We start from the raw sequence: 134,914 nt of genomic DNA on the forward strand, positions 1-134,914 counted from the left end.
TGACTTGGCTTTGCATGCATTGCTAGCTCTGGAGGCTCCATCCCCACCCTTCCCTGCCTCACCCAACCACAATCAGAGCTTTCTTCTCAGTTCTCCTGCAGATGGTTTTGCCCCTGCTATCGTTGGCAAGCTTGTACCTCAGCAATCACCTTTTTCATTACTCTTGCTTTTCAATTCTTACAAAAACCTTTCAAATACTTTTTCCCTTCACTGCTAATTCCTTCCCTCTGGAGCAATGGGTGTCTATTTTAACTAGCGTGCTCTTGATTAATATAACGGAGAATGTTTGTTCACCCTGCACAACACTTAGGGGTTACATCCAACATTAGTTATGCTCTAAGACCCATGGAAAGCAGTCAATATGACTAACTTAAGTCCATTAATTTCAATACGTCTACTCAGCCTGAAATAGTTGAATACAAACCACACCCCTTAGTCTTTTTAACTGGTCTGAATGTTGAGGTGCACCACACACACCCTTGAAACAGAAGTCATACTGAACTCATAGAAACAAAACTAAACTGCTCACATGACCTTATACTCACCAGTATAAGGCTTGGCCTTTTCAAGATGACTTGTTAGGCTTTTCTTCCATCAAACTAAAGTTGTATCGTCAGAACCTTTTTAGTAACATTCTGCACTGAATGTTAATGAACAAGATTGAATTGGAAGAGCAAACAGTACCAACCACTAAATCTATTCTGTGTTCAGAAGCCAAGCTCTTCTCTTGCCGAGTACAGTGTAAAAACTGTACTTTCCACTCTTTCAAAATCTATGGCTAGGGTAATCTTCACTGCACTGGCAAATTTTAAATATCAATACACCAAATTTAACACACGAGATCCCCCCCCCCAATTACAACAACTGAAATTCCCAGTTTCCTTTCTTTGTAGAATCTACTTTTCAGCCAAGAGTAATCCACAAAAATGTACATTTAGCACTATAGGGACGTGTTTTGACAGCCTCTAGTTGTTGCCATTTGATGGCATCACAGTTTCAGGCACTTTCCTACAAAAGGTGGGGACCTAAGGGAGCAGAACTACATCTAGACTCGCGGCCTGGCTGATGGCGAAGCAGCACTTCTTTTGATCTTGACATTCTCTGACTGAAGTAGCAGGATTCTGCAAGAGGATTAAAAGTGAAAAGGCAGACATGCTTGGTTATGGTTCAGCACACAGATATGTACCAACTCACCTAGAACAAACAACCGTTTTTGCTTTCGCGCTTGATCATTCACTCCACACGAAGTATTCATAACTAGACAGCACCAACTGGTAAGGTTGAAGTTTAAGGTGTTACATAGTAAAACCACCTCACATCTAAAGAGTATTACAGAATTCTACAGCCTCAACACATGTTGAGGCATACAGGTATATTACTAGAGTTGTAGTCTAATTGGGTTTTTAAGGATGCTGGCTTCAGGTGACTCACAATTCACACCCCCTTTGTTGTACATCTCCAAAGAATGACTACTGTCATTTTATCTAGATACAGGTACTTTATTTACAAATATTTAGATAATAGCATTGTTACATTAAATGAGTACAGCAGCCCAAATAAGTCCTGTCACAGAAACAAAGACCTATTGTAACTTATAATTTGGGGAGTATTAGAAGGGGGGTATTGCACCACCAAGAAGCTACAGGAAGTGATTGCCTTTGCCCAAACTTAAAAATTGTGTTATCAACAGGCCATGGTCCCTGGGCAAACCCCCTACATGGTGCAATCCGAGCTCCACGTTTTCTAAATACCCATCTATTTTTAAGAATCTTAGGTTTGAAGGGGGCAGGGGAACCTATCCAGAGCCAAACATAAAAAGGAAACACACAAGGGACAGTGCACACGTTATCCAAACACTTAAAATCATCTGCACATTCCAGTTTTGGCTTTTATTTAACATTGACTGTACAATATGCTGGTTATCACCCTTCTGCTTTTACATATTGGAACATGGCCTTTACTTAGTGTCCTTTAAAGGGATTTCAAAACTGTGCTGTCATTTGAAACATTGCAGTAAATAAAGTCAAATATGCTCATCTGGCCCTTGCTTATGCTTAACCCATTTGTCGCCCTCTTTTTGAAAAAAAGAAGACAGACCAGGTTGCCATGGAGAATACAGTGCAGAGTTGAGACTGTTTACATACATGGTGGCTCCAACCAGAGTAGAGACAGGTCCGTGTATACACACATTGCTTTGAATTACTTCTCTCGTAAGAGATCCTTACAACTGCAGCAGGGAGGAAGGACTCAAGAGGAGGAGGAACAGCAGAAGTTAAGCCCATTTCAACTGTAGTGTCAAATGCCACAGTATAGTTCAAAATCCCTAGAGTGTAAAATGCTTGTGACAGTCCAGTTGAGAATAAACTTTTTCCCACAAAAGCAATGTGCAAGAGAGTCCAGCCTTCCTATACAATAAGGCAGGAAATGAAACTGGATTAATGCAAAGAAGTTTTCCCAAAGAGAGGAAAAGCAGAGTAAGCACACCATCAATTGCACAAGATCAGGAGTATTAAACAAACAGCAACAGGTCGACCACAGTGCAGAGAGAAGACAGATACTACTATGCTGGAGTAGGCACTCTTCTGCACTGTGTCAGGAACCAGCTTCCTAAGCACAACCTCCAAAAAGCCCAACACCGCAGAGTTCAGCCAATGGGTCGATGAACTGCAGTTACTAAAGCAGAGGGTGATGTCATTATTATGTTGAACTGTACAGACCAACATATTATTATCTATTGTCCTAGTGCCAGTAAATCAGTTTTGTTTCTCTTCATTAAAATCGTATACACAGAATGTACTTTTTTAAGTGTTAGCTCGGTTCCTTCAAAATTTATACATATTTACGTTCTGTTAGCAAGGGCCACGAAAGGTCAAAGGGCGAGAAGTAAGAGGCAGCATCAAGCTACAAAGCACAAGACAGATATTGCCGTGTTGCTAGGCCAAGATGGATGAAGACCTAACACCCCTGCAACGGGTGTTTTCCCCCCACCCCCACACACTGTGTAACAGGGAATCCTTCCAACTAAAAAGGGGGCTTTATGCAGGATCCCGCTCTACTGTTGGAAGTTGTTTCACAGCAAATCAACTTTTTTTTATTACTAAAAAGGACAGATCCAGACCACTTACAGACTGGGAGGAAAGGCTGAAGCTAATAAAGTTAAATCTTACAAGAGACAAAGCCCTGCAGAGAGAAAGAGAGTAAGAGTAAAAATCATGAGGTCCAGCATCAGTGCTCTGTTTTGTAAATCATGGATTGGTGACACCTATTCACAAGGACAATTGGGGGAGGGGGGTAAAGACTTCTAGATTCACCATGCAGGAAGAGGGTATGACTCTACTTGCCTTTGATAACCTGATTACATCTAAGTTTCTCTTAATTTTTTTTAGCAGTTTAGTACTGTTAAACTGTTGCCTCAGGAGTTTTAATTAAACCCGGTAAGGATGTACAGAGGAAACTGAAGCAGCCAAAAGCACTGCTCCTAACAGAGGAGAAAGGTCAGAAACAGAGCCACGGGAACTGAGGTCACTAGCAGCCGCAGCCTTCTCTCTGGGGCTGGGGTTCGCTGGTTAGCCGGCCACCCTGTGGAGCTGAGGGCTTGTGCTGTACGCCTGACTCAGCAGCGTTTAGATCCAGGCTCCCATCTTGGATGTTCTGGTAGATTTTCTTTGCAGCCTCTAGGAAAGCATCCTCCACATTCTCTCCTCTGGTAAAAGGAGAAGCAGGCAACATTAACTGTGGGCAGATGTGGCAACAGACTATTGAGCAAGGGATCTCATACACAGACACACACACACTAACCAGGACCAACGTAGCACAGGGTTTCTACCACTGTTCCCATTCATACCTCAAGGGTATGAAGGCTGTGGGGCCCGTCTTTTTTAACTGGCACGGCTAAAGCAATGTGTCAATAGCACAGCTTGCAAATACTACTTTTTGTGCTCCAGACACGTTGCATCAGCACCTCTAGCAACTTGCAACATGCATCAGGACGATGTGGATTTTCTGCAGTCCCTCTGGCCGTACGTCTCGCCCGCCCAAGGATAACTCCTCCCACATTTACATGGGGCAAAGAAAGCTGAGGGCTGATGAAAGAAGATTCTCAATGCCTACACTCACTTCTTGCAAGTGAAATGGGGCCCACTGAGGATGCCCTGCCTGAAGGGCCCCAAAACCCTGTAGCCAGCTTTGCCTTCTATTACATCGAGCGCTTCAATCCCACCATGTCCTAGCTTGCCGTTGAGCAAGAATTTCCAGCTCACAGGACAGCACTGCCTGAAAAGTTCATGAGAAAAGATCCCAACACATAATGCCACATTAAATCAATGAAAAATCATGGTTTAACTTCATAGAACACATTGCAATAAGCCTCTGGCTCACGCACTCTCTCCTCCTGCAGCACAGCCATAGGGAGATTGAAAGCTGCTGCTTCCGTTTTCTAAATTTAGACAGTTGAGCATCCAACCCTTAAACACTAATTAATCTTAACTACTGTCTGTTTGAAAAAAAACCAAAGATGGCTCATAGTTGGTTTGTTTCAAGACAAAGTACAGTTTGTTGGATACAGTCAAGGCAAACGCAGTTAATAAACTGAACCAAAAACTTCCAGTCTCTAATGGGCACACTACAGAGGAGGAGAAGTGTATGATCCCAAGTCTCACCATGGCTTGTTCCCATCACGGTAAACCATGGTTTATTGTGACATCTAAAGGTAAAGGTGTCCCCGCACTTGTAGTGCGAGTTGTTTCCGACTCTTAGGGTGACGTCTTGCGACGTTTACTAGGCAGACCGTATATATGGGGTGGGATTGCCAGTTCCTTCCCGGCCTTTCTTTACCCCCCAGCATATGCCGGGTACTCATTTTACCTACCACGGATGGATGGAAGGCTGAGTGGACCTCGACCCTCTTTACCGGAGATTCGACTTCCTCCTTCCGTTGGAATCGAACTCCGGCCGTGAGCAGAGCTTTCGGCTGCGTTACCGCCACTTACCACTCTGCGCCACGGAGGATCTTGTGACATCTAAACACAGCCATTATATTATCTCCTTTTGAACTCCTGTGGCCGGCGTTAGACCAGCGTGGATGTACTCAGTCACATCCCCTGAACAAACAGACCTTGTATTTCAGGAGCAGCATATTTCCCTTACACCTTGTGAAACTAAGAACTGGCTGTTATTTGCAAGCTCCTCAGCTACTAGTGTAGCTGCTGGGATCGCACTATAATATTCACTATAAATTCACTCCACAAATAGTAAATTATGGATAAATGCCCAGAAGTAATTTTGGTATCAAGACATTTAAGGCTTGACACTTACGTTTTTGCACTGGCTTCAAGAAACAGCAACCCTGTTTAGAAACAAAACACATTTTAGCATAAGCAGTGCCCCTTTTCAAACCTCACAAGGAAGAGATCCCCCTCCCCAAACTCGAGGAGGTAAGGAGCATATGGGTGGAGCTTGCATAATCAGATCTATAAATGAGCAGCATGGGGCCCCAAGGTGCTACGGTCACCCTGCTCCTTGAAACAGCTTCAGAAATCTACCTAGGAGTTCTCACAGTCCAGAAACCAACCCAAACGCTCACAAAACTGCTTGGGCTTTTCCGGTGTGGCAACACCCACCATTCTCTTCAGCAAACTGTTTGGCTTCTTCGTACGTCACATCCCTCTGCGCTTCCAGGTCCGCTTTATTTCCTATAAGGATTATCACCTGCATCCGGGACAAGATACAAAAAGACAGCTGTTAAAGGGCCCTCCCAGTTGTAGGGAAGAAGTCAAGTGGCAGCACGCTTGTCCTACTCCCTGAGCTACAGGAAATGGGAGCCAGACAACCAGCATTCCTGATAATTAGTAACACCTCCTGCCAGCCAAGCATCTTGTATCTGCCACTTAACCCCTCCTGTGACTCTCCCCTAGCTGAGCTAGTAAAGATAATCCTCCTCTGCAAGACTATACAGAACAGGAAAATCCAAAAACACCGCCAGGGCTGCAATTGAGAATGTTTAGCGATGGGAGCATCAGTTCACGGACACTTCAACTTCTTATTACTGCAGGGACCACTCAGCTTCAAGAAAGTGCTCATTATGCAATAAAAGAGTCACACTAATGAGGAGGTGAGCCTGGCTAGCTAGAATTAACTGCTGTGGAGGACAGAGCCAACCAAATCGGGAACAGATGTCGTCAAATCACTTGATGCTACATGAATGGAAGGAAACCCCCTTGGACTTCAGGGATCAAATGGCATTTAGTTTCAAAACAATCTAGCCAAACACAGCAAGCAAGAAGTAAGAGGGAGTCCAATTCAGCTACTCATCTGGCTACTTTAGATGACAGAGGATCCCTTTCCATTGGCCTGCCTGACATCCACTACCTCCCAGAACTGTGCCTTCTGAAGCCCATGTTAAGTTCCCCAAGGCAACTCCCAAAAACAATCTAAGGAGCTGAAGCCACCTCAGAACCAGAAGCGTCACTGCCCAGAATCCCAACCCTACCTCCTCCCCACAGTCTGAGGAAGGCACTGAAGCCACCTCACTGGCATGCAACAGTTATTTACCTTTGCTCTTTCCAACTATTTTTCTTCCCTTTTCTCCCCAATGATTCTTGGCATTACCTTGTAAGGCAAGGATTGTGAAAATTTCTAATTTTTGTAAAGCGCTTAGCAATTTCACATGCTTCAAAAGATGACCACCACGATGCAATCTATCCAACAAGTTAGCATCTTAGCCCCATCTTTAGATTTCTTGCTTTGGGTCAAGGCCTTTTAATCATGGTCCAGAAGCTGCAGCTGGTGCAAAATGTGGCAGTGTGACTGCTCACTGGGGCAGGATATCACCAACATTTTACCCCATGGCTAAAAGAACTGCACTAGCTGCCCATTAGCTGCCAGGCCAAATTCAAGAGGTCTGATTTTGGCGTACAAAGCCCTATACAGCTCAGGACCAGGATATCTGAAAGATCATCTTACCCCTTATATACCCAGTCGATCACTGAGCTCTGCAGGTGAGGGCCTCCTGCAGATACCATCTTATTAGGAGGCCTGTTCCGCACAACATAGGAAGCAGACATTTAGTGTTGTGGCACTGACACTTTGGAATTCCTCCCCCCTTAAACATTAGACAGGCACAGTCTCTGTTATCTTTTCGGCACCTACTGAAGACCTTTCTCTTTCAACAAGCCTTTAAGCAGAGATCTTATCCCAGTCTGCACCTGTGTTGGAATTGCTTTTTAAGACGTTTTTAAACCTGGTTTTTAATATGTTTTATTTTGCTTTGATGTGTTTTAGAGTGCTTTTAGTGTTTTTGTTAGCTGCCCTGAGCAACTGCTGGGAGGAAGAGTAGGATATAAATTTAATAATAGCAGCTGTGGCCTACAGCGATGGCAAATTTAAAATCAGTTCGGCAGTGCCGAAAGTTAACGGCACCCTTGTTTGATTTCAAGCCAATCTCATTCAGATGCGTTGCTGTAATTGCAAATGGAAAACAAAAGGTAGCTTTTCCTTTCAGCAAGTAGCAGCTTAAGCAATAGCTTTGTGTTTTTATCGAACTGAAACTTTCCCCATTCCCAACATCTCAAAAAGGCATCCAACATGGAGGTCAAATTCATCTGATTTTAAATTTAAACAAAAAGGCAGGTGGTCAAAGACTAATTGTTTTGACAGCCCTACTTTGAATGCAAGTATTTTTAAACAAGCAACTCACAGTATTTGGATTAGTTAGGTTCCTTGCATCTGTCAGCCAGCTGCTCAGATGGTTATATGTGCTTCTCCTGCAGAAGAGAGAAAACGGCAAGAACTAAACCCTTATAGGATTGCACCATCATAATATGTCAGTTTATCTCCTATTACACTTTGGGGATGGTACAGAACACAACAGGAACATCATCTTTCCTCACAATTCAGACAGTTGACCTGAGCTGGTAACAGAGACTCTTGCTCTCCCCCCCCCCCAAGATTTTCAAGGGGAAACCTGTTAAGACAAAAGGTTGCCTAAAACTCATTCAAGGGTTGCCAGCTCAACTCTTCATGGACATCACCCTTGCAAGAATACAGTGCTACAAGACACTGAGGGGTGTCCCCTCTTAGGAGAAAGCAACCTACTGGTCTTGCATTTCTGGGGAACATAAACACACCCTGGAGATGTAAGAGTCTGTAGTATTATTCTTTGCCAGGGTTTGCAATGATCTGGAAAAGTCTTCTGTACTTTAGTAGTACTGGTCAACGTGTCTCCTTCCCCTTGCTCTCTATCTTTTCCAACAGATCAACAGTCAAGCACTATTTAGTTTATCAACCTCTGGCTTCAATTCACCCAACTGTAAAAGGCAGTAAAACACCATTCCAGTGACTATTCCCCATATTTTATTTATTTATATTATACATACACACCACTGCCTAACCCTCAATTGACAAGTATTATTTTATTTATTGATTACATTTATATCCTGCCCTTCCACCCAGAAGGAGCCCAGGTGGCAAGTAGTCCCAACCTGTTAGATTTAGCAGCTTGCAACAGCAGTTTCATGTCATACCAAGAACGTACTTTTAATCCAAGCTCTTTTTGCTTAGAAGTTCAGTTCCATGATACCATGCCCAAAACTAGATCCATAGAAGGCAGAAACGTATTTCCAAAGTGCTTGCTACAGAACAGGTTTTCTTGAAGCGTCTCATTTATTGGTGAAGGACCTTTGGCAAGCTGCCAAAGCCCAGAAACTTGACATGTCCAGAATCATGGGCTCCTGGATAGCTAGTCTTGGCTAGAAAGAATACGGTCCCCGCCCCCTCCAGACTGTTCTTCCTAGGCCAGGCCGAAGAAAAAAAAAGAGAAGTGTTTAGAGGTTCTACTTCCCATTGACTAAATTCCCTTTTATGGAAAATATTACAGAACTGAAAGGGCTGAGAAGGAGGGGCCGTTCAAGCAGCAACTTTGGTTATAGCTCCTCTTAAAAACCAAGACAATGACTTGGCACTTATACCAATTATGTTTTATGTGCCCCCGAGAGAAACTTCCACAGCAAAGAAACCAGGGGATGCTGTTGATAAAATAAACAGAGAAGCCATTTCCCCCCTTCTCCTGTAGTACTAGGAGCTGGGGTCAGCTCAAGAAACAAGGGCAATGGATTCAGGACAGGCAAAGAGAGTGTCCTACTTCACATAATGCATAACAAACCTATGGAAATCACTTCCCCAAAAGATGGTGACTGGTGCTAGCTCTGAGATGCATCAGACTTCCCTCCCTAAATTCGATGCGGCCCCCCATATCCAGAGGGCACCCTGCCTCATAAGAACATAAGAACATAAGAAGAGCCTGCTGGATCAGGCCAGTGGCCCATCTAGTCCAGCATCCTGTTCTCACAGTGGCCAACCAGGTGCCTGGGGGAAGCCCGCAAGCAGGACCCGAGTGCAAGAACACTCTCTCCTCCTGAGGCTTCCGGCAACTGGTTTTCAGAAGCATGCTGCCTCTGACTAGGGTGGCAGAGCACAGCCATCATGGCTAGTAGCCATTGATAGCCCTGTCCTCCATGAATTTGTCTAATCTTCTTTTAAAGCCATCCAAGCTGGTGGCCATTACTGCATCTTGTGGGAGCAAATTCCATAGTTTAACTATGCGCTGAGTAAAGAAGTACTTCCTTTTGTCTGTCCTGAATCTTCCAACATTCAGGTTCTTTGAATGTCCACGAGTTCTAGTATTATGAGAGAAGAACTTTTCTCTATCCACTTTCTCAATGCCATGCATAATTTTATACACTTCTATCATGTCTCCTCTGACCCGCCTTTTCTCTAAACTAAAAAGCCCCAAATGCTGCAACCTTTCCTCGTAAGGGAGTCGCTCCATCCCCTTGATCATTCTGGTTGCCCTCTTCTGAACCTTTTCCAACTCTATAATATCCTTTCTGAGATGAGGCGACCAGAACTGTACACAGTATTCCAAATGCGGTCGCACCATAGATTTATACAACGGCATTATGATATCGGCTGTTTTATTTTCAATACCTTTCCTAATTATCGCTAGCATGGAATTTGCCTTTTTCACAGCTGCCGCACACTGGGTCGACATTTTCATCATGCTGTCCACCACAATCCCGAGGTCTCTCTCCTGGTCGGTCACCGCCAGTTCAGACCCCATGAGCGTATATGTGAAATTAAGATTTTTTGCTCCAATATGCATAATTTTACACTTGTTTATATTGAATTGCATTTGCCATTTTTCCGCCCATTCACTCAGTTTGGAGAGGTCTTTTTGGAGCTCTTCGCAATCCCTTTTTGTTTTAACAACCCTGAACAATTTAGTGTCATCAGCAAACTTGGCCACTTCACTGCTCACTCCTAATTCTAGGTCATTAGTGAACAAGTTGAAAAGTACAGGTCCCAATACCGATCCTTGAGGGACTCCACTTTCTACAGCCCTCCATTGGGAGAACTGTCCGTTTATTCCTACTCTCTGCTTTCTGCTTCTTAACCAATTCCTTATCCACAAGAGGACCTCTCCTCTTATTCCATGACTGCTAAGCTTCCTCAGAAGCCTTTGGTGAGGTACCTTGTCAAACGCTTTTTGAAAGTCTAAGTACACTATGTCCACTGGATCACCTCTATCTATATGCTTGTTGACACTCTCAAAGAATTCTAATAGGTTACTGAGACAGGACTTTCCCTTGCAGAAGCCATGCTGGCTCTGCTTCAGCAAAGCTTGTTCTTCTATGTGCTTAGTTAATCTAGCTTTAATAATACTTTCTACCAGTTTTCCAGGGACAGAAGTTAAGCTAACTGGCCTGTAATTTCCGGGATCCCCTCTGGATCCCTTTTTGAAGATTGGCGTTACATTTGCCACTTTCCAGTCCTCAGGCACAGAGGAGGACCCGAGGGACAAGTTACATATTTTAGTTAGCAGATCAGCAATTTCACCTTTGAGTTCTTTGAGAACTCTCGGGTGGATGCCATCCGGGCCCGGTGATTTGTCAGTTTTTATATTATCCATTAAGCTTAGAACTTCCTCTCTCGTTACCACTATTTGTCTTAGTTCCTCAGAATCCCTTCCTGCAAATGTTAGTTCAAGTTCAGGGATCTGCCCTATATCTTCCACTGTGAAGACAGATGCAAAGATGGCCTGCTTGAGAGCTTCCCAGAGGTATCTGGCTGGTCATTTTTGGAAAGCATGGTGCTGGACTAGAGGGACTCCTGGTCTGATCCAGCAGGGTCATTCTTGCCTTATTCAAAACCTAAGAGAGTCATGGCTTTAACATCAAGAGCAGCTGCACGACTAGCGCAGGTTACGGTATGGCAGTGTACGTCTAGTAACCTTGGAGACCGCTTACCTAGTAATATCGTAGACCATAAGAGCGCCTGCTGCTCCTCTGTAATAGCTCCGTGTGACAGCCCTGAACCGCTCCTGTCCTGCTGTGTCCCAGATCTGCAGCTTAATTTTTTGGCCACTAACTTCAATTATTCTTGTACCAAACTCAACACCAATTGTATGGGGACAATCTGCCATAACTGTTGCCGAGAGAGAGAGAGAGAGAGAGAGAGAGAGAGAGAGAGATTCACTGGTTTACAATTCTCAATAGTAACATCAAGCACACACACTGACCACTGAAGAGCTTTTCACCCCACCCATCCCAGCAAAAAGAGGAAAGAGGGGAAGAAATCCAATTCTTACCAAGGCACTACTCTAAATAGGTCTATTAAAAATGGGCATAACTAACCGAGATCCATTAATTTCAGCGTGGGTCTCCTCTGATTAGAACTTGTTTGGATGTAACCCTATACTTAACAAGGTTGATATAGCACTATCCCATTTACGACCCTTTCAAGCTCATGTTTCTCAGCAGGAATGAGGAAGAATCAACCATTTGGCCAAAACTTCATACCAGCTCTAGACCTCAGTACTTGCTTTGTTCTTACCCAAATTTACTATATGCCTTATTTTTAAAAATCCTGGCCAAAGATCGAAAACAGCTGGAGTTACAGGCCTTTCGTCAGTTACAGCCAAGTTCAAACTGACCACTGGACAAAGAGCAGTAACGATCTCTGACCAGAGAGACTACCTTAAGCAGGCCACCAATTCAGGCTGCCTCATGGGAATGTACAGCGGCCTCTTTGTCTTCTCATCACGCTCCTCCAGTTAAGACAGAGAATGAAATATACTTGGAAACAAAAGGTGTTTAAATCACAGCTGTAATAGCCACACTTTCTACCATTTTGTTAAGTGATTTTGCCTCAGTGATAGCAGAACTGTTTCTCACAGATTAAGCCAACAGAAGCCCAAATCAACTTGTAGATGCTAGGAAGGAAGAGAGGGAAAAGCCACACTGTGGATTACCACTTAAAGATCTATAGGTGAACAGACTTACATTTCTTTTCTGTAAATTGGTGGAGCAAGCAGGACTTTCCTACACCCATGTCCCCTGTTGAAGAGAAGGGAGGTGGGGGCGAGGAGGGAGGAAAAAAAGAGTTTTAGTAACAAGTCATTTCTGAAAGGCTATTACCATTGCTGCTTTCAGCTTCACAGAGGACAACTAAGGTATCGTGTGTCATTTCCAAGTAAACTGTGGAACAATCTCTGTACACACTTGTGTTTAACTGTTTACAAACAGGAATTATAAAACACACACAAAAAGGGAGGCTCGGAGGGTGGTGACAAGGGAGAAGGCCTTTTCAATTGTGGCTCCCCATCTGTAGAATCTGTGAGGTCCACCTAACGCCTTCGTAGACACCTTTTCCGCACCGGGTAAAGACTTTATCTTTTTTCCTAGGTATCTGATAGACTGAGAGGATGTTATTTGTATTAGTGTGCTGCCAAAGCTTTCTGTGGCTGAATGGCAGTAGTTGCTTATTATTTTGTTTTTATGGTACAGTATATTTACTTTTGTTTTTGACAATGTTGTAGGTTGCCTGGAGACCTTCAGGTAACAAGCAACTAATAAATGTAATAACGATAATAAGTAGGAACCATATTGTGCAACTGCACTAGAACTGCTCACAGCAACAGCTAGGATAGGGGTGGGGAATCTTTTTGGCCTGGTGGGCCAGATCTTCCTCTCCCTCGACCGCTGCAGGCCAACTTTTGACAGGTGGACCCCCACCTGTCAATCATCAGACATAACGACAACAGGTAACTGATGGGTGGGTTGCCCCGCCCGACCATCTGTCAGAGTTGGCCCATGGGGCAGGGGGAGAATACTGCCCATGCTGGATTGAACTCCCCACACACCAGCTGATGCTTCGAGAGTTCAATCCTGCTTTGTGCAGGATTTGGGTGCCCCAGCCAATTTCAAGTAGGAACTCACTGGTAGACCTGAATAAACCAGGACTAAACTCCCCATTCATCAGCTGATGCACAGGGGAAGTTCACTCCTGCTTTCTGCAACTGCGTCTCTACCTGCTCCAAACCTTGTGTCACGTATGACGCTGGGCAGGTGGGTGTGGCTTGGGAAAAACAGCCTGGCAGGGCAAATGGGACGGCCTGGAGGGCCAGGTTTGGTCTGCAGACTGGAGATTCCCCACTCCCATGTCAGGCAAACGTTTTCCCCTCCATCCCTGCCACAAGTCATGTAAGGAGGACAAGTTGTTTTTTAATCCTGCCCTTCCTCCAAAGAGTTACAGGTCATGGACTCCCTTCACTTTTATCCTCACTGTGCTGCTGTCAGAGTCAAGGCTGAGAGGGAGAGACCCAAAGTCTAAGAGAGAGATTATGGATGAGGAGGGATTTGAACCCAGGGCTCCCCAGACCCACACTGGCTTCTGAAATATCACTGCCAGATTAGCTACTTCCACAACAGTAGCAAGAAGTTCAGCAACCAGTACACAGACACTTTAGTTCCCCTCACTCAGAAGTAACACAAGCCACATCTGGAAAGAAGATTGAGCAAGAAACAACCCTATCTCCCCAACATTTAAGGGTTTGTGTCAATGACAAATTGCAACGAAACATGAAGTTTGCGGCCAAGGACTTATTATGTCAGCTGGGCTAAAAGCTCTCCCTTGCTCTGTATCATCATATGACTATCAAGTCTCTAGGCCAGTGGAATATTTTGGACATAACCTTAGAATCAAATACCCCAGCACAACAGCAGCAGAAACTGAAAGGAAAATAAATGACATGAAGCAAATCTCTCAGTATCTACTTCCTGACTTTCAAACACAGGGGTTTATAGGAGTGTAAAGCTGTTTGCATTGTAAGAAAAGCTTTACGCAACAGGGATTCCTTGCCCAACATTGCACTTCCTCAGATGAATAAGAGCACAGCGACCGATGCAGAGGCTGGAAAGCCAACTCAGTCTTGAGTCTGCAGGCTGCACAAGGCCAAGACCCCCAGAGCATTTAAATCATCTAATTAGTAATGCTTAATTCTGCAGCCCTGAAGACGGCTGTCATTAACTGAAATGGGCTGTTAATTTTAATTTTATTATTAACTAGTTCCCAGTTAATCTGAGGGTCCAATTCTAGATATTCATCCCTAAAGACTCTCTTGGGTGTTAAAACTGGTGGGGGGGGGCTCTTGGTAATTCCACCACCCTCAGCTGTGCGGAAAATGGTGGTCCTTTTCTGTGGCAACCCCTAACTTGTGCAATTCCCTCCCCAGGGAGGTAGATCTAGCATCATCATGGTATAGCTTTCGCTATATGCTGAAGACAGACCTCTTTATCCTGATATCTGACACTCAAGATATTTTTTGAGGACCTACCATATTCTTTTGATTGTAAATTGCTTTAACTAATTGCAATTGTATGTCAAGGTGTTGGTATTAACCTTTAAATCCCTAAACGGTTTCGGCCCAGTTTTTCTGAAGGAACGCCTCCAGTATCACCAAATATGCCGCCAAACAAGATCAGCCTCACAAGACCTTCTCTCGGTCCCACCGGTGAAAACAGCTAGGCTGGTGCGGACCAGAGAGAGGGCCTTCTCGGTCGTGGCCCCCACCCTCTGGAACTTGCTTCCTTTTGACCTTCGACATGCCTCCTCCCTGATGGCTTTTCGTCGAGCCTTAAAGACCTTGTTATTCAGGCAGGCCTATGGGATTTCTGGGGTGGGTTAGGCTATTACTAACAGGTGGTTTACTGTTGTATGAATATGTTTTAAATTGTGTTTTATATTGTGTAAGTTGCCCAGAGTGTCTGTTAAGTCAGACAGATGGGCGACTAACAAATAAATTATTATTATTATTATTATTGGGACTTTAGGGTGAAGAGTGGGTAAGAAATAACAAGATGATGATGAACCTTTTCCTGGAATCTATCATGAAGGGTGAGTTAGACATTTTGTTAAATGCGTTATTTTACAAGGGCTAGCATTTGATAAAGATTCATTTTTAAGTACCGTTGAGGCTTTGCCACTACTTTAATCAGTAATAATAGCTCAACAGTATATCAGCAATACAAAACAAATTCAGGTTGAAGCAAATACAAACGCTAATAAAAAGTTTCAGCTATCCAGTAGGTATTACGATAGATATTTCAAAGTAAAAAAACAAAAAACAAAATTCACCTAATCAGAACAGTAACATGTAGAATTAAAAGTGCATAGAGCTGCTTTAATTTATAAGTTTACAAGCTACAGATTTCCCATCTGTAGTCCTAGCAAAGACTGGGCACTGCGTCTTATTAGGTGTTCTTTTGGAAAGGAAGTACAGAGAGATTATTGGCCTATAGAACACGAAAGCATGCTAACAGTAGTTAACCCTCTAGCACAGCCTTTCCCAACCTTTGGATCCCCAGATGTTGCTGGACTACAATTCCCATTAGGCCCACCCAGCATGGCCAATCGTCAGAGGTGATGCGAGCTGTAGTCCAGCAACATCTGGGGACCCAAAGGTTAGGAATGGCTACTCTAGCAGAAACTGACCCAATCAATTAAACCATTTAAGTATCTTTAGGTGGCTTATACTTAGACTTACCAATAATGATGTACTTAAAGATGTAGGAATAGTTGTAAGGTGCAGTTGCCATTGTGGCACTAGAAGGAGAAAAAGAGGTGGTTATTACACTCCAAGCCGTCGCCACCAACTTCCAAATTATCTGTTATTGTTCACAGGTGACAGCTAATAGTTCAGTAGGCTTAAGTTAAGGAACCACAAAATCCCAAGGCAATAGAATGTATGCGCACTCATAAACGTTCCTGGATAAAGTTTTAAACTCAAGATTGCCAAAGTAGTTTTCTACTTCTGATATCTGGAAGATTTTTTCTCCCTTTGCCACACCCATAGCTTTACAGAAAAGTTATGACCATCATGCACAGGGACCTTTGGCCCTCCAGATGTTTTTGAGACATACAATTCCCATCAATCCTGAGGATTAGCCATGCTGGCTGGTTGATGGGAGATTGAGCACAACATCATCTGTAGAGCTGCAGGTTCCCCATCCCTGCTCAAATCCAACACAAATAGTCCTAAGTGGTGATGATTGGTGTGTATGTGTGTGTGTGCAGCGCATGCTTGTTTAACTCTTCCAAAACCCAAAGCTTGTGGAAGGTATCAATCAATGCAGATGTCCACAACCAACCCCCACCTTTAAATATTTCAAGGTTTCCAAGGGATGCTTGAATTCCACAGTTGTACGGCAATCCTTGGTGGTGCACTACAGCTGTATTCTGAACAGCTGAACAATCAGCTCCAACATCACTCGAAAACTCAATACTTTGAAGACAATATTGGTCACACAGAAGGTCACAAGGACATGAGCAGCCACTCAGCCATAGTCCACTGGCATCTGCCTACCACGGACAGGATGAACAGCCACTCAGCCATCAGACTGTGGCAATTACTACCTAAAGTGGTATTTTGCAGACAAATGGTAGAAGAGGCTTGCCCTGCCGCCATAGTTCAGTTTTCCCCATTTCCAGGATGCAAACCTCGATTCAACCACCACTTTGGCACAGACTTCCACCACTGTTTTATTCTGAAGAGAAAGTGTTTTGTGCTGTCCAATGCATTATTTTGAAAAAAGTTGAACCACAGCACAGATGCTTTGGAAATTGACTAGTATCTGGCAACAGCAGACACATCTTTGCTACTACTTGTGCCTGGTCAGATTTCTTACACATGCAAAAATCAAGGTGATCTAGACATTCTAGAAATGAATGTAACCCACTCAGAAGCCATTTTTATGCCAACTGTCCTGGGAACTTTTTCCAGTGAATGGTGGGATGCAGGTACCCTAAATAATAATCAGAGCATTCACGAGGAGACTAATTTTCAACATGTGAAGACCTGACATGAATGAGTTTACTCAAGGATATCTTGGGCTACAGCTCAATGTATTTGCTTAAAACTCAGTATCACTGCAAATGCTTCCAAGTAACCTGGCGTATGAAAGTACCTCAAACTAACTTATACTTATTGCAGGTGGTTTCAATATAAATTTTCCTTCAGTCTGGATTCTACTCTGTGCATATAGTATTTGGACTATATTAACAGTAGCAGCCTTGCAAATAATCCACAAAATTTAGTTAGTCACTTGTGACTTACAAGAGAAAACCACATTTTCAAAAGCTTCTGTACCCAGCCACATGAAAGCATTTTTTTAACACCACATGCAACCAGATCAGCAGCTATTTCACAAGCCTGAGCATCTAACACATACTGGTAACCAAACAAATATGCAACAGCTACCCAGAATTTTTTTAAAAAACTCTTGTCCAAAATCCCACAACTACCAAGATAGCTCGAGACCTCTTAGCAGCGCCCTGCCACCAACACTCCTTTTACTCATGACTGGCTAAAGGTCTTTTGGCTTTGCTTTGACAGTCTACCAAAGACTTCAGAGTTCTGACATATTCCCCAATCCCCTCACAGACAGGAGATTAGAATAATGAATTCTCAGATGTTCAACACCCACAGAGGGATTACCTGCAAGATTTAATCATAAAGCGTTCTGGAATGATTGGTTCTAACTGGTTCTATTTGTAAGTTGAATCTATTTACCTACTTTGCCATGTGTAGCCATTCTGTGCAAAGTTTATATTTACAATTCCTTCAAGAAGCCACAGTAGAGATTAGTGTAGTTGGTCCTAACCCAAGATAATATTTTGAAGGACAGCATCCCTGTTAAGATGTGATAGACACCTACTATTTATGGTTTCTGGAAACAACTGAAAACTGTAGACATCTATTTGTATTGGTTTAAATCTTGGGGGCAGGATGTTGTATGATTGTTAATTGCCTCAAGTCTTGTGAAAGGAAATTCATAAATAAAATAATAATTATGAATCATTCTGGTTGGTCCTAACAAAATGTATTATCCTACTATCGCTTCTGATTCTTTTTTAATGGACCTACCTCTGGTTTGCCAAAAAAAGGAACTGTACACAGGAGTTTGGTCACAGGAATCTGGTTGCAAGCACAACTCACAGGAGTTGCCCCTGCACCATTCAGCTGCTTCAAACAGGTGCTCAAGCCCCGACACTTCAGTGTAAGATAGTTTTACCCAATGACAGTGGGCAGCCTGGGCAATTTCACGCAATCTCATTTTACACATTGCATGTAGTCAAGAAAAGAAACACTGGTGGTTTTGAAACATGAAGTGCACCCCAGATACATCTTTGGTTAAATGGATGATCCAAAATACTGGAGGAGGAGCTAAAACACAATAATGCTTAACATCCCCCAGTGAGATTCTTCATGTCCTCGTTACACTGCTCTTTTCTTCAATGGCATCTATGGCTGCGTTCTGCCAAGTGTAAAGACTGAAGCAACTCATTCAGGGTAACTGTATGGCTGCAAAGTCCCACACTTGTGCAATGAAACCAGGCCACAATCCCTGCTCTTGGGTAGCAGGAGCGAGATTCTTTAACCTTGGTAGCTAATGTTAGAGGGCCAATCCTCCTCTTTAAGGACTTCTGGGAAATTGTGAGTGGCCTTTACTTACTGTTTAGGAAATCCAGCACCATGGTTTTTCCAACGAAGTGGTACGTCCCTTAAAACACTGCCTCATTGCCAGAGAGGAACAAGTGTCAGCCAGACACCTCTGTAGCCTTGACTTTGACTGGACCAAGAGCACACTGACCTGCATTGCACCTTTATGTAACTCACTAATGGCAGCAGTTAATTAGCTGATAAGGATATTTGCATGCCCATGCATCTGTGTGAGCAGAAGCAAATCCCATTATTGACATTCTTTCCTGCAAAGTAACCTGCCAGATGCATATGGCTCAAGGCACCCTATTACAAATTTGAGGTTAGATATGCACAGTGAATTTGTCGTAAATATTTTATGCTTGTACACAAGCGTGGATAACCCACATCTTCCCAGGCTGCTTCCCTTCTTGGCAGCTCAAAGCTCAGGAACTTGATGTGCTCTGCAGGATTGCATCCTCCTGGTCCACAACAGCAGCAAAACCCACCAGATTTCCTTTGCTGCCTTAATTATCTTTGGCAATCAAGTGTTTCCCTTGGCTCAAGAGAGACTAGCTACAATCATGACTGCAAAGCAAGCTAAATATTTGTTGAGTTTTGCTTTGCATCGTCTTAGGGGGAGGAGATATATTTTAAAGAGTAGAGGGGTAAGAACTCAAAGCAAATATTGAGGCTTTGGACTAAGGGTGTAAATCAAAAGCATACTTGTAACGACATTCCACTGAAGCCACAGGGATGTACTACAAGCACATGTGATTAATACACAAATCACTTTATACCTGAGCTCTCAGTAATGAAGCCTCACTGATGAAGAACATGGAGAGCTAATAAAGATTTCCAGCCTCTGGGAGCCTACATCCTGTTTTCAAGGACCTAGGATTTCTTCCTAAGCTTGCTCCAAGAAGAATTCAAAGCACCACAGATATGGAACAAGTGCGAGCTTGAAATAGCCACTCACCTAGTCACCTGCATGAATACAGCATGCCTCCAGCTGACCATAAGGGAATGTTATACCAAAGTATATCGTTCATTTTTAGGCTACACATATTTTTATGTTTTTTCTAAGCTTACTGTCTATTAGACATGTGACAGCCCAAAGCTTTTTTATTTCCACCCCTCCAAAGATATATGATATGTGACTGATTACATTTCATGTAGAATTCATTGAATCTCCCTCCCTCCTCTTTTTTTTCTCTCCACTCCTATAGAAATGAGCACTTTATGTCTGCTTGATGCTGGGGAGAACTGGAGGAGACAATTTTCAGAACGCATAATAATTTTATTTTTTAGTGTAATGTTGATGGTTTCTCCTGTTTTTAATTGTTTTTTGCCTGCTCCTCATGCATTGTCAAAATGAATGAGAAGCCAGGTTCCATAGAGTTCAGCTGCTTGTCACCCCATTTCTAACAAAAAAAATTAAAAGTAAATTCAATTTGTAATTGTCTGAATGAACTGCATTTTTAATATACCAAACACAGCAATTTAATGGTAAACCAAGTTATACACAATACATTTTATGTTCCTAAAGTAAAAAAGTTCCTTTTGATATGCAAATGACACTAAAAAAGCCTACTGCATATTTTCCAATTTTCCCCAAAATTCTATTTCTTAAAAAAATGTCTTTTCCAAAGAAAAGGTTTTCCATGACTTCAACGTTTCCAGAACTTGTGTGTGTCTACTGTCTATTCACCATGGAACTTAAGGGGGTAGTCACAGGGTTCTCAGGCAGTCTCCCGATAGTGACATAATTCAGCAAGGTTATTGCATCATGTGCTTTTATGCCACACCCTTGGAACAAATTTCTTTGTCTAGACAAGCAGGCTAGCAACAACAACAAAAATAAATTGAGGACTAACCATTTTTTTGGTCTGAGCCAGTGTGGTGTAGTGGTTAGAGTGTTGGACTACAACCTGGGAGACCAGGGTTCGTAACCCAATAGCCATGAAATACACTGGGTGACCTTGGGCCAGTCACTGCCTCTCAGCCTCAGAGGAACGCAATGGTAAACCACCTCTGAATACTGCTTACCATGAAAACCCTATTCATAGGGTCGCCATAAGTCGGGATCGACTTCAAGGCTGTCCATTTACATTTACATTCATCTACTAAGAGGACATTCAGGTGGGGAAAAGCAATATGAGGAAAGGCAACTGTCAAGATATTTTCCCCCTTGTGTCAAAAGTCAACTATTGACTATTATCTTCAGATCATCTCCAAGACATTACAAAGTTTTAACTACACAGCCTTACCTTACCTACAGAGCTAAGTAGGAAGCTAAGATTCTCCACAGTTTTGATGCAAGTTTGAGAATTATGACCAAAAGCCATATGCATGAAAGCTTGTTTTCTCCCAATACATGGTAGTACTCCAGTTGTTTAAGTTTATACTGCATTTTATCTCACCGTCTTAAATGCATAAATAAATGCAATTTTACAATGAACAGAGAGATACTAATCCCTGGAGAGCTCAAACAGTGATCTTTTAAAGTTTATAGCATTTCCTATATCAGCTTCCTTGCAGAAGTTACCATATTTACCAACACCTTTATTTCAAAAAGCTGCTTCAGCATCACATTTTTGTTAACTTGTTACTTCTCCAGAACACATCATTTCCACACAGTAGACACACCCAGATACTGCAGAATTTCCAAATGCACCTTGCAGACTTCCTAGTAAACTGGTAGCAGACCACAAAGAGCACCAGCCAGCCTCAGAAAATCCTAACAGGTTAATTGATGAAAGCATGGATTGCTTCCAACACTTTCAAAGCTCAATTCCACTATTTTTACTGTCACCTTCCCTGTGAGTAATAGCTCTGGCTGCCTTTAGTACAAGACCATGGAACTGAAAGCACTCTTGAGCATTAATGCAAGTTACTATCTACACAATTCTAGGACTTAATATAGATTGCACTTATTAGTGAATAATTATTATGCCAGCCCAATATTTGGATATGACACTAGACAAATTCTTAGAAATAGGGCTAGGATAGTAGTCAGGTTCCAAGCTTCTAGAATGGGGTGGGGAACTTCTTGCCCTCCAAATGCTGCTGAACTACAACTCCCATCATCCCTGGCCATTGGCCAAGCTTCCTGGGGCTCATGGGAGTTGTAGTTCAATACCATCTGGAGGGCCAAAGGTTCCCTACCCCTGCCCTAGAAGAACAGATTTTTCCAAGCTGCCTTTTAGCTGGGGAAAGTGTAAGACTTTCAATGCAAACCTATCCCGCACAGCAAGAATCTGTTCAAGCCTCCTGGCTGCCTCCCCATGTTTCTGAAAAGACACCACAGCTTGCAAAACAGGGTTGCATCTGGACCGTTTTCTCACCTGATCTTTCTCCTCACAGGATTCTTGCACCACCACAGCACAGTCAGATAAAAGTGTCTGTGATTTTTTAATTTAATTTTAAACACTGGGTTCCTTGAGGAAAGAAAGGTGGGACATAAATGCAAGGGGAAAAAACCAACATTTATAAACTGCCCTTCATTCAAAAGATTGTTTCTTTAAGCATTGTTAATGAAGATGTGTATGCTAGCCCAGTCTCTAATTTATAGATTATAAACTCCTTTGGGGCAGTGACCTTTTTTTTGTTTATGCCACTCAAGTGCCATACCCACTGATGCCATAATGCACCATCTTTTAGTCTTCATATGTTGCAAGTACAAGAAAAATCATTAACAGCTCATTCACTTGTTCAAACTAATTTTGAATGTTTAGATATTGGCCATCTCAAAGCATCTAAGTTGGGGATGGGGAACCCCTGGCCCAGGAGCCAAAAGCAGCCCTCCTGACCACACCCACTCCTGACCTCATCTACTATCCCGTGGCCATATCCCTCACTGGCCCTGCATTGCACCCTCCTTTCGCCTGGCAGGAGTGTGCCCTTGAATCCTGACAGTGTCTTTTGCTTGCCTGGATGGAGGGGCAGGGAGGGCGTCATAAGTGTGAACAAGCCTACTGTACAAATCAGGGCTGTGGAGTCGGAGTCGGGGAGTCGGCAGCAATTTTGGGTGGAGTCGGAGTTGGTAAAAATGTACCGACTCTGGCTTCAAAATAAAAACTTATAATATTATAGCAATATATGGTAAACAGGGCTGTGGAGTCGGCAGCAATTTTGGGTGGAGTCAGACAGTAGAAAAACAGAAGAATCGGAGTCGAAGGTTTGGCATACCGACTCCGCAGCCCTGGTACAAATGTTAAAGTCACACTTCTTCTTCTCCCCACTTCTGCCTCTGGTCTCAGCCACCACTGGCACACGGCCTCCGGAAGACTGCCCAGACGGGAATGCAGCCCTCAGGCTGAAATTGTTCCTTGGGCTGAAAATGTGTATCAAATATATTATCGATGGCAGTGGTTGCCAAACTTTGTTTCCCCACAGACCACTGGAAAATTGCTGGTGGTCTTGGCGGACCACTTGCTGATTTTTCAACCTGCTGCAGCACTTGCAATGTGCTGTGCTAGGAGCTGTATGGTTTTATTTTTATTGCTTCCTTTATTTCTTACATGGTATTTCATTATATTACAATTTGCATTCCATGGAGTTCAAGTTGTAACACCATAATATTAAGAAATAAGAGGAGCGATAAAAATACAATTGAAAAATCAAAATGAGTATTTAATGCAGACATGTTGCAGACCACCTGAACGAAGTTTATGGACCACAATTTGGGAACCCCTGATTGCAGCATACAGTACAAGTCAGATTTTGTACAATGTTGGGACTAAGGCAATATTGCCTCTGAGCTAGTATTCACATACTGAAAGTGAGGCTGGGTTGTTTGGAAAACAAGGCTAAGTCCACTAAGTACTTAAACAGTAGTGGATGCTTTGAGTACAAATATCTTTACTCCATTCTACAGCCAACTGAGCTACCCTCAAATATACAATCCCATTTTATGACCCAACACAAGCTATTTGGGCAGCCTGGCTGGGAGTCCAGAGTCTGTGAGTTGAAATCCCTGCTCCTACCTCCTGGGTGTCAAAGGCCAGCTAAAGATCACTCCACAGTGAGTGGCTCAGGGGTGATTTCCCCTGCCACCTGTGCAGCCGTGGGCAAGCTGCATAGTCCCAAGGAGCCCAGCTGCCCCCCAGCTGGCAGTTACAGACAAGGAAGGGGCTGGCTTGTGCATCTGTGGCAAGCTGAACAGGCCCTAGCCAGCTGGGGAGGACTAGCCTCAGAGGGAGGCAATGGGAAACCCCCTCTGAATACTGCTTACCATGAAATCCCTATTCATAGGGTTGCCATAAGTCGGGATCGACTTGAAGGCAGTCCATTATCAAAATGTATATATAGTTTGATTGGAATAAAACCTCTATTGCAAACCTATTTTAGAATGTAAGCAAACCTGGTACCTTAATAAGGGACTTCAAGTTTAGAACAGCTCACATACCAGGGAATATATTGGCGTCATGGATTAGAGCTGACGAACTATATAGAGTGCCCGAGGGAGCTTAAGTGGTGTGCCACAATTCCAGGAGTTGTATACAATGCTAGTACTACTCAGAGTAAACCCACTGAAATTAATGGACATGGCTACATTAGGTCTATTAATTTCAATGGGTCTACTGTGAGTAGAACTTAGACAGACAGAACCCCAACTTTAGCCTTGCAGAAATGGATGGATTTGATTATTATTTGCCTCCTTTTCAGCGCCACTGTTATTTCATGGGGAAGAGCAAACAGAAATGCTGGGTCACAAGTGCATCTCTGCTGGATGGGACTCACAAATCTAACCTAGTCCAGCACTACATTTCCCTCAGAACGCAAGAACCCTCCCCTTGACCACTGGGGACCCTGCTCTGACACACACACATGCACGCCTTTTTCTGACATTGGCCTTATTGTCAAGTTAGGCTCTTTTTAAAAGTTTTACAAACAATGAGCGAAAACTGAGATGACATGGACGCATTCCTTACTGAGACACAGTTTCAGTATTTGCATGGGCACATGTACCGTTCGCAAGTACACCCAGCTCAGACTCCATACTGGAAAATCCCATATTATCACACACACACACAAATTGGGGCTTCTCTTCTCCTGCTAGGATTTGATGGCTGAACCATTTCAGAATCCTATGCTGCACACATGCCGTATACACGTGACCTTCCCCACAAAAAAACTGGGAACTGTGATCTGCCCCTCAAAGAGCTACAATTGCTCAGCACCCTTAAACTACAGGCCCCAAGATTATTTTTGGAGGAAGCCATGTGCTTTAAATGTATGGTGCGCACACAGTCTTATTCAAAATCCAAGTACACTTTTCCTGGAAAAGGCATTCCAACATTTAACCTACATCTCCCAGCATCTTCCAATTTGCAGAGGATCTTGCCGTGCCTAATGACCCCACATATACCACTTTCTGCATTCACTGAGGAATCCTTAAAACTATTACCCCCACCCACCCAGCTCTATGGAACATGGTTATCAGAGATACAGGGCTACCTAAGGCCACCTACTGAGTTTGTCGCCGGGCTGGGAAATTAAGAACATAAGAAGAGCCTGCTGGATCAGGCCAGTGGCCCATCTAGTCCAGCATCCTGTTCTCACAGTGCCTGGGGGAAGCCCGCAAGCAGGACATGAGTGCAAGAACACTCTCCCCTCCTGAGGCTTCCGGCAACTGGTTTTCAGAAACATACTGCCTCTGACTAGGGTGGCAGAGCACAGCCATCATGGCTAGTAGCCATTGATAGCCCTGTCCTCCATGAATTTGTCTAATCTTCTTTTAAAGCCATGCAAGCTGGTGGCCATTACTGTGTCTTGTGGGAAAATTCCTAGCTTAGTATCTCATGCTGCTAGCCATGGTGCTACCTCAGCTCTCTGCCTAGGGAAACAGAAACTCCAAACAAGTTAATTTCAAGAGAAAATCTACTTAACACTATGTTCCCACACACACTTCTCATCTTTCCCCAACCCCTTCGCATAGCACTTGTTTTAGAAGTTAGAGGGGGGAAGGAGAGAGAGAAAGGAAGTGGAAGAGCGTGCCAGAACATCTTCATTTTGCTGCCCTCCACCCCAACTTCTGGTGTCTACCTCCTCATGTTTTATTCAGTCTCTCGCTGTTGGAGAGCACCTCTAGCTCTGAGGGAAACTCAGTTTGATACCTGCAGCATAAACAATAGCTGTTTTCAAACCCGAAAATAGGGTTTTGAATTATACCCAACTGAACTCCCAAATGAAGTCTTCTTATAAATCCTGCTGTGAGGCTCAATTGTGCTCAGCTTTGCAAAGCATTTAGAAATCCTTGAATATAAAAGTATGTTTTTAAAAAAATACACCACACTTGGGCTCTTAATTTGAATCCTAGAGTCTTTTAAGATTCTACAGGTATTTTGCTAGTTCCTCAAACTTTCCCAAAATAAGTTATCTCGCGTTCCTACAATTGCTCTTCTATAATCTATATCTTCAGGGGTGCGCTTCACTTCAATGCCAATTATTATGTGCTAGTCACACTGTGTTCATCCACCACCAAGCATAGCAAAGCTGAAATCAGAGGAAGGATGACTGAGCAGCCACATTTGGCTGATGTGATGCACTTTTGGGAAGCATTTAGAGTGAAAGCTACCCTGAACACATAGCATTTTAACACTACACCAAAAACTGACTTAGGTGCGGCCAAGAGCTTACATGCAGCCAATAGGGCTTTTGACTTTCCTTTGAACAGACACCTCCTTCCTACTATATCATAAACAGACAGCACCAATTGCCTGAGAAGAGGAAGAACTAGGTGATAGGAACAGTCCATGCCCTTCTGCTTCCACCCCTCTGCTGATCAAAACTGATCCGCTTATCAAAACTGATCATATACTGGGCAAGAAATAAGGCTTTCATCAAGACAGAAAATGCAGTTACTTGTACCACGGATAAAGCCATCGTTAAGAGCTACTATGTGTATTGTTATTTAACTTTTGCAGATTGTATTTTGTATTTGGTATTGTTTTATTGATGCATCTTTATATTGTATTTTATATATGTGTCTTTTGTAAGCCACCTTGAGGGCCTTTGGCCAAAAGGCAGGGTATAAATAAACTAATAGTAATAATGAAAATAAATAGGGTCTACTGCTGAAGCCAACAGACCTGAAAGGGCATGAGCTACTTGCAAGCAGGCTAAATCAAGGAGACATAGGGAAGCAATGCTTCTTAGAACCCTGCACTCTTTCTTTAGAAACCCTAACAAACACAACAGCTATGGTACATACCAGTGGGACATTAGGTAATGGTATGAAGGGTTACCACAATTGTGTGATTTTTACAGCCTCTGCTATAGCTTCCTCTCAAAGTACGACGACTATTTTTAAAAGCCTATGTTTATCCTGGTCTTCCTCCATTCTTAATGTAGAAGCAAATTTAGGGATGTAGCACTCAAGACAGCTAGTTTCAAGGCTCAGGATACCACAAGGGTAGGGGATCCAATATATCTCTACTCAAGAAGGATGTACTTGCACAACTGTAAAACCCACAACAGTTAATGCATATTAAGCTATACTGTTTGCCATTTCCTTCAGGTACAGCCAATAAGACACGTTTGTCTACTCTGCCAGTCTGTATAACTATCATTAAATGAGGCCATAAAGTTTACATTAGAACAGCAGAAAACTAGGAAAGCTGGACAGCCAAGGGAAATTTATCAAGGAAGAATGCAGTGTGTTAGCCACAGAGCAGACAGATACAAATGTTGCTTGGGACTGGGAATAGACAACAGAAAATTGTTAATGATGGTGGAAGAGATACTGAGAGTTTACATTTTAAAAAAAAGACATCAAGCTACAATAGATCTGTCAGTAAGATAAGTTTAGGAAGCTTTGCCACCCTTGCAAATAAGTATAATATATTGCAAAATAAGCTTCAAATTGGCAAAGGCAGCTGCAATATCTCTTTTGTTGCAGATTGTCAAGGGGGGGAAATGAAGCATGCATCTGCACGGATAATTTAAAAATGGGCTATCCTGACACAGATATAAGATCAGAATGCATAACTGCTGGGTCTCTTACAGCTATCATAAACCAGCACCTTCAAGCTTGATTTTTATGCCATCCTCTATTTCTACTCAGACATTTTCCCAAGAGCAGACTTCACCTGTTAAGCACAAGATCCTTACTGTGCCATCACCTGATTGAATTCATCAATTCTACACTGAAGAGAAGCAAAGGCGGTGTTTTAATGCTACACATGACAGCCTGCTGCATTTATGAATGACACCATCTGAAGCCGTACTGGGAGTACCTTATGAAATTTAGTTTTGCTAACTCTTTACAGCAACCAAAAAGTACAATAAATAAAAAATAAATAAAATAAAAGTACAATAAATAAATAAACCACTCACAATAGAAACTGATGCTGGATCCTAGATTATCAGAGTAACTTGGTAGAGGAAAACCTTCAAAAGCATCTCCTATTCTATATATACACCCAATTTGTGTTTCTGAATTTCATTCATAACCACTAAATTGATCTTAAAGTCGGTATTCAATTTCATACATAAGGTTGTCTTTTAAACATTAGTACAGTGCCAAACAATCCTAGATAGTGGTCATCCTTTCAATACCAACAGTAATAGTATCCATCTTCAGACAAACCACCCTCAGTTAATAGGCTAAATCAATACTTTTGCTTCCAGTTCAGTCACCAGATACTGCAAGCCAAAGCAAATACTGATTTGTTTTAAAGCCTTATACATGCCCATTGTTTACTACAATTGTTAATACTGCTGAGAATATTAACCTGTTCAAGCAGGTACGACACCCATTGGAGTCAAGAGATTTAACTATAGGCACAGCTTAACTATGTGCAAAAACTGTAGCCAGAACAGCTCAATTTATTGAGGAGTTTAGGAAAGCATTTCCATGACCCAAGGTGATTTATCATCCGTAAGGGTACAGCACCAGATAACAGTAATGTCATTTTTCATTTTGGCTGCTTTCAAATGTCACGCTAAACCACGATTATTGCAATGGGAAAATCCTATGCTCCTTCTGGGCTCCGGTGCTTCCTCCTCCTGCAGACCCACAACAAGAACTTTGGAAGCTTCCACTTCCATTTTTTATTAACCGCAGTTTAACTGGTCATCCAAATCCAACAAGCTGTGGTTCATCTTAACTGGAGGGTAGAGCACAGACAGAGAAACCTGCAACCCTCCAGGTGTTATTTGACTACAAGCTTATCATCTCTGACCATTAACAATGCTGCCTGGGGCTGATGGGAGTTGGAATCCAATTTCATCTGGAGGTTACCAGGTTCCCATCTATAGGCAGAGTCTTCTATCAATTGCATTCATCTGCCAGGCAGTGATTCATCTCCACTTGTATATTCCTCTGTGAAGGGCAATAGCTCAGTGAGTGCACACTTTTTACAGAAGGTTCCAGGTTCAATCCCCAGCATCTCCAAGTAGAAGTGGGGGGAGATTCCAGTTTGAAACCCCGGAAAGCTGCGACCAATCAAGTGTTGACAAGATGGTTCCAAGGGTCTAGCTCGGTATCAGGCAGTTCCTCTGGAAATATGCTATTCTGTACTGCTTTTAATAGTTTTTATATTGCTGTACGCTGCCCTGATATTTTATGAGAGGGTGGTACATAAATACTTGTATAAATAAAGTATATACAAAACACAGGTATAATAATCAACAATTTCCTGATCAAGCACCACCAGTGGTAAGCACAGGATACACATGCATGGTTAAGAGATTTAAAACTGCTGGTGCTCACTAATCCAAAGAGTCATTAACATTGCGAACTAGACTTTTTTGGCACAGTCAGCCTAACACAGATAATAGGAAAAGGTGGCAGAACTGGTAAGATGCAAATAAAGGATAAATGCACACAGCTCAAATTCAGTATGATAAGCAATGTGATCAAATTCTTTCAAGTCTATGATCTGACAAACTTTAGGACAAAAATTTCATGTATATATAGGATGCACACAATTCTACTCCAGAAAATACAAGATCTTAAAGGATCCTGAAGTAAGCCTCCCAGAGTATGCAGGTACATTTTGACTAACTTTCACCCCACAAAACTTAAGACTGCAGCATTCATGAGTTTTTTTTCCATTTGCCACAAAGTTTTTGACAACATGGACACAAGTCACAGACAATGACACATGAAACCTGTGTTTGCACTGAACCACTTTTGACTTTGGGGGGGCCAGGACAGAGAAGAGCATGACATGTAAGATGGTGTGTTCCTCCATGGAAGAGAAAAAAGGAGGATTCTTACCCATAGAAAACTAGCAGGACAGGGGGAAAACTGGGCTAGAACCCCTCATCCCAACATGTCAGTTTTCAAGGGGGGGAGAGAGAGAATGCATGTGAAGGAGCATTCCAACATGTGAACCCTCCACCTGCATAGTGAAGCGATAAAAGTCCAAGACACAGGTGTACTGCCTCAATGAGCTAAGCCATAGATTCATGGTGTATGTTGATCCATCCTATATTAAACTGCGGCTTAGGGTGTGGCCATAGGGTAACTTCAGAAAGTGTTTCAAGCAGCATGTATTACTTCATTTTCATTTCATTTCATTTCTAATTTGTATACCACCTTTCTACATCAGTGCACTCAAGGCAGTTTACAACCATAGAAATGACAAAAATATACAAAAGTAATCATACTATCATCCTATAATGCTACAAAATATAAAGTAATACAAAATAAGCTTAAACAACAAATGCTACAAAAATACACAATAATAGACATACAAGTGTAGCACCAATACAGATTACCATTAAATAAACCCCATATCAGTCCCTTCTGCTTCTAACATACACATCCTCTCAGGGTCCTGGCTCTCACTCAGGACTCCATCCATCCATCCTGGCTCTCATCCAGGACCCAAACACAGCTCACTCCCAGAATCTCACAACAAAGAAGGGACCTGGGAACTGCTTACATCATCATAAAAACAACTTAAAGCTTGTTAAATACTTGAAAAATGCTCCCCTATACACACCCAGCCACCACCTAAATCAACTTGTAGTCCTATTCTATACACACTTATTCAAGTCCTACCTAGCTTGATTTAACTCACTCCCATGGTAAAGAACTTGTCCATATTAAAACTTGGTTGCTGCCTACATGGTATGTTAAACAAACTATGGCTTAAACCTCTGTGCTTTGGACCCATAACATCTGTATTAGATCAGCAACAGCATCACTGTCTTTTAAGTTTTTGATCCAGTACAGATGTTATGGGTTGAAAGCATAGAGGTCAGTATAGGAAAAAATATGAACTCTTTCATTGGCCTAGTTCATACATAATGCTAAGCCTTGGTTTGTTTAAGCCACAGCTTGTTCAACCAATGGGTTAACCGCAAGATATCCCACAATTAAACAAACCACTGCTTGTTTCTCCAAAGTTTGTTTTGTTTTCTAGCTGCTCTTGCCTCATGCCTTTATAGCTAGGTGAGAGTCTTGGACGGGGTGGCCAAACGAACTACGGTTAATGAAGGGTGCTGGATTCACAGATAACACCAAGCCAAGGTTAAAACAAAACCAAAGTTTGTAAGTCAACAATAAACTCTGGCTTCAGATTGTGGTCTGTTAACAGACCATACTTAAGCCACTGGACAGAATTCATACAATAGCACTAAGCCATAGTTTAATAAAGCACAGTTTAATAAACTATGGCTTAGCACTGTGGACGAACCAAGCCAGTATTTATCAAATGAAATCAGTAACACAGGCAGACACTCCCCTTTCTTACACAGCCACCAACAAGTGAATCAGACAAGGCTTCCCAGAAATGTGCCAGCTAAGGCAAATCTCTAGAGAAAAGGCATTTCACAGCCACAGAGAAGCCACTAACACACACATCCATGTCTCAGTTGCACAGATTACAATTCCTGTTAGTTTCAGCAACTGTGATGGAATACCAAGAAAAAAAAGAGATAGACTCAAGTTATTTTACAGTTCTAGGCATGTTTACTCAGAATTTGAGTTTGAAGGGATTCTTTTTGCAGCCCATTTCCCACTAGAAAATAGCTATGTCAGCAGAAGAAAAGAAAACGGTATGTAAGCAGGGTAGACAGCAACACCTTGGCAATCCTAAGTCACAATTTTAGCAGAGCCCCTCACCACGATGCTTTCTAGTAGACCCTGCTGATAGGGAGAAAAAGAATTCCAGGATTTTTTCATACACCATTAAACTCTTTTCCAAACTATACAAAATGATATGCAACTTAGCTCTCTCTGATACGAAAGTACTTAATGGCCTTTTCATTGTTAGTAAGAGCCTATTACCATGTTAATTTCAACTGGAAGTATACATATTAAAAGCTTACTTACATTCACGCTGAATGCTCACAGGAAAAAGTGAGTGTATAAACAAGCACAACCTATCTATCATTAAGAACCTACTGTTTACATACAAAATGAGAGAGGGAGGAGTGCACACAGTTCATCCTATACATTAAGAACAGAAGCGTTTGATCTACTGTTTCTCTTATTGAAGAAGTTCCATTGTGGTTAGTTATGTAGTAAGGGTTGCAGCAAAAATTAGAAAGCCAGTTAATGCAGCACTTGGTACGATTTTGAGATTGAGATTCAAATTTAACAGTTTAATTCTATGCAAGGCTATTCAGATGTTAAGTCCAATAAAGTTCAACTGGATTTACTCCCCCAGTAAGTAGGTAGAAGGCCTAAGTGAAATATTTTCTTGTTGGTATTCAAGCCACATATAAAAGCATATTCTCCATTGTGTTGTATAGCAGCATAACACAATGAACACTTTTTACACAGCAATATGTTGTGCACATGCACACACTGAGTGCCTAGATTACAAAGAAGGCTACACACATGGTATTCCCCTGCATAATAGATTCCCAGCACATGTAACTGTACAAATTTGTATTTTGCAACACTAATGTGCAATTAATGGCATATATATATTTCTCCTTATCATAGAGACTGCCAGTATGTATGAAAACATCACATACGAAGCAAATTTCTGCAACACCTGTCTTCTGCATTTGCATATGAGGCATGCCCATAATGCCTTGTCAGACAGATAGGCCATGAACAGTGATGTGCCTCAGACACACCCTGACACTTACAGGTGCATGTAACACTGAACTGGCACAGAGAAAATAACGTATCAGAAATCTGCACATAAAGGAGATATGCATGTATTGGATTTATGTCATACTACCTCCCTGAACACTGGAGAAAGGCTGACTGGAAGGCACCCAATAAAGGGTTCCAATAAGGAAAACGTCTGCCATATCAGTGTGGCAAACCTTTTTCTGTTACAGGCCAGAATCTGACAAAGGCTGCATACTGACAACGGGTAGGTCCAAAGCCAAAAGAGGCTATCCCCTTTCCCCACATCTTTTCCTTTTTGCCACCTGCAAGAAGTTAGGCAGAGGGTCACACACAGCCCTAGGGCCACAGGTTGTCCGACCTTGCCCTATATAAATCACATACACCACTCTCTAGCAGGGCATTTAAACTAAAAGAGTGCACCTACATTCCTTGGGATTAAAGGCTGCACTCTAAGACACTGGGGAGTGAACACCATACTCCCAAGTTGTCACAGCTAATGGCATTATTTAAGTACTAATCTTGACTGCACTTTCCAAAGCTTGACACACAGGGCTGTCAGTCTCTGCCCTGAACAGCTTACAATGGGGGAGGGGGAGAGAGAGAGAGAATTAAAAGAACACTTGGAGGAACGTCCATAATTACAGCCAGGAATGGCCTTGGAAGACTGCAACCTTTACTTGCAAAAGAGCAAGGCCCACCGAACCAGTGGGGTATACATCTCTAATCCTTACAAACACTAGTGTGGACAAAATTAATAGGGAGATGTTTTTCTCCCTCCTTCATAATATGAGAACGCAAGGGCCTTCCAATGAAGCTGAACATCGGAAGATTCAAGGCTGACAAAAAAAACTACTACTTTGCACAGCAGAGTTAAACTATGGAATTTGCTCCCACAAGACATAGTAATGGCCACCATGTTGGATGACTTTAAAAGAAGATTAAACAAATTCGTGGAGAAGAAGATTAATGGCTGCTAGCCCAGCCGGTGATGTTCTACCTCCACTGTCAGAGGCAGGACGCCTCTGAATACCAGTTGCTAGGAATCACAAGTGGGGAGACTTACTGCTGCACTCAGGTCCTGCTTGTGGACCTCCTATGAAAATGAAATGGAAATGGACTGCCTTCAAGTCGATTCCGACTTATGGCAACCCTATGAATAGGGTTTTCATGGTAAGCGTTAGTCAGACGTGGTTTACCATTGCCTTCCTCTGAGGCTGAGAGGCAGTGACTGGCCCAAGGTCACCCAGTAAGCTTCATGGCTGTATGGGGATTCGAACTCTGGTCTCCCAGGTCATAGCCCAACACCTTAACCACTACATCACACTGGCTCTCACCCTACGAGAATAGCATGATGGAATAAATGGCCCTCTGGCCTGATCCAGCAGGGCCCTTCTTATCCAGCCTTAGACTGCAATCTAATCCATGCCTACTCCGAAGTAAGCCCCAATGGGTTCCATGGGACTTACTCCCACGTAAGTGTGCACTGAATTACAGCCATGCCTGTCAAGAGAAGAACCTAAGTTAGCCACTGAAATCAGCGAGGCCTCAGACCCAATGGATTCCAATGGGCCTGCTTCCAAGCATGACTAAGTCTGGATCCAACCCACTTCATCCGGGAGACACCCCTAAACAGAAGTCTCGGGGACCGACTCCCGAGCAAACATGCACAGGCAGGCCCGGGGTGGGGAAAGGGGAGGGCTCTTGCAACGTCCTATCCCACCCTGGACAACAAGAACCCCGAGAGAAAGAGAACGATCTCCAAGCGAAGCGAAAGAGGACATGGGAGCGGGGCTCTGCACGGGCGAGGCCTCTTTCTCCCTAGGAGCAGGGCGTGGTGGGGCCACCTGGAAGGGGAGCGCCAGGACTCAAGCAGCAGCAGCAGCAGCACTGAGGGAAGACCTCGAGTGGGGACCGGACCCCAGCAGGCCTCTCGCACCCAACACAAAGGAGGAGGAGGAGCGTAGCTGGCGGCAGCAGAGGCCTAGCCGCCTCAGGGCCGCCCGCCCGCCCATCACCAGCACCCGCCCCACTCCTTAGCCTCCCCCCTCAGCAAAGAATGGAAGAGGCCAAGCTTTCCCCCTCCTCCTCCTCCTCCCGTTGCTAGGCAACCCCGCGCGAAGGGAGGCTTGAGGCCCCAGCTAGGCCTCAACAAAAACGTACCTGGGTTCGAGGGTCTGGTGACTGGGCAGCTTGGCTTCGGCTGTGGGGGCAGCGGCGAAGGCAGCAGGATGTCTCCTCCCCTTCTCGTTCCGGGATCGAGCCTCGGTCTGGCGACGCCGGCTTTCCCCCCCCACTGTGCTGAGAGTGTGTGTGTGTGTGAGTGCGCGCGCACGCGCTGCGGCCTTCTCCTCCTCTTCCTCCCCCCCTTCTTTTTTCTCTCTCTCTCGCGCGGCTGTTCCTGCTTCTTGCCGCCGCCCCTCTTCTTCTCCTCCTCCTCCTCCTCCTCCTTTTTCCCCTCCCCCTCGCATACACACTTTATCCAAGATGGCGGCGACCCCTTACACGGGGTTTCCCCGCCCACTCTGACGGGAAAGGAGGAGGGGGAGTTAGCCACGTCCAGTCCAAAGCCGGCCGCGCCAAAAATAATAATCGCCTCACTCAAAGGAGATAAAAAATAGAGAACACAGGCGGGCGACCGACGGCAACCCGGATAATAAATGGGATTTTTTTTTCTTTAAAGACTCCGTGGACAGTAATATCGACCAATCATCGAAGCGAGGGAGGAGACAGGCGGGGAGAGAAAGGGGTAATGTTAGGGGTGTGGTTTTGAGGGGAGGGGTGGTGTAAGCGGTTGCTTTCGGGGAGGAGGAGCGAGGGGGTGCGCACGCACGGCCGAGAGTCTGCGCGCGCACACCAAAAATGAGTCTCTTCCTTGGAAGGCCTTCCTTTTTCCTTTTGGTGGCAGCAGGGAGCATGCGCTCTTGAGGAAAAGGAGTCGTGGAGGGACTATAACGAGGCGCGAACCCGAAGTGGGCGGGCGTATCAGACTAAGAGCTAAACTGAAGCCTGTCAGCGAAGTGTGCCCAATAGGCTCCACCCTAGAGCTCGTTGGCTCCGCCCACCAGTCGGGGCCCCACTTAATCCCTTCGGCTTTGTCCCCGAATAAGTGTCGACTGTGGGGAGGAACTCTTTCATGAAAGTTTTATGAATTGCTGGCCCATTCATAATAATACGTTGGCACATTTCCACACACGTCCTCGAAAAATTCAGCCAAAATGCAACAGAAGGTGTTTCTGCATGTTGATTTAAGCTTTGCAGGTTGAATTTCTGCCTGTTGAGTTGCCAATCTTTTGGAATTTTACTTGGTATTAGCATTTTTGCCTCAGGTTTGGTAAAAGTTAAAAACAACAACAGTGTTTTCAATCAGAGTTATTTGAATAACTGAATATTTCTTTTTTTATGGATTGTAGTTTTATAAACATGAGGGGGAACATACTAAAATAACATAAGGCAATATAACAATACAAAGTACAAGATGACTCAACACAAAACAATTATAACTATACCAAAAGTCTTCAGAGGTCTTTACATTCAAGCGGTATATAAATTTTGTTAAATAAAAAAAATAAAATTCTAGGGTCATAATTTACAAAGCAGCTTGATCCAATAACAAACCATCAGAAATGTTTTAAATGCTAATGAAAAGCTGGTTTTAAAACAGAAAATCTACAACATAAATATATTGGCAGAAAATTATCATAAGACGTTGGGGAGGCAACTAATTAAAAACTATGTTTTTATACAGAAGGAAATTGAAACAGGTGTTAAAAATTGTCAATTGTCCATAAACTTTTTTTTTATTCTATTGATCCTGTCCCCCCCTCTGTAGAGTGGCCAGTTATGCAGCGCTGTGGCCAACCACATGCCCACATGAAGCCTGCAACAGGACCTGGGTGCAGCAGCACTTTCCCCACTCGTGATTCCAAGCAACTGGTGGAGGCAGAACATAGCCAACAGGGTTAGCAGCCATTGATGGCCTTATCCTCCATATCCACTACAGCTAAACAAAAAAACTGGTTTGTTCCCCACCACCCCAATCTAACTCAAACACACTTTTCACCGTAGCACGCACACAAAACACAACCCCCTAAATCAGCTCACGCAGAAAAACAACAAAATATATTGGTAGTTGTGATCAAACAAAGCTGGGTAACCTTTGGCCCTCCAGATGTTACTGCACTACAACTCCTTAACTATTGGCCATGCTGTTTGGGGTTGACGGGAGATTACTACATCTCCCATCAACTCCACCCAGCATGGCCAAGCAGCAACATCTGGAGGGCTAAAGGTTTCCCCATCCCTGTGATAGAACATCACTGAGGAATGGCAAGCTGATGGGAAGGGCCTGTGGGGTGATGAAGAACTGAAGCACACAGCGTCCAAGCATCATCTGAGGAAGTGAGACAATTACGTGATCACCATCAGAACGCCAATGATTGACTGAGTGCGGTGAGCAATCCCTCAGGCGCTGCTAGAGGGCAGCCACACGACATGGTAGAATAGCTGGCAAAGAAACAGAAGGACTGATATCAGCTTTGACAGAAGGAAAAATAACGTAAAAGCTGGAGCAAGGGTTCCCAAAAATGTAGTCTGCAGAGCACCACTAGTCTGTGAGCTTCATTCAAGTGGTCCGTGGCATGCCTGTGGTTTTGTGGCAGGGGGCAGCACATCCATCGCATTAAATATTCATATTGATTTTAACTGTATTTTTATTCCTTCTGTATTACATTTTATTGAATTGCAGTTTGAGCTCAAATTGAAATGAAATGCAATATAGAAGAGATAAAAGAAGCAAGACAAACACAATTTAAAAATCACACAGCGTCTAACCCAGTCCGATTGCTACAACAGGCAGAAAAATCATTAAGTGGTCCGCCGAGTCCTTCGGCAGTTTTCAAGTGGTCTGCGTGGAGGGGAAATGGGAACCACTGCGCTGGAGTTTAGAGAAAAGGATTGATTCAACCGGTCAGTTTCAGAATGAAACACACACAAACACACAGCCAGATCTAAAATAAATGTGTAGGTAGAGAAGTTATAGCCTAGGGTTACTGTGACACTTACTGCAACCACACCAGAGGAACACAGGATTGAATTTCAGCCCCTATGAGCCAGTTTGTAAATAAGCAGAATCAAATGCAAACCTGTAACTGAAGGAGAGGAAGGCTTAAACAGGCAAGAAATCATGTAGAACTTTGATAGTGCAGGTACCTTAATATGTTTACAAGCTGTTTTCTACTAAAATGCAATTTAATACAATTTTAAAACGAGGGCCTAGTGGTTGCAAGTTACCCCAGTGCCTTCAAGTACATTGGCCACTTTGAGAACTGAATGCTGGACTACATAGGCCTTTGGTCTGACCCTTCTTATGTTGCAGAAAAGTGTTTATCGCTTCTCAGTTTACTGAGGCGAAACAAAGGCAGCTTTAAGGCAAGCTGTCTTGATAAGAACTTACCCTTTGCCTCACAAAAAACATCTGACAGGAAAGGCTGTTACTGTATTCCCAAGTTCATGGTTTCATCCTTTTGTCTGTCGGTTTTTATTGTTATGAAACACACACATGCACACCCTCAAAAGACAGGTGGAAGAAGGAAGGCTGAGCTTTCTGCAAACAACATTCCAAAGCATCCCCGCTGGATTGGACAGAATTAAATCTTGAAAAGATTCACCCTGGTGGGGGAAATAAAAGGAGCGGTTGGGTTGTTCAAATGGAATGGCTCCATGCAACTGGATCCGATGCATATTTACTTGGAAGTAAGTCCCACCCACTGTGCTCGATAGGGCTTATCTCCTTGGTGAGTGGCACAGAGCTGCAGCCTTTACATGCTTTTGCATTTTGGTTGTTTTTCATTCAGGGACCACTGCACTGATTATATTTTTCAAATGCACACCCGCAAAACGTTTTGATGCCTGCATATGTCATAATGTCATGTGACAGGTGCATGTGTGTTCGGGTGGCAAATACCAGGGGCAGGGCCTTTTCTGTCATGACCCCATATCTCTTGAATACCCTCCCCAGCAAAAAAAAAGAACAGATGGCGTCCTCTTTGTTGGCCTTGAAGGAAAGCCTTGGAGACCATTTTTTAAAATTATTCCAGTCCACATTTGTGTGATGTTATGGCTGCTGTGTTTAAGAACTGTATTATTTGCTGCTGCTATTTTTAATGCAATTTTGTGTCATTCCATGGTTATTTTTAAAGGTTGGAATGTTAATATTTTAGTGTATTGATATGCAGTGATCCGGGTTGGAAGGGTAGACACCCTAAACATCAGGTTAAAAAAGTATTAAATTAATAAAGTAATAATAAAACAAAACATTTGCAAATGAATAACTGATACAGGGACATCAGCCAGGGGTTTTGGAACTGGCTATGACTTCCTGCCCTGTTTGTTTCCATGGGCCCATCCAGACTGGTGGCTTTATCTGTCTCTTTGCTTTGTGGGTGTATTCTGCAAATTGATGCATTCGTGGTAGTGGACCGTCCACACATCATCCCACTTTATTCTAGTTAGAAGTGGTTCGTGAAAAGGCCATATTATTCCTAGCCTTTCAAGAGATCTGGAAGGAGCACAGCAGTAACAACAGAAATAAAATCCCACATAACTGGAACAAATGCTTTGAAGGTGGGATAAAACTCCTCCTTGTTGTAGTATATAACATACTGCAAATGGACCTGCAGTGCGAACAGTGGAGGGTGGTCCGTTAGGGCAAATGGGGCAGTGCCCCACCAATCTCAGTCTGTCCTCAGCCACCCCCCACCTACCTGCCTTCTTACTTACAACAGTCCAGGCGATGGTACTGCCTGCCCGCTTCTTCTCCTCAGACTCAGTGTTGCCCTTGTACAACTCAGCAGAGGATGGGGGGAAAACTAGAATTAGTTGGCTCTGCCTGTCACTGGCTCTGGCTCTGGCTGTCATTGCCTCTGGCTCCACCTACTGTTGGCTCCCTGCCTTCCATCCTACCTTTTCCCAGCGGGCACCAGTCACCACTGGGTTTGAGCCAACCAAGAGGAAATGCAGTGAATGATGCAAGATCTGCCAACGACAAATTCCTTTAAACCCACAGAAAATATTATGTCCTTTTCCACTTCCTTCATTTTCTGCCACTGAGAATCTCTGGGCTTTTGTTCCACCACCACGAGTCTTGTGGTTCTTCTAGAAATGTCTGTCTGGGGCTCGATTATCCTTGTTTATTTGCTTGTTTACTTGCTTGCTTACTTGGGGACTCAGTCTTTCCAACGCTCTCCAGTTTCTTGCTTGACTAACCTTGAAACAATTTCCACAGGAAAAAGAAAAATCCTTACTGCTTAAATAGGGCTCAGCACTACTAACTAATTCAAACCTTAGTCTCTGAAGATACCTCCATATTTATACCTGTTTGCAGCAACAGGCTTTGTTGTTGATTCCAATTGTTGCTCAGGCTTCAGTTGAGATCATGGTTTCCTGTCCCAGAGATCTCACAGGCTAATTTCCCCCCCAATTTTATTCCCATTTGACCCCATCATTTTTATTCTCCCTCTTCCATACTCTGTGGGTTGTATACAGTGTTAGCCCTCCTCAGAGCAGATCCACTGAAATGAATGAACAGGACTAAGGCTGCAATCCAATACACACTTACCTGGGAGTAAGTCCCACTGAACCCAGTGGAGCTTAATTCTGTAGACATGTACAGTATTAGATTGCAGCCTGAGTGAGGTTTATTAATTTCAATAGATAGAGTAGAATTTGGTTAAGTACATTCCTGTGCACGTATACACAGTTACACACCCTTCTTATCTACTATCTATCTATCTATCTATCTATCTATCTATCTATCTATCTATCTATCTATCTATCTATCTATCTATCTACATTGTTCAAAGTGATATGCATAATTCTCTTCCTTCCCATTTTATTCTCACAGCAACCCTGTGAGGAAGGTTAGGTTGAAAGATGGTGACTGACTCAATGTCACCCAGGGAGCTTCATGGCAGGGTCAGGATATAAACCTTGGTCTCCCACATCCAACGATTGTACCACTCTCTCTTTCTTGGATAATGCTTTGTGCATCTGGCCACGTGTACCCTTCCAGCACACAAAAGCATTAAAGATACAATAAAACTGTTTGTCTTTAAGACGCCACAAGCCTCTTTGTTGTTTTTGCTGTTACAAACATCCACTGTGCATGGCCAGAGATCCAGACTTGCGTAGCTTCAGCAAGGTGGCCGTATTTGTGAAGAGGATTCCTGAAAAGCAGGTTATAAGTGTATTATAGTAAATTATTATAATAAATAATAATAATCATGTGTCCTCAAGTTCATGCTCCAGAACGCAAAACATGTGGTTTGATGTCCAAAATATTCCAAATACTTTTTTTAAAAAAAGCCTTTGCTGCAAACATAGTGGTTTGTATGTCACATTTACATGACAGTTAAGCTAAACTATGGTTTAAAGGTAAACGCATGGCATGCTGGGACTTATAATGGCGCCGTTTTATTTTCAGCCTCCCTTCCTCATTATGGCATTGCCCTATGCAAAAGCATGCCAAACTATTTCAGACCATATTTTTTCCTGATTGGCAAAGTCACATGGTTGGGTTGCCAACTTTTTGTTTGTTTGTTTGACGCAGTGCTTCTGCCTTCAACAGTTGCATGATGGGCCAAATTTAAAACACACACACACACAATCACATACCAAGTTTTTCCTAGCCTGAGGAAGTTGCACTGGGAGGACTTTCACCAGCTGGATTTCTGCCTGCTGCTGCTAGTCACCCTCTCATGGGCCACACAATTTGAAAAGCCTGCATAAGAACATAAGCTGTATATCTGCAATATGGAATACACTATGTAGCAAGATAGTGATTTGTGCAACACCACATCCACTTCCCCTCAAACCTCTCAACAGCTGCTGTCTGCAGGAGATTGCCCCCATCCTTAAAGATAAATGTTAGTAGCCAGTGTGGTGTAGTGGTTAAGGTGTTGGACTATGACCTGGGAGACCAGGGTTTGAATCCCCACACAGCCATGAAGCTCGCTGGGTGACCTTGGGCCAGTCACTGCCTCTCAGCCTCATGAAAACCCTATTCATAGGGTCACCATAAGTCGGAACTGACTTGAAGGCAGTACATTTACATTTAACCATCCCGAGGAAGAGATGCATAAATCATATCCCTAAAAAAAATGCATAAATAATAATTAGCATTTTCTTGCACATTTTACTTAGATGCATGCCCCCGATGAATTTAGTGGTACAGTAGGGCCCCGCTTTACAGCGCTTTGCTTTACAGCGCTAATGCAGCGGTCTCAATTAGACGCAATTAGACTAAAGCCCCACTCATACGGCGCTTGTTCCGCCTTTACGGCGGTTTTCGGGCATCGTGCACCATTCTATTCAATGGGTTCCACTTTACAGCGGTTTTCGCTTTACAGCAGGGGTCCGGAACATAATTCACCGTATGAGTGGGGCCCTACTGTACTTTCTTCCCTAATCTAAGCTCCAGTCTTACTTGGAAGTAGGAGCATAAGAAGGGTTTTCAGACAGGAGTCTCTCCCAGTCCTAGCCTCAGATGGCAAGGGTTGAGCTAAGGCCAAAGGACCTCCAAAGAACCTAGGAAGCTACCTTGCACAGTCAGATCATTGCTCCATCTAGCGTAGTACTGCCTACACTGACTGGCAGCGACTCTCCCGGCTTCCATTCAAGGGTCTCTCACAGCCCTACCAGGAGAGGTTGGGGACTGAGCCAGAGAGCAGATGTTTATCACTGAGCTATGGCCCTCCTCTTCAGCCGCAGGAACGTAATGAAGCTGCCTTATACTAAGTCAGACATCTACCTCAGTGCTGTCTACACTGACTGGCAGCAGCAGCAGCTCTCCGGAGTTTCACACAGGAGATCTTCCCAGCCCCATCCGGAGATGCCAGGGATTGAACGAGGGTCCTTCTGCATGCCAAACTGATGTTGCACCCCTGAGCTCCGGCCTTTCCAGACACATAAGGAAGCTGCCTTATACCAAGGATCAGAACTTTGATCCCTCTGGCGCTGCCTGCACTGCCTGGCGGCAGCAACTCGCCAGACTTTCAAACAGCGGGCATTCCCAGCTCTGCCTGGAGACAGAAGAACCTGGGACCTTCTGCCTGCGGAAGCAGCCAGTGGCCTGCCACGGAGCTGAAGCCCTTGCCTTGAGGCCCCCGAATGCGCTCTGCCTAGGAGTTTCCAAACGTGGAAGGAAATAAGGTTGCAGCGCTGGGCCGGATGGGCTCTCTGACCCAACAGGGCTCTCTTGCTCCGGCTGCAGCGGCGCCCTCGGACACAGCAGCCTTCCCGGAGGCCCAGCGCACCCGCAGCCCCCTTCCCTGCCCACCCCTGCAAGGGCTCCACCCCTGAACGCTCCGGAGTGGCCTCGAGCTCTCCAATGCGCTAGGCGGGGCGCACGGAGGAGGATGCCCAGCCCTGCCCAGCCCGGATCTTTCTCCTTTCTCCCTCTCTCTCTCTGTGTGCGTCTCCGCTCAGCTCTGACCGGCCCACTCGTGCCTTGTCTTCGGTGGGTTGGAATCCGCCCGAGCGCCTCCTGCTTTGCCACTGCAGCGCCAGGTAGGACCCCCGTGCAAGCCGCTTGGAAGGGCCCCCGGGGACGCAAGGGGGCCGCAACAAATCGGAGGGGGGGGACACGTAACAAATCGGAGTTTTTCTCTCCCCTCTCCTTGAGGTGATCTGGGGCACCAACTGGAGACGTGTCAGTCTCTCCCCTCCCGCGCCAGGTTTGGGAGATGCCGGTTTGGGGGGCACGAGTGGAGGATCGATCTTTCTGCCATGGAGGGGGCTGGGGGGCGTGCAGGCTCGAGCTCGATATGCAACTTGGGGGGATGCGAACAAAGAGCCTCGCTTTAGGCACCTAGAAAGGCTAACCGAAATGATGTGGCAGAGAAGCTTCCTTGGGAAGCCACAGTCCACTTCACGGGGACTAGCGCCTTTGGGAAGCGGTGTGGGCTGGGCTGAAGGGAGGGACGAGGAGGAGGCAAAGGGAGCGTGCCGTACGCTGTGCGGGCTGATACGTGGATCGAGACCCTCTTTCCCCAGCGAGCGATCGTGGCTTGCAGGATTCCCAATTTAGAGTTTTCCGAGCCTGGGTTGCGCACACGCACACAGAGGCCCTGGTCACACGCCGGCTCCTTATCAGCAGCACTCGCTGAGGCTTCTATGAAATGAGCTGGGGACTGCCACGAGCGGGTCGGAGGAAGAGGAGTGGCAGCAGCATCCTCTGAGGTTTGAGCCTGCAGGAGAGAAATTGTGCTTTGGTGTTCTCGAAAGAAGGGCTGGAGCATCTTCTTTGCATGCAGAAGGTCCCAGGTTCAGATCCTTGCCTGAAATCCTGGAGAGCTGCTGCCAGTCCGGGTCTACAGTACTGAGCTAGATGGACAACGGGTGTGGCTCCGTCTGAGGCAGCTTCCTCAGTTGCTGATCATTGGTCTTCAACTGGTGGGTCAATTAGGAGCTATCGATTGATCTGGTTCCCTCTCTTTTTCTGGCACTTCCTACGTCTCTTCCTTGCCGTTTCTTTTCTACACAAGATGCATCCACAATAAAGCTGCAAGGGGGAAGCCCCCACCCTGTTCTCACAATGTTAGAATTCAAGACCATCCAGTGAAGCTGAATGTTGGGCGATTCAGGACAGGCGACAGAAAGGATTTCTTCACACAGTGCACAGTTAAAACTGTGGTGTTTGCTCCCACAAGAGGCAGCGATGGCCACCAACTTGGATGGATTAGACAAATTAAGGCGACCAGTGGCCAGTAGCCACAGTGGCTATGTTTCACCTCCACTGTCAGAGGCAGTGGGCTTCTAAATACTGGCTGCTGGAAATCAGAAGGGGGGAAGATGGCCTTTGGACTTCCCATTGGGGCATCTGGTTGGCCACTGAGAAACTAGACACTGGTCTAGATGGGCTTTGGATCTGATCCAGCAGCCAGGCTTTTCTTATATTCTTTCCTTCCTGCCCTTCCTGGTTCCCCCCCCCCTTCTTTTTAAGGAAAGGGAGAGAGAAAGAGAGAGTTCTGGATGTCCAGATGCAAAGACAGAGTTCCTTCATCTAAGTTCCTTAATTTTTATTAAGACTCCCTGAATGTATTTTGATTGAAAGGCAGGATTTAAAAACAACAGCAACATAATCAATAGAAAATAAAACACTTGCGTGGAAGAATATAGTTTGGTAGGGCTGTCACTTGGTCAAATAAATCTTAGCATGAATTTTAGTCTTAATCGACTGGGTAAATCTGCATGCCAGAAAAGAAGCAGAAGTTCTTGTTAAAACTTAAAATAATCAGCTTCTGACTGATTAATCAGGAGAGGTGCTAAAATGTTTTTAATTGGATTGATCTAACGCATTAATCAACTAAAACACTATAGCCCTATAATTTGGAGAGTCTCCACAACAGGAAAGCCAGTGTGGTATAGTGGTTAGAGTGTCGGGCTAGGGCCTGGGAGATCAGGATTCAAATCTCCCACTCAGCCATAAAAGCACACTGGGTGACCTTGGTCACAGTCTCCAAGCCTAATCTACCTCACAGGGTTGATGTGAGGATTAAATGGGGAGACGGAGAACCACTATAAATTTAATAATAAACAAACATCTCTCTTCTATGTGACTGGCCATCTTAAAGACAAAGAAATGGAAATATACGGTTAAGAAAAATGACAGCAAGGTTCCGTGTTGTAGTATGGATGAAAAGTAGCCTAGATCTGAAAAGTGTGGGACATGTGTGGGATCATCTTCAAATAGACTGGTCCTAGTTGTGCTTCTTGGAAATATATCCTGCCAATTTCAGACGTACTTAATCCCCAGTAAATGCGCATAAGATTGCAGTGTGCAGTATGTCAGTGCAAGATGTCCTTGTTTCAGCAAAAGGTATGGGAACACAGCCCACACCCCAACACCTTGCATTTTTTAAAAAAAATCCGACATGCTAAGATAACAACACTAGACTATACTTCAGGGTTGTCATACCCTATCCTTCCCTCTCTCCAACAAATGGGGATATTTTGCAGAGCTGGTGAAACCCATGCCCTCTCATCTATAGCCCTGCCCTGTGCAATATAGGTATGATAGATTCTATCTGCATTTACACTGGCAGGGTCATTTTTTAAATGTTTACAAACTCAGCGGGGTTGGGTTGGTAGGATCACTCTTTTAGCATGAAATAAGACCTGCGTTAGAAAGATCGTGAACTCCAGTTTGGGTTTTGCTATCTTTTGCTTTTAGGGTTGACACTCTACTCCAAAGTTAGAGCGGTACAAAAATCTGGAATATCTTTACTGTAGGCCAGCAGTCATTTTTTCCACCAGGGAAGACCAGCATAAAAGCCTTAAAAACAAACCAAGAAATTCTTCCTCTAGACAATGCGTGTTTCACTCCAGATGGCTAGGTCTGCTTTCCTAAATGTCACTCATTGTTCTGACTCCATTCATTAGCTGAAGACACTACAAGACGGAAGCTGCAATGGAGGCTGCTCCATTAGGGCAAACGGGACAGTGCCCCACCAACCTCAGTCCCCACCTGTCTGCCTCCCTGCTTACAACCAATCCAGGGGATAGAACTGCCCGTCTGCTTCCTCTTCCCTTGTACAACACAGCAGAGGATGTGGAAAAAACTTGAATGAATTGGCTCTGCTTGTCATGGTCTCTGGCTCCGCCTACTGTTGGGCACCCTGCCTTCCGCCCTACCAGTCCCAGTGGTCACAAGCTGCCACTGGGTATCTGACTAGTTTCATACAAAACAAATTAAGGGGAATAACACCTGCACATTTTGCCTCATAGGTCCTAGTTCTAGAAACTTACTTGGGGGGGGGGAAGAAATCTGGGAATCTAGGGATCGTGGTTCATCCATGGGGGCGGGGGGCAGGTTGCCCCACTTGCCACCTCCAGCAGCTTCCCATGAGTACCATCGTCCTTGCCTCCTTCCTCTAAAGCAGGGGTGGGGGCGTTTTTTCAGCCCGAAGGCCACATTGCATTCTGGGCCACCTTCAGGGAGCCACTTGCCAGCAGTGCGTGGGGCCAGAAGAAGAAGAAGGCAAGCAAGAAGCATTATCAGACTTCAAGGACACATTTGAGCCAGGCAAAAACAGTTAAGGAGGGTGAGAAACAGGGCCAGTTGGCAGTGTGGGTGGCATGGGGAGAGTCTCTTTTTGGAAGGAAAGATTTTCTGAATTAACACTAACTATTGCCTAGAGAGTTACATTGATGCTGATTTCTGTTCATGCAAAAAGTGTGCTTTACAGACTCTGCAAGGCAGTGTGCTTGCTAAAACAGCAACTGTATAGCTCTTTCTGGAGTCGGGTTGCCACCTTTCCTCCCGACCCTGCTCCTGTGCCTTTAATGGTGGCCTGAAATCTAGCTCCAGACCTAGAGATAAGCAGGCTGCTCCGGCTGATGACCATATGCCCATGCAACGTAGGAATCTGCCTTATACCAAGTCAGACCATTGGTCCATCTAGCTCAGTATTGTCTGCACTGACTGGTAGCAACTCCCCAGGGTTTCAGACTGGGGTCTCTTCCATCCGCACCTGGAGATGCCAGGAATTGAATCTGGCGCCTTTTGCGAGGAAGGTAGACACTCTATCACGGAGCTACGGCGCTTCCCCAGGAGGCTTCTATGCATTCTTCGCTTAGCTGGATAAGGAACCGGGTGTCCAATTGGGTGTGTCTGGCATGGCTCTTCTTCCTGATCCTGCGGCCAGGCTGCACATGACATATGACTCTTTAAAGAAGCAGTAATAACCAGTGGAGGCTGGTGCATTAGGGCAAATGGGACACCGCCTCACCGTCTGCATCTACCTGCTTTCTTTCTTACATCCAGTCCATAGGACAGCTCTGGCTGTCAGCTTCTTCCTCCTTCTTACTCTCACTGTTGCCCTAGCAGGGGAGAGGATGGGGACAAAACTAGATTTAGATGGCTCTGCCTGTCATTGGCTCTGGCTCCACCTACTGCTGGGGTCTCCGCCTTCTGCCCTACTGGTCTCAACTGGCACCAGACACCACTGGTGTTTGGGAGGGGGTGGTATTTAATACTCCTCTTGTTCCCCACTCAAAAGCAGGTCAATACAATTGCTGTTTGATTGACGGGGCTCCAATGCAGGCAGCCCTTGTTAGTGTATTATTATTACTATTACTACTACTACTACTACTAGTAGTAGTAGTAGTAGTAGTAGTAGTAGTAGTAGCAGCAGCAGCAGTAGTAGTACTATCATCATTATCATTATTATTACCCACTAGGGATGGGTCAGAATATTCGTTAAATCGGATTTATTACCGGATTTTGACATAATCCGACAATCTGCATTGTTTTCAGACTGGCATTGATTCCTTGTGGTGGGTCATGGCTGTTGTTGGCACATTTTAAAAAAAATCAGCTCCAAATTTTACATTATTCTCTTCATAATCAGCTTTCTTGTAAGCGGATGCATTCTTAACTTAACTCGGTAGAACAAGTGCCTACAGCATAAGCATTTTCATTAGCAATTATGTTATTTTTTTTCACTGGAAAAAAACCCGCAAATCGACAATTGTGCAAACAATCAGGAACAACCAAAAATTTTTTTATTTGTTATTTATTTATTAAATTCATATCCTGCCCTTCCTCCTAGTAGGAGCCCAGGGCAGCAAACACTAAAAACACTCTAAAACATCATAAAAACAGACTTTAAAATATATTAAAACAAAACATCTTTAAAAACATCTTTTTTAAAAAGCTTTAAAAACATCTTAAAAAGCAAAATGGTGGATCCTTACTGAAAGCCGGATTGTTGGAATTCAAATGGATAAGAACCGGCTACCATCCCTTTTAGTTGCTCCTCACCAGGAAAGGATACAGCATTCGGTATTAAAAACAATAACTCGGTATTTTAATACTGGCATTCGGTATTAAAAACAGTAAAAACAGGTTTCAATCACAAGAGTAGGGTAAGTCCTGAAAATATACATTTCAAGTGCCAAAGGCCAGGGTAAAGAGGTGTCTTTAGCATTTGACGAAAACTATACAGCAAAGGTGCCAGGTGCATCTCTGTGGGGAGGGAATTCCACAACTTAGGGGCTGCCACAGAGAAGGCCCTCTCCCAGGCCATTATCCCCAACTTCTGAAGGTGGCAGAACTACCAAGAAAGCCCCTTCTGCTTATCTTAACACCGAGAGGGTCTGTAGGGAAGGAGGTGGTCTCTCAAATATTGATTGGACAGACACAGGTAACCAATAACTTTTAGTCAGGGGATCCAATCAGGACTCATGCACATCATGCCAAATTCTGGCCTGTGCATTAGTTTTCATTGGATCTCTCAGTCCTGTCATTGTACTTTTGCTCCCTGATCTGCCGCTGAGCAAACTGAATGAGGAATGAAGGATCCAAGGAAGATCGATGCATGGGCCAGAATTTGGCATGGAGTGCATGAGACCTGACTGGATCTCCTGATTAACAGTGACTATGACTGTTGTGGTGCTGCCCACCTCTTATTCAGTACCATTGTTCCACAGCGCACCAGGAGTTTTGGATTTGAAATTAATTTACGAAGCCTGATCCTGAGGTCTGTGGTGCAAACAGGAGGGGGATTGTTGCAATAATACAGTCCCTGTGAATCATGATGTTGCGTGGGTGGAGCTGGATGGCATCCACGTCAACAGTGTCACACTGTCTATTCACACACAAGTACACACTGGTCTCTTGTACTAGTGCAGTGTTTCTGCCGCAGAACCTGAGAAACAAGTTAAAATGCCATTTTTGTCTCGTTTTAAAGTTGTTTCTCAGGTTTTGTGGCAGAGACTGGACAGAAATAAGTCCGTGGCCCAAACAGATACAGAACAATGACTAGAAAGAAGGTGCTACTGCAGAGGTTGCCAACATGGCGCCTACGGGCACAGTGGTGCCCTCCTGGTGTCCACAAAGTCTCTGAAACACCAGAGAGAGGGAGAGAGACTCCTTGACATGAGATGGTTATGGTCTTTGTTCAAAAGTACATAAAGCTGAAGGAGGAAGTTGGAAGAACGACTCTCTATTCCTCTTTCAGTTCTCTATGTGCTTTTCAAGGCTCACACTACGTCTGCTGGATTTGACTTTTACCCGATCCCATGGAAAAGCGAAGTATGTACACGCACACTTTCTTTCTGTCTCTTGGCTGGGGATGGGGGAATGATGTGTGAGAGGAGAGAGAGAGAAAGAGAGATGACCAGAAGGGGTAGTACCAACAGCCCACACTGAGAAATCCAAATGTGCCTTGCTAGGTTGGTGACCCCTGAGTAACGTCCACCAGTGCAACTGCTCAGAAGCAGCCTCTGCAATCACATACAGGATTGTGCCTCTAGTCCTCATGCCCTCTGAGCATTTGGGCTTAAATTGCTTTGTGAATTTAGTGAAGAGAAGAACACATTTTAAATTTGTTTTAAACTGTTTTTAATGGTGTAGTTAATTGTTAAACCAAAACAACAACAACAACAAATGTTCCATAGGAAGTGTGGATGTGTATATGTATTTATTAAATTTCATCAAACATCCAGGTTATCCCTTCATACCGGTGACTTTTCATTTGGGGAAGGGATTGGACTGGGACCCCAAAGCTCATGTAGTCCAACCCCCTTTTATCCGAATACCTGAAAACATCATAGACGGGTGCCCATTCAGTCTTTTCTTGAATGTCTGCAAGGCTTGTTTCCTTGGCAGCTCTCCAGAAAAGGAGGAAGCATTTTTCCCCACTGCTTCAGCAGCTATAAATCTTACCCAGCTAAATTCTCAAGAACAGGAAGGAGAAAGAGAAATTGTGAGTCATTGCTGCTTGTAACACTCACCCACGCCCACCTCAAGGTTTGTTATAGAAGGGGATTCCTGATCATCGGCAGCCTGAGATTATCAGCTCTTATTAACCAGAGAAACAAGCCCATAGGAGTTGGTACTTCCCTCTTAGGAAACAAACCGAAGATTAACCCATTATTAAAACCCAGGCTTTTTGAGTGTGTGATCTTCTTACATTGAGGGTTTTGTGCCATGGAGGTTCTTATCAGGGCCAGCATCAAGGGTTGGCATAGTTGGGCATCTGACAAGGCCCCACACCCCAGCAGGGGGCCCACTGACAAGAGCCCCCTCGACCTGCTGCAGCAAGAAGTTAGACTCACTGACAGAGCATGCCCGCCAAAACATGGCCTGGTTCTTTCGTAATGCTAAACCAGTGGTGGCTAGCGCCCCATGGAACTAAAAGGACAGAAGGTATTCCAACAGTTGGTGGAGCCAGAAGCAAGGACAGGCAGAACCAACTAATTCTAGTTTTAGGCCCATCCGTCTTCCTGCTGAGTTCTACAAGGGCAACACAGAGACTAAGGAGGAGGAAGCTGACAACCAGGGCCACTCCCTGGATTGGTTGTAAGTAAAAAGGTAGGCAAGTGAAGGCTGGCTAAGGGCAGATTGATGGGGCAGTGCCACATTTATTTATTTTATTTCATTTATATACCGCCCTAAGCCTGACGGCTCTCTGGGCCACATCTGTACTAATGGACTAGCCTTCTCTGCACTAATCCATTGTTAACATTAACCACAGTTAAAGCTGAGGAGTCTGGCAGACACTCGCTTAAACTTTGGTTTAGCACCTCACAGAATAGTAAAAGAATCCATAAGGTTGGGGCTGTGACAGGGAAGTCCCTGCTTCAAGTTCCATCAGTGGTGGCTGGTGCCCAGTTCGGGCTGGTGGGGCGGAAGACAGGGAGCCCAACAGTAGGTGGAGCCAGAACCAATGGCTGGCGGAGCCAACGGGTTCTGCTTTTGTCCCCATCCTCCTGCTGTTGGTGAGTTCTACAAGGGGCAACAATGAGACTAAAGAGAAGGAATCTGACAGGTGGTACCACCCCCTGGACGGGCTGTACTCGAGGAGGCAGGCAGGTGGGGAGCTGGCTTCAGGAAGACAGGCTTGGTGGGGCAACACCAGATTCGCCCTAATGGGGCAGCCTCCTAGCCAGTCTCACCTCTCTTAACGGCTGGATTCTGAACACAGCGTCTCCTCCAAAGCTGAAAAGCAGTGCATGCAGAGAGGAGAGGAAAGTGCTGAGATATGTAGGACCCAAACAGCTTTTGGGGATGGAAGAACCCTGCTTCTGTGGCGAGTGTTTACGCTGGAAGTAATTGCAGTGTGCAGATGCGACAGAGGCAAAGCCGGCACCATGGGGACCGGACAAGGTGCAATTATTCCAGGGATGGGGGGGGGTGAAGGGAACAGCCACACCCTGTCAAATAGCTGGCCTGGCAGCCCGTTCTGTTATTCGAAGCTCTGAGATGCATCGGACTGAACGCTTGGTTTCAGTAAGAGAGGGCGCAAAGGAAATGTTTCTCCGCATGAGCAAACAAAATCCACATTGGAGTTCTTTTGAGAATATTTTGTGGCTTACAAGATTAAAGATGCAGTCCAGCTGGTTGTTCCATTCCTCTCATACTTTTTTTGTGCTGCCTGTAAGTCATAACCTGCATCCCAAAAATGAAATGCAAACGCTTCTCTTAGAAAAGCCAATGCCACAGTCTCTCAAACAATACATCAGGGCACTCTTGTGTGTTGCAAAGGAGGGATGTGTGTGTGTGTATATATATATGCATGCATGTGTTGGGAGAAAAATCAAGATGGGTGCATCCCAGTGCAGTGTGTAGTGATTAGAGTGTCAGACTAAGACCTGGGAGACCCAGATTCAAAGCCCCACTCAGCCATGATGAAGCTCAGTGTGTGACCTTGGGCCAGTTGCAATCTCTCAGCCTAATGTGTCTCACAGGCTTGCTGTGAGGATAAAATGGGGAGGAGGAGAACCACATATGCGCCCTTGAGCTCTCTGGAGGAATATGCAAGTAACAAGAAACAAACTCTTAGGGTTGTAGCCCATGCTACAGTAGACTCATTGAAAATAATGGGCATGGTTAACTTTGATCCATTGATTTCAATGGGTCTGTTCTGAGTAGAACTCCTTACCTTCTACACCGCCATAGCTCTCATTTGATGGATGCACTGGCTAGTAAATAAAGCAGTATTTGACTTGTAAATCCACAGAGCAGGGAGGCTTGGGCACATTTGATCAGAGCTTGGAAATGTTACTTTTTCTGAACTACAACTCCCATCAGCCCAATCCAGTGGCCATGCTGGCTGGGGCTAATGGGAGTTGTAGTTCAAAAAAGTAACTTTTCCAAGCTCTGCATTTGATCTTACCTCCCTTTGCCCAGGGGTGTAGTCATCCAGGGTCTCGGAGGGTCTTAGACTCCTTACCTTTTTGGGAGCAGGGTCCCAGCAGGGTCCCTTTGTCTCCAGCATCCTATGAGCCAATCAACATGAAAGGGGAATGTGTTAGCCACTGAGAAGAGTCTTCTAATGTGCTTCTTTGTCCTTTCCTGCTGAATGGAGCCAATCAGAGTGAAAGGAGATGAGTCAGCCACTGAGAATACTCTTTTCAGTAGGCAACACTCTTGCCTTTCATGCTGATTGGTTCCTAGGTACATCGGTTATTGTGGGAGAAGGCATTAACAAGCATCTCATCCTAAAACCACCAGTGAAAATGGGGGAGAGGTGTGGCTGTGGCTGACATTGCCCAGAATGCACTGGGCAATGGGAGAGCAGGAATTCAAAAGACAATATTAACTGAGCTATCCTGCAATATTAGGGCTGTTAAGGCCATCACCTGATGAAAGAAATCTTAGGGCCTCTCCATACTGATGGGGTGTTTTTTCCCCGGGTGTATTCTGCAACATGTCACGGATGCAATAGTAGTGCATCAGTGGTGGATTTATACTGGACCGTCCACACATCAAACAGAAATGAAAGTGGGATTGCATATAACCTCCCTGTTATTATCATGAGCACAAATCATCATGAGTGCACAATGAAATCTATTATATGGGTTTTAGTCAGTTAATCAGTTGATTAAATTTGAGTAAAAGCACTAGTTCTGAAGCAAAAGAAAAAAAAACCCATACAGGCATTCATGTATTTATATGACACACATGTGTAACACCTCCTATGTGTTACAGAAGTGGGGAAATCCCCTCCTTAGATGGTGCTTGCAAAATCAGCATCATATGCATTCTTTATAAGTACTTGTATTAAAAATAATAACTAGTTCCCTTTTTAGTTGATTAAGGCTGCAATCCTATGCCCTCCTTCTAATGTGTTAATTTATTCAACCCAATTAGACTTCTTCATAAATGTGTACAGGATTAAGCTGCCAAGATGCAACTCCATGCACACTTACCCAAGAGTCAATCTTACTAAAATTAATTGGAGACGTTTTTGAGTAAACATGCCTAGGATCACACTGCAAAGGTTTCTACCTGGAAGCAAGCCCCATTGAATACAGTGGGACTTGCTGTTGAATAACAGCGTAGGATTGAGTTGCTAATCTATCTTTCTGAGTGTCCAGCAAAGTGCATTTCAGTTTTAATTCAGGAAACACACAAAAAGACTGCCCTAAGTATCAAGATTTTGTGGCATGGGGGTACTGTTCTGGAGAAATAAAGATCTGCTGTTCTAGATCAGAAATGCAGTACAGTTGCATAAAGATGAAAAACATTTTTCATTGGAGGGTGTTTTTTTAAATCTTTCTTGTTCTGTCTCCTTGCTACTTTTCTTGGCATTCAAGCAGCTGACCAGGGCGGAACAGCTGATAGGGAGATGACTGGCAAATCCTTGCTTCCTACTGGTGTTATGACCAATTCAGGCTGCCTGCCAACAGTGGGTAAAAATAGCCCAGATGTACTTAAATGCCAGGAACAAATAGGGAGTTGCTTGAATGGACTTTTAGATTAAGGCTGTGTGAATTTGTTTTGTTTTGTTCTTTCCTTTAAGCTTGATACGGAAGTCCTCCTTAACACTCAGTCTATACCCTCACAAAGTGAGAGTTGACTATTATCATAATCATCATCATCATTATCATCACCACCCTTGGTCCAACTGGTGGATCAGGACCCACTACTACAGGGGAAATGTCAGACTCAGGGCCAAAAGTGGCCCTCCAGACCTTTCTATCTGGTCCTTGGAACTCTCTTCAGGCCACACCCCTCAGTGGTCCTGCTTTGCACCCAGAGCATTTGTGCCTGGCTCAAATGTGTCCTTGATCTCTGACAATGCCTCTTGCCTGTCTGGGTGAAGAACTGGTAGAGGGGTGTGTGACTGTGCATAGAAACTGGCCTACTGAACAAAGTTAAATGGATGTATCATGGCTCACCCACTTTTGCCTCTTACCCTGCCCACCAATGGTATGTGGCCCTCAGAAGGTTAACGAGATGGAAAAACGGCCCTCGGGCTAAACAAAGGCTCCTCCCACCGGCACTTTGGGGTCGTGGCCTGGTCTTAAGATGGGTCACAACAGCAACACTGCCACCATACAAATACATAGCAAAATAATAATTAAGAAATGTAAGCCCAACTGTACTTTTGGGTTAAAGGTGTGTCCCAGTCTGAAAATCTTGGAGACAACTGTTATAAAGAATGAAGAAAGCTGCAAGAAGAAAAATTCAAATTAAAACGTAGCGATTTACACCCTATTTAAAATGTTTCCTAGGCAGAGTGTTTTAAAAAAAAGTTATGGGGATGACTTGTGTCAAAGACGCCAAGGGAGTAAGTAAGATCTGCTTTGAATAAACTGCTTGGAATGTTAACTTGCTTTTTTTTTTTTTTTTTTGGATGTCATAAATCAATCTGACTTTTGCTAACCATGGACTCTCCATTCAATCTCCCACTCCCAACTTTGCCCCTTTTTTCTGCAGTTACACCTTGTCTTCCCTGATCATCTAAATTCCTCCTTTCCATTTTCAAAACCTACCTCTGTGCATGTTTCAAGACAATTTCCTTGGGCATGCCTGTGAGGAGGGAGGGACATTCTTCTTCTGGAAAACAATGTGGAGAGGGTGGCAGGCTGAGGGAGGGGGGAATATGTTTTGGCACCATTCTGGGCCCCAGGGAAGAGATCTGGGGTGGATCCCTCACCTCTGTCCCATACATGCACAGCTAGGGTAACTGTTTCAGGGCCAGGGTAGCTGGGGCTCACTCCTGCCCCCTCACTTGTCCCCTCCCTGCAGGGTTTTTGTTTTGACCAAGGGCACTGCAGCATTTTCCACACCTCTGTCAGGTTGGTAGTGGCCCCCTGCTAGGATTTGGCCCCAGCAGATGCCCAACCATGCCAACTGTTGGTGCCAGCTCTGCTGAGGAAGGAAATTCCCCCCCAAAAAGATTAAGGCCCATGAAGCATGAAAACTGCTAATAGAAAAATAAAGCGTAATAGTGACCAACAGCAGAAATGTGGTAAGGATGCCACATGAGATAAGTAAGTGATGCCTGTTCCTGCCTGAGCTTGTCGGAGTGGGACTGGAAATTTTGCTTAGAGGCAAAGAGCAGGCATGTCAAACCTGTTTGCATACCCTGTGAATCCAATTTCAATCAAAATGAACTTGCCTCAGGCTGGGAACATGGTATGCAGAACCAAAGCCCAATTTCTCCTAAGCGCATCAGCAACCTAATTTTAATTGTGCTTGCACAGAAAGAAGTCCCTCTGAATGGAAACCAGCTTAACGTTCAAGCGAACGTGCATGGGAGTGGAGCCTTCCTGGAAAGCAAGCCCTACTAGACTCAGCTATACATCTTATTCAAAGGACTTGGCCGCGTACAAATCCGTGCAGCCATTTGTGTCGAGAATGCACCGTTTGAAAATAAGTGACTCGACAATTGTGTGGTCGTAATTAGGGATGGGGGAGAAATTCGGTACAGTTTGCACTTTCCGAACCAATATGTGAACCAAAACACTGGCGTCCTTTGAAATCCGCCCTTCCCTGAACTTTGCAATGCAGTTCTTCAGCTAAGTAATGCACTTGTTGTTCTATGCCTTCAAGTCGATTACGAGTTATGGTAACCCTATGAATCTTTTTTTGGATATATTCGTAGGGTTTTCACGGTAAGAGGTATTCAGAGGTGGTTTACCATTGCCTTCCTCTAAGCCTAAGGCACCCGGTATTCCCAGGCGGTCTCCCATCCAAGTACTAACCATGCCTGACCCTGCTTAGCTTCCCAAATCAGACAAATAGAGTGTGTTCAGGGTAGTATGGCCATAGGTAAGTAATGCATACAAAAATGCGTATACTAGGGGAAAGTGTGCATATAAATGCATATATTAGTGAAAATAGCATGCATTATGTTATGGGAAATTGCTTTGCATTATATTGGGCAAAAAATATGCATAGTTGGAGAAATTAGTACTAAAATGCTGGTGGATTTTCATGTGGATTAAAAAGAATTGCAGACTGATGTTGAAACGATGAGAACTGAACTTAAGGTTGGGAAAATGAAAAACTGGGAGAAACCAACATTGACATACTTGCCCGTCCCTAGTCGCAACTGACATGGACTCCTAGTGAATGCGCTTTTGGGAGCCCTCCAGTCAGTGAGAGCATACAGAACCTGCTATTAAAATGTTATGTACAGAATTTGTGGAATGCCCTCCCTACAGAGGTGTGCTCAGAATCGTAATTATGTAGCTTAGAACAACAACAGCTTGCAAGCTCACTGTACCGCTAGTTACCATCTAGAGAGCAATGCATGGCAGACCTTTATGGCCTTTTGACCTCCTGATCCCCCTGTGAGGTTGACCACTCTTGTTCCCATTTTACAGAGCAAGAGCTAGAGGCTTGACAGATCCCAGCTTGTTTGACACCAAACACAACAACTCAGAGTAGACTCATTGAAAGGAATGGACATGACTAATGTAGGCCCGTTCATTTCATAAGAACATAAGTAGAGCCCTGCTGGATCAGGGCAAAGACCCATCTAGTCCAGCACTCTGTTTTCACACTGGCCAACCGGACGCCTATGAGAAGCCCTCAAGCAGGACCTGAGTGCAAGTCCTGATTTGGAGTGGAAGTGGGCTTCTTGTGCAAGAGTGCCACATCAACTTGTACTTGCACAGCCTGCATTTGCCATAGGGTTACCAGGTCCATGGCCTGAGACTGATCCTGTATCTTTAGGAGAAGAGAGAGTCAGCCAAGTGCAGGTGTTCTTGCATCCCTGTAATGGGAAAAACCACAAGGTGGAATTCTCCCTTCCCCCTGCACAACTTTTAAAGATACAGAAGATCTCTTAATTGCCAGGCCCAACTTCCAAGAGGATGCGCTTCAATCCCACCTGAAAAGACCTGACAATCTGGAAGCACCCCAGACGATTGGAAGACCCAAGTGTGTGTGGAGCAGCCCGGCGGTGTGCTCATCTGGCAATGCACCACTCCTCTCACACATGACAACGCCGCATGTAGGCCTCATTTACAGTTTGTCACGTGGCGGTGCTTTGCATGGAGGGAGTGTCAGCTTCTTCCAAGCAGCCCTGATCATAAAAGTGGCGAGTATATGGCAGAAGCGGGGAGAGGGGAAGGAATCGAGTCATTCTCTTGACCATCTTTGGGCTTCACCATGCAGGTTTCCAGATGTGCTGGGGAGCATAGCAGTCAGTGGGCTGAGTTTAACTGGAAATGCAAGAGTTCTGAGCCAGGAAGGCGTGGCTTGAATTGCTCTAGCAATATCTCATTAGTCATGTTGAGTGTATTCAATGGCCTGGAAGAGATTAAAAAAAAAAATGGTGAGTTGATACTAGGAATAGTGGGCTTTCTCATGGCTTTAGCAGCTAAAAAGTTTTTTGAAAGTAGAGGAAGATGCAAGAAGACAAATCAAGGGGATATCATGCTGGTTAGTAAATAAGGGCAAGATGGAAAATTGAGACGTAACGCATTGCTTCTCTGGGCCAGGCCAAAGAACCAGCTAGTCCACATTCACGCCATGCATTTATTCCACTGTTATTCCACTCTAAACAGTGCTGGCTTCTCACAAAGGATGCTGAGAAATGTAGTTTGTGAAGGGTGCTGAGAGTTGTTAAGAGACCCCTGTTCCTCTCACAAAGCTACAACTCCCCGAGTTCTCTGGGAAGGGGGATTGTTACACCACTCTGGGAACTGTAGGTCTGTGAAGGGAATTGGGGTCTCCTAACAGTGTGGTGTAGTGGTTAGAGTGTTGGACTACAACCTGGGAGACCAGGGTTCAAATCCCCACATAGCCATGAAGCTCACTGAGTGACCTTGGGCCAGTCACTGCCTCTCAGCCTCAGAGGGAGGCAATGGTAAACCACCTTTGAATACCGCTTACCATGAAAACCTTATTCATGGGGTCGCCATAAGTCAGAATCGAAGGCAGTCCATTTCCATTTTCAACAACTCTCAGCACCCTTCACAAACTACCCTTCCCAGGATTCTTTGGGGGAAGCAGCCATGGCTGTTTAAAGCAGAATAATAGTGGAATGTGTGTATGGTGTGAATGTGGCCCTAATCTACAGTCCAACGCCCAGTACTTGCCAACCGGATGCCTTTTGGGAACAGAAGTGAGGCCCGTTCCCAGTTATTTGCCCACAGCTCTTGCTTCCTGCAAGTATACTGCCTCTGTATATGAAGGTTTCACCAGTTTTCATGGCTAACAGCCTCTGATGGGATCTCTCGTCCATATTTTTTTTTAAAAGCCATGCCATCTAAGCTAGTGCCAGTCCAACGGATTCCATCTGCAGCATTTTGCAAAGGAAGCAAAGTTTTTAGATGTAGTGTTCTAATAATAGCCAAAATTGGCACAATTGTGGCTTAACTACCAGTTGAGACTTCCCATCTAAAACCACTGTTTACACAGATAATCCATGCACATTTAACAAAAGTTTATAAAGTATCCAGGGAACTGTTCCACGCTGGCTCTGCCGTTGAATCTAAGAGAGTTTTTTTTTTTTAAAAAAATAGAGTTTGCAAAAAAGGCAAATGCTATATTAGGCTGCATTAACAGAAGTATAGTTTCCAAATCGCGTGAAGTACTAGTTCCCCTCTACTCAGGCACTGGTTAGGCCTCATCTTGAATACTGTGTCCAGTTCTTGTCTCTGCACTTCAAGAAGGATGCAGACAAACTGGAACGGGTTCAGAGGAGGGCAACAAAGATGATCAGGGGACTGGAAACAAAGCCCTATGAGGAGAGACTGAAAGAACTGGGCATGTTTAGCCTGGAGAAGAGAAGACTGAGGGGAGATATGATAGCACTCTTCAAGTACATGAAAGGTTGTCACATTGAGGAGGGCCGGGATCTCTTCTCGATCGTCCCAGAGTGCAGGACACCAGAATCATGGGCTCAAGTTGCAGGAAGCCAGATTTTGACTGGACATCAGAAAAAACTTCCTGTTAGAGCCATACAACAATGAAATCAATTACCTAGAGAGGTAGTGGGCTCTCCGACATTGGAGGCTTTCAAAAGGCAGCTGGACAGCCATCTGTCGGGAATGCTTTGATTTGGATTCCTACATTGAGCAAGAGGTTGGACTTGATGGCCTTATAGGCCCCTTCCAACTCTACTATTCTATGATTCTATGAAATATTAAATGTTTTAAAGTAAATAAAATGAGGACAGCTCAGTTCTGGGCAGTGTTAGGTGTGTGAGGGCCCATCTGATGGGCTTAAGCCTTCCAGGTTCTGCGTCATGTCAGGCTGCAAAGGGCCCGATAGTTGGAAAATTATTCAAAATAATCTGAGTTGTGCAGGGTGCGTGGGAATTATATTAAATTGCTGTTCCGTTGCGTTGCTTTTAGGGCAAACAAGCATCTTGGAAGGATTCAGAATGAAACCCCCAGCAAGCCTAGCCTTTTCCTCACTATTTAAGTAAAATTAGAAATAGACATTATGGAGTGAGAGAGTAGATGGCCTAGGAAGCAAAGGTGTTAGTGACTGTTAACATAAGGGCTGTGAAGACTCTGTGGTGAAACTGGAGATACTGTACCAAGGGAACTCATATTCCACGTCAATAAAAGCTGGATTCTGTGTCCTAAAGAAATCACAAGAATTCTGCTAATCATAGAAGGAGGGAAATTGGAACCAAAGCATCGCTCTCTGCTGGAACTCCTTATCAGAACCGCCTCTCACCCCAACCCTTGTGATTTTCTCAGACATTACCCAACATATTCGCTCATAAGTGCCTTATGGGCTAGAAATTGAAAGATTGATTTCTGCCAGCGTGCTGCTGTTTAGGACAGGAACCTTTAGCACAGGAGAAAAGAGTTGGCAATCCTAAAGATTTCTGCATGCTTGTGTGTTTTTGTTCATTCATGTGTCCCTTAAAGGAAAGAATGGGGAAGAATGCAATTCAGTTCACATTTAAAGGCAAACCTTTGATTAGCCAAGTGTGAGAGGAATGACTTGGCCTTTCAAACAGAGGCAGACATGGCCAACACTGTGCCCTGCAGACATCCCTGATCTCAGGACTGTCAAAACAATTCAGATTCCTATCTATTAGAGCTCAGATGTTAAACATTGGTCAGTTAGGTGCTTGGGAAGTTGACCAGCTCTACATAGTCCTCCTCTGTGCAAAACATATTGTGGAGACCAAGTTGTCAGTTAGTGTTCTAAAGTACTTTCCCCAAAACTTCTGATAGCTGCGGCACTTTCTCCCCCTTTAATCTGAATTAAAATTGGAGATGTTGTACACCTGAAGAGGGCTTGCTTCTAGACTGCCTTAAGAGAAAATAAAAAATAACCTGCCCTCTGTTCAGTGTCTCTGCTTGAGTCACTGTGATGGGCATGCCTCTTGACTGGAAAGAGGATCATTCCAAAGCACTGCAGAGATGCAACGCCTTCCTGTGCAAGGAAATAATTTTGCTACGTCGCTGCATTGGAACTGATTGAATGATTTAATCACACCCACCGTGGGAAGAACTGATTAGAAGGATATCCAGTGCAGTGACTTATGGACAGACATAAGAGGCACCCTCATCCTGAGAGGAGGTAATTGGGACAACCATTGCTGTATTGGGAGTGAATGGCCCAATGTGATGCAAAGGCAAGGCAGTGTTGCCCACCCTCAGCAGAGGCCGATTGGAAGGGAGTTCAGAGTGGTGATTCATTCAGACATCCAGTGGGTAGTAGCCATTGAGTGGTTTCTGGTTGGAATCCGAGCAATTTTCTTGCAGTAGCACAGTTTGGCAATAACTGCTTCAAACCAAGTTTCCCTTTTGATGGAAGAATGTCCAAATCTGAAAAGAGAATTTTCACCAAAGTCCCGGTCTCTAGTTCTTTGCATCTGTGCTTCAACTACAGAGAGCCTGTATCATCCGGGCACATCTCAGCTCTGAAATTTCAGCTTTCTTTGCAAAGCCATCACAGCAGGGAGGGCAAGAAAACCACTTGTCCATATTAGGAATTTGCAAGCGTGGCTTTGGGAAACTATCTGAGAGAGGTGCATTTTAAACAGACATGCTTAGTAAATGTTTCCACCAAACCCGGAGAAAGGGGGAGAGCTATTCCAGCTGTTAATTTGACCCCAAGTGCTGGAGGGACAAAACTGAGAATGGGTTGGCAGATGTTCCTGCTCTGAAAAGCTTTCTCCTTGTTACAGAACGCCAGAGCTCAGGGAGAACAATGGATATTTATTCCTGGTGAACACTGCCGCTCTGTAGAACGAATATGGCCGATTCCCATAGTCTCTCTTTTTAATTTTGGAATCTTGATCCAGCAACAGCTCCCATTTTGGAATGCATGCTTTGTGCTTTGAAGCCTTTTCTGAATTGTGCGCCTTCATTATTTGTAACCAAGACACTGCTTTTAAAACAACAGTGGACTCTCTCTGCATAACATTCCTAAAAGCCGCATTCAGTTTAGATTTGCAGCAACTCATCGGTCCTGTGTGCATGCCATGTCTTTGAGGGCTTTGTGGGATTTGCCGGTACATGCTGAGAACCTTGCCTGTTTTGTTTTTAAATTTAAGTTTCTAGCCCTTGTGACTGGGGAATAAAACCCGGAAATATTCAACAAAATCTGAATCTCCTGGAAGGGTCAGGCTGAAACACCACCTCTTTCCCCACATACCTTCTCAGGTGTTAGGATCAGCAAATGGAGCCCTCTTGGTAGGTCCGATGCCCTTGGAAGAGGATATTCACTGTGGTAGCCCTAAACAGTGGAATCTCCTCTGCTCAGTGGTGTGACTGGCACCTTCATTAAATAGTTTTCATCGTAAATGGAAGATGTTGCGTAGGTGGGAAGAGAGAAGATTTATGTGGGGGGGAATGGGGTAAAGTAGTATTGTTTAGATTGTTGATGAATATATATGTTTTTCAAAACTTCTAAATAAATAAACAAGTCCTTTGAAAAAAAATAGTTTTCATTGTATGCTGAAGACGCACCTCTTCATCCTGGCCTCACACACCCAATCCCTCCTATTCTCTTGTCTATAACTTGTCTTAGCTGATGTTAATATTGTATGTGTAAATTGTTGTGACTTGCTCTGGGACCTCATGGAAAAGGGCAGGTAAAAAACAATAATAATATATTGTATAACAAGACCAATAATAAAAAATGTCCATTAGTGATGGAAGGTCTGTCGATTTCGGTTCTCTTCGTTTCTCATTTTTCCAACCTTAAATTCAGTTCTCCACATTTCTGCAGCAATCTTAGTTTTTTTCTAATCCTCATGCAAACTCTTCAGCATTTTAGCGTGAATTTCTTCTAACTTTTTTATGCAGTTTTGACTAATGTACATTTTTGCAAGCAATTTCTCCTACTAATAACGCATTTATTTCTCTGTTCTATTTGCACAGATATATTTTTGCTTTTTTGCACTTTCCCCTAATATATGCATTTTTGTAAAAGTTCTTTGGTTGGAGAACTGTGTCACAGACATGTGGATACATGCAAACTTCAACGGCTGAGTTTCGCGCTCTCACACTGTTTCGGAAAGTGATAGATCTGGCTTTTAATGCAAACCGAATCGAATTTCCCCCCCCACTCCTAATGTCCAGATAGTCCAGCAATTAAATTGGATTCGGTCCTTTTCTAGAACAAAGACACCTCCAACAAATCCAGACTTTTTGCATTAAGGAAAGCGTCAGGAAAATGCACTGGGAACTGTGGGATGGCACTTGCTTGGTGCAAAGTCATATAACCATCCCCGTACAAAAAAAACCAGAATAAATGCTCAAGAAACAGCTGGCTTTGCCTCCCCTCCCTGCAGACTTTGTGCAAAGAAATAAGGGGAAAAGATCAATCAACGATTCATCTAGAAGCAACCGTGGAAACTGTGATCCTAGTTTGTCCCTGGCTGGCTACCTTGAGAACAGGATGCTGGACTAGATGGGCCACTGTCCTGATCCAGCAAGCTCTTATGATCCCCAAACTTCGATTAAAATTTCACTGGGTGTCTGGAATGTGTGTGCGTGTGTCCACATAAAATTGCAAGCAGGGAAATCTGATTCGCGGGGCTGCCAGTTTGCCATCCCAGCCTGTATAGCTGAATGTGAACTCTGTGCTTAATTGACAAGCTTGATGCCTCTCTCCATTTCTTCAGAGGGTGGATTAGTTAGTTATGTGGTTGGCTGACTCAGCAAGCTCCCAACTCTGTTTGTGGGTAAGGTGCGGCCCTGGGACAACATTTTCCATTGTCCTAGGATGTTTGCTTAGGCTGTGATAATTACACCAGTTAAAACCAAGGGCACAACATCTAGAGCTTTTTTTTTAAGGTAAGGGATAGATACGCATAAGATTATGCATGGTGTGGAGAAAGGGAATACAGAGAGTTTTTCTCCTCTTATGGCTGCGTACGCACTGTCCATTTAAGATACATTTAAAGCACATGACTTCCCCCAAAGAATTCTGGGAACTGTAGTTTGCCCTTCACAGAGCTACACTTTCTCGCTCCCTTGACAAACTACAGTACCCAGGATGTTTTGGGGAAAGTCACGTGCATGGTGTGTCCACAGCCCTGGATTCTGTAACACCAGAGCCCAGGGCCATCTATCCAGGGCCATCTCCACAGTGGGAGATTCTGGACAGGCAAGAGAAAGCACTTCTCACAGTGCAGGCAGGCTTTGGTCTCAAGGTACCTGAGGCCACCACCTTGCTGAAGCTAAGCAGGTCTGGGTCTGGTCAGTGCCTGGATGGGAGACCGCCTGGGAACCACATGTAGGCCGCCTTGGGTTCTGTGATGAAAGAGAGGTGGAGTATAAAAGTAAGAATAAATAGTTCAAATACGGAATCAGCTACCACATCGTGTAGTAATGGCTACCAACTTGGACAGCTTTAAAAGGGGGTTTCATAAATTCATGGAGAAAACGGCCATCAGTGGCTACAAGTCAAGAGTGCTGTATACTGCCTTCAGGGCCAGAGCCAGTATGCTTCTGAATACCAGTGGCTGTGGATCACAGAATCATAGAATAGTAGAGTTGGAAGGGGCCTATAAGGCCATCAAGTCCAACCCCCTGCACAATGCAGGAATCCAAATCAAAGCATTCCCGACAGATGGCTGTCCAGCTGCCTTTTGAATGCCTCCAGTGTCTGAGAGCCCACCACCTCTCTAGGTAATTGATTCCATTGTCGTATGGCTCTAACAGTTAGGAATTTTTTTCTGATGTCCAGTCGAAATCTGGCTTCCTGCAACTTGAGCCCATTATTCCGTGTCCTGCACTCTGGGACGATCGAAAGAGATCCCGGCCCTCCTCAATGTGACAACCTTTCATGTACTTGAAGAGTGCTATCATATCTCCCCTCAGTCTTTTCTTCTCCAGGCTAAACATGCCCAGTTCTTTCAGTCCCTGCTCATAGGGCTTTGTTTCCAGTCCCCTGATCATCCTTGTTGCCCTCCTCAGAACCTGTTCCATAAGCAAGGAGGTATACTTGTGCTCATGTCCTGCTTGTGGGCTTCCCATTGGAGCATCTGGTTGGTCACTGTGAGAACAGGATGCTGGTGCACACTGGTCCATAAGGGCAAGTGGGACACTGCCCCATCAAGCTCAGTTTACCTTCAGCCAGCCCCACCTGCCTCCTTACTTACAACCAGTCTAGGGGGTGGCACTGGCTGTCAGCATCCTCCTCCTTAGTCACAGTGTTGCCCCTTGTAGAACTCCAGAAAGGACGATGGAGACTAAATTAGAATTAGCTGGCTCCACCTACTGTTGGCCTCCCTTCCTTCCGCCCTACCAGTCATAAGGAGCACCAGCCTCCTCTGGGGCAGGCCTTGGTTGCATCCAGGAGGGCTCTTACGTTCACAAGTCTAGATGACTTTGACTACAGTCCTAAATGCCCTTATGGAGAAGAAGCGCCTAGTTCACAAGGGTTGCCCCTTGATGTTGCAATCAGCCAGCCATGAGAATACATTGTGAACCTGCCTCGGGTGCCCTGGAAGCCAATGGGTCTGGCAGCAAAGCATGGATTTATTATTTAATTTATTCATTTAGAATACTTTTTAATGCTGTCCTTCATAAGAATATCTTAGGGCAGCTCACAATAAAACATGCATTAGGGTTCTTACGGGGACACATGGCATTGTCCTAGGGTGGGGTGGGGAGAGATGTGGACAGTTTTGGACAAGGCTTTAGGTCCCATCAGCCCTGACCATTGGCCATGCTGGCTGGAGTCCAACAATATCTGGAGGGCTACCGGTTCGTAGGAGTAATGTTCTCACGCCCAAGCTCATAAATATTATGCTGCCAGCTGCAAACCTAGTCAGAAAAACGGTCTGTTTGTTTCGTATACCAAACCATGGAGATCCCCTGAGATTTTCATTTTGCCTTAATAGCCAAGTGGGTATTTGGATGCCAGGCTCAATTCACTAGACAAGACAATAATGCCGGGGAAAACAGAGGAGTAGAAATGAGGAAGGCCAAACAAGAGATGGGTTGATTCCATCAAGGAAGCCACAGACCTGAACTTCCAAGATCTGAACGGGGTGGTTCATGACAGATGCTCTTGGAGGTCACTGATTCAGAGGGTCGCCATAAGTCGTAGTCGACTTGAAGGCACATAACAACAACAAATGGAGGAAATGGCTATGAGCTACGATGGCTAAGTTCTACCTCCGCTGTCGGAGGCGGTATGTCTCTGAAAGCCAGTTGCTGGGAATCCGAAGAAGGGAGACTGCCATTGCCCTCAGATCCTGCTTGCAAAGTTCCCATAGGCATATAGTTGGCCAGTGTGAGAACAGGATGCTGGACCAGGTGGGCCTTTCGGACTCATCCAGCAGAGCTCTTCTTACTTAGGCTCTTAAGTTTTACATTCTAACCGCTACACCACACTGGCCCAGGGTGTTGTTATCCAGAGCTTGGAAAAGTTACTTTTTTTGAACTACAACTCCCATCAGCACCAGCCAGCATGGCCACTGGATTGGGCTGATGGGAGTTGTAGTTCAAAAAAGTAACTTTTCCAAGCTCTGTTGTTATCACACATTTGGGGCATGCATGTGTTCAGGATTTCCAGGCAGACATAAAGAGACTGACCTCTTCTCAATGATGGGTCTTTATTCTGAAAACTATTTGGAACTGCAGTTAACAAAAGCCCTCTTCTTTTGCTGCCAAGTGCCTAAATCAATAGTGTTTGTGCCCCCCCTGCTGGTGTGTTGCAGAACTGATGCATTAGCAGCTGATAAGGTTTGAAAAGTTCAAAAGCTTCCTGGTTCTTCTCGTGTGAAAACTCCAGAGAACTTTGGAGTGCCTGGAAATTAAGGCATAAGATAGCTGGAGCCTTTCAGTTAAACCCATTTTGTGCTCAAGAAAAGCAACTGGCAAATAATTCAGTGGAGGCTAGGTCCATTAGGGCAAGTGGGACATTGCCCTACCAAGCACAGTCTGCCTTCAGCCAGCCCCTACCTGCTTCCTGTCTTTTTACTTACAACCAGTCCAGCCGGTGGCCCTAGCCTGTCAGCCTCCTGCTCTTCAGTCCAAGTGTTGCCTTTGTAGGATTCAAAAAAGCGAAAGACGAGGGGGAAAGCAAAATTAGTTGGCTCTGCCTGTCATTGGCTCTGGCTCCACCTACTGTTTATTATTTATTTATTTGTTAAATTTTTATACCGCCCCACTAGCATAGCTCTCTGGGCGGTGTACAACAAAGAAATACAAATATATACAATAAAATCCCATAATAAAATACAACAAAATATAAGAGAGTAAGAAAACTAAAAACAGTTACAGCACATATTAAAACCAGATTAAGTTAGATTAAAATGCCTTAGAAAAGAGGAAGGTTTTGACTTGGCGCCGATAAGATAGTAACGTCGGCGCCAAGCACACCTCATCGGGGAGACTATTCCACAGTTCGGGGGCCACCACTGAGAAGGCCCTAGTTCTTGTTACCACCCTCTGAGCTTCTCTATAAGTCAGAACTCGGAGGAGGGCCTTTGATGTAGAATGTAGTGTACGGGCAGGTTCATATCGGGAGAGGCGTTCCAGGAGGTATTGTGGTCCCGTGCTGTATAAGGCTTTATAGGTTAAAACCAGCACTATTGGCCTCCCTGCCTTCCGTCCCACCAGCCCTAGTGAGTGCCAGCCTCCACTGTTGGCAATCTACAGTAGGGCCCCGCTTTACAGCGCTTCGCTTTACAACGTTCCGCTAATACAGCGGTTGTGAATTGTAGAAAGGCCCCGCTTTACAGCGCTTGTTCCGCTTTTATGGCATTTTTTTTGCCGCCGGGCACCATTTTGGTCAATGTAAGTCAATGGGATCCGCTTTACAGCGGTTTTCACTTTACAGCGGGGGGCAAAAGTCAATGTGGCTCAGGCAGTATTGACTGCAATGCTCTTTAACTGGGGAACAACATGTACCAGAATTTCAAGTATATTTGTTGTACTATGATAGCCACCTCTCCTATCTCAATACGTGGATCTTTTAGTTCCTCTGTGGGCATGTCAATTGATCCAGTGAAAAGTCTTCTTCCGCAGAAGGGTGAGCACAATATTTTCCTGAGAGCATTCTTGTGCTTTTCTACGACATCCATCGGATAAGCAGGAACCTTGGCAGGTAAAATACCTTGTTTTGCTACAGACAGAACTCTCTGCCTTATGATCTCCGCCATGCCCCCTCCCTGACAGGCTTCCGCCGAGAACTGAAAACATGGTTTTTTAGGCAGGCATTCGAGACCTCTGTCTAATTTAGTTTAAATTTTTGTATGATGGGGGTAGGTAAGTATACTGAGTATACTTATTGTTGTTTTGTGTTATATGTTATATTTTACTCTATGTTATATTTTAGTCTATGTACGCCGCCTAGAGTGGCCGTTAATTCGGCCAGATAGGCGGCCTAGAAATAAAATTTTATAATTATTATTATGATGATGATGAGCGGGGCCCTACTGTATGCTGCTCCATTTTCTATGGTCAGCTAGTTGGAAAGTAACAGGGTATCCCTTTTCAGTGCAATCCTATGCAGGTCTACTCAGAAATAAGTCCCACTGAATTCAAATGCACTTACTCCCAGATAAGTGTGTATAGGATTGCAGCCTTAAATGCTTTTTCCATCTTCTGTCTCCTAGATATTTACTCCCAAGTCACAGCACTTGGGGAAAGATTTATTATTATTATTATTATTGTTATTATTATTATTATTATTATTATACAAAATGTGTATACCACTTAGGGATGGGCAACAAATTTGATTCAGTTCGCTTTTCAAGCCAAATCTATCATACTCACACTTCCCAAAACAATGCGAGAACCGAAAGACAGCCTTCCTTCAAAATTCATGCTTATTCAAATTGTGCAATGTAGTAGTCTGGCAACCCAACAATGTTTACAAAAATGCATGTTAATGGCAAGTGTGCACAAAAATGACTGTGTGAGTGAAAATAACATAGAAAAATGCATTATATGATAGGAAATGGCTTGCAAAAAATGTATCCTTTCGTTAAAACTGCCTACAAAAATGTGTTTATTTGGAGAGATTCGAGCTAAAACGGTGGGGAATTTTCATGAGGATTTTTTTTTTTTTAACAAATGGCAAATTGCCGCAGAAATGTGGAGAAGGGAAAAATGAGAAACTGAGAGACCTGAAACTGACAGATTTTTCCATCCCTGATTCCACTTAACTGTAAATAAAACCTCTAAGGGTTTACAAAAATATATACAAACTATCCATATACATTAAAATTGTCAATAAAAATCAACATTAAAAACAAGATCATAAAACAAAAGCAAAATGAATGAAAACAGTTCAACGTATACCTTATAAGCTAACACTGCAGATTAAAATACACAAAAGAATTTAGCAGACCTCTCATTGGCCCTGCTGTGCCCCCTCCCTGAGTGTTTTTCCCTGGCTGGAATGAGTCTTTGAACTCTGATCTTGCCTCTTGCTTTCCTGGTTGGAGAATAGTGGGAGAGTGTGTGTAGAAACTAGTCTACTGTATAAAGGTAAAATTTACATTCCTGGCTGTGTCCAGTTTTGCCTCTAGCCTCACCCACCATTGGCATGTGGCCCCCGGAAGATTGCTCAGAAGGGAATGCGGCCCTTGAGCTGTAAAAGGTTCCCTAGCCCAGGGCAAAGGGAAGGAAGACTTCTTAAATTTTCAGAGAGGAGATCCTGGCACCACTGCTCCTATAAATCTTAGCCATGGGATTTATGTTTGTGGCTGCATGCAAAGGAAGCAAATTTGCATATCCATCTTTTCCCACGAATGGCAGGGAGAGCCTCTCTTCTATTCCATATGGACTAGGTTCTTGTCTTATTATTTTAAGTTGATATTGTCGACATGTTGAATTTCGCCGGGAGCAAAATCTTTCGCTTGCGCAGAATTCAGGCCTCATGCTACAAGAAGGGAAGAGAAACTGTTAAGTGGAAGAGAGTTTGGGGTGGTTAGGTGCTGTCTTGTCTAGAAGGGGGAGGAGGAATAACTGAGAGCTAAATTGATTTCTGTGATGTTGCACAGCAGGAAAAACGAGCTGATGGGAGTTACGAGTGACATAACTGATGTGTACTGCCAAACCATGGTTGGGCACGACATGAGAAAGCCTGGATTGAGTCTTGGGCTCTTACGCTCAATCCCTCCCCTCCTACACACTCCGTGGTGGCTGGTGCCCTGTGGGACTGGTAGGGCAGAAGGCCAGGAACCCAACAGTAGGTGGAGCCAGAGCCAATGACAGGCAGATTGAACTCATTCTAGTTTTGCCCCCCTCCTCCTCCTGGCTGAGTGGTACAAGGGCAACACTAAGATGAAGGAGGAGGAAACGTAGAGGAGGATTTAAGGGAAGGACTATAGCTCAGTGGTAGAGCATCTGCTTTGCGTGCAGAAGGTCCTGGGTTCAATCCCCAGCATCTCCATGTGAGGGCTGGGAGAGAATTCTGTCTGAAATCCTGGAGAGCTGCTTCCAGTCATTGTAGAGAGCTAGATGCACCAGTGGTTTGATTCTGTACCAGGCAGCTTCCTAGATACCCATTTAATTGAATATTCACCTATAGGGCTGGCCTGTGAGTGTGGGACAGGATTCTTGAAGGCCCTTGTCTCTAGGGGGATTTGATCAATAGATGGAAGGAGGGACTGTTTTGTGCCTGCCAATAATGTCCTCACAGCACCTGCACTTTGGTCAGTATTAATATGATTGGCCCTTTACCCAGAAGTTGGAATGTTCATGCGCATTCCATTGCACCAAGGCAAGTCATCCAGTGGGTAATTAGGGAGCTGGCTTAAAGGCAACCACCCATTTTTAAGCTGATATATATTAATAGATGTTTATATGTATTTTTAAATCCTCCTATTCTGAGCTTGCTGGAATGGTGGGAGACTCTAAGCCGTGCAGACATGTGAATTCCCCACTGAATATGGACGCCTTCTTTCAATGTTTGCTGCATCATAACATCTGTTGGGCCGCCATATTGTTCCTTGAGTAGGCTGCATTTTGGGAAGCTGCTCCTCTTGGCTTGCAAACCCTGACCCTTCCATGGATTCTTCCATCCCATGGGAAATGGAATAGGGGCAGAGAGGAAAACCAGAAAAATCAAAGCATAAGCTGAGAATAAAACTCTTGAGGACATCCAAGGGAGCTTTTTTATGTTTTGTTTCAAGAAGTTATTATCACAAAAGGTCCTGGACAGAACTGCTAGCCACTATTTCTCTGCCAAAAAGGACAGTGATTTAAGAAAACATATTTCTAGTACATTCGTCAGCTCAGACGGAAAAGATTGAGCAAAATAAACACAGTGTTCTACTAATATCCCCACGGGAAGATGTGGTTCCAGATGCTTGGATCCCAGTTTGACTCTCTAAGGAGCCAGTTCTCATTGCCTGAACCCAGCCAGCCGCAGTCCCAGCCAGCCCCACACAATTCTACATGTTCAAACACCCATTCTGGTCATCTCTGTTCAGTCTTCAGGGTTGTGTCTGACAGGGGTGTCAGATCAGCAGGAGCAACCCTGAGCAAGTCCAGTTAAAATGAATTCACATCTTGAATTTTGCATCTTGTCGCATGCAGGGTCACAGAATCATAGAAGGTTAAGAGTTGGAAGGGATCTTTGATGTTATTTACTCCACCATACTATGCTCAGTGCAAGAATCCTGAAAATACAGGATCCCTGACAGATGGCATACCGGCCTCTGCTTAATTATCTCCAGTGAAAGAGAGGGTCCCTGCATGATGCCCAACCGGCCTCTGCTTAAATGTTTCCAGCGAATGAGTGGATCCCTGACAGATGGCCAACTGGCCTCTGCTGAAATGTCTCCAGCAAAAGAGGATCCCTAACACATGGCCAACCAGTCTCTGCTGGAACGTCTTCAGCGAAAGAGAGACCACCACCTCCTGAGGCAGACTGTCCCACTGTCAAATGGCTCTGACCATCAGGAGACTTCTCCTGTGCTTCGCCCAAAATCTGCTTCCTTGCAATTTCCACTATTTGTTCTTGTTTTGCTCTCTGGAGCAATGGAGAAGGGCCATAGCTCACTGGCAGAGCATCTGCTTTGCATGCAGAAGGTCCAGGGTTCAGTCCCCAGCATCTCCAGTGGGACTGGGAATGTCCTCTGTCTGAAATCCTGAAGAACTCCTGCCAGTCAGTGTAGACAATACTGAACTAGATGGACTAGCGGTCTGATTCAGCATAAGGCAGCTCCCTACGTTCTTGTGCAGAGAACCAGCTTGCTTCATCTTCTTGCACCACCAGCCTTCAGATACAGGAAAGCCGCTGTCTTGTCTCCACTTCCTCTTATCTTTCTGCGCTAAACTTACTCAGGCTTTTCACATGTTCCTGATAGGACTTGGCTTCTAGGTCCCCCTCTGCATCCTGGCCGCCATCCTGTTGATGTGCTTAAGTTAGGCAATGCCCTTAAAATCTAGCAGCACTGGATATAGGGACCTGACCAATGCAGGGTTCAGCCTTGTGATCTGGAGACTATGCTTCCAGGAAATAGATATGGGAGGAGGTTGTTTAGTTGTTCAGTTCATGCTACCAAACGCCAGAGGCAAGAGGACAGGGCCCCTCCTGTACCTTTTAATAGTTATGCAGAAAAGGGTGGGTGCAGCTTTCCGTGACACAGTGCAACGGAAGAAGCTGCATCAGCCAAAATTCACCCTTTCTACCCAGCTATTTAAAAAAGTACACAGGGCTGTGTTGTCTGCTGCATGGGGGTCTGCAAGCCTGAAATGGCCCCCGGAACAGTTCTGTCTGGCCCTTGGCAGCCCTACAAGATGCCCCCCTTCATACTGTGAGAGCTCAACCTTGTCACCTGTAAGGAAAAGGAGGTGTGCGTTTCGGTACCTACGCCTGTACCTACGCCACCCCTCCTTTGAACAAAACCAGGTTGGGGTCACAAACCTGGAAAATTCTGAGGTGGGGCACATCAGCACTCCAGGTGGGACAGTGTGCCCGTGAGTCCCACCCTGGCTATGGCCCTAAGGGGATGTCAACTTTATAACAGGGCTTGCCTGTGAAGAGATTCGATTGTGTGGTCAGGGCCAGGCCTGGTTCAAATCCAGTAGCCTGGCTGTTGCTCTGTAGCAAATGATGCCATGCCACTTCCCGGCTGAAACCCAGGCTGCCAATCCCAGATCTGCTGCTGAGCGAGTCATGAATGTGGTCTTATATAATGTTTTGGCCATGCACCATCAGTGGCCATGGATTGTTTCCCATGGATTGCAGCCTGGATGTAATAGAGAGCATATTGCATTGTGCGGTGATGGCTCTCCATAGACACAGCCTCTGACCCCTCTCAAGCCCTCATCCAAAAGCCGAGCCTGTACACAGAGGCGTGTCCGGCTGTTGCCTCTCAGCTGGGGCTAGGCGTGCCTGGAATGGACTCCCTGCCAATTATTCACATTGATGGGAGATAAAAGGCAAGTCCTGAGATGCCTCCAGTCTCTTTCCTCAGATAGCATCTGCAGAGGGAAAGACCAAGAAGAAGGCCAGGATTTGTTTACATTTTAGCACAGAGAAATCTCTGCAGCTGACCAGCCTGCTTGTTTCAAGCACACGGCGGTCAGTTTAAGAAGTCCGAAGATGACGTCCCTTTGGAGATTTGCTTTGCTCAGCGGGGCTATCGCTGTGTCCTCGACTGTGGTGAGTGACAGATTTTGAGTCCCATTCCGGATAGGTGAGCTGGGCTAGCCTATAACAGCAGAAACAACATAAAAGAGTTATGTGGTCCCTGAGAGACAAGCAACTTTGCTGTGGCAGAGGCTTTCGTGGACTCTAGCTCTGGGCACAATAAATCTGGTGTGTGTGTGTGTGTGTGTGTGTGTGTGTGTGTGTGTGTGTTTTAAACTCCTCCAGAGTAATTTTGGGGGTGGCTGGTATGGTGCAGCAGATGAGCACTTGAGCTGTTAGCCAGATCCTCAGCTTGAATCCTGTCTTAGCCACAGGCTCCCTGGTTGGCTGTACTGCCTTAGACTCAGGTACCCCATCTATAATATGTGGATAAAAATACTGGCCTGCCTTATAAGGTTGCTGTAAGGATTATTGTGCTAGTTTACATGAAGTGTTGTGCACACTCAAAAAAGCTAAGCTATTATTACTGTTGTTATTGTGATGATTAAAAAGGATCAGGTGGCCGATGACGGGGAAGGCCTCTCTCTCCCTCTCCCTGAGAGCCTGAAGAGCTGCTGCCAGTCAGAGTAGACAACATTGGCCTAGATGGACAAATAATCTGACTTGATACAGTATAAGCTTTCTATGTTTTTTGAGTTTTATCGTTAAGTAGGAATGCAGACCTGGGTGACCTAAATATTGGATGGCTTTACAAGAGGGTTAGACAAATTCATGAAGAATAAGGCTATCAGTGGCCACTAGCCACAATGGCTATGTTCTCCCTCCACTGACAGAGGCAGTATACCTCTGAATACCAGTTGCTGAAAATGGCAAGTAGGGAGAGTGCTGCTGCACTCACTTTCTGCTTGCAGGCTGCCCAGAGGCATCTGCTTGGAAACAGACCCTCCTCTCTACCTGTCTGCTGCAGGGAAAACCAACAGAGCTTTGAGGCACCTTAACAACTCTTTGCATTCCTTGTTATCTGTCCGCTGCCCTATCATTTCCTGGGGTGGATGTCTTGTGCCATCTTCCTTAGCAGAGAATTGCACATTTTCTGTCATCCTCCTGTAATTGCACCATTCAGCACTGTGTTAGTTGCACCATTCAACTTTGTGTTAGAAATCCTGACTCAGTGCTCTAAGAGACCCAGATGAAATCAGTTGTTGATTTAAAACAACAACCAGGTAAAAAGAGTTGAAATCTGGGAGATTTGAAATCTGACACACCACTTGGAGTTGGTCCTCTTGAAGCTGTTGTTTGCTGTTCTGCCATAGGGAATACAGCGGCAGTGTTTAATGCGGGGGGGGGGATGAGGAACCCGTATAGGGTTGCCAGGTTCAGTCCCTGAGACTGATCCTGTATCTTTAGGAAAAGAGAGCCAAGTGCAGGTGTTCTTGCAACACTGTAATAGGAAAAACCACAAGGTGGAATTCTCTCTTCCCCCTGCACAACCTCCAAGAGGTCTTTTGTATCTTTAAAAGTTGTGCAGGGGGAAGGGAGAATTCCACCTTGTGGTTTTTCCCATCACAGGGTTGCAAGAACACCTGCATTTGGCTGACTTTCTTTTCTCCTAAAGATACAGGATCAGTCTCAGGGATTGAACCTGGCAACCCTAAACCCGTAGCCCTCCAGGGCTACTACTCCTGCCATATCTGGCCATTGGCCATGCTGGCTGGGGCTGATGGGAGCCAGGTGGTCAAGCTACAACTTCAAAGGATGAGAACCCAACCTTAACAAAAGCTGAATTACAAAACTGGGCTAAGTGGTATATTAGCTTGAGTTACTGGGATGATTAATATAATTTTAATGGTAAATTTAATAAATAACACCACTGACCATAATTTAAAACAACCAAAATATACAATTAACATACCATCAATACATATACAAACATATATAGAGATAGAAAGCTTGCATCACAAACATGATTTCTCATTATATTATGTATCCAAACGTGCCAACTTCAGAAGGGAGTCCTATTGTGAGGACTTTGCAAAAGAACAATGCACACTATCAAGACAGTCTACATCTGAGACTCTCCCGATATGAACCCGCCCGTACACTATGGTCTACTACGAAGGCCCTCCTCCAGGTTCCGACTCATAGGGAGGCCCACAGGGTGGCGACAAGATCTAGGGCCTTCTCAGTGGTGGCCCCCGAACTGTGGAATAGTCTCCCCGAGGAGGTGCGCTTGGCGCCAACATTATTATCTTTCCGGCGCCAAGTTAAAACCTTCCTCTTCTCCGAGGCATTTTAATTTAAGTTAATTTAATTTTAATTTTAAATATGCTGTAATCTGATTTTAGATTTTAGATTTTGTACTTTTTATATGCTCTGTTGTATTACTGTGTAATTTTATTGTATTTTTTGTTGTTCACCGCCCAGAGAGCTATTGCTAGTCGGGCGGTATATAAGTTTAATAAATAATAATAATAATAGTAAGTCTCTAACCAAATGCGTTTTTGACCTTTATCAGGTCTTCTTGAGGGGACAATATGAATAATTATTGACTGTATATTACTTAGCTCCTTTTAGGTCTTGATTGTGGTGAATATGACCTATGCAATAAAATATATATCCTGCACAGTCTGTTGGTCTAGAACTGGTCAATTGATGTTTTAAATCCTTTATAATGTGAGCCTCTCAGGTTAGGTCAAATTTCTTATATAGCAGCCGGCAACATCTGGAGGGCCACAGGTTCCCCAGCCCTGGCTTCATTGACTGGTTGACTACATTTTTAAAAACACCCTCTGAATCAAATCAAAAAGCTCAGGCGAACTGTGCTGTCCCCATGCTGCAGGATTTCATAACTGTTTGCCATTAACACAGAAGAAATTTCTAGCAGATGAGATTTGTCTTGCGCTTTTTTGCAAGCGCTTGGAAGGAGTCCCCCATAGGAAAGGGTTGTAACTCAGTGGTAGAGAATCAGCTTTGCATGCAGAGGGTCCCAGGTTCTTCCAGGTAAGGCTGTGACTGAAGGGGCGCTGCCAGTCAGTGTAGACAATACTGAGCTTGATAGACTGACTCAATGTAAGGCAGCTTCCTACATCCCTAAGCCTGGGGCAATGAATATCATTGGCATGACAAGTGAGAGGAGTTGGCTCAAGAGGTGGAGTGAAAACAAGGGTGTGGAAATCATCCAAGTGTCACTCGACCAGCTTGGTAACCCTTCCGCCTCCCTGCCAGGGAAAAAAAATGTCTCTTGTTGTTGACAGTGCCTTGCAGAGCTTACCAAGAGAGGCCCCGTCGGCTCTTTCCACAGGCTGGGCTGCATTAAGTAACCCAAGCAACGCAAGGAAAACACTGTTCTGAGTCACTCATGCTCCTGTGTTATGCAAAGAGAGCTCTGTCTAGGCTGGTGTGGCTTACCTGGCTGTTGATGTTGGACGCTGATGGGAAGTTAGCAGTGGTGGCTGGTGCCCTTTGGGACTGGTGGGGCGGAAGTCAAGGAGCCCAACAGGAGGTGGGACCCGAGCCAATGACAGGTGGAGCCAACTCATTCTCGTTTTGTCCCCATCCTCCTCCCTGCTGAAGTCTCCAAGGGCAACACTGAGGCTAAGGAGGAAGATGGCAAGCGGTGCCACCCCCTAGACTTGTTGTAAGTAAAGAGGTGGACTGGCTGAAGGCAGGCTGAGCTTGGTGGGGCAGTGCTCCACTTGCTCTAACGGATCAGCCTCTGCTGGAAGTTAGGAAGTTGTCTGAAAGCATATAATGTCCCCTGAGGCTCTTGCCCACTTTTACATGCTTGTATTTATTTATTTATTTATTTTATTAGTCGCCCATCTGGCTGGTTGTCCAGCCACTCTGGGCGACGTACAAGATAAAAAAAACACAATACACTGTAAACTGGGAAAGGACCATAACTCAGTGGTCGGGCACATACTTTGCAGGGGAAAGGTCCCAGGTTCAATCCACAACATCTATTATTTTGGGCTGTAGCCAACCACGTTTTACTCAAAGCAGACCCATTGTAGCCAATGGGCCTAAGTGATTCCTGATCATTCGTTTCAGTGGGTGTACTTTGAGTGGGACTAGCATTGGCTGCAGCCCATTATTATTATTTGCAATATTTATTTTGTCGCTTTTCCCACAAAAGTGTCTCAAAGCGAGTTACAATGTAAAATCAAAACACAGAAGTAGAAGAATAAAACAAGACCCCTAAATTGCTCCACCTAGCTTTGACTCTAGCCGTGACTGCTTTTGCGTCTGACCCCACTGGAACGTGGGCAATGTGACCCCCCCAAAGGGTTGCCCAGAAGGGCATGCAGCCTTGGGCTGAAAAAAAGGTTTCCCTCTCCTGCCTTAGTAAATATAGTAAATAAAACAAAAGAACAGGAATGGGGAGAAGGGATGGATGGATGGATGGATGGATGGATGGATGGATGGATGGATGGATGGATGGATGGATGGATGGATGGATGGATGGATGGATGGATGGATGGGTGGATGGGTGGATGGATGGGTGGATGGATGGATGCATGGATGCATGGATGGATGCATGGATGCATGGATGCATGGACTCCAGGAAAGAAATCACAAGTGGGGAGAGTGCTGTTGTGCTCAGGTTTGCTTGTGGGTTCCCATTAGGGCATCTGGTAGGCCACTATAAGAGCAGAATGATGGACTAGATGAGCCTTTAGCCTGACCCAGCAGGGCTTCTCTGATGTTCTCAGAGAAGGAAGGAAGGAAGGAAGGAAGGAAGGAAGGAAGGAAGGAAGGAAGGAAGGAAGGAAGGAAGGAAGGAAGGAAGAGCCGAAGATAGAAAAGCAGAAATAGCTTGCAAGCAGGGATAAGCAAATATGTCAGTTTTGCTTTCTCTCTCTCATTTTTCCTGTCTTCTCCCCATTTCGACATCAGTTTGTAGATTTTTTTTTTAATCCATCATGAAAATTCATCAGTATGAAAATTCATCAGCATTTTCCGTAACAGAAACATTTTGCCTCATACGCATCTTTTTGCAAAGTAATTTCCCTTCATCTCATGCATGTTTTGTATTTTATTTTTACTAATATATGCACACCACCCTAGTCCATGCAATCTTTTGTCTATTTGGCTGAAGAACTGAATTGCAAAATTCAGAGAAGTGTGAATTTCAAAGGATGGCTGTGTTTTGTTTCTTGTATTGTTTGGAAATTGAATAATAATTCTCACTTGTTACCAGAAAAATCTCAAAGCAACTTACGGTTTTTAAAAAGCATCCAATATAAAATTTAAAATACATCAAAAATGAAAGAACATTGTTCACAAAAAGTGCTCATCCTACAATAACATCAAAAAGGACACATCCTTTCAAGGCAAACGGAATCTAAATTCTTCGCCATTCCTACATGCATGGAACAGGGCAGTGAGGGGAAGCTCTAACATACTCCTGATCTAAGTTTATGAAGATTGAAAGGGAGCATCGGGACTCTGAAGGAAATCTGGCCAAGTTTGTCCCGGAGGCAGAATAAGGAAACAACAGAAGGGAACAAAGCTTTCTTTGTACTGCCTAAACTGAACTGAGGTTTTTCCCCCCAAATTCTTTCCTTCTCTCTTAGCCCGCTAGCATGGTGGAGCACGCTGAATTTTTGAAAGCCGGAAAGGAACCTGGGCTTCAGATCTGGAGGATTGAGAAGTTCGACCTGGTGCCGGTGCCAAAAAATCTCTACGGGGACTTCTTCACCGGCGATGCCTACGTGATCCTCAACACCATCCGCCAGCGCAGTGGGAATCTGCAGTATGACCTTCATTTCTGGCTAGGTAAGGGAGACTTTGCGGAGGTCGGTACTGCGGATGAAAAATCCCAAGCAGGGACCCTTGCAAGTGGCCTGCTGCACAGATTTGCTAAGAAATCACTGCAGGCAGCCTTTAACATCCTAACCACACCAGGCGACATGATAGAAGTGTACAATATTATGCATGGTATGGAGAAAGTGGGCAGAGAAAAGTTTTTCTCCCTCTCTCATAACACTTAAACTCTGGGACATCCAATGAAGCTGAAGGTTGGAAGATTCAGGACAGACAAAAGAAAGTACTTCTTCACAAAGCACATAGCTAAACTATGGAATTGGCTCCCATAAGAGGCAGTGATGGCCACCAACTTGGATGGCTTTAAAAGAGGATTAGACAAATGTGTGGAGAATAAGGCTAGCCATGGCTACTAGCCACAATGGTTGTGATCTACCTCCCCTGTCGGAGGCAGTATGTTTCTGAATACCAGTTGCTGGGAATCACAAGCGGGAAGAGTGCTGTTGCGCTTATGGGCATCTTCTTGTCCGCTGTAAGAACAGGAAGCTGAACTAGATGGCCAGTGGCATGATCCAGCAGACTGTTCTTATGTGCATGTTTTTAACCCTATCTTTACTTGGTTTTTGTACTGTTTGTAAACCTATTTTTAGCTGGTTTTATTTTATGATTGTAGTTTGCCTTGAAATGTATATGGAAGGTGATTCACAAATTAAATAATAATAGTAATAGTTTGTTGTTGTTGTTGTTGTTGTCATTTCACTTCATTGCAATAATCTACCTCTTGAAAACGGCTGCATAGTTTATTTTTTTATTTACTGACAATAGACCAAAGGAATTTTTCAGGTTTAGGAGGAAAGAGGCAAAATCCATAGGGTTATATCCAATGCTAGTCCTAGGCCACATTCACACCATACATTTATGCCACTATTATTCCACTTTAAACAGTAATGGCTTCCCCCAAAGAATCCTGGGAAGTGTCATTTGTGAAGGGTGCTGAAAGCTGTTAGGAGACCCCCTATTCTCCTCACAGAGCTACAATTCCCTGATCGGTTAAATAGTTAGCCCTACTTCCCAGGGAACTCTGGGAATTGTAGCTCTCTGAGGGAATAGTGGTCTCCTAACAATTTTCAGCACTCTTCACAAATTACTCTTCCCAGGATTCTTTGGGGGAAGCCATGACTGCCCAGAGAACTTCGGCTATGGGGCAGTATACAAAAGTAATAAATGAATAAATAAATAAATGACTATTTAAAGTGGAATAATAGTGGAATAAATGTGTGGTGTGAATGTAGCCCTACCTAGAGTAGACCCACTGAAATGCACAGATATGACTAACTTTGATGCATTAATTTAAATGGATCTGCTCAGAGTAGAAAGTATTGGGGTAAAACCCATAGCTAAGTTTGATATATTCACAATTAAGGCTGCAATCCAATACACACTTATCTAGGAGAAATAGACACATAGGGGATTGTGCCCCACAGGTCTTTATCCTGTTTCCTCTAAGGAGATAAGAGTCTCTGTTTCCTTTGAAGAGAGACATGCTTGTGCAATAGTGGTCTACTGGTTCTCTGCCGCTTTCTGGAGATAACACAAGTGCAAGATATACCTGGATGGCTATAAAAGAGGATAAGGCAAATTCATGAAGGATAAAGCTATCAAGGGCTACTAGCCAGGATGGCTATGTGCTCTCTCCACTGTGGAAGGCAGTATATTCCTCTGAATTCCCAGGATTCACAAGTGGAGAGAGTGCTGTTGCACTCAGGGCCGGCTTACAGGCTTCCTGGTGTCTGGTTGGCCACTGTGAAGACAGGATGCTGGACTAGAAGGTCCCAAATTCAATCCAGGTAGGGCTGGGAAAGACTTCTTGCCTGAAACCCTGGAGAGCTGCTGCCAGTCAGTGTGGACAATACTGAGCTAGATGGACAAACGGTCTGATGCTGTATAAGGTGGCTTCCTAAGAGTCCTTGATCATTGAGACTGGCCAACCCCTACTCTGTGAACCAGCCAAGAAACTCACAATAACGCCCGATTCAGCACCGCTGTGTGGGCAGTGGTGACCCAATCATCCTGCGGTGGGGAACCTGTGACCCACAGACCTCATTATTATCTGGTAAACTCTTCCTTCATCTCTTTCATTTCTGATTCTTAGGGGATCAATGCAGCCAGGATGAGAGTGGATCTGCTGCCATTTTCACGGTGCAGCTGGATGACTACCTTGGCGGGAAGGCAATCCAGCACCGGGAGGTGCAACGGCATGAATCCTCCACTTTCCTGGGGTACTTCAAATCAGGCATCAAGTACAAAGTATGTGCCAGTTCAGTGTCTTGATTCATTGTACTTCTCGTTAGCAAAAGTGTCCCTGGACTGCCTGCCATCTAGGGGTAAAAATGGAGTTGGAAGGAACCTCGGTGGTCATCTAGTCAAGCCCTTTGCTCTGCAGTCTGCAAAGCAGAATGCAGCAGCACAACAGCCCTTACAGGTGTCCATCCAGCTGCTATGCAAATATATTTAGCAATAAATACATCCCCATCATTTTCCAAATCGCAGAAAGTCCCATGCGTTTTAAAAGTGGATTTGTTGCGCTACGGCAATGGAGCACTTTAATCCACTTGTAACTGCGCAAATCTAAATTTGACGGTATGCACATGAATCCCTACTGCAAAATAGTGACATTCTGGACCCCACCAGGGGGTCCAGCTTGGCCTGTAAGGTCATATTCCCCCAATCACATCTACCTGAATGAAATATGCATTTTTGTAAAAATTAGTTGGAGAATTGCATTGCAAAATTCGGATAAGTGCAAATTTCAAAGGGATGGTTGTGTTTCAGTTCTCATATGGTTTCGGAAAGTGGGAATCTGATAGATCCGGCTTTAAATACAAACTGAACTGAATTTCTTCCCCCTGTGTAAGCTCTGTGAACAATTCAGGATGAATGCTCAATAAATATGTTGTTTAGGGGAGCTCTTACTCAACTGCCAAAGGCCCTATTCCCATTGGGAGGCCAGAGAGATTGAGACCCAGACAGACCAAACCCAAGATGCTCATCTTGGTGGGCAGCCAATCAAATTGTGGGGTTGTTGTTGTTGTTTTCCATTTTTTAGGCTGGTGGAGTGGCTTCTGGCTTCCGCCACGTGGTTCCCAACGAAGTGACTGTCCAGAGACTCTTACAAGTGAAAGGCAGGCGAACAGCACGAGCAACGGAGGTGCCCGTCAGCTGGGACAGCTTCAACACCGGCGACTGTTTCATCTTGGATCTGGGCCAGGTACGTTTCCTGGAGTATCATAGCAGTGGTGACTAGTGCCCACTGGGTGGAAGGCAGGGAGCCCTACAGTAGGTGGAGCCAGAGCCAACTATTGGTGGAGCCAGAGTCAATGATAGACAGAGCCAACAAATTCTACTTTTAGGCCCATCCTCTTCCCTGTTGAGCTCTACAAGGGCAACCCTGAGAGCAAGGAGGAGGAAGAGGAAGCCGATAGGCAGTGCCACTCCTTGGACTGACCAATCAACCAAGGTTTAAGTCATTGTCTGTCAGATGCCTCAGCTTTAACTATGGTTTATGAACTAAGCTTAACGTTAACCATGGTTTTGCATTATGTGCGAACCAGGCCACTTGGTGTGTCCTTCTTCTCATCGTAAGAAATCTAGCTTCCCACTGTAAAGGCAAAAACATTTGCCTCTTTGTCTTCCCTCTTTCTCTGTCCCATAGAATATTCATCAGTGGTGTGGCTCCCAAAGTAACCGGTATGAAAAGCTGAAGGCCACAGAAGTCGCCAAGGGGATCCGGGATAATGAGAGAAGTGGACGTGCAAGGGTCTATGTCGTGGAAGATGGTGCCGAGCGGGACGAGATGCTTCAGGTCCTGTCTTATGTATTCCCCCATGAATCCATGTGCTGTTAGGCTGCAATCCTACACACACTGAGAGTAAGCCCCATTGAACACAGGGAAGCTTACTTCTGAGTAAACATGAATGGGTTTGCATTGCAAGGGCAACGCTGCACATTATGCAAGGAATCCATTATTGGGTTTTGTAGGGTTTTTTTAGAAACAAAACACTGAAAGGCAGTTGCTGTGGCTGCCAATTTGCTTGCATCAGCAGAGGGAAGACGTATTTAGTTAATTCCCCAATTTCCCACTTGAAGGTCATACACTCCCTTCTACATTCCAGTGCACCTCATCAAAATGTGCTGGGCGAGAGGAAACTGGGCAGTGTTGCTATATTTTCTCTGCCCCCCCGTCAGTTTGTTTTGTTAATCAAGGCATAAGGGTTCAAGGCCCAGTTGACAATGAGCGTGTAAAAGCTGCTGCCCCTTTTCTTTTCTTTTTGCACATTCCATACCGCTGCACTGGGATACAGAAAGAGACTGCTTCATGGCCCAACACTGCTTGCAGGTCTTCTTGGTTGGGGCGTCTGGTTGGGCACTGTAAGAACAGGATGCTGGACTGGATGGGCCTTTGGCCTGATCTAGCATTTTCTTCCATTATTTTGTCACAATCTCGGGGACAACTCCAACACGTGCCACAGACCCCTCAATTGTCCTTTTAAAGAAGTCTCTTTCTTTCTCTCTCTTTGACCAGAGTCCAGTGATGGCTGGCACCCATTGGGACTGGTAGGACGGAAGGCAGGGAGCCGAACAGTAGGTGGAGCCAGAGCCAATGACAAACAGTGCCAACTAACTCTAGTTTTTCCCCATCCATCCTCTTTGCTGAGTTCTATAACAGCAACACTGAGACTAAGGAGGAGGAAGCTGGCTGGCAGGACCAGCCCCAGGACTAGTATAAATAAGAAGTCTGGCAGAAGGGGGCTGGCTGAGGATAGACTGAGCTTCAGGGAAGGGCTATAGCTCAGTGGCAGAGCATCCGCTTTGCATGCAGAAGGTCCCAGGTTCAATCCCTGGCATCTCCATGTAGGACTGGGAGAGAATCCAGCCCCAAACTCTGGAGAGCTACTGCCAGCGTGTGTAGGCAACACTGAACTAGATGGACCAGTGGTCTGACTCCGTACAAGGCTCTATGTCCCTACTTTCTTAGCTTGGTGGGGCGGTGCCCCATTTGCCTTAATAGACTAGCCTCGACAGCCAAAGCCATGTCCTGAAGTCAACTTGCACACTAGTTGATTTACCGTACGGTTTTGTGCTTGGTTTCTCCTTCCCGCCCCCTCCATTTTTCAGAACTATCCTCTTGCTCAACAAGCATAAATTTGGACAGTAGGGAGGGGGAAAAGAACTAGCTGATGATTATTTTTCCATTTGGATCCTGTTTGTTTCTTCTGCAGAAGCATCTGGCAGGTCTAGAGCCTTTTTAGTCAAGAGACACTCAACCAGCAGTTTTCTCATATATATATATATATATATATTTGCCTCTTTGCTTTTCAGGTCCTGGGACCCAAGCCCAGCCTGCCAGAGGGCACTGCTGTTGATGAGCAAGCTGACGCATCCAACCGAAGGCTGGCTAAATTGTACAAGGTATAACAAGAAGCAGATGGCCAGTGAGACACAGAGAGGGAGCCCTGCAATGTGGGAAGAGACAGCTCTCTCTTGCGCTCCTTCGCTGTCTCTCCAAAGAGAACAAAGGGCAATTTCAGCTGTGCCCTTCGGTGGTTGGCTTTGACCAGAGAGCATGATGGGAACACTGTCATACCATTTATACCACCCCTGACTAGCTAATCCAACTTTTTTAAAATTTTGTTTTTATCAAGGCAACAGCAACCTGTCAAATGAACTATTTTATAACCAATAATATTAAGATAAGTGGAGCCCGCAACAAAATGTTGCAGTATATCCTCAACCCCTAACAAAAAAATATTGACTTGGTCCTCAGGGAGCTGTTGTTTTTATTGACTCAGCAAATTTCTATTATAATGAACTAGGGGTATGCTAGAATTCCACCCAATTCAGATTTGGTACCAAATTTTCCATTAATTTCCTTATTCTCTATCGTTGCAGATCAGATTTTTATCTAGTGATTTTCCATGGCTATTGTTGACAACAATTTTTTTTAAAAAAAATCCACCTGTAAAATATCAATATTAGAAACCCTAGTTGTATCAATATTGCCTTTCATTTATCAATATTTCCTTTCAAAGGACCATCTGAATGGACAAACATGACTACCTTAGGCCCATTAATGTCAGTGGGTCTACTCTGTGTAGGACTTAGTTGGATACAATCCGTTATTATTATTGGGTTGTATTCAATGTTAGTCTTATTCTGAGTTGACCCATTGAAATGAATGGATATAGCCAACTTAGGACTAGCATTGAATACAACTCCATAGGCTGTATTTAACCACGTTTTACTCAGAGTAGACCCATTTCAGTTAATGGGCCTTAAGTTAGTCATGTCCACTAATTTCAATGGGTCTCCTCTGAGTAGGACTAACATGGAATGCAACCCCAGGGCTCCTACTGGGAGGAAGGGAGGGATATAAAACAAATTAATAATAATAATAATAATAATAATAATAATAATCCAATGCTAATAAAATAATAATGATTAATGACCTGTTCTGCCGCACTGTTACAGGTATCCAACGGGGCAGGCAGCATGGCAGTTTCTCTGGTGGCTGATGAGAATCCATTCTCTCAAGCAGCCCTGATCTCAGATGACTGCTTCATTCTTGACCACGGCAGTGATGGCAAAATCTTTGTCTGGAAAGGTAAAAGGGAGAGAGGCAGAAGCCATATATGGCTGACTCAGTACATGCGCTTGTGAAAGATATAGGGCGAAGGATTGGCTAGGGCAGGTTTTCGGTTCCTGTGGACAGCGTGCCTTATCGCATAGGGATGTGAATATTCTGCTTGGGGGCTGACAGGCTTTAAACATGGTGGCGTTACTTCATGGATTTTTCTAACCTGATGTAACAGTGAGAAATTGGGGGAAGGGGTTTAATTACCCCACTTTTCTTTTTGAACAAACTCATACTATAAATACACTGCTGCCATTTTTGGTAGCCAAGGTACATTTCTCCTCACATCCCACTTGAGCTTGGAGGGAAAAATAAATTGGTCAGGATGTGTGGAACAGCTTAAGGCCTTACCACTAGATGAGATTTGAGGGTGTCCTTCAAAGACGGCAAATTGTCAGTGATTTCATTTGTTGTGTATATGTTTAACACCATGGTGTCTTCATGTGTGCATTTTTCATCTCAGGCACCAAAATGTCTTCCCGTATTTGAATTTTCTGCTTCAGAAATATGTTTTGCCTCACATATTTGAATTTTCTGCCTCAGGCACCAAAATGTCTTCCCATATTTGAATTTTCTGCCTCAGAAATATATTCTGCCTCACATATTTGAATTTCGTGCCTCAGGCACCAAAATGTCTTCCCATATTTGGATTTTCTGCCTCAGAAATATGTTCTGCTTCACATATTTGAATTTTGTGCCTCAGGCACCCAACATGTCTTCAGGACTTTGGAAAGTTTGGAAAGAGGCAAATGTTTATATTCCCTTTTTAATATATGTATCTTCTCCCACTTCCATTGTTAACTGTAGGTAAGAACGCCAATGCTGAGGAAAGGAAGGCAGCCTTGAAAACTGCCTCAGAGTTCATCACCAAGATGGGCTATCCCCGACACACACAGGTGAGGATAAAAGAACAGTTATCCATAGACATCCTACGATTACATTAGGGCTGTGGAAGCTGTGGTCCTCCAGATGTTGTTGGACTCCAACTTCCATCCGTTCCAGCCAGCATGGTCAATGGGCAGGGATTGCAGTCCAGCAACGTCTGGAGAGCCACAGCTTCCACATCCCTGAGTTTTGGAATGAGGTTAGGATTTATGGGAGATAAATGGGGAAAATGGGGACTGTAGGAAACACACAGGGTTCCATTAAATGGTGGAAGTAGGAGTTCTGAAATGGAAGGACTGGCTCTATTCAGACATCGCACCAAACTTAAGGAAGATTTATGACCTCCACGGTGAGAAGCATTATGGTTCTGAATTCCAGTTGCTGGAAACCACAGGAGGGGAAAGTGCTCCTGCGCACAAGTCCTGCTTGCAGACTTCCCATTAGGGCATCTGGTTGGCCACTGTCACAACAGGAGGTTGGACTAGATGGGCCACTGGCCTGCTCCAACAGGCTCTTCTTATGTTCTAACTTCTTACTGAGCTTTGCTGCAATGCCTGAACTGACAAACCGCTCATTTGCGATTGGTCAGCAAACCAAGATGTGAAACTATGGTTTGAATTTGCCTTTCAAAACTTTGTGCTAGCTGCAGTGTTTGAATGATCAAACCCTACTTCTACACTGATCACTCCAGAGACTGCTGACACCATGGAGATGGGAGTGAACTTAAGAACCTGAGGCACGACAAGATAGAAATCACAAGCAGACAAGCAGATCTAAACCATGGTTTGCTTTTGGTTCATCTGGAAGTTCAAACCATGGTTTAATGTGCTGTCTGAATTGAGCCAGTGTAGCCTAATAGCTAGAAAATTGGACTGAGACCTAGTCTCAAGAACAAATTATACTGATAGAGCTTTTTGTCTTAAATTGAACTCTGCTCCAGTTTGGCTCCAACTGAGACTATTCCATCTCAGGCTACTTTCTTTGTTTCAGATTCAAGTCCTTCCAGAGAGTGGCGAGACTCCTCTCTTCAAGCAATTCTTCAAGAATTGGCATGACAGGGACCAGACAGAGGGCCTGGGTGTGGCCTACATCTCCGGTCATGTGGCCAAGATTGACAAAGTGCCTTTTGACGCAGCCACGCTTCACACCTCTTCAGCAATGGCGGCCCAGCATGGCATGGAAGATGACGGCACTGGAAACAAACAGGTAACTGAGGCAGGGAGCAGCTAGGCAGAAATGGGGCCAAATAGATCTGTCCCACCATTAGACAGATTGAAATTCAGAGCAAGAAAGAGGAAAGCTGAGTCTGTGGGTTGGAGTGCTGTCAGTGGCAAAAAATTATAACTCAAATGTAAGACGAGCCATTTGCCAGATTGACCCAATCTCACAGTGGCCTCACAAATACCCCTGGAAAGCGCACAAGAGCAGGGCATGAAGGCAATGTTGTTGTTGTTGTTATATGCCTTCAAGTCGATTATGACTTATGGCGACCCTATGAATCTTTTTTGGATGTATTCATAGGGTTTTCATGGTAAGAGGTATTCAGAGGTGGTTTACCATTGCCTCCCTCTAAGCCTACGGCACCTGGTATTCCCAGGCAGTCTCCCATCCAAGTACTAACCAGGCCAGACCCTGCTTAGCTTCCGAGATCAGACAAATAGGGCATGTTCAGGGTACTATGGCCAAAGGCATGAAGGCAATAGTCCTCTCCTATTGAAGTTCCCCAGCAACTGCATTCAGAGGCATGCTGATTCCAGTGATGGCTGGTGCCTACTCCAGTGGAAGACAGGGAGCCCCTATAGTAGGTGGAACCAGAGCCAATGGCAGACTGAGCCAACTAATTCCAGTTCTGTCCCCATCCTCCTCTTCCCTGCTGAGTTCCACAAGGGCAATACTGAAACTAAGGGGGAGGAGGAAGCTGGCAATCAGTGCCACCCCCTGGACCGGTTGTAAGTAGGAAGTCAGGCAGGTGGGGGCTGGCTGAGAGTGGACTGAGGTTGGTAGGGCAGTGCTCCATCCACCCTAATGGACCTGCCTCTATTGGCCGCTTCTGATCCTGCAGGCAGAACATGCAGTAGCCATCATGGCTTATAGCTATCAGCAACCTTTTCCTCTGGGAATCTGTTGGACCCACATTTAAAGCCTTCAGAGTTGGTGGCCATTGCCACATCTAGTCTAACTATGCGCTGTGTAAAGAAATGCTTCCTTTGTCCGTTCTGACTAAACCCTGAGCCTTGAGAAGCACTCTTCCTTTCCCTGATCGTTTCTCCTCTTTCCCCCCTGCAGATCTGGAGGATAGAAGGATCCGCTAAAGTCCCCGTGAATCCCTCGCGTTACGGCCAGTTCTACGGCGGCGACAGCTACATCATCTTGTACGATTACCGCCATGGTGGCAAGCAAGGGAAGATCATCTACACCTGGTAAGATAACTTTTTTCTTATTTATTTATTGGTATTCATTTAAAGGTTTATAAACCGCTTTCCAACAAAGGTTTCCAAAGCGGCATGCAACAGTAATTTAAACATTACATATATAGGAAAAATAAGCGTACCATATTTAAAAAACCCCTGAAAGCTTCAAATTACAGAACTTCTGTATAATATATATCGTATAAAATGGCTGAGTCACCCTTTAGGCAATGTTAGGAACGTACAAATGAAGATCTTTGGAATTCAGCGAGTTTGTTCCATCAGAGAAAAGCTGTGAATTCTGCTGGAAGTTTTATTTTTTGAACACAAACCAATTCCTGACTTCCTACCCTTGTTAAACCAAACAAAACCTCCTGTTCACTGGCTTAATTACCTCCTCCTGCAATCTCTCTCATTACAGGCCGTGATCTTTTTAACTCTTCCCTGGCTGTGAAGCCCCAAATTCCTCCCCTCTTTCCGCATCATCTCTGCATGCTATCTCTCTTCTTAGCACTTTTGCTTGTACGCACAGTGGCTGCTCGCTCCCACTTTACCACAAGGTAGTATGGCCCAGTGGTCTAAGGTGCTGGATTAAGGCTCTGGTCTCTTTGGGGTGGGTTCAAATGTGTGGTATGCCTCTGTATGTGAGTTGCAAGGAATCATAAGTGGATAGAGTTTTGCTGCGCTCAGGTCCTGCTTTTGGGCTTCCCGAAGACATCTGGTTGGGCCCCACAAGAACAGGATGCTGAACTAGATGATCCCGCAAGGCGCTTCTTAAGTTCACCAAGCAGCCTTTGAATTCTTAGTCTAACCTGCCTTTTATGTTGCTCCCTTCCCTCGCACTCTCATAGATAGATACGTTTTTAATAGCTGCCTAAAAGCAAAAGAGCTTGAGGCTTGTTCCAAGTTCAATAAGGAGCTGATGCCAAAGTGCTGGAGCCACAACACTAAAGGCCCTGTTTCCACTTGATGCCAGGAGTACCTCTGGGGCATAGGGAACCCTTCACAAATCAGAGGAACACAATTGCCAGGCAAGGGTATATGGGGGAAAGCGGTCCCTCCGGTCCAGTAATGTAGGGACAAATTCAGAAGTGCAGGATCCCTTCATGATAACCATGCCACGGCCCCTCATAGCCACACCCCCTCACTCGCTTGCGCACCGTTGTCATCTCCACATTCTTCAGTCCTTCCCATGTGCAATGTCTCCCACAGCAACAGATGTTCCTAGGAGCCAATCAGCATGACAGGGAGTGTATTAGAGTGTTAGCTACTGACGAGAGTCTTCGCAGTGGCTGATTCACCTCATTTTACTCTGATTGGCTCGAATAAGCAGGAAAGGACAAGGAAGCATGTTGGAAGACTCTTCTCAGTGGCCAACCCACTCCCCGTTCATGCTGATTGTCTCATAGGATGCTGGAGACATTAGGACAGCCTTTCCCAACCAGTGTGCCTCCAGATGTTGTTGGACCACAACTCCCATCAGCCTCAGCCAGCATTGCCAATGGTCAGGAAAGATGGGAATTGTGGTCCAACAACATCTGGAGGCACACTGGTTGGGAAAGGCTGCATTAGGACCCTGCTTCCAAAAAAAGTAAAGGGTCTAACACTCCCTGAGACCCTGGATCACTACACACCTGCTCACGTCACCTGGCCCCAGGATCTATTGGGCTTTAAATGCTTAAAGCTAACCCTTGGCTTGAAGCAGGTAGTATATTGGCAGCCAGTGCAGTTCTGTTTGCCCATCTATCCCCCTCACACCTGTCAAATTTGGCTCACCAGGGATAAGGAGATAAGGATCTGATCTGCCAGCCAGAAAAAGTTCCACACTCCTGGTATAAGGTGTGAATAAGCACACAGAGAGAGAGAGATGCAGCCCCAACAGATTACACCCAAGGGAATGTGACCATTGAGAGGAAAAAGGTTCCCTGCCCCTACTTTATTTTTGCTTTTTCAGGCAGGGTGCCGATTCCTCCCAAGATGAAATCACAACCTCGGCTTTCCTGAGCGTCCAACTGGATGAGGAACTAGGAGGCACTCCAGTGCAGGTATTGACATCTGGGCCAATGCATGTGGCTTAACGATGGATGGGCTGAGTAAGTTTGCAGTGGCGTAAGGGAAGGAGCAAGGCATGAAGAGGACCTGCCACAGTCCAGAGTTGCAGCAGGCTTCGAGAGACAATGAAAATTTGCACATGTGACATAATTGTGGTTTATGCAGTCTTAAGACTACAAAACCCATCATGGGGCATGACTGTGTGCAAAGTACACATATGTGAAAACATCCTGGAGTCTTAATCAGAGCAAATGGTAGTCCTAACAAAAGATGAAACCTGAAAGGTGAACAGGTATTCCAGGGAAATCTGACTAGACCACAAAGGTGGACTGTGATTAAATTATTTGAGAAAAGAGATCACAAAAAAACAGAAAACCAATGAAAAGATAGAGGGCTCCTTCAGACTAGTAGTTTTTGCGCAGGTAGATTCTGCAACATGTCATTGACAAAATAGTAGTGCATTAGTGGTGGACTTATACTGGACCATTCACACGTCATTCCACTTTATTACTTGCTTGTGATGCTTCACCAATGTTACCACACTATCGTCATCTGGAGGGGCACTCTTGCACTACAGAGCAACAAAAGCAGGACCCAAAATAAACTGGAACATTTGTGGTATGAATAATTACCAGATTTCATTACCAGATGTCTGGAGGGGCCTCTAATTAACCGATATGGGGGCTAAACGGTAGATGCTTTATCAGCCATAACTTAGGAAGAGAGGAAGCCGCCTTATACTGAGTCAGACCATTGGTCCATCTAGCTTAGTAATGTCAACACTGACTGGCAGTGGCTCTCCAGGTTTTCAGGCAGGGCTGTCTCTCCCAGCCCTACCTGGAGATGCCATTGGGGATTGAACCTGGGACCTTCTGCATGCAAGCCAGATGTTCTCCCACTGAGCTATGGCCCTTCCTCAACTTCTCCCCCCAGTTGGCAACCCTCATCAATTGTCCATGCTCCGTGGATCTCACTTTGCAGGCTTACTAGTGGTAGGACAGTGGATAACAAGAGCTTTCCCCCCCCCCCGTGTCTTTCCTTCCTTTGCGGAGTGACCGTGGGCTTCTTTCTTGACAGAAACGAGTTGTCCAGGGCAAAGAGCCACCTCATCTGATGAGCATGTTTGGCGGGAAACCTCTGGTCATATACAAAGGTGGTACCTCCAGGGAAGGAGGTCAGACGAGTCCTGCACCAACACGGCTCTTCCAGGTCCGGTCCAGCACTTCCGGTGCTACCAGAGCAGTTGAGGTATGTGACCCAAAAATATGGAGATTATGGACAGACTACCTAGCAAGCTCTCCCTTAATTCCTGTCCGTGGTTGATTGTTCCTTTTTCACACAAGCCACTGAGGGTGTTTTCTTAACTAATGTTGCTGTCAAATTCTCTCCAAAATGAAATTTTGGGGTTCCACGGGTGTGGGTTCATGTTCCAAATCAAGCACTCGCCTAAATGCACACTGCTGTTATTGGAACTGGTGTGCATTCAAGCTAGGGAAAACTTCTTATCCATACTCACAATGTCAGCAAAATAGGCATGCATGAGACCAGTAGTCAACATAGCCCAAAGACTACAAAACTCATTGTGCAGTGCAACTTTGTGCATGTATGTGTGTGCAGTATGTAGCTCACATTCATTTACTGAAATATTTATAATCCACACTTAATCATAAACTATATCAAGGAAGGATACAACATACAAATACAAAAAAACCAGTACAAATATCCATAATTAAAAATATTATTTAAAAAAATCAATAAAACATCAGTAGATACTGGTTGGTTAAAAAAAGAAATTCATATATGAAAAACATCCAGAGTTTTTAACCGGGGTGAACGACCATGGTAACAAAATGAAATCTGAAAAATGAGCAGGCATTCTTGGGTCTCTGCTGGGAAAATAGAGAATGGGAATTTCCACCATAGGTATGTTCCTCCACCACCCTTCCCTGAATACTCAGCTTTAAGTTCACAGAGCAAGTCTCTAGCCCTTTTACTTGTGGAAGTATAAGGAAGCAGTGTTCTGCCTATTGCCAATAACAATTTAATGACTTCAAACAGAGTTAGGCTACCTGCATTTGCATTACAGCACACACTCCTGTAAGAGGCAGTGATGGCTAGCAACTTGGATGGCTTTAAAAGAGGACTAGACAAATCCACGGAGGCTATCAATGGCTACTAGCCACAATAGCTATGTTCTACCTCTGCTATCAGAGGCAGTACGCCTCTCAACACCAGCTGCTGGGAATCACAAGTGGGGAGAGCACTGTTGTGCTTATGTGCTCCTTGCAGGCTTCTCATGAAGGCACCTGGCTGGCCACTGTGGGAACGAAATACTGGACTCGAAGGGCCGCTGGCCTGATCCAACAGCCAGGCTCTTCTTACATTCTTATTCTGGAATAACTCCACTCCCCGATCCCACGACTCCAATCACTCCTAGTTCATCGTCACCCAGTATTTTTCAGGGCAGGGGGTGTTCAATGTTTTGGTTTGTTTTCCAAAATGTTTTGGTTTGTTTTACTTTGCGGAAAGTCAAGTGGGATTAGGTGCCTTCACGGGGGAAGCCTTTGGATGTCAGGCCATGTCCAGCGACTCTGACACCGGGCTACGTTTGTCACTTTGCAGATAGATCCAGCCGCAAAAGAACTCAATTCCAATGACGTCTTTGTGCTGAAAACCCCCTCTGCTGCTTACCTGTGGGTGGGCCAAGGGTCCAGCAGTGCTGAGAAGACTGGGGCCCAGGAGCTGCTGAAGATCTTAGGAGCACGGGCCACCGAGGTTGCTGAAGGCAGAGAACCAGGTTTGAAGTGTGATGCCTAACCTTATTATAACTAGGGTGGGGGTCCTCAGGCCAGGGGACTCAATGTGGCCTGCCAGGCCACTCTGTCTAGCTGTCAGGCCTCTCCTCAGGCCACACCACCCTAGAATGCTTTCGCCTGGCTGGAACATGTCCTTGAAACTGTAATAACGCGACTTGCTTGCCTGGATGGAGAGATTGGAAGAGGGGCAGCATGCGTGGTTTGTGTGGCTGGCACGTGGCCTGCAGTTGCATCTAGCCCCGCCCACGGCTTCTGTGACGCCTCCATCAGGGAACGGAGGCCTCAGGTTGAAAAAAGTCCTCCGCTTCTGCCCTATAGGTTTCATCCGCTGACCCATTTCCAGCCCGAGGTTGGGCAATCGGTCCTCGATGATGCCCAAAATATCAAACTCCACAAGCATTGCAAAAAGGGGATGTTGATGCACTATATATTTATTACATTTCTACCCTGCCTTTCTTTTCATGATAGAAACCCAAGGCGGCTTACATATGGTTCCCAGGTGGTCTCCCATCCAGGCACTGGCCACACCTGACCCTGCTTGGCAGGGTGCCGGCCTGACGTGCCTTCAGACCATCGCCTGCTATTATTATTAATAGCAGCAGGAGTAGCAGTATTAATTGTAGCATTTATGTACATGGAGCTTTCAGTGGTGGCTGATGGCTCCATGTCAGTGGGGCAGTGAAATCCGCTCCAGGTTTTAGGCTGAACTTTCAAGGAGCTGCAGTTCAGCATCATGGACTGAACCCAGAACAGACATGGAGCCACCCGCCGCGACTGGGTGCTTTATAGTAAAAACTCCCTTGGTGTTAGCTTCATTACATAGGCACAGAGGGTTTATTTATTTTTATTTATTTTATTTTATTAAGCTTATATACCGCCCGACTAGCAACAGCTCTCTGGGCGGTGAACATTAAAAATACAATAAAAATAACACAATACAGTATATCACAATACAAAACTGTACAAAAAACTGTACAGTCTAAAATCAAAATATAATAATTTAGAATTAACAGGAATTAAAATGCCTCAGAGAAGAGAAAGGTTTTAACCTGGCGCCGAAAAGATGATAGTGTCGGCGCCAGGCACACCTCCTCGGGGAGACCATTCCATAGTTCGGGGGCCACCACTGAGAAGGCCCTAGATCCAGAGCTTGGAAAAGTTACTTTTTTGAACTACAACTCCCATCAGCCCCAGCCAGCATGGCCACTGGATTGGGCTGATGGGAGTTGTAGTTCAAAAAAGTAACTTTTCCAAGCTCTGCCTAGATCTTGTCACCACTCTCCGGGCTTCCCTATGAGTCGGAACCCTATAGTGAAGAATGATTACTGAACATACTGAATCAGACCTTTGGTCCGTCTAGCTCAGTAATGTCTACTCTGACTGGCAGTGGATCTCTAGGCTTTCAAACAGGGGCATTCCCCGGGCCCACCTGGGACCAAACCTGGGACCTTCTGCATACCACTGAACGATGGCCCTTCCCCAATTTTCGAGGAGGTGCAAATCATACGAAAGGGAAAACAGATGTCAAAGGTGGATGGGGCCTGAGGAAAAAGTGGGTGGGGCAATGCAACACCAGCAGGGCCCTTCCAGATGGGTGCTTTCTTGCGGGTGCGTTCTGCAGCATGTCATTGGTGCAAGAATAGTGCCTTAGTGGCGGACTGATACTAGGCCATCCACACATCCTTCCGCTTCATTCGTCGTTCTGCTATGCTTCTCCAGTGGCTAGAGGAGCCAGCGTTGCACTGTAATGCAACAAAAATGAGACAAAAAACCACAAAACCAACCCTGGAACCTTTATGGTATCAAACGTTACAGGATTCCAGCAAGATGTTACAGGACAATGCCTACCCCAAAACGTTTTGCAGGGGCAAATGGCATTGGAAGTGGGATAGTGTATAACTGCCCCAATACCCTCAGCATGAATGCACAATGAAAAATTATGTCTGGAGAGGCCCATAGTTCTGATTAAGAGCATATGAGATTGCACTGTGCATCTCCAATCCTGAGTCCACCATTCATTCCAGAAGACCCTGCTCGCTCAAAATTGGGGGCAGCCATATCCTTCCTGGCAACAGGGTGGCAATGATGGTAAATCCACATGCGTGGCACCTTTTTCTGCCTTGCAGACAGTTTCTGGCAAGCGCTCGGCGGAAGAGCCGCCTATCGCACCTCCCCTCGGCTGAAGGACAAGAAGATGGACGCTCACCCCCCTCGACTCTTTGCCTGCTCCAACAAGAGTGGACGCTTCACTGTGAGTACCTTGTGGGTTGATAACCTGGGTCACCTCCAGACTGTCAGTGTTGTAGGAGGGATTCAAGCACATCCCAGGACATTTCGGTTCGTAAAATTAAAGTGGATTAAAGTGCTCTGTCATCCTGGTGCAACAAATCCACTTTTTTTTAAAAAAAAATGAGTTTTCTGGTTAGGAAAATGACAGAGAAATCATAGAATAGTTCAGTTGGAAGGGGCCTACACCCCACACAAGCAAATCAGGATGAATGTTCATTGTTGTATAACCTCCATCCAAACAAATCAGAACTGCTGAATGAAGACAGGACATAGTCTATGCGGTGATTAGACTTTGTGCAAGCGAATCAGTATGAATGTTCAGTCAACAAGTTGTCTAGAGGAGGCCCCAGCCAAAATCCTTGCACACACATTCTGGTACAGCAGATTCAGGGAACTTTGGGCCCTCCAGATGTTGCTGAACTACCACTCCCATCAGCCCCAGCAGGCATGGCTAAAGAGCCAGGGATGAGGGGAACTGTAGTTCAGCAACATCTGGAGGGCCAAAGGTCTCCCACACCTGTGATGCAGCATGGTGAAATCATTAAGGAATTAAAAGAACATTTTGGAGAATACTGGCAGTGGCTAGGACTGCGTCACAAATTGCTACGTCTCATGTCTCTGAAGGTGTGCTTAAGCCAGGGGTGGGGAGCCTGTGGCCTTCCAGATGTTGCTCAGTTACAACTTCCATCATCCCTGACCATTGTCCATGCTGTCTGGGGCTGATGGGAGTTGGAGTCCAACAACATCTAGAGGGCTGCATGTTCCCCATCCCTGGCTTCAAATATCCCAAGTCTCAGGCAGACCACTGTGTGGCACCTGGCTGTGCTTGCGCAATGGTGAGGGAACAGGACTCTGCACATGGACAGAAGCTCCACATGTTCCAAATGGAACTCAAGCGATCCCAGATATATACCCGATTCTCAGCCTTTTGACTTCTCCTGAGAATGACCTAATGATGCAAACTCCTTATACTTCTGGTTGGGCTATTTGTGGCCCTTAACATATTGTTCTTAAATATTCTGTTTAGATTGAAGAAGTGCCCGGAGAGCTAACCCAAGATGATTTGGCCACTGATGATGTGATGCTTTTGGACACCTGGGACCAGGTATGCCACCACCTCATTGCTAGCCAGGTCTTTTCACGCTCCATAGCAAAGAGACCAGAGTACAACCAAGGAAAATAAAAAAGATGTCATGATCTATTTCAGTGATTCTAAAGTAATTTTCTTGCTTTTCTTTTTAAAAGGTCTTTGTGTGGGTTGGAAAAGATGCTCAAGAGGAAGAGAAGACAGAGGCTCAGACATCAGGTAGGCTGGCCACACATTTCTCATTTCCAAAGTTTTTGCTCATTGATCTACTGGACTATACACCAAGCATGGGGGATCTTTGGCCCTCCAGTTGTTGCTGATCTACAACTCCCATCAGTTTGGGGATTTTGTTTTACAGTATTCTGCTATGGTCTACAGACTAATGCAATAAATGTTGTTCTATACAACTCCCATTATCCCTGATCATGCTTGTTGGGACTGGTGGGAGTTGTAGTTCAGAAACATCTGGAGCGCCAAAGGTCCCCCACACCTGGTGTAGGGAAATGCCATAACTAGGAAGGGGGACTGAGAATATAATTGCCAGTATCATAAGGCCCAGCATGCTGTGCATTTACTTTTAAACCATAGTTTAGTTTAACTATGGTTTAAACGTGAGAGACATGCAAACCACTGTGTTAGCAGCAAAGGCTTTTTTAAAAAAAAATTGTAATATTTTGGCTATTGAGCCACATGTTTTGAGTTCTGAATTTTGAAAAAAGTGCTGTAGGCACCAGTCCCAATATGGCCACCAGGGGTGGGAGGGTATGACATAACACAATGTTAGAGAGAGAGTTCAGTCATTGCTGCTTTGCCCTGGACAACCTCAGGGTTACCATGAGTAGTCAGCTGTGTGCCCCTGATCCTGTTTGGGGACATAATATTGATTTCTTTCACACACAAACACAACGAAACTGTTGCTTTCTAACAACAACAGAGAGCATTCCCCAGTACCAGGAAAAATATACAAGAGGGCCACACCACACTCACACACCCTCATCCCACACATAGAGACAACATACACACATGCATCTCTCTCTCTCTCTCTCTCTCTCTCACTCACTCACTCACCCACACACCCACCCACTCACACCCACCCACACACCCACCCACTCACACACTCACACCTCTCTAGCTGTCTGTGCCCAAGTGCATCTCTTCCTCTCTCACACAGACCACGTATTTATAACTCCCTGCTCCCTGCCTCCCACACACACTCAACACCCACACACTTCAGGAATGTTTCCGTGTGTGTGTGTGTGTGTGTGTATTCTTCCATGGTGGGTAGGTGGGCAAAGTAAAAGACTGAAATTGTAGAGCAGGCTAATTTCTAACACACACTAAAATAATGGTGTCTGTACGTTTTGCCTCATATCTCAGGTTCTAAAAAAGCTAGAAACTTACTTTAAAAAAAAAGAAAGCTGGGAATCTGGGGGTGATGGTTCATCTCAGAAGGCCTTTGCAGGTTGGCAACCACTGTATATGCCAATAAAAGCTCACTAACCTCTCTTAGGTTGTTCACTTAGGATTTCTGCAACAAGCTCATTTTTCTCTTGGGTCTTTACAGCAAGGAGATACATCGAGACCGACCCTGCCAGCCGTGACAGGAGAACTCCCATCACACTCATCCGGCAAGGGTTCGAACCACCCACCTTCACTGGCTGGTTCCTGGGCTGGGAAGACGATTACTGGAGCACTGATCCCCTGGAGAGGGCCATGGCCGAGTTGGCCGCGTAAAGGGAACCCCTTTTCTTATAGATACAAGTTTGATGCCTTCACTGCCTCCAAAGAGCTAGTTCCTTCCTCTTCCACCAGATGCAGAATTATGGCCTCTGTGCCACCTTTTTTTTTTAAATAACTAGCCAAAGTAGCTGTGCAGTATCCGAGGACCTGATCATGAACTGTTATTGGCTTTTCTGCTTCTTTGAAAACGGTCTTTAATAAAGCTTACTTAGAAACTCGTATAGGTTTGTTGGCTTCAGGTAAGACTTAACGAGAGAGGTTGGGGGTTAGGACTTGCCAAAGTCATCCTAAGAACCTAAGTAGAGCCCTTGTTGGATCCGGCCAGCAGCCCATCTAGTCCAGCACTCTGTTCTCACAGCGACCAGCCAGATGCCCCAATGGGAAGCCCTCAAGCAGGATCTGAGAGCAATTGCACTCTCCCCACTTGCACTTCCCAGTAACTGGTATTCAGAGGCTAGTAGCCGCTGAAGCCATCCAAACCGGTGGCCGTCCCTGCCTCTTGCGGAAGCAAATTGCATAGTTCAACTATGCCACACATACATACCATAAGTACAGTGCACATATGTAGACACACGCCCCCCCCCCACAGAGCACTGTTGCTCGCCCTCAAATGTACAAACAAGCAAAGCAATCTGTGTAGCAGGTCCAGATCTTTTCCAGACTCAGGCGGCTTCTGCTTGCCACAGTCATACATCCCAAAATGTAAATGTACTGCCTTCAAGTCGATCCTGACTTATGGCGACCCTATGAAAAGGGTTTTCATGAGGCTGAGAGGCAGTGACTGGCCCAAGGTCACCCAGTGAGCTTCATGGCTATGTGGGGATTCGAACCCTGGTCTCCCAGGTCATAGTCCAACACCTTAACCAGTACACCACAGTGACTCTCATCATACATCCGAAGCTCCCTCAAAACAAACTCAGGATAGCATACATGGCCCCAGTGGTTTCGCTCTGGGTTTTAGTTAAAACTCTCAAGGAGCTGTCCAAGGTGATGAGCCTGTTTTGGGAGACTTGGTTTCAGCACCTTGGACAGCTCTTGGGAAGTTTGGACTGAAACCCAGAGCCACCCGCTGCCACTGATGGTCCACCCTCCCCATTTCTTCCAGGAAGTTTAAGTGCAATCCAGAGAGCTTCATGGCTGGATGGGGACTTGAACCTGCGTTTCCCTAGACTTAGGCAGACCCTCCAACAGACACAACAGATACAAATGCTAAATTGTTTGGGGGCAGGCTGGAGGGGCACAAAGAAAACCTTTGGGGAACCAGAGCCAGTTCATGGGCTGCAGGTTAGCCAGCAAGTGGCCTCAAGTGGTTAGGAGTGCCTTTTCACCAGTTTCAGTTGGTCAGACAGCTGCGGCTGTTTCTAGACTGCGATAACCTAAATGCCGTCATCCATATACCAGTAGCCTCCAGAACGAACTCTCTGCGCAACATCTAGAAGGACACAAGGGGTATCCAAGGTTAGTCCTTCTCAGAGTAGACCCGCTGAAGTCCCAAGAGGTGCAAACCTCTCACCAAAGTACTTGCCAACACTTAGGCAGGCTCGCTGGTGCAGCAGAGGCCAAACAAACCAAGGTCAAGCATGGTGAGTCAGTCTAGGCCCAAAATGTGACCCACAAACATGGTCAGGCAACGCACCAAGGTCACCATCACAGGCAAGGTACAGCACGGCAAGGAGCAGGAACTAGAATTGGGCACAAGAAGCCACAGAGCTGTACTGCATCCAGCAACTGGAAGGCTGCAGAGGGAGGCCTTATATACGCTGGCCTTCTGGACGGCACCCTGACTACAGCTGCTGGTACTAAAGGAGATTCAGGGCTTGCTTACTCACAGGCAGACCCCTTCCTCGCAAGTAGCACAACCAGTCTGGGTCTGTCGACACATACTATGATGTCGTTCTTCAGCCTGGACATTTTGGCACAGGCGTTCTCAAGGACTGGGGAGTGGTCCCAACTCTTCCTCTGACAGCTCCGTTGGCTCTCCAGCAGGTCCCAACATGGGGGACCCCTAAAGGGACCCTCAGCAGTGGTTCCAAGGGGCCCTGCCTGTTCCTCAAGGTCCTCAACCTGTTGGGTGTCTGGTTCCTCCTTGTTGAGTACTAGGCCAGGGCCAGGCATGGCCAATAATTATATATTAAAAGGTGACAAAAGCCATACATTTCAAAAGACATGGTAGAGGTTCCTGGGTCTATACACAGATTGAGGAATGTGGGGCATGAATGTCCCTGCATGGGTCTCCAAAGCAATTCAGTCACATCGCACCCTACATAATTCCATACACCCCCTTTGTTTTTTCTTTTTCTGTCTTTTTTAATGCAGATCATCAGTATTTTGGAGGAGAGATTCAGCCATGTCCTGGATATTTAGATTTGCTTAATTAAAGCAGATTAAAGTGCTCTGTTGCTCTGGTGGAGCAAATGCATTTTTTTTAAAAAAAACTGATGCAATAAATTCTTTTAAAAAAACTAGCCTTTTTGCAGTTAGGAAAGTGATGGGGGAAATGCACCGAAAAGCGTGGGATTATTAACAGGAAGACAAGCAAACACCCCACAAGCAAATCAGGATGAATGCATTGTCATATAATCTCCCCACAAACAAATTGGAATTGTGGCTCAATAAAAAAACAGATATAGTTTTAACTTTAATGTAAGCTTTGTGCCAACAAATCAGGATTAACGCTCATCAGACAGGTCATCCGGCTCAGTCATAGAGCCATCTGCAGAAGGTCCCAGGTTCAATCCCCAGCACCTCCGTGCAATACAGGGACAAATCCCTGCCTAAAACCCCGGAGAGCCACTGCCAGTCAGTGTAGACAATACTGAACTACATGGACAATGGTGTGGCTCAGTTTAAGACAGCTTCCAAAGTTGCTAAGTACGTCTACATTGGGGAGAAGAGAAAGGGAGGTCTTTCTCAGTGTTTTACTTTTTTATTCATGTTTGGGGGGACACTGAAACAACAAAATGTAAATGCGGGGGGGGAATCGCTAACTAAACAAAATCACCACTTTAGTATCCAACATCGTCGTGCACTTTTAAGGACCCTGGCCTTCTGTGAAAGAGCATCTCCTTGCACACCGGTGTCCTGAGTTAGAGCTGCGTTCCCATGATGCCTTGCAGCAGGTCTATGGCAAGCGAAAGATGATGGTGGAGCTCTGCTGATCAGTACTGTTGGGCTCAGTGGCCACGGTCGTGGTCCCAGTCTGCAAGCAGTGCAGACGGAAAGACAAGGGGGACTCCGTCATGATGACAGTGGCTTCCTTCACCATCTTGGGGCTGGTCCTTCCACTGGCTGGGGCCTGCCCTGTAGCTACCTGGAAGGGAGAAGAATCACAAGTCCAGCAAGTCATTTGAGAATCTGTGACCTTACTGGAGATGGGGGAGAAATTAAGAACTCAGGTCACATTTAAAAGGCAAAGCTACTTCATTTGCGCTTTCTGAAATGATACAGGAAACCAAAGGAGGCCATACTTTGAAATTCAGGCTCTGAATTTTGTAAGGCAGTTCTCCAACCAGGTCATGACTACAAAAATGCATACACTAGGATAACATGTGCCTAAAAACAATACGTTCCTGAGAAGATCGTACAAAAATGCAAAATTGCACTTACCAGCTAGCGTGACATAGAAAAAGGATGTATATGAGGGGAAATCTGCACTCAGATGCCGATGAGTTTTCACGAGGACTTTAAAAACAATAATAATTGTAAACGGATGTGGCAATGCTGAAAACTGAATTTTGGGGAAATGGGAGCCTGAGAGAAACTGAAATTGCCAGTTTCATCCATCCTTAGATGTTTCCTGATGCAGATTCTGACCAGAGTTCCATCCAGTTCTCTATTAACTATTCTGACTCTCCAAAGTTCCAGGGCAAGAGAACATAAGAAGAGTTGAACATAAGAAGATTCCTGCTGGATCTGGCCAATGGCCCATCTAGTCCAGCATCCTGTTCTCACAGTGGCTAACCAGATGCCCATGGGAAGCCCGCAAGCAGGGCCTGATTGCAAGAGCACTCTCCCCTCCTGCAGTTTCTGGCAACAGGTTTCCAGAAGCATCAAGTCTCTGACTACAGTGGCAATGCACAGCCATCATGGCCAGTAGCCATTGACAGCCTTGTCCTCCATGAATTTGGCTGATCTTTTAAAGCCATCCAAGTTGGTGGCTATCACTGCCTCTTGTGGGAACCAATTCCACTGTTTAACTACGCGCTGCGTGAAGATGTACTATCTTTCGTCTCTCCTGAATTGTCAGAAGGCAGAGCTGGGGTCTCAATCCCGGGGAGCTGGATCCCGGAGAGTTGGGAGAAGAGTATTCGGATGGATGGCAGAGGGAAGGGGGAGGAACTTCCCCCCTTTGGAGCGAAGACGAAACAGAGGAACTGCCAGTGATAAGGTCGCTTAGCAACGGGGAGCCTGAGCCCTCCCTGGACATTCTCACGCCTCCCCCTCTTTCAGGCTCAGAGCAAGAGGGGAAAGAGGGAGGGCTGCTCACAGCCGAAAAGCGGGGAGGCAGTTTACCATCAGCTCCTCCCCTATCCCCCATCCTGGAATCGGAAACTTCAGAAGAGGAGGGGGTGATGCTTCCCCCCTCACCGCGCACACGCAGACAGCTGAAAAGACAGGAGAGAAGGGGGGAAGGCGGGCAGTACCTGAGGGGCAGTTAAGGAGGAGCGAAAGATTGCGCACCCGTTTGGCCCCTTCTTAAAGAACAGGCGGGAAGAAGTCCCTTGCTCTGTCAACTTTCTCCCAATGCCGCAGGACCTGTATCCCTGTATTGCTTCATGAGAAAACGCAGTCTTTGTTTGGACATTACCCTAATAAAACACGAATTAACTACAGCCGTTGGTCTGGTTCCTGAGTCACATCCTGGGCCTGACATGAATCTTCCGACATACAGCTTCCTTCATTCAGCTCAGTATTGTCATCCCTGACCGGAAGCGACTCTCCAGGGTTTCAGGCACGGATCTCTCCCAGCCCTACCTGGTGTTGCCGGGGAGTGAACCTGGGACCTTCTGCATGCAAGGCAGATGCTCTACCACTAAGCTATGGCCCTTCCCCTACACGCTGTAATCAATTAGATGAGTCAATGAAGCACTGAAGCCCTAGTAAAAAAATGTTTGTAGGTAACGGAAGCTGTTCTATTAGGGCATACAGGGCTCTGCCTCCCCAACCCCACTCTGCCCTCAGCCAGCCCTCCCACCTGCCTGTCTTCTTACTTACAACCACTCCAGGGCTGGTACCGCCTGCCACTTTCCTCCACCCCCCTCAGTATTGCCCTTGTAGAAATCAGCAGCAGGGAGTTAGCCTACGGAATTCACTCCCACAAGAGGCAGTGACGGCTGCCAACTTGGATGGCTCGAAAAGAGGTTTAGACAAATTCACGGAGGATAAGTGGCTACTAATCACAACGGCCGTGAACCTCCGTCCACTGTCGGAGGCAATACGCTTCTGAATGCCAGTTGTTGGAAACTGCAGGAGGGGAGAGCGCTCTTGCGGCGCTCGGGTTCTGCTTGAGGGCTTCCCATCTTGGCCACTGCAAGAACAGGATGCTGGATTAGATGGGCCACTAGCTTGACCCAGCAGGGCCCTTCTTATGTACATGTTTTTAAACCTATCTTAACTTGCTTTTCTGTTGTTTTTAAACTTGTTTTTAGCTGTTTCTATTGTATGATTGCAGATCACCTTGAAATGTATGTGAAAGGTGATTCATAAATTAAGTAATAATAGTATTTATTTATTTATTTCTTGCATTGATATACCTCCCCATAGCCGAAGCTCTCTGGGCGATTTCCAACTATTCAAAACATTAAAAACAAATATACAAAGCTAAAAAAACACATTAAAATATAGTTTATTTCAAAACAAACAAACCCAAATGATTTCCCAGTAAAAGAAGTTAAATAAGTATCATAACCATTCAACTCTGCTTTAACCCCCACCCCTAACAAAACAAAACAGTAGGATGGGATTGCACATGGCAATATCTTCGTTCAAATAATAGTTATTATTATTATTTCACTTCATTGCAATAATCTACCTCTTAAAGAATGCTGTGCGGTTTATTTTTTTTTATTTACTGAAATGCTGACACCATTTCAGGTTTAGGAGGAAAAAGGCAACATTTATAGAGTTGTATCCAATGCTTGTGCTACTCAGAGTAAAGGCATTGAAATTCACAGACATGACTAGCTTTGGTGCATTATTTTAAATGGATCTACTCAGAGTATAACTTATTGGGATAAAACCCATAGTGAGGTCTGATATATTCGAAGTTAAGGCTGCAATCCAATACATACTTACCTAGCAGTAAGCCCCATTGGATTCAATGGAGTTTACTTACGAGTATAGGATTGTGCCCCACAGGTCTTTGTCTCCTCTAAGGAGATAAGGGTCTCTGTTTCCTTTAAAGAGAGACATGCTGGTGCAATAGTGGTCTACCGGTTCTCTGCCGCCTTCTGGAGATAACGCAAGTGCAAGATAAACCTGGACGGTTGCAAAAGAGGATTAGACAAATTCATGCAGGATCAGGCATCTGGTTAGCTACTGTGAGAACAGTATCCTGGAGCAGATAGGCTGCTGGCCTGATCCAGCAGGACTCTGCTTATGTTCTTATGATGCCAATGAATCTTTGTTTCCTATACCACTTTCCAAGCAACGGTCACATTAACAGGCCAAACCATGTATTATTTAATCCATTTGTGGCTTTCCACAAAGGAGTCTCAAAGCGACTTAACACACGCAGCACATGCCGCGTCTCCTACCTTTACTCGTGCCTTCACGTCATTGATTTCGACACGCTCCACTTTTACTCCCCAATGACTTATGACATTGTCCAGCGTGGACTGTTAAAAAATAAGAATGGATAGAGTCGTCAGACGTCCTACATATCAGACAGCAACTGCTTGAGTCAGGGGGAGGGGAGACTTAACAAGCCTTGAGTGAAACCCACTGATTTTTATTGTACATTTCAATTTCTTCCTATGTAACTTCCTTTTAATGCTTGTTTTCCATTGGTATTTTAAATGGCTATCTTGGACTGTGTACTATAAACCGCTTTAGAGGTCTTTTCCCCCCTGCCCCATAGTAAGCGGTTTATAAATCTTGCTAGATAAATCAATACATAAGTCCATCATATGGAAGCATTTCATATTTAAGCCCCATTGGGCAGCTAGAGCTACAGTGCTCAGCCCTCACACCTGTACACTTTGTGCAATTTTTTCCCGGTTGGAGATGACTTCAGAGAGGTTCTTGGTCCCCACAACCATCTTCAATGTGGTTTGAGCCAAGAGCTGGATGGCTGTGTCTACATCGATGGCACCTGTGACAGCAAGGACGGGGTTCTTCACTCGGAAATAAATCACACCGTCCACATCAACATTCAGCGGATCTTTAGTAAAAATCTAGGGGAGAAGCAAAAAGTGGGGAAAGGAAAAGAGAGGAAGAAAAATAAACAATGCAAAGAAGTCAAGCAGCTCATGACTCAAAACACAGCGCTAATAGCAGCCACATACAGAACACGGCTAGTAGTCAAACACAAGCAGGCTATTTGGCAATCTCAAAGTAATTTATCATCAAACAGAAACGCTGGGCTGTATTCAACTAAGTTCCAGTAGCGTAACGGCAAATTCAGAAGTGCAGGGTCCCTTCCTGACAAGTCATGCCATGCCCCCTTTTTGACTTTCCCCCACCTCCCTTACTCTTCCTGTCATCTCACGAGTCCACACTCTCTAGGACAACAGATATCCCTAGCAGCCAATAAGCATGGAAGAAGAGGCAGCTACTGAGAAGAGTCTTCTCAGCGGCTGACTGACCTCCTTCACCCTGATTGGCTCCAATCAGCACAAAAGGACAAGGACTTATCTCAGTGGCTAACATGCTCCCCTTCTGTGTTGATTGGCTCATCCATAGGGACCTGACTGGGACCCCACTCCAAAAAAAAATAACAGGTCTGCGACTCCCTGCAACCCTGGATGACTACATCCCTGCTAAGTCCTACTCAGAGTAATTCCAATGAAATGAATGAACCTAAGGTAGTCATGTCTATTAACTTTAACAGGTTTATTCTGAGTAAGACTAGCATTTGCGCATTTCCTTGATAGTGCCTCATTCAGGACAGACAAAAGGAAGTACTTCTTTACTCAGAGCATAGTTAAACTATGGAATTTGCTCCCACAAGATGCAGTAATGGCCACCAGCTTGGATGGCTTTAAAAGAAGATTAGACAAATTCATGGAGGACAGGGCTATCAATGGCTACTAGCCGTGATGGCTGTGCTCTGCCACCCTAGTCAGAGGCAGCATGCTTCTGAAAACCAGTTGCCGGAAGCCTCAGGAGGGGAGAGTGTTCTTGCACTCGGGTCCTGCTTGCGGGCTTCCCCCAGGCACCTGGTTGGCCACTGTGAGAACAGGATGCTGGACTAGATGGGCCACTGGCCTGATCCAGCAGGCTCTTCTGATGTTCTTATGTGTTATGGTTTGGCATGAGATGCTACTGCTGTGGACAAGTATTGCTGTTGTTTCGCACCTGGTTAAGTCATTGGATATGACAGCATGTAATAATGAGATTATAGCACATTAGAAGACTCTGCACTGAACTTATTCCTGGCATGCGGGCTCACACACACACACACACACACACACACACACACACACACACACACACACACAGAGTTTTTCTTAATAATGACCATATAAGTTCAACAATGAGGGCCCCCACTTCTATCCTATCCACCTGCTGGTCTTCAACAAACTTCATAACTGCAAGGTCCACCGAAACAAGAAATTCAGTGGTACCCAATCGACTAGGGATAGAGAACATGTAGCCCTCCAGATACTGTTGAACTCCAGCTCCCATCAGCACCAGCTGACATGACCAACAGACGGGGTTGATGGCAGCTGTATATCCAGCACATCAGAAGGGCCATAGGGAAGGACTATAGCTCAGTGGTTACAGCATCTGCCTTACATGCAGAGAGTCCAAGGTTCAGTCCCCAGGATCTCTAGGCAGGGCTGGGAGAGAACCCTGCCTGAAAGCCTGGAGGACCACTGCCAGTCAGTGTAGACAATACTGAGCTAGATAGACCAATGGTCAGACTCAGTAGAAGGCAGTTTCCTTTGTTCCTGTGATCCCTATCCCTGCAACAGAACACCCACAATTACAGCATCTGACTGGCAGTTCATACTGTTGCATGCATCCCAATCTCCCAGTGGTGAGAGACTACCAGGGGTTCCAGTGCTTACCCAGGGTTCAGTTTACTTGGAATGAAGATCAGCTGAGACTGGGGTGTCTTCAGGATATATGGTTTTATTTACACATATATACAACCTGAGCATGATGGAAGCATTCTCAGCATTAACACTCCAACAGATCTTGCTTCCCCATTAGGCTTCTAGGAGATGCTTCCCAAAGCCACAGCTTTGGATTCAGCACAGAGAGCAAGGCAAGCTTTTCTTGTGTCTTTCCAGCTTCCAGCTCCATGTCAGACTAACACAAAATCCACCTCCTTCTCCACCCTCATTCCTATGGCAACAGGACTGCTCTGGACCATGTCTTTGGGCATGCAGATCAGCCACTCAACAGGCCCATCAACTCACAAAGAGACTGGCTTGGCCAGAACTATTAACTTACGAAAAGAAATGGTTTGACCAGTTCAGCAGGTTTCTCGAATGCAAACTGCATCTCTACAGATTCACAGGCTGGAAGGGGCCCCGCAGGTATCGTCCAGACCAACACCCCAATCCTATAACAATATAAAGCTTTTTCACTAGGATCTTTAACTCTCGCTGCCAAGTAGTTCAGTGCATCATGTCTCTCCCACGACATTGGTTTGTTGTCGCTATGTGCCTTCAAGTCGATGATGACTTATGGCGACCTTATGAATTGGCGACCTCTAATAGCGTCTGTTATGAACCACCCTGCTCAGACTGGACTCCAGCTCTCATTAGGGGAGGGAGGAAAAAAGGCAAGGAAAGGGACAGCTTACTTCCTGGAGCGGTAAATTAACTGATCTTGTCCTCATGTCCACTCTGAGAATGATGTCTGTGCAGGGCAAAAGAAAATAAACCCCTGCAGGAAAAGAAATGACAGCTGTTCAACACACAAGAGGTCGTATTTTCAGCCAGAGGCCACATTCCCACAAGGACAACTTTCAGAGGGCTGCATGGCAGTGATGGGTGGGGACAGAAAAAGTGGACATGACTCTTAGGTTTCCATGGCAGGATATATTCCTGTCAGGGAAAGGACACGGGGGCCCGCCGAGAGTGTCAAGGGCCAGATTAAGGTGATTTATAAGTATGGTTTATTAGTTTTCCCATTTCTTGTCAAAAAGCCCCCGAGGAAGGCCTGCGCTAGCTGAAATGTGTTAATCATTAATAAAAAGGGGATTACTCTTTCCTTCAGCATTTTGAGATTGGTTCTCGTTTTTGTTTATTTGTTTTGAAATTGCACTGCAACAGGTACTAGTTTTGTTGCAAATGCAGGAGATGCACGGGGCAGGGAGAGAGACAGAGATGGGGAGGCAGGAAAGGGAGGAAGGGGGAACAGCATCGTAGCATCAGCTGAAGGCGGATGGTTGCCAGTGTCACAGCCAGCCATTCTAGCTGTGCCTTTAAACAGCACCTCCAGTTGGGCAGGGCAGGGAGGGGGAGTTGCAAAAACAAACAGCAGCTTTTCCCCAGGGCGCTTCCAGACGTGCTGTTATCAGGTGGGATTCAAACACACGCTGTCAAATTCAGGTTGCACAATTATAGTTCATTAGGAAATCTTGTGCAACAAACCCACTTGACTTTTTGCAATAAGAAAAGTGACGGGAACATGTACCAGAAAGTGTTAGATAGCGCTTGCTTTGACACAACGCTATCTAATCTCCCTTCAAACAAATCAGGATGCATGCTCAATCAACAGGTCATCCCAAAGTGCCCCAAATCGTCTCGAAGCGCCCTCAGTGCAGAGGAAATGCACTGGCAGGTGGGTGAAAGCTCAGACTGGTTGCTCTGTGTTTTGGGGCTGAATGAGTAACTCCTCCCCAAGAAGCTTGAAAGTTCTTTTTGGGCGCATGGAACTAAATGCAGCCAGGAGGAGGCGGTGGGGGGAAGGAGAGAGAAGAACGAACATTTGCAGCAAGCCATCAGAGCGTTCCCATGAAATTGGTCAGTGTTGAAATTTCATCCCATGCTGGACCGTTTATAAGACAGAGTACTGACCTGGCCCTTTGGCACCTCCTTTTTTCATGTGCCCCAGCCTTAAGATGACAGCTTGCTCGTACTCATAGACAACCTAGTATGAGAAGTGAGGGGGAAAGTCACCGATTACTCTCTCTCTCTCTCTCTCTCTCTCTCTCTCTCTCTCTCTCTCTCTGTGTGTGTGTGTGTGTGTGTGTGTGTGTGTGTGTGTGTGTTGCCATCTCGGACATTTGAGCCTATCTGTGCGGTACTTTTGTAATACTGACATCTGGCACAGGCAGGAGAGAATGCAGATCCAAAAAAAGGAAAGTGAAAAGTGGGCTAATTAGAGAGGGGAATGTTGCAGCAATGCAGAAGTTTTAGGGCCTCTCCAGATGTCCTTTTGTTTACTGCGCATTCATGATAATTTGTGCTCATGATGGTATTGGGGGCCATTGTACACAATCCCATTTTCAATACTGTTGGAACACTCTTTACACCTCCCAAAGTTTTGGGGCAGACATACTGCTTCATGACCAATCGCAACTTTCTGCTGAAATCCCGCAAAATTTCATGCCACAAGCATTCTCGGGTGTTTGGGGGGGGGTTGTCCTGATTTTGTTGCATTATAGCCCCTCGGGACAGCCATAATGTGGTAGTACGGGGAACACATTGCAGAACAATTTACATTTCCCAGTATGGGCTTATTTTATTTACTATTTGATTTATATCCCGCCCTTCCTCCCAGCAGGAGCCCAGGGCTGCAAACAAAAGCACTAAAAACACTTTAAAACAACATAAAAGCAGACATTAACATACATTAAAACAAAACAACTTTAAAAACATTTTTTAAAAAGTTTTGAAGATGTTTTTAAAGGTTAAAAAACATATTGTGTTTTTTTTAAAGGTTTAAAAGCATATTAAAAAGCAATTCCAGCACAGAAGCAGACTGGCTTGCTTCCCTCCCATACAATACGGACACTCTGGAGGAGCCCTAAGTGGTTTATAGCGATAAGCTGGTTGCAGGGAAGGAGGATCTCTTCAAAATGCTTCAACATCCGTGCTCAGCAATGTATAGACATTGGGGGGTATTTAAAGCTAGTCCTACTCGGTAGCAGACCCACTGAAGTTTATCAACATGACTAACAGTGTAATCCAACTCAAGGAAAGCCAGTGGAAGAGCAGCTGGTGGGAAGATCCGCAGTATCCAATTGCCTTGGGAGTCTCTGGGCCAGCTGAATGCCCTCAGCCAGGAGCAGCACAGAGGGACCCGTAAGTACAAGCCAGCTCTTATGAATACACCTACCGGGGAGAAAGCCCTCTCCATTGACTTCCATTGCAATTATTTTCTTAGACCAACCTTTTTCCTGGAATAACTTTTGCCTGGATTGGGACCTGCAGGGGTGCTCCGAACACGAGTTGGATGTGGCCTAAGTTCCCCCGCCCTCGGCCCCTCCTCCGACTCGCCCCTGAAATGCCCCATTCGGGGGCCTTTCACCAGCTCCCCTTACACCAGGCTGGGCTACCCCAACGGACTGGGTCCCTGCTCCGCCACAGCTGTGCCAGGATAAGGGGCTGCTACCGGCATAGGCCATCTGAGCAGGACCCAGCCGGCTCATCAGGGGGGTTGCAATATCCAACTGTCCTCAGCCCGGTGTAAATAGCAGCTGGATTGTGCCCTAGCTCCAATCATTTCAATGGGTCTGCTCTGAGTAGGGCGACATTGAATACAACCCATTTAGTTGTGTCCCTTTGGGGAGGGAATTGGACAGCATGAATTCTTGACCAGGCATGTTCTTACCTCTATGCACAGCCAGATGGAAAGGGGAAAAGTCAAAGTGACTGCAATGAAAGAAAGGACCACTAGGATCCACTCGCTTGCGTCAAGGCCTTGCTCGGGCTTCTCAGAAGGGGCTAAAAACAACATAATACATTTGGGTTTAAATCTCTCTCTCTCAAAAATTCCACACCCAGGGAAATAAATTATTATTATTATTATTATTATTATTATTATTATTATTATTGTACTGCTACTACTAATACTAATAATAATTCTGTGATCTCCATAAATTAATTGTGTCTCTGTTTTATATAAATTTACTTATGAGAACAGATATTTATGTCTGTATATTTTGGAAAGTTGTTGCTCTGTTCGCTATGCATTTGGACACCTCTGAAGACACTGTTGCCAAATTTCGCAGGATGGTCTCTGGGACATTTTGAATCAAGATGGCAGACTGAACCTTTCTATACTGCACTGATTTTAACTCCTGGTTCCAAAACTGCACCAAGTTTTGCTTGCTTGTTTCTTAGACTTACAGAGCGGCGCCAGGTTCGAGACTGTTAATTCTTTCCTCCCCCAGTCCCCTCACCCTTTCCCAGGATAGGTTCGACTGAATGATACTGACCGCTCCAAGGTTACACACACACTGAGCTTCATGGCTGAATGGGGATTTGAACTTCGGTACTCCCAGTCCTCTTGAGCCAAAACTCTGGTATCCATCTACTTTTCCAAGAAGTATTAACCAGATGCTTCTGGGCATCCCACAAGCAACGCTTGTCAACAATTCCCAGTTTTCTCCCAGCAACTGATATTCGGAGATACACTGCCACTGAAGACGGAGGTTCCATTTAGCTATCTTACCTAAAAGCCATTGAGAGACCCATCATCCTCCATAAATGTGTCTAGGCGAATTCAAGCCATCTAAACTCCTGTGTCCCCTCACCCTATCTTGTGGCAGGGAATTCCATCCTCCCTGCTAGCAATGAGGGAAGGCAAATGAAGCCCCACCCCCTTACCACATCCCCTCTGGCATCAGTTATTTTGCCAGGTGTTTCCCCCCCCCCCATTTCCCAACCTCTCTTCCCACCCTTAAGGAACTAGATTTTTTATTTTAAGAAAACCGTGGTTCTCAGGATGCTAATTTCTGCAACCACACTACTGATTTCTGCACAAAACAGAAATATATCTTCACAGCCACAGACAAAAGTGTCCAAGTTTGCAAATCGAAACTCTTCAATAAACCTCAGATAGTTCCACATGTATGGGCTTTTTGTACAGGATCCAAAAAACCAGACATGTGGAGCTGTTCGTATATTTATAAACTTTGAACAGAGAGAAGCCAACTGAGTTTGCAAACATAAAATAATGTGCTCATATGCACCTGTGGGTAAGGAGTTTGTCTCCGAGCACTTGAAAAGTTCTTGAGAAGTTCAATCAGAGCAGGGTTTTGAGCAATGCGAGATGTTCAAGGGTGGCATGTGTCGGTTTTCCATCCGTCGCCAATGCTATGTGGGGAACCTTTGGCCCTCCACTTGTTGAACTACAACTCCCACATCAGCCCCAACGACCACAACCGACAGCCAGAGATTATGGGAGTTGTAGTTCCGCACCATCTGGCCGGCCAAAGGCTCCTCAGACCTGCCATAAGCATTTAGCCATGACGTGTGTTTTAGCAAGATCTTTATCCATTGTGTTCGATTTACAGTGCAATCCTCACCGGGTCTATTCAGAAGCAAGTCCTGTGGAACGCAGTGGGTCTCACGCCAAGGGAAGTGGGGTTAGGACTGCAGCCTCACTCGCTGTGGTTGAAGGATCAACACTTAAAAATGTAAAGCACCTTTAACACAGCATTGTTCTTCATGGCAATCTTTCAAGCAGTACTGGGAAGGTGTGTGTGTGTGGGGAAGCATTTCGCGTTTAAAGCCCGTTGAACGCACGTGGCTTCTTCCCTCAAAGAATCCTTCCTCCTAAAAGCGAGTGCCCTTCTAAGCGCGAGGAAGCACGGCAAGGGAAAAGGAGGCCGTCTGCACGCGCTCAGAGGTGCGCTAAGCCCGATGCGTGCGCGTGAGGAGCAAATACCCTGCCTAAAAGAGGAGGGTTGCTAAGCAGAAGCATCTCTCCAGGAAGGAAAAAGGGGGAATGGTAACAGATGTCCCTCTCGCTTCCTTAGATCTTCAACCCCCACGCCCCAAACGGCAACATCTCTGCGGCTCTCACCTGTATCCTTGTCCGCCGCTGGCGCCTCTTCGGGGGCATTCGGCTCCTCGTTTATCATGAGGTCTACCGACTTGGCCAGCCTCTGGCGGCGGCTGCGCTAACCGAGCCAACCGGAACCCGTCCCACTAGAAACAACAGCCCGGCTTGATTCGAGGCGGCAGCGGTTGCTCCGCCAACGCTCGATGCGGCTGCGCCTCGCCTTGCCTTGCCTTGCCTTCCCCCTAAGACCAGAGCAGGCCTCGAAGCCTCAGCTTTTCCGGTCTCCCCCCCCCACAACGTTTTAAAAAGCAGAGTGAGTAAAAACGCCTGCAGCCGTCCAATGTACCCAATTACCTGGGCAACGCATTTTTATAGGAATAGTTTTGTTGTTATGTGCCTTTGAGTCAATTAGACTTATGGCGACCCTATGAATCAGGGACCTTCAAGAGCATCTGTCGTGAACCACACTGTTCAGATCTTGTAAGTTCAGGTCTGTGGCTTCCTTTATGGAATCAATCCATCTCTTGTTTGGCCTTCCTCTTTTTCTACTCCCTTCTGTTTTTCCCAGCATTATTGTCTTTTGTAGTGAATCGTGTCTTCTCATGATGTGTCCAAAGTATAACCTCCGTTTCATCATTTTAGCATCTAGTGATAGTTCTGGTTTAATTTGTTCTAGCACCCAATTATTTGTCTTTTTTGCAGTCTAATCCCCTTTTAAAGTTGCCTGAGTTGTTGGCCGCAGGAAGTTCCATGGCTTAACTATTTACTGTGTGAAGGACTTCCTTTAGTCTGTCCAGATTCTAACGCCTTTCAGCTTCATTGGATGACCCTGCATGTGTTTGTATGTACGCACATGTATAGCAAATAGAACCAGTGGTCCATCTGGCTCAATGCTTTCTGCACTAGTGATTCGCAAACATTTTCCCCCATGGACCACTTGAAAATTGCTGAGGGTTTTGCAGGACCACTTAATAATTTTTCTGCCCAATGTAGCAATTTTCTATTTTTTTTTTTTTATTAAAATTTATATACTGCTTGGACTGCAAAAAAAAAAAACCACCCTTAAGCGGTTTACAAAAAGGCATGAAATGCATTGATAAAACAATTAAAAACAGCAACAGACAAAAACAAATTCAAACACGTCAGGGTCTGTACATCCTGATCTTGCCTAAACAACAACCTTTTAAGCAGGCACCAAACAGAATACAGCGAAGGCGCCTGCCTGATGTCAATAGGCAGGGAGTTCCAGTTTTTTTAATCTACTGTATTTTATTGTGTTAGCATTTGAATTCCAATAAAATAAAATACAATATGAGAAATGAAAGTAATACCAACATAATTAAAAATGAATATGAATATCAAGTGTGATGGATGTGCTGTCTTCTGTTGTCTACTGCAAGTTCACAGACGCGCAGCGGACCCCCCGAGTTTGAGAACCACTGACCTACACTGCCTGGCAGCAGCTGAACGGGATTTCAGGCAGGAGTCCTTGCAAGCCCTACTTGGGAGATGTTAGGGATTGAACCTGGGACCTTCTGCATGCAGAGCAGATGTTCTGTTACTAAACTGTATGGCCCTTCAAACTGAAAGAAGGCATAAAAGGAGGGGAAGTGGTTAAATGACTCCCATTCAAGTCTGTATTTATATTGACATTTTTATTCATGTTTGGGAAGAGGAAAAATGAAAAGGCAATAAAAAAAAACCACTTGTTTTAACAAATCCAACAAACAAATGCTCCTCTGTCCGACACATTTTTAAAGTAAGTCCGGGGCTCCCATGAACCGCTCTCTCCTCCTGCATCAACGTCTGCCACTAATGCTTCATTCCCATGAGGCTCTGCAGCATATCCATGGGCAACGGGAAGACGATGGTGGAGTTCTTCTCGGCCGCGATGGTGGTCAGGGTCTGCAGGTAGCGAAGCTGGAGGGCCGCGGGAGACTCCGTGATGACGACGGCGGCTTCCTTCAGGGCCTTGGAGGCGTTCATTTCGCCCTCCGCCGCAATGACCTGGAAGGGAGGAAGTCAGGGATTTGGCAAGGCGCTTGTCTGGGCATTGCATCGGGATGAGCAAGTGGTGGAAGAGGGCAGGAGCGCCCAGCTTCAACTGATGTGCCACCGTGCACCTGTTCCTATCAGGACCGGCCACAGGGGGCAGCCAGGTTGGGCCCTGACTGAGGACCCCTGTGGCCCAGAGGGGCCCCTCCTTAAGGTGGGAGGGTAGTGCTCTTGTTCTGCAGTCAGCATCAGCTTCCAACCATGCTGCAGATCGCGGAGAGGGAGCTTCCGGGCCAGATTTAAAGTGCTGGTTTTAACCTATAAAGCCTTATACGGTGCGGGACCGCAATACTTGCTGGAACGCCTCTCCCGATATGAACCTGCCCGTACACTACGTTCAACATCGAAGGCCCTCCTCCGAGTTCCGACTCATAGGGAAGCTCGGAGGACGATAACAAGAACTAGGGCCTTCTCAGTGGTGGCCCCCAAACTGTGGAATAGTCTTCCCGATGAGGTGCGCTTGGCGCCGACGTTATCTTTTCGGCGCCAAGTTAAAACCTTCCTCTTTTCTCAGGCATTTTAGTTTTTTAGTTTTAAATATGTAGTAATTGATTTTAGATTTGTGGATTTTTATATACATGTCCCTTGCACTGATTTATTGGATTTTATTGTGTATTTTCTCTGTTGTACACCGCTCAGAGAGCTATGCTAGTCGGGCGGTATAGAAACTTAACAAATAAATAAATAAATAAAAATAAAAATAAATAAGCTCCCAAGCACTCCCCCCCCCATATAGTCAGTGCAGGCCACACATGCCCCACCTACCTCTATCACTCCTGTAAATGATGTGCACACTCTGTGCGCATGCCTGCCATCAACCAAGATGGTGGTGGAGGTGTCCCTAAGGGGCTGATGCCCCTATCTTGGTTGATGGCAGGCATGCATGCTTAGTGCGCACATCATTTACAGGAGCGATAGAGGTAGGTGGGCAGGTTTATAAGCCTCGCATGGCCTGTATGGATTGCGCTCTAGCGCCGTGGGCCCAGGGCAGGCTGGTGCCCAAGGGATGCTTGGTGCCGGCCCTGGTTCCTATGGATGTCAGGCTTGGTTAAGGTGACACATGCCTTACATCAAGGACAGCCTATGTGGGGCCCTCCAGATCTCTTTGGACTAGAGTTCCCATCAGCCCCAGTTAGCATGGCCAGTGGTCAGGGATGATGGGAATTGTAGTCCACTCCACTGTAATCCATGAAGTGGGGGAGGGGGTTGTCCAAACCAAGGGCGGGGGACCTTTTTTCAGCCCGAGGGCCACATTCTCTTCTGGACAACCTTTGGAGAGGGTGCATGACTGTGGGCAGGGCCAGAAGCAAAAGTGGACAGAGCAACCAATGCCAATTTTACTTTTGTACGACAGGCTGGTGTCCTCCATCCAAAGAAGAAGCAAGATCAGAGTTCATCGAGGGCACGTTCCAACCAGGCAAAAACACTCATGGAGGGTAAGAAGCAAGGCCGGTGAGCAGCAAGACCTGGGGAGAGGAGGTGTGGCCTGGGAAAAGTCCCAAGGGCCAGGTAGGGAAGCCTGGACGGCCATATTTGGCTCCTGGGCCTGAGGTCTCGCCACACCCGGTCTAAGACCTAGACCCCAGGTTAACAGCCTTACAACGCCAAAGTTGGTCTTCGCTTCCTGCTTCCATCTTGTATGCCTTCCAGGCAACGGTCTCCCTGGGAAGTCACCGACTAAACCAAACCTGTGGAACCTCCCACCTTGGCTCTCGCTTCGCGGGTGGCTTCTGCTTCGGCAGCCATGGCTCTCTGGAGCTGGAGGGGCAGCTTGACATCCTTGATCTCCACTCGCTCCACCTTGATGCCCCAGTCGTCCGTGGCATCGTCTAGCGTGGCCTGTTCAGAAAAGAAACGTGCAGGAACGTAGCCAGCCCTCAAGGTATTATGCCAGAGGTCACACCAGTCCTATGGAGGTAGGCCAGGGATGGGCAACCGTTTTAGCCCGGCGGACCAGGTTGGTAATCTTGCGCCACCCCTCACGGGCCACGGGTGACCATTTTCTGGCCGTGGGGGTCTTCCAGCCCCCTTCAAAGCTTCCTTATAACATGCATTGGTGCTTTACTCCCAGCGAGAAAGGTCACAAGGCTTCAGTGCTTTTATTAATTATCATCTCAAGGCACAGTTATCGTTCGTGAAGAAGCCCCCACGTTAAAGTATTTCATGCATCTGAAACTGCTCAGGACAAACAAAAAATCCTTCAATACTATGCCACATTTTACATGCCTTCCACTTGTCCTGACAGTCATGCCAAAACCTCTATGTTAGCCATAAACGCACAGAACAGACTTTCAATTCCAGGTGTGGGTGGGGAACCTTTGGCCCTCCAGATGCTGCTGAACTACAACTCCCACCAGAAAGCAAGGCCAATGGCCAGGGATGATGGGAGTTATAGTTCAACAACATCTGGAGGGCCAAAGGTCCCCCACGCCTGCCATACTCCAAACAGGGACTTGATCTGTTAAGCTCCTGATCACCCCAAGGAGACACACCTCAAAGATTGCTCAGCCATACCTGCATGCTGTGTGCAATCTCTTCCCGGTCAGAGAGGATCTGAGCGAGGTTCTTTGTCCCCAGAACGTTCCTCAGGGTAGTCTGAGCCAGGAGCCGAGTGGCCGGGTGTGCATAGACGACATTCGCTACAGAAAGGATGGCATTCTGAATTCGGTAATAAACCACACCATCCACAAGAACTGTCACTGAATCTTTGGTAAGAATCTAGGGTAGAAAGAAGCAGAAGCCGGAGGAGAGACGGGAAAAAATCAACCCATGAATTGCAAAGCCAAAGGAATGTATTGATCCAAAGCATGTTGCTAGTAGCTGATGCTAATAACAGGCCAGCAGGCACTGATTGCAAGTAGGGAAAGCAAAACAATTTGTAGAGCCAAAGCACGTTGCTAGTAGCAGTTGCTAACACCATGCCACTAGACACAGAGTGCAAGCAGGGAAAGCAAAGCAAATTGTGGAACCAAAGCATGTTGCTAGTAGCAGCTGCTAATAGCATGTCACTAGACACAGACTGCAAGCAGGCAACCTGTTATTAGACAATCAAGGAGTAATTTATTTTCAGATGGAAGCATGATTACTTTCTTTAAGTGTACTTCTTAATTTCCTTGATTGGGCCATAGCGGTTAACATTGTTTGGTTTATGATTATCCTACTTCTGCAGGCAGGCTTTTTTGGGGGGCACCTGGCTATGTTTTTGGAGGTTGAAACACCTGCAAAAACATACCTGTCCTGCACCAGCAACATGATCATATGATAAACCAAAGTCTATGATGAACTCTGTGCCAGCGCACACAACCCTTTATTCTTGTTCTGCTTCCACTCTGACTAATAGTGGATAACTTGCTGAGCTGCCCCACAACAACACTATTATTTCTACTCACTGGTCTTTAATGGGCCTCATAAAATGTTGAGATCTACAAAACTGAAGCAAAGGGAATTATAGTACCCTAGAGGCCATTCACAATGGTCGAAATTGAGGCTGGAGGCAGGGCTGGTAATCAGCAAACACATTATGTCTTAATGGTTCTTCCTTTTCCAGCTAATTCACCTTGAATCAGTTCTGCCACACTGACTGACTGTCAGCTTCCTCCTTCTTAATTTCTGCTTTAATCCCTGTAGAACTCAGCAGGCAGTAGGGATGGGTGGGAATTTCGATTCAGTTCACATTTCAATCTGAATCTGTCAAATTTGCACTTTCCGAAACAACGTGAGAACCAAAGCTCAGCCGTCCTTTGATATTCGCACTTACTGAAATTGTGCAATGCAGTTCGCCAACCAAACAATGCTTACAAAAATGCACACGTCAGGGGAAAGTGTACATAAAAATGGATATATGAGTGAAAATAACATGCAAAAAATGCATTATATGGTGAGAAATGGCTAGTCAAAAATGTGTTTACGAGGAGAAATTGCTGGAGAGTTTTCATGAGAATTTTTTTAAAAAAATTGCAAATCCCTGCAGAAACATGGAGAACTGAATCTCAGATTGGGAAACTGGCAAACCGAGAGAACTGAAATTGACAGATCTTTCCATCCCCAGCAGGGAGGAGGATGGGGATAAAGTCAGCGTTAGCTGACTCCATCTGTCATTGGCTCAGGCTCTGCTTGTCATGGGGCTCAGGTTCCGCCTACTGTTGGGCTCCCAGCCTTGCACCCTACCAGTCCCAAAGGGCACCAGCCACCACTGCTAGCGACTACACCACATCAGCTCTACAGTCCAGAAATTTGAGACAGTGGAAGAGGCACAACGGATTTGAGAAAACTATGTGGGAGTAGGGGAGGAGGACAGATCTATTTATATCTGGTATTCTATCTGGAAAAAAGTCAAGGACAAGAAATACTTACTTCCTGGGGGGCTATATCAAATGATACCGTCCTCATGTCCACAGTGATAACATTGTCTATGCATGGGAAGATGAAATAGATACCTGCAAGGAAGAGATAACACCATTATCAACACAGAACTCGCCTCCAGGCAGTATTTCACTGGAGGAATTCAAGCACACACTGGAAACGTAGGTTTGCACAATTAAAGTGGATTAAAGCACCCAGCCACACTGGGGCCACAAATCCAGAGTCTTTTTGCAGTTAGAAAAGTGACGGGGAAAGGCACTCAAAAGAGTAGGATGAACTCACGATTAATGAGAAGACATATAAACACAGGGCGAATGCCAGTGTGGTGTAGTGGTTAGAGGGTCGGACTAGGACCCAGGAGACCAGGGTTCAAATCCCCCACTTGGCCATGAAGCTCATTGGGTGACCTCAGGCCAGTCACAGTCTCTCAGCCTAGCTTACCGCACAGGGTTGCTGTGAGGATGAAATCAGGTGGGGGGAGAACCATGTTTGTACGCCACCTTTCCCTCCTTGGAAGAAAGGTGGGGTATAAATGTAAACATAAATAAAATCTCTGTAAACAAATCAGAACACTGTGCCAGAGTTCCAAGTGAACTTATATTGCCAACCCGAATTTGCCAGCATGTGACTAAATCCAGAAATAGCAACAGTCTGAAGCATGCTAGAGTTTCAAAAGCAGTTTGCCCTTTGAGAAGAAATACACAACACTGCTGTTCAAGGTAGGGTTGAGGAAGAAATACCATGCAGCTTGCATTTAAAACCAAATCAGCCTAATCTGCAGTTTCCGAAACATCTTGCGACACAAACATGGCCTCCTTTGAAATTCACACTTCTTCAAATTCTGTGGTGCAGTTCTCCAGCCAAGAAACATGTACAAAAATGCAGATACTATAGTGTGAATTAAAATGCATGGATTAGTCAAAATAACATACCAAAAGGCTTTATATTAGGGGAAAACTGCACTGCAAAATTGTGATTAGGCTAAATTGCACGCAAAAACGTGCATATTAGGAGAAATTTGCACTACAGTGCTGATGCATTTTCGCTTGTTTAAAAACAGTTCACAAACTGATGTTGTAAAGTGGAGAACGGAACTTGATTTTAAAAATCGGAATCTGAGAGAAACTGAAACTGACAGGTTCCAGTGGAAACTGGTTTTGAAACTGCATTCATAGCCTCATTTGATGTTTTACATCTAAAAAATGTAAGCTGGGGAAGGCGTATTTGCAGGAGGGATGCAGTGGACTGCTTAACTCTTCAACGTATGACCACCCTCACAAATCACAGATTTCAAAACATTGGACAAGCAAATATACAAAAACAACAAGGAGTTATTCCCCATATGCAGAGGAAACAGAGCATGTGGGTGATTGCCAAGGCTCCTTTAGGTGACCTGTTTACTGAGCATTCATCCAGATTTGCTTGCACTACGCTTATGCAGAGGTTAGACGCAGACTCAACGTGCTGTCTTTATTGAGCATTCATCCAGATTTGCTTGCACCACACTTACACGGAGGTTATACGGTGTGGTTTTTACTGAGCTGGTTTGTTTGTTTGTGCTGAGGTTATACGACAAAGAGCATTCAACCTGAATTCATCCTATTTGGCTTGCAGGTACTTATATGTCTTCTGGTTAATCATTGATTCAAACTGCACTTCTCAGGGCATTTCCTAACCACTTGAATCCACTTCAATTCTGCAAACTACATTTCCCATATGCACTTGCTTCCCTCCTGCAAAATGCTGACACTCTGGAGGTGACCAGTGCATTTGGTGCTTAACTCCTCATGAAGCACAAGTCTAAAACCTTTTCAGGCATGTCGCATAAATTTAAAGCACAAGACTCCCTCCCCCCCAAGAATCCTGGGAACCGTAGTTTGCCCTGCTCAGAGCTATAATTCCTAGCAAACGTTTTACAAAACTGAAGGTCCCAGGATTCTTTGGGGGAAGCTGTGTGCTTTAAATGTGCTTTAAACGTATGGTGGAGATGTTGAACTAGATGGTCCTTGGGACTGTGGCTAGTCCAACAGGAAGGGTAGAAGAGAACAAAACATCCAGCAAAATAAGCAGAAAGGCCACAATATTAATTTCTGACAGCACAAACATCCCATCACTTGCCAGACAGTCGTATCAAATACTCACCGGGCCCTTTCGCACCTCCTTTTTGGATGTGTCCCAGCCTAAAGATAACAGCTCTCTCATATTCCATGACAATCTGCAACAGGACAGATCGGGGAAAAGTCACAGATTATTTTCCAGAACATTTTTGCTACTCCACACATTTCAGACTATTTTGTGCATTTTTTTTATTTTTAAATGGCATTATCGTCTTTTCTAGTGAATCATGTCTTCTCATGATGTGTCCAAAGTATAATAACCTCAGTTTCGTCATTTTAGCTTCTAGTGATGAAAATGGAAATGGACTGCCTTCAAGTCGATCCCGACTTATAGTGAATAGGGTTTTCATGGTGATTTACCATTGCCTTCCTCTGAGGCTGGGAGGCAGTGACTGGCCCAAGGTCACCCAGTGAGCTTCATGGCTGTGTGGGGATTTGAACCCTGGTCTCCCAGGTCATAGTCCAGCACCTTGACCACTACACCACACTGGCTCTCTGCTTCTAGTGATAGTTCTGGTTTAATTTGTTCTAACACCCAATTAGTTGTCATTTTCGCAGTCCATGGTATGCACAATGCTCTCCTCCAACACCACATTTCAGATGACCTGATTTTTCTCTTATCTGCTTTTTTCACTGTCCAACTTTCACATCCATACACAGAGATTAGAAATACCATGGTCTGAATGATCCTGACTTTAGTGTTCAGTGATACATCTTTGCATTTGGGGACCTTTTCTAGCCACCATAATGCGGCATAAAAACTGAGCAGCGTGAATGCTTTTCAAGGGGACTTTTTTTTTTTACCTGTAAGCACAGAAACATGGAGATGGGAAAAGTCAAAAGGGCAAACAAGAACGAAAGGCTGACCAGAATCCAACCACATGCCCCGAGGTCTCTGCTGGAGCTCTCTGGAGGAAAAGGAAAGACACATACATTTGTAATAGTAATAAAATTCTATTATTTCTGTGGGTTAGCAAAAATCAGTATAAAATATGTAGCCAGAAAAAGGCAAAGTCTGTGATCAATATAAAATCATACATTTGTTTATTAGAACATGCCTGGGTCAGACCTAAGAAAACCAGAAGAGCCCTGTCAGATCAGGCCAGTGGCCCACCTAGTCCAGCATCTCACAGTGGCCAACCAGATGCTCCAATGGGAAGTGCACAAGGGGAAACCTGAGCGCAATTGCACTCTCCCCTCCTGCAGTTTCCAGCCACTGGTATTCAGAAGCATGCTACCTCCGACTGTGGAAGTAGAACCTATCTATCAGGGTTAGGGATGGGTGAAGAGAGCCAGTGTGGTGTAGTGGTTAGAGTGCTGGACTACGACCTGAGAGACCAGGGTTCAAATCCCCAGACAGCCATGAAGCTCCCTGAGTGACCTTGGGCCAGTCACTGCCTCTCAGCCTCAAGGGGAGGCAATGCCAAACCACCTCTGAATACCGCTTACCATGAAAACCCTATTTGTAGGGTCGCCATAAGTCGGGATCGACTTGAAGGCAACCCATTTCCATTTTAGGGATGGGTGAGAATTTCGATTCAGTTCGCATTTCAAGCAGAATTTACCAAATTCTCACTTTCTGAAACACCATGAGAACTGAAACACAGCCATCCTTTGAAATTCACGTTAATTAGAATTTGGGGATGTAGTCCGCCAACTAAACAATATTCATAAAAATGCATATATTAGGGCAAAGTGTGCAGAAGAATGAATGAAAAGAACATGCAGAGGCACAATGTGCGAGCAATGGCTTGCAAAAATGTGCACCTTTTGTCAAAACTGCCTACAAAAATGTGTTTATTTTGGAGAAATTCGCACTAAAATGGTAGAGAATTTTCATGAGGATTTATAAAAGAAAAAGTCACAGATTGCTGCAGGACTGAATTTAACTTTAGAAAAGTGAGAGACTAAGAGAACCGAAATTGACAGATCTTTCCATCCCTAATCAGGGTTAGTAGGCATCAATATCCTCCATGAATTTATCTAACCCTTTTTAAAAGTCATCCAAGCTGGTGGCCATCACTTTCTCCCGTGGGAGTGAATTCCTTAATGTTATTCTGTGCGGCACGAATAAGTTCTTTCTTTTGTCTGCCCTGAATCTTCCAACATCCACCTTCATCGGAGGGCCCCGAGTCCTCGTGTTCTGAGAAAAGCCTTTTCTCTATCTGCTTTCTTCCCACCATGCACCATCATCGTGTCTTTTCATCCAAAATGGCGCCTCTGACTCGACTCATCTGTAAACTCAAGAGCCCCAAATGCTGCAACCTTTCCTCGTCAGGGTGCTGCTTCTTCCCCGTGATTGTTTTGGTGGCCCTTTGCTGAACCTTTTCCACCTCTACAATATCCTTTTGGAGGTGAGTTGACCCTAGTCCACCGTTTCCGACAGGGAAGCAGGCAGATGTTTTCTGGAAGCCCACAAGCAGGGCAGAGAGGCAACAGTGCCTCCCATTGTCTGCCCCCAGGATCTGGTTAGGCATACTGCCCCTGAACAAGGAGGTTTGGAGGAGGGGTGGGGAACCTGGGCTGTGGCGCTCCCGATGCGGCTGGTCTTCCACTCCTGCCATCTTTGACCATTAGCAATGCTGGCTGGCAGTGGTGGCTGGTGCCTTTTGGGTCTGGCGGGGCGGAACAGTGAGTGGAGCCAGTGAGGGGCACAGCCAAGGAATTCTAATCGTGCCCCCATTCTCCTCCCTGCTGAGTTCTACAAGGGGCAACTCAGTCTGAGAGTGAGGGGCAGGAAGATGCCAGCCAGGGCCACCCGCTGCACTGGATGCAAAGCAGGCAAGCAGGTGGGGCTGACAGATGGCAGATTGAAGTTGGTGGGGCAACGCCCCACTAGCCCCAACGGAGCACCCTCCACTTCTTGTCGCCAGTAGCGTAGTGGCAAATTCAGCAGTGCAGGGTCCCTTCAGCCACTCCCACCCCCTTTTTTTTGATGTGGGGCTGAGAATGAGATCCTTGTTAATGCCTTCTCCCACACCAACAGACATCCCTAGGAACCAATAAGCACGAAAGGGTGCTACTGAAAAGAGTCTTCTCTGTGGCTAACTCACCTCCTTTCACTCTGATTTGTTCCAATCAGCAGGAAAGGACGAGGAAGCATTTTGGAAGACTCTTTTCAGAGGCTAGCGCACTCTTTTCTTGCTGATTGGCTCCTGGGATGCTGGAGACATAGGGACCCTGCTCCCAAAACAGTCTCCCCCCCCCAGACCCTGGACCACTACACCCCTTCTCAACGCCAGCTTAAAAGTTCACACCAAAAATAATAAGGGGGGGGAGAGATTTTTTTTTCTACAATAAATGTATTTATTTATTGCAAAAAAAAAAAAAATATCACGAGGGCAGGAAACGTTCGGGGAGGCGGGCCCCCATTATCCCACCCCTGGCGACGGGTCTGGGGAGACGGCTGCCAAGTCGACTCTCACCGTCGAACCGGACGGCATCCCGCTTGCCGTGGCGGGCGCCCTTCTCCCCATCCTCCACCAGGACGCCGACGGACTTTCCCAGCTTGGCGGCTGCTGCGACCCCCGCGCCGACGAGGAGAAGCCAAGCGGAGGAGGCTGCCCCGGCCAGCAGCTCCAGCTTGGTTCGAGGGGGCGGCGGTTGCGCGGCCAACGCTCCATCCCGCCCCTCCTCTCCGCCCTCCGGCGCCGCCTGGGAGAGAGCCCCGAGCGTGGTCTCCCGCGCAAGGCGCCCCGATCCGGCCGATGTCCACGTTTAAACCCCGTAAAATGCCCCTCTAGGCTTCAACTTCCTTGGAGGCTGGTCCCGTGGCATTCGCTGGGGCTTACTTCCGAGTAGACGCATCCCGGGCGTTGGATGGGGCTGCAAGCCTGTGCAGGCTTACTTGGGCGTCGTCGCGTGGTTTTTTACTTCCCAGTAGACACGGCCGGAGTTCGATTCCAATGGAAGGAGGAAGTCAAATCTCCGGTAAAAGGGGTCGAGGTCCACTCAGCCTTCCATCCATCCGTGGTAGGTAAAATTAGTACCCGGCATATGCTGGGGAATAAAGAAAGGCCGGGGATGGAACAGGCAATCCCACCCCATATATACGGTCTGCCTAGTAAACGTCGCAATACGCCACCCTAAGAGTCGGAAACGACTCGCACTATAAGTGCAGGGACACCTTTACCTTTAGACATGCGTAGGAGCGGGATGTAATCCCCCACTATGGCTTCCCAGTGGAGTCTCGGCTAGGAATGGCTGATCTGCAGTTAACCTCCTGCTTGGAATGAAGACTTGGAATAAGGACATTCAGAGACACGACAGGCAACCTCCCTGGGTGATTCAGCCACAGTTCTGCTTGCAGGCTTCCCATTATTAAGGCATCGGGCTGGCCACTGCGAGGTCAGGATGCTAGACTAGATGGGCCTTTGGCCTGATCTAGCAGCCAGGCTCTTCTGATGTTCGTATGCTATATTTTCTAAAGTAAAATTTGCATTGAGTTCAATGGAGTTTACTCTCAGGTATAGGATTGCAACCCATTAATTTCCCTTTCTTTCATGAGAACAGCTAATGTAAACTGCTTAGAGGGGTTTGTGTTGTTAAAGGGTAGATAAAGCGTGTCAAAATTGTTGGAATATGTGGTTCAACTCCAACATGTGGGTTGAGGCTGCATGGGGTTAAAAAGGGTAGCTAGAGAGGAGACCTCCTGCTTGCTAGGCTAATACCTATCCTTTGATCTCCTGCTGACTCTCCCTTCCTGCTAGAGACTGATATGCAGAGGATGCTGATCCACATCTCCTTCCTCCTCCTTCTTTCTCGTGAGAGGCAGAGCAGACATCTTCTCTTTGTCTCTCCCTCTCCTCCAAGCATGAGGGCAAACACTAGGCTTAGCGTTTGCATCTCCAACTTAGCTAGTTAGTTAGATGTAGGACTCTTTCCTATCAAGTATGTACTTCCAGAATAAAGTAGTTATTTCTTATTTTAAAGCTTAAAGTCTCTGTCTGACTAATTTGCAGGGAAGGTATCATCTTTAGCAAAGATTCAAACACTCATATAGGCTCACTCAGAAATCTCCGTTCCCAGCATCGCCAGTCTCCGACAAAAATTAAATTTGAGAGCCTTGCGCCACTTTAAAGACTAGCAAATGTATCACGGCCTAATCTTTTGTGGGCTGGATTCTGGTCCACAGAAAGCATCATCGCTGAGCACTGCCCTGATTATTTCCATTCTACTGTGTTAGGCGGGTCTCTAGGAACATATGGGTACACTTGATTTACACACAAGCCCAAAAACACGCACATGGGACAGGTGGATCTTTTTGTGTGAGTCAAACGTGTGCGGTTCTGAAAATGTGCCTGAACAATGCTAAACCCAGAAGTTCATAACCGCAACACAGACTATTCAAAAGGAATATTTTATTACAGGAAAAAAAGGTTTCAGTCACTACAATCGAATAAATGCAATGCAATATATTCACAGGTGCACTTGATCTTAATATGTGAGTACATTCTTACACTCCTTCATCTAAAGAAACTAGAGTCCCTCTCAGAGATGTAGCTGTCCGGGATCTTGGGTGTGTGTGTCTTAGACCCCTTACTTTTTTGGGAGCAGGGTCCCTACGTTTCCAGCATCCTACAAACCAATAAGCCTTAAAGGGGAATGTGTTAGCCACTAAGAAGAGTCTTCTAACACACTTCCTTGTCCTTTCCTACTGATTGGAGCCAATCAGAGCGAAAAGAGGCGAGTCAGCCACTGAGAAGACTCTTCACAGTAGCTAACACTCACCGTTCAGGCTTATTGGGATTTTTCTTGTTTGGAAGCGGCACATTAATTTAATAAACCTGAATCTCTGGGCCATAGCTCAGTGGTAGAGCATCTGCTTTGCTTGCAGAAGGTTCCAGATTCAATCCTAGGCATCGCCAGGTAGGGGCTTGGAGAGTTCCCTGCCTGCAACCCTGGAAAGCCATTGCCATTCAGAGTTGACAGTACTGAAGTACGTGGACCAAAGGCCTGATTCAATAGAAGGCCTCTGTCCCTATGTGATGTTTCTACTAGGTTTGTTCCATAACAAAACAAAAAAGCCATCCCATTGCCATGGGTTTATAAATTTCATTTCATGCTTGCAGTTAATACCTTTCATTTAAAGATAGTAAGTTACTGGTGTATCAATGGCTGTTAGTCAAGATGGTTATATGGCCCCTCCAGGATCACACACAGTATTTTTATTTATTTATTTATTACATTTATATCCCACCTTTCCTCCAAGGCACTCAAGGTGACATGCATGGTTCTCCCTCTCCATTTTATCCTCCTAACAACCCTGTGAGGTAGGCTAGGCGGAGACTGTGCCTGGCCCAAGGTAACCCAGTGAGCTTCGTGGCTGAGTCAGGAATTGAACCCTGGTCTCCCAGGTCCTAATCTGACACTCTAACCACTACACCACTCCTTTTTAAAAAACTGAATGCCAATTTCCATGAGGCTTGGCTTCCCAGAGGCATCTGACTGGCCAATAGAACGCTGGCTTAGAGGTACCTGTGGCCAGATCCAGCCAGGGCTCTTCTTACCAATGCTCCCCAGTAGGTGGCAGTGCAGTGCAGGGCAACAGGGTTTTTCACAATGTATAGTCAATTCTTAATTTATACTTTTGCTCGGGGGGGGGGGGGACGGGGAGAGGCGTGCCCTATTTTAAAGGGCAAATCCAGTATCATTTTGGGGACTCTGCAGTTAAATTTGTACAGATGCTTGGACTGGACTTGCTTTTGTTAGGTCCAAACCAAACACGCGAGCCGTCACTGTCTACTCAGCTCACATCCACCCGGGAAGGTGCGGAGTTGAGAGCAAGAATCTATTACCAGAGGTCAGGAAATAACACACAATATTACCTTTGCAAAGGGGACCCAAAACCTGCCAGCAAGATACCTTTCAGAAGTGGGAACCCAGTTTATTGAAGAGTCACAGATTATATAGTTTCCCCAATGGTTACAAAAATGGGGAGAAGCCGTCATAAAGAATAGAAAACATTGTTAGACATAGTAATATCTAAGATATGGAAAGAGGGGTGCTTAGGATAACAAAAGCCAGGAACATCTTGTTATTTCTTCAGACATGGGCTTGCATAGTTTATACGACCTTGAGATAAGCACTCAGAGCCAAAGGAACAAAGGATAGATAGGAGTAAGGGGAGGTTGGTTACAAGTGGGATCATTAAACTAAGATTTACACTCAGGTTACATTTCTGCATTTGTAAGCGTATGCATGTCAAGGTTTACAGCTATGTTAATGAAGCATAGGCATTCTTTTGTGATACAGTTGGTAACATATGAGACACTGAGTATAGATATGCACAGGGAAATGGGAGGGAAGCACATTTCCATTTGATCAGGCTTTTATTCCTTTAGCCACTGGAATGTTTGGGGTCAGGTCATCGGGAAATAAACCGATATCTCTTTATATCAAGTCAGTAATATTTCCATATCCAACACTTTCAAGTTGATCCTGACTTATGGCGACCCTATGAATAGGGATTTCATGATAAGGGGTATTTAGAGGGGGTTTACCATTGCCTCCCTCTGAGGCTTGTCCTCCCCAGCTGGCTAGGGCCTGCTCAGCTTACCACAGCTGCACAAGCCAGCCCCTTCCTTGTCCGCAACTGCCAGGTGGGGGGCAACTGGGCTCCTTGGGACTATGCTGCTTGCCCACGGCTACACAGGTGGCAGGGCACGTAACCCGAGCCACCCACTGTGGGGGTGATCTTTAGCTGGCCCTTGGCACCCAGGAGACACGAGCGGGGATTTGAACTCACAGACTCTGGACTCCCAGCCAGGCTCTCCTCCGCACAGTGCTATGAGATAAATTCTAATTAAGTAACTCTTTGATTTCATGATAAGAGCATCCACCCTAGAGTTCTTCCTCCATGCCTGTCAACAGAAAAGTAGTCTCGGCAAAAGAACAGCCTCACCTCATGAACATGTTTGGCAAGAAAACTCTTATTGTGTATAAGGGTGGCATCTCCAGGGAATGAGGCCAAATGAACCCTGAACCACCATGGCTCTTTCAGTTCTGGTCCAGCACTACTCGAGCTCTAAAGGTACATGACCCATAAACAAAGAATTCATAGGCAGCTGTGTGGCAAAAGCAGCCTTGTCCTCTCCCTAGATCTAATTGGGGGGAGTGTTTTTCCAAGGAAGCACTGCTCAAGATAGCTAGAATCTGCATAGGCAGACCATGCAACTGTTTTATAAGAACTATAACCTTAAGAGCTGGGGGCTGCGCATGTTTTTTTCCTCCTCCCTCCCATATATTTTTTCCTTGTATGTCTTGTCTTTTAGATTGTAAAACCTGAGATTAGGGACTGTCTTACAAATGATTACTAGAAACAGACAAGAGTTCAGTTAGGAAACACTATAAAACTCATAATGCAGTGCAACTCTGTGTGTGTGTGCGAGAGAGAGAAAGAGTGAGTGAGTGAGTTAACTACATGTGTGTGAATACATCCAGGGTTTTGTTTGTTTATTTTTAAATTGGAGCTAACAGCTGCCCTAACCAAGTGCAATCTGAAAGGGGCGCAGGTGTCCCGTGAAAATCTATCCACCAAGGCTGGGGAAATGGAGAATTCCTTTGGGGCCTTCCAAAATCCTTAATGTAAATATTGGAGAGGGAAGCAGGTATTTGGTGCACCTGAGTGCCTTTCAGAGGTTACCTGTTTTGAGTTTAATTTGATCTTTCACTGATAACTTGCCTATAGTCAAGCCAGCTATAGCCCAGAACACCACTTAGTGGTGAAACCCAAAGAACATCAGATATGAGCCGGCAACCTTGTGTTGTGCGAAGCACTGCACTTACAAATGGGCTAAAGGTGGTGAAGAATGATCTATAGCATGATATATAGGTACCAAGCTGAGATAGCTCTTCAAGGTCCCAGCTGCATTGCATGGGAGCTTCCTCTTTCCCTCCAGATAAGTATGACTGATTAGTGGCATGTTCTCATGAAAACTAATCTCAGAATACTCTGTTCTGTCAGCTGTTGCCTGGAGGGGGGGGTATCTCTAGAGCAGCCATAGCCAACAGGATGCCCTCCGGATGTGGTTGCCCCCCCCAAACAAAGGGACCCAAACAGGGTAGCCGTTTGTCATGGGGGAAAGCGCTGCAACATCCCACTCATTCATTTGCACACATGTATTTTTATTTGAAAACAGGTGTCAAAAGCTGTTCTGGGTGCCCCAGAAAAGGTTACTTTTAAAATTTCTATATTATTAAATTTATATCCTGCCCTTCCTGTCAGGAGCAGCCCTAGCTTAGCTTAAGCCCTGATAATGCAGTCTAGAACCTGTTTTTAGTGTAGCATCAAACTCAAAGTGAAGTTGCTACTCAAGTGCAGGCGGCCTCCAGGCAGGTGCAGACAGGCTAGGAAGCTGCCTTATACCAGCCGTATCCATATAGCTCACTATTGCCTACTCTGACTCGCAGCATCTGTCCAGGGTCTTACCCAGCGCTTGGTACCTCAGATCCATTATTTTGCTTATATTTTTCTGCAATTTTACAGCAGGAATGGGAAAGCTGGAACCCTCCAGATGTTGCTGAACTCCAACTGCAATCAGCCCCTGCCAGTGTTGACAATGGCCAGGGTAGATGGAAGTTGGAGTGCAAGTTCCCCTGTCCCTGGTATAGACCTTTTTGCAATCAACCTGCAATCGTGAGGGGGGAACAACTCCACACACACTGCAAATTGTGATACCATTGATACCAATGGGAGGTTTTTAATCCCATTCTTTTTTGTAGCACGGGGAGGGCACTTTAGAAAAGGAAGGGGAAGGCGTCTATGTGTAAGGAGTGGAGGGAGAAATTTGATGCAGTTCAAATTTAAAGCTGAATCTATCAAATTTGCACTGTCCAGAGCAATAGCAGAACCGAAACAAGCATCCTTTGAAATCTGCACTTATCCGAATTTTGCAGTGGAATTCTTCAACCAAGCAATATTTACAACAATGCATATATTAGGAGAAAGTGTGCCTACAAATATATTTGCGAAGGCAACACGCAAAAATGCATTACATTGTGAGAAATTGTGTTGCAGTTTTAGTCAAAACTACAGACAAAATATGCTTCTGTTGGGAGAAATTTTTCAGTAAAATGCTGCATTTTGATGAGGATTTTTTTTTTTTTAGAAAAAAATGGCAGATTGCTGCAGAGATGTGAAAAACTGGATGCAAGAGTGGAAAAAAGAGAAACGGAAAGGAATGAAACTGACCGATGCTTCCATTAGCTGTGTGTGGAAGGCATAGCATGCAAGGCCTTGTGTGCTGGTGAGGCCAATCTAAAATGGAGAAGCAAATCAGATCGGCTCCTCCCGTGGGACCGTAACAGCAGCATATTTTCTTAAGAAGTTTCCCAGCCACAATGTAATCCTTCCTTCAAGAGGACTGGTGTCCGCTGCAAACAAGCCTCCCCCGTGCAAAGCACACGGAAGGTTTTTTCCCTGCTATAGCAACAATGGCCAGCTTTCAAAGCCAGTCAGTTTTCTTAATGCAGCCTTCAGCTGCTAAGATCCGATATCCCAAGGCAACATTCTTCCATGTTGCTTGGGGAAGAGAAAAACCCATCAGCCAGCCTAAAAGTTTAGGGAAGGGGTAGAGAGAAAGGGGGGGCAGAAATTTGGCTTCTGTGATATATGTAATTGTTTATTTTCTGTAAAAAGAAATAGGGTGGAAAACTTTTTTAGGAGGGCTGCCCTCCCAGCCCCAGACCGGAAGAAAAATCTGCGGCATACATAGAACAATTTTCGCAGCACTCTCTCACCCCCCCCCAAAAAAATCCCATTGTGTGGATTCTTGGCAGCAAGCAGACATCCTTCATCTGATCATGCAACAGTTAAAAAGAGTGCCAAGAGATCCCTGTCCCCACCCCCAAAAAAGCAGCAATGTTAACTAGCAAATCTTGCCTGGGATGGGAAAAAAGGTGTGATGGGCTTATTCAGCGAGTTAAGTTCATGTGCCAAGGGCTTAGAACCATAGAATAGTAGAGTTGGAAGGGGCCTATAAGGCCATCGAGTCCAACCCCCTGCTCAATGCAGGAATCCAAATCGTTCCTGACAGATGGCTGTCCAGCTGCCTCTTGAATGCCTCCAGTGTCGGAGAGCCACCTACCTCTCTGGGAAATTGGTTCCATTGTCATATGGCTCTAACATATGGCTCCTGATGTTCAGTTGAAATCTGGCTTCCTGCAACTTGAGTCCATTATTCTATGACAGGGTGAAAACCTAAAGAGGAGGACCCATAAAGTCTGGTCCATTTGGGCGGATGGTGCACTGCCCCACCAATCCCCACCTGCCGGCCTTCTCACGTGCAACCACTCCAGGGGGTGGCCCCGCCTGTCAGTTTTCAAGGAATAGTCGAGTTGGAAGGGGCCTATAAGGCCGTCGAGGCCAACCCCCTGCTCAGTGCAGGAACCCAAGTTACAGCATTCCTGACGGGCGGCTGCCT

General features: G+C 45.4%; 4 protein-coding genes and 2 pseudogenes across 9 annotated transcripts; 1 reads left to right on the forward strand and 5 right to left on the reverse strand.

Annotated features, from left to right (window-relative positions):
• Positions 1-1,478: 1,478 nt before the first annotated feature.
• Positions 1,479-35,632, reverse strand: RAB14 (RAB14, member RAS oncogene family). Of its 3 annotated transcripts, none has more exons than XM_061604004.1 (8): positions 35,022-35,602; positions 15,878-15,936; positions 12,336-12,389; positions 11,301-11,478; positions 7,694-7,760; positions 5,619-5,706; positions 5,314-5,344; positions 1,479-3,703 (listed from the first exon to the last, which is right to left on the reverse strand). In XM_061604004.1, exons 1-8 carry the CDS (start codon positions 35,327-35,329, stop codon positions 3,526-3,528), a joined length of 963 nt encoding a protein of 320 aa, XP_061459988.1. In that variant the 5' UTR covers positions 35,330-35,602; the 3' UTR covers positions 1,479-3,525. The 3 variants fall into 3 exon arrangements, with proteins under 3 accessions (XP_061459988.1, XP_061459990.1, XP_061459989.1); XM_061604006.1 differs by lacking the exon at positions 35,022-35,602 and adding an exon at positions 34,706-34,799; XM_061604005.1 differs by lacking the exon at positions 1,479-3,703 and adding an exon at positions 4,098-4,272 and having other exon boundaries at positions 35,022-35,632.
• Positions 35,633-43,312: 7,680 nt separating this feature from the next.
• GSN (gelsolin) lies at positions 43,313-100,046 on the forward strand. 2 transcript variants are annotated; one of them, XM_061603760.1, is made up of 17 exons: positions 43,313-43,424; positions 79,668-79,869; positions 82,010-82,164; positions 82,964-83,125; positions 83,570-83,719; positions 85,237-85,326; positions 86,386-86,518; positions 87,356-87,444; positions 88,424-88,639; positions 89,720-89,853; positions 91,796-91,886; positions 92,971-93,141; positions 94,516-94,690; positions 96,836-96,960; positions 98,026-98,103; positions 98,244-98,304; positions 99,650-100,046. In XM_061603760.1, the coding sequence occupies exons 2-17, from the start codon at positions 79,677-79,679 to the stop codon at positions 99,817-99,819; spliced, it is 2,193 nt and encodes a 730-aa protein (XP_061459744.1). In that variant the 5' UTR covers positions 43,313-43,424; positions 79,668-79,676; the 3' UTR covers positions 99,820-100,046. The 2 variants fall into 2 exon arrangements, with proteins under 2 accessions (XP_061459744.1, XP_061459743.1); XM_061603759.1 differs by lacking the exon at positions 43,313-43,424 and adding an exon at positions 73,943-74,163.
• Positions 56,810-56,927, reverse strand: LOC133374023 (5S ribosomal RNA; annotated as a pseudogene).
• LOC133374029 (5S ribosomal RNA) lies at positions 89,006-89,123 on the reverse strand (annotated as a pseudogene).
• Positions 100,047-102,358: 2,312 nt separating the features above from the next.
• On the reverse strand, positions 102,359-115,242 carry LOC133373713 (stomatin-like). 2 transcript variants are annotated; one of them, XM_061603767.1, is made up of 8 exons: positions 114,979-115,242; positions 112,780-112,892; positions 111,021-111,093; positions 109,802-109,884; positions 107,016-107,219; positions 106,581-106,661; positions 106,160-106,302; positions 103,049-103,135 (listed from the first exon to the last, which is right to left on the reverse strand). In XM_061603767.1, exons 1-8 carry the CDS (start codon positions 115,034-115,036, stop codon positions 103,132-103,134), a joined length of 759 nt encoding a protein of 252 aa, XP_061459751.1. In that variant the 5' UTR covers positions 115,037-115,242; the 3' UTR covers positions 103,049-103,131. The 2 variants fall into 2 exon arrangements, with proteins under 2 accessions (XP_061459750.1, XP_061459751.1); XM_061603766.1 differs by lacking the exon at positions 106,160-106,302 and having other exon boundaries at positions 102,359-103,135.
• Positions 115,243-116,593: 1,351 nt separating this feature from the next.
• Positions 116,594-127,756, reverse strand: LOC133373712 (stomatin-like). 2 transcript variants are annotated; one of them, XM_061603765.1, is made up of 7 exons: positions 127,624-127,756; positions 124,296-124,399; positions 123,517-123,589; positions 121,366-121,448; positions 119,527-119,730; positions 118,717-118,851; positions 116,594-116,964 (listed from the first exon to the last, which is right to left on the reverse strand). In XM_061603765.1, exons 1-7 carry the CDS (start codon positions 127,631-127,633, stop codon positions 116,770-116,772), a joined length of 804 nt encoding a protein of 267 aa, XP_061459749.1. In that variant the 5' UTR covers positions 127,634-127,756; the 3' UTR covers positions 116,594-116,769. The 2 variants fall into 2 exon arrangements, with proteins under 2 accessions (XP_061459749.1, XP_061459748.1); XM_061603764.1 differs by lacking the exon at positions 127,624-127,756 and adding an exon at positions 127,283-127,520.
• Between the last annotated feature and the right edge of the window lie 7,158 nt (positions 127,757-134,914).

This window comes from Rhineura floridana, chromosome 20, assembly GCF_030035675.1.
Source record: "Rhineura floridana isolate rRhiFlo1 chromosome 20, rRhiFlo1.hap2, whole genome shotgun sequence".
NCBI classification, from domain to species: domain Eukaryota; kingdom Metazoa; phylum Chordata; class Lepidosauria; order Squamata; family Rhineuridae; genus Rhineura; species Rhineura floridana.

Coding starts and splice junctions, on each gene's coding strand:
- GSN (XM_061603759.1), top strand. CDS start 74,104: ATGACGTCCCTTTGGAGATTTGCTTTGCTCAGCGGGGCTATCGCTGTG. Junction 74,164..79,667: donor TCGCTGTGTCCTCGACTGTG/GTGAGTGACAGA, acceptor CTTCTCTCTTAG/CCCGCTAGCATGGTGGAGCA. Junction 83,720..85,236: donor AGCGGGACGAGATGCTTCAG/GTCCTGTCTTAT, acceptor TTTGCTTTTCAG/GTCCTGGGACCCAAGCCCAG.
- LOC133373712 (XM_061603764.1), bottom strand. Junction 119,731..121,365: donor TTGATATAGCCCCCCAGGAA/GTAAGTATTTCT, acceptor TTTCTACCCTAG/ATTCTTACCAAAGATTCAGT. Junction 118,852..119,526: donor AGATTGCACACAGCATGCAG/GTATGGCTGAGC, acceptor TTTTCTGAACAG/GCCACGCTAGACGATGCCAC.
- RAB14 (XM_061604004.1), bottom strand. CDS start 35,329: ATGCGAGGGGGAGGGGAAAAAGGAGGAGGAGGAGGAGGAGGAGAAGAA. Junction 15,937..35,021: donor CACCAGACCCTCGAACCCAG/GTACGTTTTTGT, acceptor TTCTCCTTCTAG/TGCCACAATGGCAACTGCAC. Junction 5,345..5,618: donor ACAGTTTGCTGAAGAGAATG/GTGGGTGTTGCC, acceptor GTTTCTAAACAG/GGTTGCTGTTTCTTGAAGCC.
- LOC133373713 (XM_061603766.1), bottom strand. CDS start 115,036: ATGATAAACGAGGAGCCGAATGCCCCCGAAGAGGCGCCAGCGGCGGAC. Junction 112,893..114,978: donor AGCGGCGGACAAGGATACAG/GTGAGAGCCGCA, acceptor TGTTGTTTTTAG/CCCCTTCTGAGAAGCCCGAG. Junction 103,136..106,580: donor ACGTGAAGGCACGAGTAAAG/GTAGGAGACGCG, acceptor TCTCCCTTCCAG/GTAGCTACAGGGCAGGCCCC.